The 117,069-nt window shown below is 28.2% G+C and overlaps 1 protein-coding gene across 1 annotated transcript; it reads right to left on the minus strand.

Moving 5' to 3' along the window:
• Positions 1-13,785: 13,785 nt before the first annotated feature.
• On the minus strand, positions 13,786-67,711 carry LOC122502222 (transcriptional coactivator YAP1). The gene is made up of 6 exons (XM_043612166.1): positions 66,143-67,711; positions 30,476-30,699; positions 24,806-24,990; positions 21,032-21,218; positions 20,322-20,407; positions 13,786-18,415 (listed from the first exon to the last, which is right to left on the minus strand). Exons 1-6 carry the CDS (start codon positions 66,742-66,744, stop codon positions 18,320-18,322), a joined length of 1,380 nt encoding a protein of 459 aa, XP_043468101.1. The 5' UTR covers positions 66,745-67,711; the 3' UTR covers positions 13,786-18,319.
• Between the last annotated feature and the right edge of the window lie 49,358 nt (positions 67,712-117,069).

Raw genomic sequence — 117,069 nt, forward strand, 5'->3', positions numbered from 1 at the left:
TAAAAAAAATAAATAAATAAATAAAAAAAAAAAATTAAAAATAATTATTTAATTGTTACATAACTGTTATGTAACATGAAACACTGTTTTATAATTATTGTTGTCGAGAAAATATTTTTTGATTATAAATTTAATCTAGTTTATAATTGTTTAAGTTTATTAATTTACAATAAATTAATATTAAATTATTATTAATAATTATTATCAGCATTATTTATTAAAATTATTAATGTCCAAAACTTTAAAAGTATATGTAAAAGTAAAGTGGGGTGAAGAAGCCGACTTTTGGAACATTTTACGATATTTAATATAATATCACTAATTTTTAATTTTATTTAAAATTTTTTAACGTACTCTGAAAAGTTTGTCCATTAATTTAGAAAATATCCTAATTTTTAGGGTTCCGTACACCTACGGTGTATCGGCGGAACCCTATTGGTGAGACTCTGTTGTCCGTAGCCAAATCGTGTCCCCCCCCTAGCGGCTAAACTATTTGACCTAAAGAGCTCAAATTTGGTCCAGATATGTATTTTCACTCGTAGATTACAGGAAAAATATAGCGAATGTGATTGGACGTGATGAGCATAGCGTTGTCAAGGAAAAACTAAAAAATTTAAAAAAAAAAAATTTGTTTTCCCTAACTTTTACATTATTTGACCTAATGAGCTGGAAATTGGTATCCTGGTGTATTATTACAGTCTGACGACAAAAAATTTATTTAAAAAACTTTTTTAAAAAAAAATTTTTTTTAAATTTTTTTTAAAAAAAAAAAAATTTTTTTAAATTTTTTTTAGTTTAAACACGTGGCATTAAATATTTTAAGAAAGAGTGAAATTTTAAGAGAATAAATGAGAGATTGTTTTCTGACTTTAATTTCTTAACTAAAAATAAAAAAAAATTGGACAAGTGCGAGTTGTACTCGCACTGCAATGGCGGATTCCGTACACAAATATTAAAACAATACTTGCAACATTTATCGGTAATTAGTAGAATTAAAATAAACAATTAAAAAAATATATTAAAATCATTTGATAAGAAGAAATAACTAAAAAAAATTAAAGTATTGTATATCAAATATTGTAAATAATAATAAGCAGAGGAACAAAATTTTGAAAATTATAGTTCCTCTGCTTATTATTGTTTACAATATTAGATATATACAATACTTTAATTTTTTTAGTTATTCTTTTTTATCAAATGATTTTAATATATTTTTTTAATTGTTTATTTTAATTCTACTAATTACCGATAAATGTTGCAAGTATTGTTTTAATATTTGTGTACGGAACCCGCCATTGCAGTGCGAGTACAACTCGCACTTGTCCAATTTTTTTTTCGTTAAAAGTTGTCAGAAATTAATAAAGAAAATTTTTAATTTGAACAAATTTATGTAAAATTAATTTAAAGTTTATAACTCTTAAATTTTATGTGAAGAAAAATGGAATTTTCAGAATAAAATAAAAATTTGTAATCCCGATTAGTATAATTGTAATAAGTATGATTATCGTTTCTTTTTATTAGCTCTAATTTTTATTTTGCAGATATATTATTTAAGGAGGTTGTTTACAGGTATGCAGACCTTCAGAAAAAATATTGAATTGACCTTGGGGCAACATTATACGGTAATATTGACGCAACATTACCAAGTAACATTACTGAAATATTCCGGGATAATATTGCCGAAAAGTTACCGTGTAATGTTGAGGTAATCTTGCCGTACAATGTTGCACAGCGGGAACATTTAAAGCTTTTAGCAACATTGCGGCAATGTTGCAGCACTGTTAAAACTCTACACGGTAAACTGTGCAATGTTAAATTCTGCACTGTTAAAACTCTCCACAATTAAATTTCTAAACTGTACAAAATTAAATTCACCACTGTTCAAACTCTACACATGTTTATTGAATAAATAAAAATTAATAATTTTAAACCTTACACAGTTAAATTCTTTACCGTTAAACTCCACACGTGTTTAATTAATAATAGAAAAATATAATTATTAAATTCTACGCAGTTAAGTTACACACAGTTAAATTCTACACGCTTTTATCAAGTAAAAAGAAAATTAATTTCGTTAAATTCTCCACATTTAAATTAAACACTGATAAATTCTTCACATATTTATTGAATAAATAGAAAATTGATTTTTTAAACTCTACACAGTTAAATAACTCACCGTTAAACCCTGCACACGTTTAATATATTTAAAAAAATTAATTATGTTAGAATTCTATACAGTTACATTGCACACTGTTAAACTCTACACTAATTTATTTAGTAATAAAAAATAAATTTCATTAAATTCTACAAATTTAAATTAAACACTGTTAAATTCTGCACACAGCAATTAAGAAAAAGAAAATTAATTTTGTCAAATTCTCCACATGTAACCCAGGCAGAAAAGTTGGAGGTGTGCCAGCACTAACGACCGGCATGGTACCAAACCGGTTGTAAAGTCGGACATATGCCGGTACCGGCAAAAAGGTACCGGGCCGGATATGAAATAAATACTGGCCCAGTACCGGCCCGGTGGTAAATGTGGATTTCTACCGGTACTGGTAGTGTTTACCGGGCCGGTTGATTAAAAATATCTGGCCCAGCACCGGCCCGGTACTATAATTTACTTCTGTTTTTATACCGCCGAAGGAGATTTGCCGGTGATAATATTTTTACCGGCCCAGCACCGGCGTAGCACCGGCCCGGTACTGTCATTTCGCTCTGGTTTATACCGCCGAAGGAGATTTGCCGGTGTTAATATTTTTACCGGCCCAGCACCAGCGTAGCACCGGCCCGGTACTATAATTTACTTCTGTTTTTATACCGCCGAAGGAGATTTGCCGGTGATAATATTTTTACCGGCCCAGCACCGGCGTAGCACCGGCCCGGTACTGTCATTTCGCTCTGTTTTATACTGCCGAAGGAGATTTGCCGGTGATAATATTTTTACCGGCCCAGCACCGGCCCGGTACTACTATTTGGTTTTGTTTTTATAAGGACGAAGGAGATTTTCCGGTGATAATATTTGTGCCGGCCCAGCACCGGCCCAGCACAAAAATTTACTTAATGCTTTCTACTGGCACAGAAGTTTTGCCGACAAAAATATTAGTACTAACCCAGTGTCCTCCCGGTTGTTTGCCAATGTTAAACTATCAGAAAAAGAATTAAAGAAAAAAAAATTTGAAAATTAACCCACATAGCACAATAGTATGAGGTAAGGTTATGTTGAGTACTAATCGTAAGGCACATAAGGTTACACAATATTGCTGCGGTAGACCTGAGGTGAACTAAAAACTTCCGCCATGGAGGTAAGGTTACATGTTAGGGTGTGGTGAGTATATATGATAAGGCCATGGTAACCTTACACGTTAAGGTTAAGGTAACCTTACACGTTAAGGTTGATGTAACCTTACACGTTAAGGTTGAGGTAACGTTACATGTTAAGGTTGAGGTAAGGTTACATGTCAAGGTTGAGGTAAGGTAATTATTAAGTTGTAAGGTTGAGGTAAGGTTAAGGTAAGGTTGTGATAAATTTACCAGTTATGGAAAATATTGAAAAAATAATTAATAAATAAATATTCAATTAAAAAGTTAGTTTGTTGCTCTTCTCTATTTTGGAAACCTGACATGAAGCAGAAAATTTTGAAAACAAATTTGGGGGGACTGGGATTCGAACCCGGGATCGACGCGCATAAACCTATCATTCTAACTAACTGAGCTAAGTAGAGAACTGGTAGAAGGAAAATTAATATTGCCTTTAAGGAGTTAATCATCTTCTTGGTTCACCTTAAAGGCAACATTAATTTTCCTTCTGCCAGTTCTCTACTTAGCTCAGTTAGTTAGAATGATAGGTTTATGCGCGTCGATCCCGGGTTCGAATCCCAGTTCCCCCAAATTTGTTTTCAAAATTTTCTGCTTCATGTCAGGTTTCCAAAATAGAGAAGAGCAACAAACTAACTTTTTAATTGAATATTTATTTATTAATTATTTTTTCAATATTTTCCATAACTGGTAAATTTATCACAACCTTACCTTAACCTTACCTCAACCTTACAACTTAATAATTACCTTACCTCAACCTTGACATGTAACCTTACCTCAACCTTAACATGTAACGTTACCTCAACCTTAACATGTAACGTTACCTCAACCTTAACGTGTAAGGTTACATCAACCTTAACGTGTAAGGTTACCTTAACCTTAACGTGTAAGGTTACCTTAACCTTAACGTGTAAGGTTACCATGGCCTTATCATATATACTCACCACACCCTAACATGTAACCTTACCTCCATGGCGGAAGTTTTTAGTTCACCTCAGGTCTACCGCAGCAATATTGTGTAACCTTATGTGCCTTACGATTAGTACTCAACATAACCTTACCTCATACTATTGTGCTATGTGGGAATTTATTAATTAATTTATTAATTTAATTATTAATAATAAATTAATTAGTTAGTTGTGCCGGCAATTATATTAATACCGAGTAGGTTGCTTATTGGTGCCGGCCCGGTATTTAACCGGTGAATAGGGCGGTTATTATTATTTATAATTACTATTTTTATTTATTTATTTTTAATAATTTAAATTGAATTAAAATAAATTAGAAATACAAATACTGGCCCGGTACCGCACCGGTTGAATATTAGTGCCGGCCCGGTACTGCTGCCGGGCGGAATGTCGGTTGGACTTTATAAGCTCACTTTGCATTTGCTTGCCATATGCAGGTTTAGGTTAGCGGATGTGGTGTCGACTTTGCAGCCTCAGGGTCCGGAGTTCAATTCCTCGAGTCTTTAGATTTTTCTATAATTGTTTATGTTTCTCTGTTTCAGCATTTAATATATTTACTGTTTCCAATTTAAAATTAATAATAACATTGATAATAATAATAATAATAATTAAACAATTAATCAGACTGAAATATAATTTTTTCAACCGGCCCGGTACCACACCGGTTGTTTTTTAGTGCCGGCCCGGTACTGTGTCAGATATTCATTAGTGCCGGCCCGGAACGGTTGCCGGATACCTACCGAAGTTATCATCCGGCAATTTACCGGTACTGCGCCGGTGGAATGAACAGACTTATGCCGGTACTGGACCAGTACCTAGCCGGTTGTGCAGCCGGTAATAAACCGGCACTAAATGCCTTCCAACAATAACTGGGCCAGTACCGCCCCGGTGGATTATTGTGTACCGGCCCGGTACGTATGCCGGATACCTGCCGTAGTTATCATCCGGCAATTTGCCGGTACCGAGCCGGTAAAAATTACGGTCTTATGCCGGTACCGCCCCGGCACTTATAATCCGCCGTTTGTACCGGGCCGGTACCATCCCGGTCGTCAATTTCTACCTGGGAAATTGAAAACCGTCAAACCCTACACAATTTTTTTTTATTGATAATTATATTATTATAAAATCCTACACAGTTAAATTCTACAATTCATGATTATACACATTTTATTAGCCCTGTTAAATTCTACACTGTTTAAACTTTACACAAGTTAATTTATTTAAATAATTTACTCAATTAACTTGTGTAAAGTTTAAACAGTGTAGAATTTAACTGGGCTAATAAAATGTGTATAATCATGAATTGTAGAATTTAACTGTGTAGGATTTTATAATAATATAATTATCAATAAAAAAAAATTGTGTAGGGTTTGACGGTTTTCAATTTACATGTGGAGAATTTGACAAAATTAATTTTCTTTTTCTTAATTGCTGTGTGCAGAATTTAACAGTGTTTAATTTAAATTTGTAGAATTTAATGAAATTTATTTTTTATTACTAAATAAATTAGTGTAGAGTTTAACAGTGTGCAATGTAACTGTATAGAATTCTAACATAATTAATTTTTTTAAATATATTAAACGTGTGCAGGGTTTAACGGTGAGTTATTTAACTGTGTAGAGTTTAAAAAATCAATTTTCTATTTATTCAATAAATATGTGAAGAATTTATCAGTGTTTAATTTAAATGTGGAGAATTTAACGAAATTAATTTTCTTTTTACTTGATAAAAGCGTGTAGAATTTAACTGTGTGTAACTTAACTGCGTAGAATTTAATAATTATATTTTTCTATTATTAATTAAACACGTGTGGAGTTTAACGGTAAAGAATTTAACTGTGTAAGGTTTAAAATTATTAATTTTTATTTATTCAATAAACATGTGTAGAGTTTGAACAGTGGTGAATTTAATTTTGTACAGTTTAGAAATTTAATTGTGGAGAGTTTTAACAGTGCAGAATTTAACATTGCACAGTTTACCGTGTAGAGTTTTAACAGTGCACAGTTTAAATGTGTAGTATTTGAACCGCCCCGTTATCAATTAATTATTATTCAAATTAAGAGAGCAACTACAATAAAGGTTATTTATGACTCACACGTTTTTTCAAAGTGCTTCCATACAAAAACTTGCCTGTTCTATTTATATTTAAAAACAATATTTTAATGGATGTAACAACCTTTGCTTTATTTGTGTGAAAATGACTTTCTTACCCATTGTAATACTCGCATGTTCAACTTTAGTATTACCCAAATCTATTCTATCTCCACCTTTTATATGAGAAAGTTAGGCTGTGACTTCTTTGTTAATCACAATAAAGCGCTGCTAATATTTTTTTAAGTATTTCATTGCGAAAGTGTAGTATATTATATACTTATTATAGAACTATTATTAATATAATTGTTGTTAAGAAAAGTTGTATTATTAAATAAATTTAGTAAGTTATACCTGTAGTCGTTTGTCATAATCACATTTAATAATTTGAAATAATTATTTATTAAGAGGAATTTAAAACATTGTTTCGCATGACACAAGATAGTTAAACTAACTTGAAATTAAGTCAAATTAAACTTATCTAAAATAACTAATTGAGCATTACATCATGGTGTGACACTGACAAGTGGAAATGTAATACATGAAATTTAATTTAAATGTTCTGCCCCAAACATTAAATTAATATTTAACTATAGAGAAACATTCCTCACTCTGTTATTATTAAATCCTTTCGTGTAAACAAACTTTTAATTTATTTTCTGAGTTGAATATTGTTTAATAGGGTAAGTGCACCAATTGCCAAAGGTGCACCAATTGTCGAGGATCATAATTTTCTTTTGCAGATAAATAGTATAATATAGAATATTTAAAAACAAAAAAATGTCTAAATAATCTTTGTATTTTCAAATGTATATTTACATATTCAAATTTCATAGCAATACTACTAAAATAATTATATTTAATTAAAATTATAATCCATTGCTTTCAATTAATTTGATTTAATTTAATTAACTTATTTTTCATCATCTTTATATTTTATCGACCGAGTGATAGCATCATTACTATATATATTATTTTTAAAGTTTAAAAAATCGTTATATAATTTTCTGTCCTCCATCATCTAGGGGAGACCGAGGTGAGTTGAAACGATTTTTACATTATCCAGTATAACTCAGCCAAAAATTGTATTATTTTTATGAGCATTGTATTTTTGGATAGGTAGTTTTGTGTAGTATGTGAATAAAAAATAAAAAATGTAAACAGTTGTAAGGTTTTACGGAAAAATTGCAAAATCCAAAACTGTTCCCGGTGTTAAACATTGAGAAAAGTGGATATTAAAAATCTTAATTTACTAGATATTAAGAAAAGATGCTATCCCAGGTGCGATTTTTTGGTCGGCCCATAGTTGGGCCAACTTATACAAGGTTGGTCCAACTTCTCGTGCCAGAGGTTGGGCCAACCATACAGATGATAACGGCGGCCGTCTAATGGCGACGATGGTTGACCCGACTACTCATAAGAAAGTTGGCCCAACTTACAATGCATATGTTGTGCCAACTATACATTTCAATGTTTGGTCCAAAGACTGACGCCAAAGTTGGCACAACTTTAGATGCGTAAGTTGGGCCAACCACAATTTTCAAAGTTTGGCCAACTTCAACAGCCAAAGGTATTATTATTAAACACAATCTCATACATACATTTTCGAAAATATCTATCGCTCGCTGGGATCGAACCCCTAACCTAACGCACCGAAGACTTATACACTGACCACTACGCTACGCTCACATGGGAGTGCATAACGCAAAATGTATATTTAAGCTGCAACAGTCGGGCCAACCGTGGCCCAGAGTTCGGCCAACCAAGAAAGTTTAAGTCATTTAAACCGCATTTGACAAAGTTTTGCCAACCGTGGCCCAGAGTTCGGCCAACCAAGAAAAATCAAGTCAATTAAACTGCGTTTCACAAAGTTTTTCCAACCGTCGGGCCAACCGTGGCCCAAAGTTCGGCCAACCAAGAAAGATTAAGTCATTTAAACTGCATTTGACAAAGTTTTGCCAACCGTTGGGCCAACCGTGGCCCAGAGTTCGGCCAACTAATAAAAATCAAGTCATTTAAACTGCATTTGACAAAGTTTTGCCAACCGTTGGGCCAACCGAGGCCCAGAGATCGGCCGACCAAGAAAGTTTAAGTCATTTAAACTGCATTTGACAAAGTTTTGCCAACCGTTGGGCCAACCGTGGCCCAGAGTTCGGACAACCAATAAAAATCAAGTCAATTAAACTGCGTTTCACAGAGTTTTGCCAACCGTTGGGCCAACCGTGGCCCAGAGTTCGGCCGACCAAGAAAGTTTAAGTCATTTAAACTGCATTTGACAAAGTTTTCCCAACCGTTGGGCCAACCGTGGCCCAGAGTTCGGACAACCAATAAAAATCAAGTCAATTAAACTGCGTTTCACAGAGTTTTGCCAACCGTGGCCCAGAGTTCGGCCGACCAAGAAAGTTTAAGTCATTTAAACTGCATTTGACAAAGTTTTGCCAACCGTTGGGCCAACCGTGGCCCAGAGTTCGGCCGACCAAGAAAGTTTAAGTCATTTAAACTGCATTTGACATAGTTTTGCCAACCGTTGGGCCAACCGTGGCCCAGAGTTCGGCCGACCAAGAAAGTTTAAGTCATTTAAACTGCATTTGACATAGTTTTGCCAACCGTCGGGCCAACCGTGGCCCAGAGTTCAGCCGACCAAAATAATGTAAGTCAATTAAACTGCGTTTCACAAAGTTTTACCAACCGTCGGGCCAACCGTGGCCCAGAGTTTGGCCGACCAAGAAAGTTTAAGTCAATGAAACTGCGTTTCTAGAATTTTGCCAACCGTTGGGCCAACCGTGGCTTAGAGTTCGGCCGACCAAAAAACTATAAGTCAATTATACTGCTTTTCTTGAGTTTTGCCAACCGTCGGGCCAACCGTGGCCCAGAGTTCGGCCAACCGAAACTGAAAGTCTTTTAAACTACGTTTGGATGAGTTGTGCCAACCTTTGTCGCCAAAGTTGTCCCGACGGTTGGTTAAACTCTGCATTTAATGGTTGGCTTGCAAAGTCGGGCCAACTGTGGTCACTAGTACTTGCCAAAGTTGGGCAAACTCTGGCAACCAAAACTTCGGTTGCCAAAGTTAGGCCAACCTTGGGCCAACCTTCAAACTCTGGCGGCCAACCTAAATTCGCACTTGGGATTGCATATCATCTAGATGTTATGGTTTAATATCTCATGTTAAAAAGTATACAAAAAGTAACATTTCCTCTCTGTCTCCAGGACAGACCAATAAAAGTCCAAAATCTATAACCTTTTTTATTGTGTCAATCAAGAGCGGACGTACCCAGTAATAAGGGGTGAATTAAAGTGGATTGGCACTTTTATACCCTTAAATTCCAAACCAATTTCGATTTTGTAAGCTATCTTAATGAATTCCTTTTCTATTGTTAGGTTGTATTCATTTCTATCCAATTCAATTTTCTGTAACCACACGTGACCGGAATCTGAATTCACTTGCCGCATTAGTTGCGGAGTTAATACCCTTTAATTAACTTGAATTCTTTAAAGAGCATTTAAAGGGAATTCAAATTCTGGTCACGTTGTTACAGAGAATTGAATTGGATAGAAATTAACTTCTGAACAATAGAAAAGGAATTCATTAAGATTGTGGACAAAAACGGAATTGGTTTGGAATTTAAGGGCATAAAGTGCCAATCCACTTTAATTCACCCCTTATTACTGGGTAAAAATATATGTCAGAATCCCTGTTTAATCCCTGTTCTGGAAAAAAAAACTTTTTTATTCCAAATTCTGAAATATTTTTCGATTCTCTTTTGATTGGCAAAGTGAAAAAAAACCCTTAAAAATTAACTTTTCCGGTAATATATTACCTGTCGAGGTTGTAGATTTTGGAGTTTTAGTCCACGTTCCAAGTGTAAAAATTTTTTTCTACAACACATGCACTAAAATCTCGGGTTTTTTTACCTGTTATATATGACAAAAAATTGACTTTCCTATACTACCCATAGGTAAAAATGATTCGTACGATTTTCGTACGAAAATCGTTCTGAAATCCGACCAAATTCGTACAGAATTCCTATCGAATTTGTATGAATTTACTAGTAAAATTCGTGTGGTGTTTTGAAACGTTTTTTCGCACGAATATTCGTGCGAATAATACCCGAATTTTTAATATGGATTTTCAAAAAAAAATTTCGTTCCGAAACTTGTATGGAAATTCGCACGGAAATTCTTTTGACAATTTGATTAAAAAATTTTCGGCCAATTTTCCTAACGAATTCCGTACGAAATTCAAGTGAATCACTAACGGATTTCTTTTGGAAAATTTTTAAAACTGTTTACAACTTTTCCAGAATTAATCTGTTAGTAATTCGCTCGAATTTCGTAAGGAAATTTGGCCGAAAATTTTTGAAACAAATTTTTAGCTGACATTTTATGCGGAATTCCATACGAATTTCCGAGCAGAATTTCCTAGTTTTCCTAATATTTCGGTGGTAATTTGCCCGAATTTCGTAAGGAAATTTGGCTTAAAATTTAAAAAAATAATTTTTAGCTAATATTTCGTGCGGAATTCCATACGAATTTCCGAGCAGAAATTTTAAAAAATTTTCCAAAAGAAATCCGTTAGTAATTCGCTGGAATTTATTACGGAATTCGTTAGGAAAATTGGCCACAGTCACACATAGAAAGGGGAAATTTTACCCTTTTTTCATTGTGATTGTCCAATCGCTCTCTATGGTCTTTCACAGGGTTCTTGCGTCTGATATACTCATACAGTTTTATTTTTTATAAATAAAACTATCGAGTTATGGACTAGGGTTGCAATGATTTAAATCATGATTTTAATCTTGATTTAAATCTTGTCATTTAAATCAAACTGCAAAATGCATTAGGAACCGAAAAGGCTACAAAATTAGTATTTCTGTTTAAAATTTTGAATTAAAAAAAATAAAAAAGAATACGTTACAGAGATAAATAATATAATGAATATCATAATTTAGTTTTGTTTATTTGGCTTAAATTAGGGAAAAACTGGAAATCAGAGAATTTTTTTAGTCAGGGGAAAGTCAGGGAATTTTTAAAAATTCTTCAAAAGTCTGGGAATTTTAATCGAAAGAAACCACAAATTAAAAAACTTTGATAAATGTCAATTTAGATTTGGTATTTAGACTCTCTTGTATAATATTTGATAAACCGGCATTGCTGGTTTATATAAATTAATTATTAAATTTAGCTTATTAAGCACGATTTAAATTGTAATTTTGCATTTACTTTCTTTGTAATAAAAGTTTTAAAATTTAAACACATTAAAATTTAACAAACAATTTTTAATTATCTTATATTTTTCTTTAGCGGAGACTAGGTGCGGTTGTTACGCTGTGCAGTTGTTACAAATGGAATATCTCAGAAACAGTTAGTTATAGAGATGGGGTTCCAAAGAGAAAAATGTTTAGTTTTTATGTACGAACTTACTGCAATATGTTTAAAAATTATATGCAAGCTTTACAAGTAAAAAAACATAGGCACATTGGTTTTTAGAGGCCAAAAGTAAATATTTCTCTGCCTGATATTTTTTAAATAATTAATAGACCTTTATACTTAACAAAGTAAATTTTTTTTAATATCAATTTTAAAAAACTGCCTTGGTTGTCCACATTTAGTGTGTACTTTTTTAATAAAGTGTTTTATTGTAAAAAATGTACCTGTTGTGCAGTTGTTACAAGTGATAATGAGAATGGATATTTTTTCCAAAATTCAGCAGATTCGTTTGAAATGTAAAATATTTGTCAAAAATGAACGATTACGTTGAGTCAAAAACTATGAATAATTAATATAAGTTGTTATGTGAAATTATTTGTCTTCAATTTAGAAATGTTATAAATGATTCTTGGTATTGTAACAACCGACATTCACTTTGTGCAGTTGTTACAATTTACTCAAATGCTTGTAGTCCCCCCTGTCACGCAATTTCATGTAATTTCCCATGTAAAAATACATTGTGTCACGTTTAGTAGAGACCCCCCTACCCTTAAAAACGTGACATCATTTGTGAACGCTCCCTAATTAAATAATAGATATAGAGCTAAATCAATTATGGCCTTTTAAAACTAGATAATATACCTTTGATTTAATCGTTTCACCAAACAAATTGGAGTTAAACTCTAATCACAGTAACTGTTTTTATCAAAATTGTAACAACTGCACCTAGTCTCCCCTACTTACCATAAATATAAATTTTTCCATTCTGCACGTACAGGGTGGCCGCAAGATTGACTTATCAATTTCCCTGACATTTCCCTGACATTTTACTGACATAACGAATTTCCCTGACAAAAATTTTATTACTTAGAGCAAAAAATGTATTGCGTGACCGCCTTAATTTCTTTAATTGCCCTAACAAAAAAATTTTTCCTGACATTTCCCTGACTTTACTGACAAAAAATTTTTTTCCTGACATTTCCCTGACTTTACTGACTTTACTGACATGTGGCCACCCTGACGTACTAACGACCAAAATAAACTAGAAATTTTATTACTTATGGACGAAAATTGATTTAAATAATTTTTTCATTCAAAAAAATTACACTTTTCGTTTCACTTACAACTTTTTTGTCGGACCTCTAAAAAATTTAAGGTTTTGCAAATATTTTTTTAGAGCATAAAAATTTTTTAAGACTTGAAGTTGATATAATGACACTAAAATAACAATGCTTGTTGTTCATTTCAAGCATAATAATTATAATTAATAATAATTATAATTAAAATTATAATTAACCTGTTTGAACAAAAATTTTTGTAATTATTATTTCGAAAACGAAGAAAAACACCTTCTCAAATTTCAAAATAAAATTTGTAACATAATATTATGATTAATGAACTCAGAAAATCATCGAGTTTCACATATATGAAAATTAGATTTTTTTAAAACATGGTCGCAACGACTCTCAGACGAAAGTCAGTGGACTTTCCCTTTATCATTTTTAATGTTAAAAAAACGAACTACTTAAAATATTTAAAAAATAGTATAAAAAATGATTTAAATTAAAAAAATTAGATTGTTTTGATTTTTTTAAAAAAGTCGTGATTTTTATCAGCCCTGTTATGGATCACTCCAAGTCAAATAGAAATAATAAAAAAAGGTTTTTGAAACAAAAATTTTTTTTTTTTTGAAATAGCTTGAAAAATATTTATTTTGTTTCTGAGGAGGATACGAAAAATTGGAAAATAAAAAGAATCCTCCCAGGGTTACCTCAAGCAACATCTACATTAACAAATGAGTTTAGATTTATTTGTTCTAAATAATTCTATTGCGAGTTACAGCGTACATGGAAAGGAAAAATTACATGCAAAAATTTTTAAATATAACTGATATATGTTGAATGGAAATAGGGTAGCAATTATGATGCTAGTATACGTAAAATGATAATCAAGGTGTAGGTAATTAAATATATCGCTATTGTACGTAAGTAAACAGTATATTTATTGTTATCATTATTACTAAGGCACTTGTTATCGATATAAAAACGTACGTCACAAACAATCGCTGATGAGCGTAATCTAAATACTGACATATTAACTAATAGCATGTTTGCTGTATTTATAATCTCAAATATTGTATAGTTATATGCACAATTAGTCACCTTTCAAAAAAGCCAATTTATGAATATACAAAACTTTACAAGTGTCCTCTCCATGGTATCTTACATTCAGTTGTTAAAAGAAACAAATTATCGACCTTGTTCTACCAAAAAGTTAATTTTATAAAAATAATCCATTTGACATCTTATTTCTTACAAAAATAAATCGCATAAATGAGAAATCGGTTTCTCGGTAAAATTTTTTTACAACTTTCTATTTCACTATGTACAATTTTTTAATTAATAATTGATAAAAAAAACATCTTTTCTTATTTAAAAAGCAGGCACTTTTGAGTCACAAATTAAATTCAATATGTAGCAGACTAATTTCTTTAATTGTTTTCATAAAAAAATACGTACTTATACATATACATAAATACATTTGAAACACTAATTAAAAGTATCAATACAAGTTTAAAAAATTCCCAACACATTCCTTGTCCTATTAGTTAAAACAGTGAGCATCTTTTATAATTCCCACAATCTCATTAAAGGTACATCATTAAAATACCTACTTTATTCATGTTGAATGGAAAGAAAAAATTTTAATAAATATTTTCATGAAAGAGAGGTGATAATCTAAATAGGTTTAATATCAGATTTAAAAGTTTTTAAAATTCTTTCATTTAAAAAATCGCATGAGTGCAAATACAGATATGTATTAACTCTGCATTCATTTAATGAATAAAATCTTACTTTTACTGAATACATACAAAGAAAGCACTCACACTACTAATGTTGTAACTGCGGAGCATTAAACTTAGTGTGTAAATGGTTAATGGAGAATAATAAATAAAAAATCATACTGTGATACTCTATGCAACTTTTCCTCCTTCCGGAAGAGGCAAGAGTAAAAAATCGATAAAACAATTATTTTGGCTGCAAGAAAACTTCTAAGAGGAAAGAAATCTCTTAAAAGGGTAAAAATTACTTACAGTTAAATGAGAAACGAGTCTTAAAGCATGATTTAAAACACAAAAATAAAATAAAAAGATAACATTTTCTAACTTTGAGTGTTGGTCACTAAGTTTTAACTAGAAGAACAAGTGTTTTTTTTAGATAATATTCATTCCTATTGGAGTCCGTTAAACAGCAGTGTGCCAGCTAGTGATGACCTATTCTCTCTATCCATTTTTCTTCTTTGCCTTTCTTCAACTAATGTAACAGAAGTAGAACAAAGCACAAAATGGACGGGGAAAGTAGGTAAAAGTCACGTATTCACGGATCCCAATATGAAAGACCAATATTTTAGTGTTCCAAAAAGTATTTTTGCCTTTAATCCAATTGGAATTTTAAAGCTTAAAAATGTCAGTTGAAATGATTTCCTTTTAAAGTTGTTTTTTCATTTTGTCAACATTAATTTGCTAGCTGCTAGTTAGAATTAACTAGTCAGATTTTTGAGGCACTAAGCCCAGTCACGGTAATTGATGACAAAGTACATAAAATTTAGTAAAGATGTCAGATGATTAAAAGTGGTAAGAAGTTTGAGTGAAAGGTTATCTTTTCCAACTCATTTAGAAAATTAATTCTTAAGGCTAAATGTAATTAAGTATTTCTGTAAACATCATACTCTATCTTCATTTTAGCGCCGCATTATATAACTGTAGTACAAAATTTAAGAAAATTTTATAGACTAACGAGTTTTTTCGATAACCGCAAATTCTAATAACACGTATAGACTTTATATATAAAAAAAATATATAATATTTGTATATATTTTGCATTCACACTTCAATACTTGAATGTTAAACTGGTCTAAAGCATGCCGTGCACTTTTAAACGATCGCTAATGCGATAAAAATATGGACGGCTGTCGCGATTGCGATTGTCGAATCAAGGCACTTGTTTTTTAACTATATGTTGTTAAATATACATTATACACATTTATGTATATAGATATTAGATATATTATGAGCATGGACATTCCTGTATCACAATACAGTTTGCATAGTAAAAATGTGCAAAATCTGTTCCAGAATTGGTCATTCCTTGCAAATTATTCTTCTGGAAACATAATAAGCAGTCAAATTTTAATATAGTTTTCTGCATACAAACATGCGATTACAAATAAAAGTTTCGTTACTTAATTTCCATTATCAGAAATTAAGTAGATCATTTTTTGCCATGTATGCTAAAACTAATTTTTCTTAGAAATTCTAGTCAAATATTTTCTTCCCAATTAATCTGTAAGCTTGTCCCAAACTTGTGACAAAACTAAATACTTTTATTTCACTTCAAGTGATAATAAATGTAGAATTAAATCAGAATCAACATCAACGACGCATGTAACATAAAGTTTAACGATAATTACTAGATTTTGAAAAAAAGAACATTATTTATATAAAACTAATACTACAATAATAATTATTTAAAATGAATATCTTAAGAAAATGTTAGTCTTAGCATACATATTAATGAAAATATTAAAAAAAAATTCGTTGATATGATATCGGAATACCTACAAAACTTTTGGACATGAATATTAATTTAGGAATCTTTGTCGATTTCTAAATTTTCAGCAAATTAGTTTGCATCATATTGTTTTGATTTCACACAAGTTTTCATTTGAGAATTTTCAATAGAAATTTTACATTTTAAGAAAATTCCATTTGAAAACATACACACGCACATTTTTGCAACATTAAAATTATCAACTAATTTATTGATACCCTAATTTGTAAATAACAATTTGCGAAGGTTGGCACCTTCATCTTTTATTTGGCGATTCTTCACGAAGTGGTAACTTTTTACTACACGGTTACTATTTTTCAATATTATTTTATTTTATTTTTAATATTATTTAATATTATTGGATAATCAAGAAAAGTGCATTTTTGAGCCTTTTCCAATTAAATCATAAATTTTGTTTAAAAAAAGAATGATGACTTTTAAAGTTATTAAATAGGGAACAGTAGGGAATCAAAAGTTACCACTGAGTGAAGAATCACCCATTTACACATCAGTTTCCGCATTTTGAATTTTTAGTCAATACTAGTGCCTAAAAACTATCTTTCTTCGAAATTTCATTGCTTTCTAAACACAATTCTCTGGACAGAAGAATTGCAAATTTAGTCGGAGTTTTTTACTTTGACAAACATCTTTGTAGAGAAAAGTGAGACCTTCGAACACGTTCACACGTTCTATTGTTAAATTAAAATTAGACAATCAATGCGTTTCAATCTTCTATGCCGCTTACACTTTGATGTGACGTATTCATAGCTGAGCTTTATACTTTATAAATTCTACTATTTCATGAAAACGAAATAGTCGACTTCAAACTCATTTATTTTAATTCAGCACTTATGTTAAACGCATTTTGATAATAAGAAACTTAACTATGAAGAATTCACATGAGAGTTGTTTAAGTGGCGTGCCTCGGCTGATGAAAAACTTGCGCATTGGAAAGAAATTTCTTCTCGCGAAAATAGCTAAATATTGACTTACGTTTCTACATATTTAAAAGAAATGCTTGAGTCTTGTTTGCAAGAATATCTCATAAAAAAGAATGTATTTATTATTTAAACGTTAAACAATGTAACGTTCACCTTCTATCCTAATTTCTAAGGCACGTTGTCAATTACGTTGTGTTGACTAAATCTCAAGTAAAAATTGTACAAACTTTTATCTTCAAAGTAGCGCTAACAACTGAACTTTGAAATAATATTATTTGAAAGTATTACTCAATTAAAATTAAACCAATCTGAATCTTATTATGACTCAAAAATTGAGCGGGTTCGACAGGAATATATGTGTACATATATAATTATATTTTTTGTCACTTGTCAAGGTAAAATAGATTAAAAATATAGAAGTAAAAAGAACATGTAGCTATGTACTTTTGTTTTAATGATGAGATATCGAAATGATTATGTCAATTTATACTCTGATTGTAAACTTTTGAATTGTCCAATTGTGAAGTAGTAATAGCAGAGAAAAACTACATAAAAGTAAGAAAAAATATGTAGAGTTCAATGGTATTTCCTTCATATTTCCTTCTACATATGCAACACTACGTAGAAAATATTATTTTAGTTAAATAAATGAAAAAATTGGTGTACAACACTCTATTTATACTACTTCACGTTTCTAAATTCCTTACTTAAGCTCGTTTTGACATGGAATACCAAAATATGTACATCAATTTTTTCATTTCGATATTGCATCATTCACCTGATTTGATTTATAAGCAAACATACGCACATTTCATAAAAAAATATGTGTGCCTGCATGTTGCGAACTATCTTATTGTGCACTTATGTCCCGATGGAAGCGACGATTCTTTGATAAAGTCTAAAAACTCATTGATTATGTATGTAATTCAGTTTCGATGCTACGAATGCAAATTCTTGAAAAATACTACAGCCACGTGAGAACATTTTCTGGCTTTGTGGTGTTTGGGTTTATTAAAGACTGAACATCTTCCAAAATGTCACTAGAGAATTCCTCTCCGAGCTAAAACAAGGAAATTCTTTATTATTTTTAACTATTGCATTTATAAATCAGGACTCAAATCAGTGAAACTATTTAAAAATACGGACTTTACGGACCAAAAATGAAAAATTACGAACCATTTACGAACCAATTACTGACAAAAATATAACCAGTCCGAGAAAAATAAGAGAACATTTTACTTAAAACTATAAATTCAATTTTTCATAACTATAAAACATGAAGATATCGATCACTTGGAGTGATTAAAGATAAATTAAAGATGACCGAGTGATAAAATCATTATCAATTCAATTATTATTTTCAAGAATTTTTAACTAAAATTCTTTTTTAAATCAATTACTTTTAATAATTTTTAAAAAAGTTCTTTAACAATTTTCAAATCCATTTGTTTACAATATTCAATTTTACAAAATTTCAATTATTCGAAAATTCTTCAAATAAATATATATTAAAAAATAAAAACTTTAAATAATATAAAAAAAATTCAATTAAACTTGTTCAAAAAAATTAATTTCAAAATTCAATTCAATTATTTAAATAAAAAAACAAAATTACTTATTGAATAATTGAATGTTTCTTGAAATTCAATTCCCATAAATAATTTTATAAACAAATCTTTAAATAATTTAATTCTGTCGACGAATTTTAATTAAATTTTTAAGAATAATTACATCTTTTGAGGAATTCGATTAAAATTGTATTCAAAATAATTGAAATTCTGCGACGAGTTTTATTATTTTTATGAAAATAATTGAATTTCTAAACAGAATTTTATTATTTATGAACAATATTTAATTTTTGCAAAAAATATTATTACTCTTGAAAATAATTGAATTTCTGCAATAATTTGTAACTTTTCCAAAATAAAATTTTTTTTCGTGCTTTAAACAAAAATTCTTCTATAAATGCATTATTTTTTAATAATTTTTAAAGAAGTAAGTTATTAGAAATATATCCTTCCATAGTTTGATAATGTTGATAATATATATTATGATCTTGGGAAGGTAAGATTTGAATAAAAAATTAAAAAGTGTGTCGTTAAAAGAGCGACGTTTCGTTGGCTAGGGTTTGCCAACCTCATCAGGCTAAAATTTTATTAAATAGATAGGTTACACATCAGTATTTCTTTGCAAAGGTCTAAAAGCACTATTTCTATAAATTAACAATAATGATATACCTAAATTTCGTTAGAACATCGAACACATGCTAACACGTCAAAGATTAAAATTCTGTCAAAATATAATAAAAAATCACTCCACACTTATAAGAATAAAATTTAAAGTAGAGAGAAGACATTCTCACACAGCGATTCAAATCTTACCTTCCCAAGATCATATATATTATCAACATTATCAATTTTTAAAAAAATTCTTTGAGAATTTTCAAATTCATTTGTTTACAATTCAATTTTATAAAATTTCAATTACCTTCGTAAATTCTTCAATTAAATATATACAATTAGAAAATATAAAGTTCAAATAATTTCAAAAAAAATCGGCAATTAAAAACTTTCTCAAAAAAATTAATTCCACAGAATTATTAGTTAAAAATATAAAAAATTCAGATTATCAAAAATTTGTAATCTGAAAACATTTTAAAATTCAATGAAATTTTTATTATTTTATGAAAATAATTAAAGGTTTGGGTAGAATTTTATTCAATTTTATTTAAATAACTGAATTCTTGTTGACGGACGAAATTACGGACTTTACGGACTTTTCTTTAAAAAACGGACCTTTACGGGATTTACGGACCTGGTTCGAGCCCTGATAAATCTAAAGAATTAAAAATATTGTACACCTGTATTTGAAATCATTGTTGGAATTGTTCACATTTAAAAATTCCAAATATTAGAGAAAATTAATTTAAGTATGTCGTAACATTATATGTATGGGAATGCATCTACCTGAAGGGAAGGCACAAGATCATCTGTTGAATCAATGTTATCGCTTAAAGTTGATAAATCAGGCGTTTCCATTGGTGCTCCACCTTCTGAAAAAATATACATTTAAAAACACTCAATAAGTTATGTACAGTACCGGTTTGAATCTACGAAAAAAAGAATTTCATTAATTTTAATATCTTGTTCTAGGTAGAATTAAGAAAAAATATTTTTTCGAATTTCATATCGCTTTTCTTCTAATTAGTTCAAATTTTTACTAATTCAAATTTAGAGAATAAGTTTTGTGATAATATTATAGCAGAAAAAATTAAAAAATTAATTTATTTTCCACAATTTTGCGTTAATATAGGTGAAATTTTTTCTATTTTAAAAGATATTGTTGTAAAAGGTTTAAAACATGAATGAACATAATATTATAATGTTTTTACTTGATTTTAAAAAATTATGCAATCGCATATATAATCTACCTTCCTCTACTCATAGATAAAAAGAGAAGAGATATAAATAGATGAAGGACACTTCGAATAAGAACAATTCATTTTCAAATGTCTTTAATCCCAGTTTGTCGGTGTCTTTATGATTAAAAATTAAAAAATTTTAAATAAAAACTCCTACTCTTTTTAACTTGAATTCAAAATTTTCGTAAGTTATTTCCACGTAAATTACTATCTGAATTTCAATGTAAAAAAGAAATATTTAAATTTTTTACTAACCGCTCGTCCCGTCCATATTGTCGTCGATATTGGCCAGGAAATCTTCAGGTGTATGAGGAAGAGAATAAGCTGACCCTAATCCCAAACCGCTATCTGCACTCTCTTGACGTGCATGTTGCTCATTGATTCCAGATAAAAATGGATCCATTACAGCATCGGTTGATGTTTGTCGTAGCATTAATTCTTGCTGTTAAATAAAGAATTTACAAGTTGCTTTAGAGTTTTCTAAAAAGACATACTTAAGACTATTCCCAGATAGCACAAAAACTTCCAGGAAATTTCCAGGAAGTTTCCCACAGCAACTTCGGAAGTTACCTTTGGTAACTTCCTGGAAGCTTCCCCGGAATACAACAATGTCCGCCTCTGGAACTTCCTTCGGAAACTTCCTGGAAGTTTGCTGGAAACTCTCTTTGGAAACTTCTTGTTATTTACCAGTGTAAACTTCTTGGAAATTACCAAAGGTAGTTTCTTGGAAATTATCTAGAAATTTCCAAAACTTATTTTAATAATAATAGATAATAAATAATAATAATAATATAATTTAATAAATAAATTTATTGTTTAAAAAGTTTTAAAAAATTAAGAGATTTTCATATTTTTCATTGACCTAAAATAAAAAATTGTATTTAATGAAAAAAAACGAAAATAATAATCTTAAACGTGCAAGAGTGAGCAGACTCGAACCTTTGTATAGCCTGATGGATAAGTCTAAAGGTATCAAGTCGGCTGCTGGGATAGCGCCTTAACGCGCTCAACCAAATCGCCACTTGCATCCATTTTTGAAAATGTAATGTTTTTTTGACTTAATTTTCAAACCGACACGAAACGAAATGAAACGTAAATTTCAAAAACACAATTTGCACAATTTAGCAGTTTTTTTATTAAAAATATTTTTAAAAAATATTTTTCCCCATTTTTTGGAGAATGGAAATATTGTTGAATAATTTATAGTTTAGTAAAAAGGCACTAAATATAATCCTACATATTTTATAAAAAATAAAAACTGCATGTAATATGTTATTTAAAAATTAAAATTCAGTTTACATACATTAATGATTAAAAAAAAATAATTACACACAATTGATTTGCATTAAAAATTGTACTTTAATTTATAAATTTAATTTAACATTCCAAAATATATAAAAATGTCTACTAAATTTTCTATAATAAAAAAACGTATTAAAAAGTATGATATAAACTTTAAACAAATAATGATAAGGATTATTAAAATGAGGATGCAATTTTTTTCTTTATTATTCACAAACACCAACACCACAAAACACTAATTCAAAAATAAATATTCATTTCCACGCAGGGTTCGGAAGTTACGCGTAACTTGAGAGTTTTTGACGTATATTACGTTTTCGACGTAATATACGTCAAAAAGAGTAAAATATTCAGTATATTACGTTTTCAATATGGCGCGCGCAAGATGTGTATAAATTTTTCTTCAAAATAGTTTATATTTATCTGGACGGCAGAGAAAAAAAAATTTTGTTACAATATTATATAATGCAGTAGGATAAACTCCGCAAATATCAATATTAACGTATTAATTTTTTTGTAAGGATGTTCACTCATAACATAACCTTTAAAAACATATACCTTATAATTTTCCCTACTTATTAAACTTTGCATAATTAAGCGATAAAATTATATCACGTTTTCTTAATTTAAATGTTTGTTTTTATACAATAATTATACGTAAATAGCATTAGTTTTCTGATAGTCTGTCAATTGTTTTAGAAATGTCTGTAAAAAAGGGTGACAAAAATGCGTTCAATGCAGAAAATTTGCAGTTAAAACATTCATCTTCGCAGGCAGATGATTAATAATAAACAATTTGTGGTTATTATTAACAATGTGGTTATTGAATTACAAATATTTGAGGTTATGTTATGCACGTTTTACCCGTTCTACGCATGCGCCGTAGTAATATCGACAAAACGTAATATACATCTATTTTCGTAAAAAATTCAAGACGTAATATACGTAGTAATATACGTGTAGAAAACTACGTATATTACCTTGACGTATATTACGTGCGAACCCTGTTTCCACGTAATATATAAGCAATTGTAAAACTGACACTACTATTTTTAAATTAAAATTGATATGTAAATGTAAACCAGGATGTAAACATTTAACTATGACATAACCTCATTTACCAAAAAAACTGTTACTACAGTTGGTAAAATAGAAATTAAAGATACTTAGTAGAAAGAATCCAATAGGTAATGTGTATATTACATTTTCAAAAATGGATGCAAGTGGCGATTTGGTTGAGCGCGTTAAGGCGCTATCCCAGCAGCCGACTTGATACCTTTAGACTTATCCATCAGGCTATACAAAGGTTCGAGTCTGCTCACCCTTGCACGTTTAAGATTATTATTTTCGTTTTTTTTCATTAAATACAATTTTTTATTTTAGGTCAATGAAAAATATGAAAATCTCTTAATTTTTTAAAACTTTTTAAACAATAAATTTATTTATTAAATTATATTGTTATTATTATTTATTATCTATTATTATTAAAATAAGTTTTGGAAATTTCTAGATAATTTCCAAGAAACTACCTTTGGTAATTTCCAAGAAGTTTACACTGGTAAATAACAAGAAGTTTCCAAAGAGAGTTTCCAGCAAACTTCCAGGAAGTTTCCGAAGGAAGTTCCAGAGGCGGACATTGTTGTATTCCGGGGAAGCTTCCAGGAAGTTACCAAAGGTAACTTCCGAAGTTGCTGTGGGAAACTTCCTGGAAATTTCCTGGAAGTTTTTGTGCTATCTGGGTTAAACCAAGATAACAATACTAACTGTTCTTTATAAATGTTTTTTTAAGATAATAAACTAACGTCAACCAGAATAACGTTTTTATGATAAATTGTTATAAATCTGCATTTATTTTGTTTTAAATAAGTGTTTGTAATTTTGTTGATAGATTAATTAAAATTTTAGTAATGGAAAAAAGAAAATAATTTACAACTTACATAGGTGATTCTCAACGAAGTGGTAACTTTTTTTAAAAAATAATTTTTTAACCAAATTTCCCATGTAGATATTTTTAATGTAGCATAAAAATAATCATTTTGTTAATATTTGAGTTTACATTTTTTTAATCTTATCCCAGTAAACGAAAACTAATTGAAATGAATTAAAAAGAATTCACAAAGAGCTTTCGTGAATCCCGCTTTGTGACAAATACGAATTGGAGCCATGATGCAATTTTCCTGAATTCGTGAAACTGTATTGAACTTCCGAACCTTCTATCCGTACCAATTCACTGGACAAGTTTTGAGCCTTTAATTTTTTTTCAATTCGTTAGCACGAATTCAATGCATTCCTTGGCCATTTCTTTCGAATGCGAATTCGTTTGGACAAATTGGTACATATTGAATTAAATTCAATTGAATATACAAAGAGCTTGAGTGAATCCCGCTTTGTGACAAATACGAATTGGAGCCTACCAAAAATGTTAATTCGTTTCAATTCATTTGAATTAGTTTTTTTTTACTGGGATATAAACAGTTTCAAAATTTTTAGTTTAGAGGTTGAATAATAAGTTTAAAAAAGTCAAGTTTTGTCCATTAATAATATAAATAATGAAAAAATACAAATAAAATGTGGTGAAGATTAATGGTGCAAAAGTTTAAAGCAGATTTGAAAATAATATTTAAAGTTATTAAATAGAGAACAGTTGGGAAGCAAAAGTGACCACTTTCAAGAATCACCCAAATGCAATACTCGCGTGATATTATAATTATTAAAAACTCTTTCAACCTGGCGCATAATTTCTTGTTGGCGTTGTTTCAGTCGTTCTCGCTCCATTTGTAATGATTGAAGTCTTAATTTTTGTTGACAAGCTTGAAGGGTTTGATTGTTTTGAATGCCACCTCCACTTGGTTGTTGCAGCCAGTTTTGTGGCAACATTGCGCCGGATGTGGGAGCTCTCTGAAGATGAGTAGCTATAAAAAATTAAATTGCTAATTCAATTAACGTGCACATGAATATCCAAAACTTGAATAACGTGTACACCAGAGACCCTATTTAGCGACATAGGTATAAGAAAGACTAGAGACATGATAGTTTTTTTAAAGTTTAAATGCTCAAACATTTATTTGTTTATCCTCTGTTTCACAATGCTGTGGTTTTACATGGTGGTAGAAAAATATTAAAAATGACAAAATTGAATGAAAAAGCAAAAATGATTTCTAATTTCCCTATTGAAACACCTTCGAATTCTTCCTCAAGAAAATTGTTATCTATAATTAAAGCTTTCATTTGAGCCCAAGAACCCAATTTTTAATTTTTGTCCTCAATATCGGGTACGCCATTTTGAATTTTTAAAATCTGATGACTTGTTACTTTTAAGAACGTTTTTCTCGAAATCTTCATTTTCGGCGTAAAATCCCTTTTAACTTAGCAGGTTCAAATTTTTGAATTATTTAATATTCTGCATTGCTGATTAAAAATTGAATAATACTTTTTAAGTAACAATTTTATTAATAAAGAAAAACACATGATAATTAAAAATTGTTTGTTAAAAAATCTTATTGTGACCAGGCTTCGAAGTCTAGTAGCAGGCCAAAAAAAGTATGAAAAAGTAGCATCTTGGAAGAAAAAAGTGTCTTCTAAATTGAAAAAAAGTATCAAAAAGTAGCATATTAAAAATTAAGTAAAATTAGTTTTTTAAGTAAGAAAATTAAGTGAATATAAGTTGTTGTCGAAAAAATTGAAAGAAAAAAATATTAGAAATAGGAATTCACAAAATTTTTATTAAATTTTGATATAAACATAAAATATGAAAATATAATAGCTTTTTTGTCGATATTTTATATTAGAAAGTAAAACGCACTTGTTCATAACATTTTGCACATAATGAAATGTAATTGTTAATAATACTTAAAGGAGATTTTTCATAAAAATTTGTTTTTTAATAACAGGCTCATAATTTTGAGAAGTAAAATTGACACCTTCTTTCTCCTTATTATTTTTAAAAAACTATCAATAACTTTTTATCAGCCATCTAATTTTTAAAAATGAAACGTAAACCTTTTTTAGTAATTTACTAATAACAACTATCAAAATGGAAAAAATGGATTGTTTTTAGTCACATAAATTTTTTATATTTCAGAATCCACATAGCCATAATTTTGTACAATAATAAATTATGAGTAATTAAATTCAAATAAAAAAATTTATTTTTTTTTTTAGATAGATCTTAAATCTTTATAAATGTTTTTATTATTGAACAAATGACTTAAAACACTGTATTATTAAAAATACAATTAATATTTTTATTAAATTTCACAAAAAGTTTCTAAACATATAATAAATAGTCACGTTAAATAAATATTATTTTGGATTTTTAATCAAACAATTTATATAACCAAAAGAATTAAGTTTTTATTCTTAATTAATTGATTCTTTCTATACTTGATGAAACTTTAATAAAGTCAAAAAAGGTATTACTATTAAATTATATGGTGAAAAATGAAAAATTTAGTTTTTAATTTTTTTAAGAAGTTTAAAGAATAATAAAATTAAGATACAAAAAATTCGTAACTTTAAAAAGTTGTAATTTAATAAACATCCACTATTAGTAATTATTATAATATATTATAATCACGCGTCCAATAATAAATTTAATTCACTTAGCGGGCTTTTTGAAATCTACGAAATTCACAAAAAAAACTAAAATTCTTGAATTCTGTCAATTTTTTTACCTTTTTTGGAAAAAAGTAGCATTTAGTAGCTTTTTGACAAAATAAGTAGCAAAAAGTAGGCTTGACCAAAAAAAGTGTCAAAAAAGTGGAAAAGTGTGTCACTTCAAAGCCTGTATTGTGCTTAAAACTTTTATTATAAAAAAAGTAAGTGTAAAGGAAATTCAATAATTTGAATCGTGTTTAATGAGCAATATTAAACAAAAAAGTACAAAAACTAAATTGACATTTATGAAAGGTTTTTAATTTGTCGTTTCTTTCGATTAAAGTTCCCTGACTTGTGGATGAAATTGAAGTTACCAACGTTGATTCAACTAAAAAATTTTTTAAAAAATTTCTTTAAAAAGTTCAGGATACAAATTTTCTTGTTTATAATTATAACCCAAGTAAACCCACCAAACCCTAAAATAAAGAAAAGGTGGAGAAACAGAAGTTGTTATTTTGTTCTCACGGATTTTCCAAAAATCACGAAAATTCAATTAAATTAATAATTCCTCGCTTCGGAAGTCATTTTTTTCTTTTGATAATTGTTTATTTTAATATTAGACGCTATTTAAAAAAAATTTCAAGTGATTCCAAGTCGGGGAAAGCAGTGATTTTGAATTTTTTTGTCTAATTTTTTCCAAAAATCCTGGAATTTCATTAAAAAATCAAAATCACAGCTTTACCCGACTTGGAACCAATTAGATTTTTTTTAAATGGCTCATGACATTAAAATAAATAATTATCAGGAGAAAAAAATTGCTACTAAGGTGAAAAATTATTAATTTATTTAAAATTTTGTGATTTTTGGAAAAAATTTGAAAAAAAATAAAAATAATTTCTTTCTCCGTCTAAGATCCTCTTGGAATCCTTTTTAAATAGCCTCTAATATGAAAATAAACAATTATCAAAAGAAAAAAATTGCTACCCAGTCCAGGAATCATTAATTAAGTTGCAATTTCGAAATGTTTAGAAAATTCGTGACAAAAAAATTCAAAATCACTGCTTTCCCCGACCTGGAATCATTTGAATTTTTTTTAAATAGCGTCTAATATTAATATAAATTCTTGTTTTAATAAAAATTTGTTTTAAAAACTTTAGTAAACTAAAAAAAAATTCTGATATTTAATGCTTCTTTGGCTCAAATATAATATACTGATTTTCCAGTACTAACAATTGTTTTAATTTATTAAGTTAGTTTTGTAGAAGGTAATTAAACGAAATTTTGGTAGACATCTAAAATACCAAAAATTCGTTTTTTTTAAATTGAATTAGAACAAACTTCTTGCAGGATTTTTAGAAAAAGTAATAAACTAATGGAATATGACAGGGTTAATATTCGTAAAATACGCTAGTGATAGGAAATAAAACTTCTCTTTTGTGTTTCTGAAATATCACTAAATCGAAAGTTTATAAATAGGGTCTCCAGTAACTAAAAAAATTTTGTAAAAGGGTCAGAATTCGTGAAATTTTCAAAGAAAATAAAATGTATTTTTTTTAAATCGAAATGTTGAAAAAACATTTCTATTTGGCCTTAAGAATGTGTCCACCAAAAAACCGAAAAAAAATTATTTTTTATAAAAGTTATTGCAAAATTAATTTTTTTGCAACTTTTTAAACAAAATTTTATTTCTCCTAAATGAATGAACCGATTTAAATGAACCAAGCGGGAATATAAAGGGGATAAAATATACTTTCGTTTAGAATTAGAAAATTTTTAAAAGGTTTATTTTTTAGGGGAGAGGGCCCCAAGGTGGTCAGGGCCCTAAGGTGGTCACCCTAAGAAAATTTTTGTATATTAGTTAGTATCTTCAAATGTTTTTTGTTATTGTTATTATTTGAGAAGACAAAGATTTTAGTAAAGTTTTGAGGTAAATAGTCGTATGAGTCTCTTTGTAACGTGAACGTCGTAAAATTTCTGTTTTTAAATGATCGATAAATTTTTTTCTCAGGGTGTTAAAATCATCGAAATTAACCATTTTAAATTAGTAAAAATCGTTATAATTATCTTTATATATCGTACAATAATATTCCAAATGAATATAATTAATATTGTGCTTTAAAAAATTTTTTCATTAACGTTTAAAAAATTCTTTCTTGGCCCTAAGGTGGACACTTTTGATTTTTTATGAAAATATGTTTATACGCCATATTTATCAACATTTATCACTGTGAATGTGAATTTTATCAATTTTTAAGTTTTATGATGAATAATAATAAAATAGAATTATTTTCAAAATTTTACCTATCTAATACATACACAAAAAGTATCATTTTTGACGAAAGGACAAAGTGCAAAAAAAATATGTAATATGTTTCTGTGATCCTGAAAAACAATTAATATTAAATAAACAACTTAGTAATACGTTTTTTACATTTTTTTAAAACTTTTTTAGTGAATTTTTGTATGGTGACCACCTTGGGGCCACTTTTTTAAAAGTCGAATTTTCAACTTTTTTTAAAAAGTGCCATAACTTTTTTTTTATTAATGAAATAAAAAAAACTTTATGATAGGAAGTTAGGTAATAAGATAAAGTTTCAAACGCCGTATTATTGACCTTTATATATAATTCCATTTGAAATCTACAGTCGTTCAAAAGATGGGTGACCACCTTAGGGCCCTCTCCCCTAATAATTATTTAATAAATTTTTTATAAAAAAAACAATTAATTTTTTTTAATGTTCTGCGCCTTTTAAAAATTTGAAAAAAATTTTAACATACACTTAAAACTATAAGAAATCAAAATCCGTTGAGAAAATTTAGGAGCGACAATTATTTTAAAAGTCATAATGAAAATTAGATTGGCGCGGTGTAGTGCTTCAACGCTGAACTTAGTTTTTGATCATTTTTATCAATTTTTTATGGTTATATGATTGAATAAAAATGTTAATTTGACAGTGTTTTGTTCATTTCGTAGTTAAAAATAATGTTTTAATTCTGAAAATCATTAAAATCGCATCTCCGTTCAATATAATTTTCATTATAACTTTTTAAATAATTGTCGGTACTAAATTTTCTCAACGAATTTTGATTTCTTATAGTTTTAAGTGTATGTTAATATTTTTTTCAAATTTTTAAAAGGCGCAGAACATTAAAAAAATTAATTGTTTTTAAAAAATTTATTAAATAATTATTAAAAAATAAACTTTTTAAAAATTTTCTAATTCTAAACGAAAGTATATTTTATCCTCTTTATATTCCCGCTTGGTTCATTTAAATCGGTTCATTCATTTAGGAGAAATAAAATTTTGTTTAAAAAGTTGCAAAAAAATTAATTTTGCAATAACTTTTATAAAAAATAATTTTTTTTCGGTTTTTTGGTGGACACATAAGAATGCTTAAGGCCAAATAGAAATGTTTTTTTAACATTTCGATTTAAAAAAAATACTTTTTATTTTCTTTGAAAATTTCACGAATTCTGACCCAAAATAAAAATTAATTTTAAATTAGGTACTTAATAAATTTAATTAATTATAGAAATAATGAAATCAGTAAATTTTACATAAATTTTCTGGGCCAGCAGATACAACCGTTTACGTAACTGAGTTCTGTAAAATATTATGAATATTAAAGGATAAATTAAATCCTGTATATAATATTCGACATATTTTACAGAAGGCAGTTTCCTAAACGGCTGCATCCGCTTTTCTATAAATCTATCTAAATTTTGATTACTTAATTTTTCTATGTGACAAATGGAAATAATCGCAAAGAAAAAATATTGAAAAATGCAAAAATACTTACGAATCCTTGGATCAAACCAAGAAGTCGTTCGTGTTTGGTGATTAATGAAATAAATTTCGCCTTCATTTGTGCGTGCCTGCTCCCATCCATCCGGCAACGGCCCAAGAGTATTTGTTGTTCCTGTAGATGATTTCCCGCTTTCTACAGCTGCCGCTACTGCTGCCACGCTTGCTGCTGCTGCTGTTTTGCGAGGATCCTCCCATGTTGTTGTTCTAGTTAAATGACTGTAAACAAAAAAAAAATTTGGAATCTTAAGAGGAGATTATAGTTCTTTAGGTCTAAAGTATTAGGGTACTTTAATTATTTGCAGATTTCTAACTTTTATTTATTTTTAGATTTCTTAAACCCCTATTAAGTTCCATGGCAAAGATTTGTTGGTCAAAATCTTTGCCATCAGCACATAAGGGATTAAGTAAAAATTCTTTCGGCACACAATGACGTAAAGTACACCTGATTTTTTTAACATTCAACCCTTTACTAGGTGCAGTTTGTTCCAGCTGGTTCCAGCCAGGGTTTAGGTTTTTTACTACTTTGAAAGTAGTACCACTATTTTAACAACATTTTGAATGAAACAATTCAAAATTTCTTTAACAAATTTTAGATCATTTCTTATACTTTTTTAGAATTATTAATGAAGATCTTTAACATCTTCCTTATTTGCATAATCTGTATCAACTCCATAATATAACTTTCAAGATCACTTTGGAACTGATCTATCACATTAAATAGAAACTTGTTCTGAAAATAAATTTTTAAAAGTTGACAATTGCTTAAATATAGGTGCTGATAAATATTTACATACCTATACTATTAAATTGTTACTTTTTTATTTTGATAAAATAATGATTACTTTTAAAACAAAAGAAAAACCCAATGCAATAATTTTAACTGTATTTAAAGTTCCATCTTTAAAGTCCGCTGAGTTTATTTTACTTTCTTAACATTCGAACAGTTCAAAAACCGGATTTTAACTATTCTTAGAATTACATATAGTGAAGAGTGAGTTATGTTGTAGTTAACAAAGATTAACTTTTAGTCCACGAGCTATCTACATTTAATTTCATGCATTATTTTAATACTAAGCAGTGGTTTGATTTAAGCTGACATGCTAACTTGTGGCTAATATCTATTTCAAATTCGAGTTCATTGTTAGCCCGGTGGTGACGATTAATTCATTGTTTTACAGAAGATTCTATTCCCCACCAAGTTGAAATCATATAGGTCTGCTTTGTGAGCACATCAAAAATAATCATTTTCAATATTAACATAACCAGAAGGATCATTAAAAAGAAAATGAATCTTCAACTTGAACGATTTTCAAGAGAATGTAAAAATTCGACGGTGAATAGCGACAATTAATTGTACTTACTATTTTTTCACGTTTGCACTGAAAAGCTAATCAACCAATTGATCTTTTTATCTAATAAAATCATTCTCGCTATGAAAACGTTCAGTTTTTGGCTTTAGTTAAACGCATTTACAAATACAGGGGTATCGTATCAGCCAATTTCGCCGAAGGAAACTAGTCTGACATCATCACGTACCATAGTACTATAGTATATGTATATTTGAACTCTGACGTCATAAGCGGCCTGCAAAACAATCTTTCTCCATGTCTATTCCTGTCTTGGATAAGTACGTTTTCACTAAAAAGCATCATGCACATTACATTTTTCTTGTTCATCTTCTTATCTTCAAATAAGCTTGAAATTATTACTACAACTACTAGACAGCACAATAAAGACAACAATATTGCCTCAACATTGCTGTGCACTGTTAGCAATATTACCATGCAATATTCACGCAAAACTGTTGCTAAATATTATTTGGGTTCAAATGTTCCAATCTGAATTAATTCTAAATTCGTAACATATTTTTTCTAGTTGTTGTATTAAAAGAAAATATTAATTATGCAACCATTTCTAAAATTATACGAAATTAACCGAATTTTACACCAAATTCTCCACATTTTACATTTAACAACAAATCCACTAATTTAACATTTTAATACTCAATTAAATTGTCAAGAATTATAAAGATATTCGAAAAAATTGTTTGGTAATTAAAAATAAACTGAGTTGTTTTAAAATTAAAATGATAAATTATTTGTTTTGACGCGCAAATTTCTTTTATATTTATATTTGACTTGTTATCACATTGAACGCCAATTATTTTTTTACCCTTTTGCATGTAGGATCTGAAACATTATAACATCGGAATAATGATCGTCCAGTGGCATTCAAGTTTGAGAGAAACAAATAAAAGAATAAAAGGGTCTGCAGTTGAAGTTTCCAATACAAGGAGATTGAGAGCTGAAAATTGGCATGACTCCAATGTACAGAAGAACGAACTGCAAAAGCAAAGTGTTGCCAGTGTAGCTTTTAGAGAGCACAGCGTTTCTGTGCGGTGGCTTACAGCATACAGACCAAGATGTATTTTTATTCCGGACATCGCGGCGCCGGACAACTCGTAAATAGATGCTCTCTCAACGCTTCCCATCTTTACTTTACACGGTTACTTGTTTGAAACCGCGCTCACACTAATAATTTCCTGGACGACTCCAAATTTCTAAACTTTATTTCACTAATTCAAATAATATAAAGATCATTCTCTACCTACGTAGCGCACAATTTTATCTACCTCTTCTTTTTCTAAAAACCTATTGAACACATTGTAGTGATAATTCAAAGAGAAACTCATTTCTGTGTTTGTAAACAAAAGCCAATAATAGTAAGCTATTATAGAATAGAACAATATTATTAGATATTAGCTATTATACAATAGAAACTAATTCAAGAATCGATTATTTTGGTTTTTATTAGAGATGTGCAGTGGCTTTAAGCAATTCAATTTTATAACATTTGAGTCCTCAATACATCGAGAAAATTTGAGCCCGACTCAGCTAGACTTTAATTTTTACATATAATATTATAATCATCGAACTTGTAAGTCTTCATGATAAAGCCATCATAAATTTGTCAGTAAAAAAATAGTAAAATCACCAAAGACTTATATTTTACGTTGAAGACGAGTGTTGCTAGTAAATCTAGTAAATTTTATATTCAAAATACTGGTCTTCAAATAGAAGACCTTAATAACTTTCCCTAAACAAATTGTTTAAAAATAAAAATTTGCGACTTTTTGAGAAAAATTTGGGATTTAAAGGGTTAAATAAAGTGCAGTTGTTCCGGTTGTAAATCTTTGTACAAGATTATACATTATGTAGGGCATTCTCTGAAGAAAGTCACTCAGAATTAAAATTTATTGAACTGACTTTAGTAAATTTTTTTCCTATAATGTAAAACATTCCTAAATATTAGATCATTTAAAAAAAATATTTAGAAAACATTAGAGATTCAAGTTTTAAAAATTTGAAGTAACACTGTTGCATTCAAATCTTTATAACTCTGACAAAGGGATTTTAATTTGTACAGAGGGTTGTTTGAATGATCAAGGTTCCTACGAAAAACCTAATTCAAAATTCCAGGCTTTTTCCAGGAATCCCAGGTTATTTTTTAGAAAAAATACCAGTATAATTTTAAATATAATTTCCATGTAATTTAAATTAAATCTATTGCGTTATAAAGATTTTTTTTCTTACTTTTTACAAAAACAGAAAATGTAGAGTGAGGCGAAGTTATGCCTCTGTCATAGGAGGGTCAAACCATTTTATTTCGCCTAATGTATTTTTGATCTTTATAAAAAATTTCAATATTTCGGGAAAATATTCTTATATGTTTTGGGATTACGAAATGCACAATGATTTGTAAAAAATAATTTCATTTCATATAAAAAAAGATATTATAAATTGAGAGTACATGAAAAAAGGTTACATTGACAGGCATTACAAAATATTTAAAAAAGGAGTAATCTCTTTAAGAAATATAAAAAAAGCGATTGATATTTATTTTTAAAGACTTAATTTGTGATTTGAACTTGATAAAAGTATCAAATAATTTATAATAAACTGTAAAATATGTTATTTAAGTTTCTGTATGAAATGTCAAAAATCGATCATATTTAACAATTTTTTTGACAAAGTAATTTAATTTTCGTAAATCAGAATTATTTAAATAATAAGTATTTTTAATACACTTTATTATTATTTAAATACTTTTTTGATTATCAACTGAGAAATAAAAAAAAATTTACCTTAAAAATGAACCATTCTTCATTTTATCGGGATTTTGAATGTTTGTAACTTCGTTGGAGAAAACCCGATTTATGCCAATTTTTTGGAGCATGTTGATTGAAGCAATATCTTCCTGCTACTAAAATTTCGCGATGGGTTTTGCACTAGTTTTCAAAAGAAATTGATTTAAAAAAATTGTTTATTTTGAAGGTTACAGACAAGTATTATAACTAACTTGAAGTTGGTTTGCTACTTGCAATAAAAGTCAAATTCAAAATAAAACGATTTTTTTAAGGTCAGTTTAAAACAAACCAACTTCAAGTCAGCTATAATACTTGTCATTAACCTTCAAAATAAACACTTTTTTTAAATCAATTTCTTTTGAAAACTAGTGCAAAACCCATCGCGAAATTTTAGTAGCAGGAAGATATTGCTTCAATCAACATGCTCAAAAAATTTGGCATAAATCGGGTTTTCTCCAACGAAGTTACAAACATTCAAAATCCCGATAAAATGAAGAATGGTTCTTTTTTAAGGTAAATTTTTTTATATTTCTCAGTTGATAATCAAAAAAGTATTTAAATAATAATAAAGTGGATTTAAAATACTTATTATTTAAATAATTCTGATTTACAAAAATTAAATTACTTTGTCAAAAAAAATTGTTAAATATGATCGATTTTTGACATTTCATACAGAAACTTAAATAACATATTTTACAGTTTATTATAAATTATTTGATACTTTTATCAAGTTCAAATAACAAATTAAGTCTTTAAAAATAAATATCAATCGCTTTTTTATATTTCTTAAAGAGATTACTCCTTTTTGCTTCCTCATGAGGAAGCTTTGCATTGGTGACGATTTTCAATTTTTCAAAAGAAGGTTATATGGACTCATTTTCATCTAGAATATATGTATATTCAATTATGAGCAAATGTCCAGATGTATGTGTGTGTGTGTATGTCACAAAAATTGTGTACAAATTATCTCAAACAAATTTTGATGGATTGTCTTGAAATTTTGCAGGTTTATTTCAGTCATTAATACCTAAAATCTGACACAAGGATTTTCAAAAATATCTACAAAATTTTTTTTTATACAATTTTTTTAAAATTCAGAAAAAAAATTTTTTTGTATTTTTTGAAATAATTTTTTTATTTGTTAATATTTTTATTAATTATTCTCAAAATTACATTCCTGACAAGAAAACGAATCGATTGATGTATACTAAGTATATCTTTTATCAAAATTTATAAAATTAATAAATATTTTTCTTTTTTACAAAAAATTCAAATTTTGTATTTTTTTCATAATTAATTTAATATTAATATTAATATTTTGAAATTATTATTCTATCATAAAATAGAAGCAATTGGCAAATGAAAGTGTAAATTTCACCAAATATTTATACAATAACTTATAAATGATTTATATAATTTTATTTTTAACAAATCTTCTAGACGAACCCTTTCGTACATAGTTTTTCAAAAGTTTGCAAAACCGCAATTTTTATATATTGAGGAAGCTAAATGGTCATAAAATGAACAACTTGTTTAAATATTTTGTAATGCCTGTCAATGTAACCTTTTTTCATGTACTCTCAATTTATAAAATCTTTTTTTATATGAAATGAAATTATTTTTTACAAATCATTGTGCATTTCGTAATCCCAAAACATATAAGAATATTTTCCCGAAATATTGAAATTTTTTATAAAGATCAAAAATACATTAGGCGAAATAAAATGGTTTGACCCAGGAGAGAGAAAAAAGAATGGTTTTTCCAAAAGTCTTGTGACCGTACCCTTAAGGGCATTTGAAACTTGATGACGTCACACCCCAGGCGGAAATTTCCAACCGGCGCGGATCCTAGCCCGTACTGACGCCGGTGTAACTGTACTGGCTGGGAACCGCCTGCCAACCGAATGTGAACGGGCATTCTACCGAATAGTGACTAGGCCAGGAACGCGCTGGCAACCGGCTCGGAACTGGCGTTCTACCGCCCGCTGACCGGCCGGGAGAAGCCGTTCCGTGTATAAGTCAACCGGCTGGGACCTGGCACTCTACCGACCGTGGATTTTTCATTTAATAGCCAGCCGAGCGCTGGCATTCTACCGACTGACAACCGGGTCGGATCCAAATGATAATTTCAACAAATATCAATAAAAAAAAATAATAATTAATTGCAAAATATAAATACTGATGACAATTCATTGACAGTTCACTTTACACATTTTTTTAATTTTTTTATACACTTAAACGCAATTTTTTATTACATACACATTTGAAAAATCCTAACGCTTGGAGGTACGAACCTACGCCTAACCGAATATTTACGCACCGAAATCTCGCACGCTAACCACTATGCTACGCTCGCATAGGACTCTCAAATCTTAAATACTCTCAAGTGTCACAAGCTGAAATGAAACTTGTCGAATAACTACGCGTCAATGCTACAGCTATATTTTTATTATTATATAATATATTAAATAATTGTATCTCAATATAATAATATTGAACATAATAATATTAATAATTTTAATTAATATCACAATAATAATAAATTTATTACTATTGAGATATTATTAATTAACATTAATATTATTGAGAATTAATAATAAATTATTAACATGAATATTAATATTTATTAATATTAATAATTTATTATTAATTCTCAATAATATTAATTAATAATATCTCAAAAATAATAAATTTATATTAATAGTATAAATTTATTTATAATAATTATAAATTATAAGTGGACAACAAATTTTTTTAATTGTTTAATTTTGAAAAAAGTCTCAATAAATAATTACTTAATATTTTGATTAAATTTATTTATTAATTAATCATTATTTTCTAAAATAATGCAATTAATTATTGTAATAATTATTTAGTTATGACACATTTATTGAAAATAAATTTATAATGTGATTTATAATGTGACAATAAATGACGACATCCGCAGTCGGATCCGGCCCAGCACCGAGCCAGTACAGACTTAACATATCCGTCATTCTTCCGACGCCGCAGAAGAATAAGATCCGCCGGCGGAAGAAATCTAGTACCGAGCCGGTACTGACAATAGTAGGAAGACGGATCCGACAGTCGGAGCATAATCTGTACCGCGCCGGTTGCTTTTTCAGATCCGAATCGGTACAGACCGTCGGTGCTGGCGGTCCGTACGGGTGCGGATCCCAGCCGGTTGTAAATTCCGACATTCGTCCGACTTTTCCGCCTGGGACATGCTTTGCACAAACTGAAACGTCATCAAGGTTCAAATGCCCTTAAATTAAAAAAATTCTACCCCTACTACCTTCAAACCCTCAAACGAAAATTAAAGTTAAGAAATTAAGAAACCTTACTAAAGATGACCATTTCGATCCTATTGCGTAGCTCTTGTGCCTTGCTGTTGTCGATATAGACACATGTTTGTGCATCAATGCATATTCACAATTGAATAGTTAATATAAATTGACTGTACACAATGTGAGAGGCTTTCTACAGTTCCCCTCTCCGATGGTTCAAATGCTAGTATACTTTTACACTACATGACATTTTGATCAACAAAAAGAGATACTTGTATCGTGTGTAAGAAAAATACAAAAGTTTGTAATAAAAAAGTTCTAACACTCAAGACCGCACCGTCTATATTGCCGTGTGATATAAAAACTTAGTTAAGGGCAGCTCCATACGAAAAGCAAATGGTGGATCACCGATTTTTCTTAAAGTTTGTAATTTTGTAGTACTTGGGGTACTAAATAACTGTACCAAACAATTTTGCAAAAAAAAATTTTTTTTGCAAGATATTTAGATTTGAAAAATCGGAAACTGAAAAAAATGACTTTTTTTGAGAATTTTTATTTCGAAAACTATTGATTCTACAAGAAAAAGTCATTTATTCAAAATTGTAGAGAAAATGCCAATTTTTTATAATATTAAAAAAAAAGTTAAGAAAAATTAATTTTTCAATAATTTGTTTAAACAATAATTTTTTATTGTTAAAAAAGAGCAAAGGACATCATGGAATATTCTAGAAAAATTATTTTCTCAAAATTTGAACCTTCCTTAATAAGTGGTTAAATTTTTAAAGAAGTGATTTTTGGTGTTTTTGAGAAAAAAATTTTTGAAGTTTGCACTACGAGTTTTTGTGCGTTGCGCTAACTAAGCAGCGCCTATATCAGTGTATTTTAAAAGATAATATGATCTTTACTGCTCGCCCCTAATACATTTAATAATTATATACGTATATATTTTATTATAAACAGTTTAACAATATACTTTTACTTTACTTTTTTTTTTACTTTTTTACTTTTTTATAAACATTATTTTCCTTTTTTTAACCCATTAACCCGGCGAGTATGTGGCGGGAAACTGTTACACCGACTATGTGGTGGGCATGACATGCCCAAAATGTAAAATTGCTTATAAATGTTACATATAGCTATATTAAGTTAATTTCTGGTATTATATTATAAAAAGGCATGTAATAAAATATATTTCCTTAATTATTTATTTATTTATAAAGATAAAATCAACTCTTTGTCATAAGATTTATCATATGATTAAATAAAACAATGAAAACTTAAAACTTTTATAAAACCAAATTTGCACTTTTATAAAGGCAGGACTTTAAATATTAGTGAATGAGGAGCATAATACTGCTTTTTAGAATACATGTCAATTCAGTTGTCATTAATTTAGTAGAAATTAGGAAAAAAAAATTCGCCAAAAATATGCAAAATTGACGTTTACGTCCAAGTAATTTAAAATATAATTTACATAACACTATCACCATACCATCATCTTCTCTTATGAACCCATAACTTCAGCTACTCGAAGTTTCAAAACGTTACAGTGGAAATTTTAGGATTTAAAAGGATTTAAGTAAATGTGGGGCATGACATGCCCAACCACATACTCGCTGGGTTAATGCCCATGGGCACAGGAACGCAGGTATAAAAAGTAACTATTGAGATCCTGGCATAGGGTCTAATGATAATTTTTGACTTTAAAAATTAAAAAAAAAAAAAATTTTTTATACAATTGGTATAAACAAATGAAGAAAAATTGATTTTCATAAAAAACTGATAGCGCCATTCGATTCGACGCAAAAAACTACTACGAGAACGTATATTACATAATTTTAAAAAAAAGACATATTGTTGTAAAAATGTTATTAACGAGGTTCCAGGGATCACGAAATAAGACCAAAGATTCACGGTTTTAAGTAAAGTCACAGATTTATTAATAATGAGCGAAAAAGATTAATTAGATACAAAAATGTACTATTGTCTCAATAGCGTCTCTATGAGAACTGAACGAATAAAAAGAAAGACGCCGTAACAGGCGATTAAACAAAAATATAGCGGAAGCAGATGGCACCACCAGATATAAAATAAAACAAGTAATAAAAAGGGAGGCTCAATTTGAATATTTCTAACAAATGTTATAAACAATTAGCCTGCATTTATACTGTACGAGATAGAAGGATTGTTTTTGAAGTTAATAATTTTTTTAAACAAAATTAGTTTAATTAGGAGAGTTTTTGACGTCAAAAATTTTTTAAACAAAATTTTTACCTGAAAAACGATCCTTCTATCTCATACAACATTTTTGCAACAATATCTCTTTTTTTAAAAATTATGTAATATACGTTCTCGTAGTAGTTTTTGCGTCGAATCGAATGGCGCTATCAGTTTTTTATGAAAATCAATTTTTCTTCATTTGTTTATAACAAATTGTTTAAAAAAATTTTTTTTTTTAATTTTTAACGTTAAAAATTATTATTAGACCCTATGCCAGGATCTCAATAGTTACTTTTTATACCTGCGTTCCTGTGCCCATGGGCATTAATGGGTTAAAAAAAGGAAAATAATGTTTATAAAAAAGTTAAAAATATATTGTTAAACTGTTTATAATAATAATATATATACTTATATAATTAATAAATGTATTAGGGGCGAGCAGTAAAGATCATATTATCTTTTGAAATACACTGATATAGGCGCTGCTTAGTTAGCGCAACGCACAAAAACTCGTAGTGCAAACTTCAAAAATTTTTTTCTCAAAAACACCAAAAATCACTTCTTTAAAAATTTAACCACTTATTAAGGAAGGTTCAAATTTTGAGAAAATAATTTTTCTAGAATATTCCATGATGTCCTTTGCTCTTTTTTAACAATAAAAAATTATTGTTTAAACAAATTATTGAAAAATTAATTTTTCTTAACTTTTTTTTTAATATTATAAAAAATTGGCATTTTCTCTACAATTTTGAATAAATGACTTTTTCTTGTAGAATCAATAGTTTTCGAAATAAAAATTCTCAAAAAAAGTCATTTTTTTCAGTTTCCGATTTTTCAAATCTAAATATCTTGCAAAAAAAATTTTTTTTTGCAAAACTGTTTGGCACAGTTATTTAGTACCCCAAGTACTACAAAATTACAAACTTTAAGAAAAATCGGTGATCCACCATTTGCTTTTCGTATGGAGCTGCCCTTAACTGACATTTTGGTGAAAAATGAGTTTTTGGTATCAATGAACTCGTAAGAAAAAACTGCGTCTAATAGTTATAATTTAAATTTTTTTTGCAAATTATTGTTTGCAAAAAATTAATATTAAAAATCTAAGAAATTGCAGAAAATGAAGGAATATTTGATAAAAAGTTAAGGAAAGGACTTTGCGTAGTCCAAAAAACAAACAAGGCTACGAGCTCGAATGTAAGATTTGAAGGAATAACTTACTCTCTAAATCTGAATAAGTGAAATTTCACTTATTTTAAGTGAATATTCACTTATTCCATGTTTCAAAACTCTTCCACGTAGAATAAGTGAATTATATTCACTTATGAATAAGTGAATTACATTCACTTATGAATAAGTGAATATTCAATTATGAGATAAGTGAATACTCAGACATTAAGAAGTGAATGTAAATAAATAATCAGGATCAATATTATATAAAAAAAATATTTATTTACTATCAACTATTTAACAATCTCTTCTCTTCTCATTATCAGTCTGAAACTTATAAACATGTCAATTTTTCAACTTTTTTAAGCCAAATTCCCAAACGGTCACCCATCCTAATATTAACTGCAAGCAATGTCGCTTAACTTTTATGATCAACGAGAAACACTACAATGCCACTTAATAAGTTGCCTTATACTCATAGAAAATTATTGGGTGATACTTATAAAGAGTTAGTTTATTGTGTTCTACTTTAACGTTTTGTTTAAGATTTCTCTTTATATATATGTATATAAATACTTAGTAAATAAAAAGTTAGTTATTAGATTACTGTTAATATAATATTTAACTGAATATTTTTTAAAAAATTTATTAAATTTTAAATGACAATTTTTATAATTAAATAAAACAAAAAATTTCTAATATATTAACTAAAATGATAAAAACATTATTTTTAAACATTTAAAAGTTGGTATAAATAATAAATTGTAATATAATGCGCAGATGAATTTCTTTTTAACTAAATATTTCACTTATACATACCCAGTAAGAAACGAAAAATTGAAAAGTATTAAAAAGATTCTATTCTGTTGAATGCCATTTCTGTCCAATACTTTTCTATCCAGTGAGAGCAATATAAATAGTAACGATATCAATCCTCTTGAATACCCAGTAAGAAAGCAAAGATTAAGAAGCATTAAAAAAATTCTATCCTTTTGAATGACATTTCTGCCCTATGCTTCTGAATTCCGCGACAGTAGTATAATAATATAATACTAATATTGTTGACATATAGAATGTTCAATTACTTTCAAATAACTGCACCCATGAATTTATTTGCTATTTTAAAAAGGAATAATTATTAAATTATCAGTTAAGAGGGTTAAAAGTGTTTAAAGGTCTCTGAAATTTTTAGGTTATGATTTATTGTCTAACAGAATAACGGCCCTGACTCGTTTAAATGACGTTAAATTGGTAAACAATCAATTTTTCAGCAAGTTTTTCTTTGAACACAAACACTTTTTACAAAATCTGCCACCGTATGTATCTTATAAATTACAAAAATCCAGAAGATTGCTTGAATGCATGCAGAAACGCGGTTCCAATGAAAAATTGAAAAGTGATATAATGACAGGCTGTAATAATTTCGGATGGGATTGAAAAGCATTCAGAAAAAAATTTTGTCTTTGTTAAAAATTACAAAAAGAATTGAATAGCATTCATTTTTAGACGAAACGTGGTCCTATCATGGTATAGAAAAGTATTGGACAGAAATGGCATTCAAAAGTACTGGATAATTTCTACTACACCATACAGAGTTTGAATTATTTCAATCCTTTTCAATTTTTCGTTTCTTACTGGGTAAGTGGGGATTTCACTTATTGATAAGTGAAGACATGTTCACACATAAAAAAGTGAATATTTCACTTATGTATAAGTAGATTCTACTTATTAATAAGTGAGAAAAAGGTTCACACATGAAAAAATGAACGATAAATAAATTATTATTCCTCAAAAAATTGTGTAAATATTTAGGAGAAATAAATAATTAATGTATATCAAACAGACACTTTCGTACAGCTTTTTTTGGTATCAGCATGTCACGAAACGTGTAGATATAATGAATCACTTTCTAAATATATTTATTATAAAAGTAATTAATGAAAAGAAAGACTTTAAAAGAGGTGCTATTTACTTCACTTCATTATTAGAAGTTTTTCCACATTTTAATAAATAATTAAAATTAATTAAAATATAAGTTCGTATATGTATTTAATAAACTGTTTGAATATTATTGTTTTAGAAAGTAATAATCATAAAAAATACATCTTTGGTTGTAATTTGGGGCGCTATTATTCCATAAAGCAAGTTTTCTAAAATTTTTGAAAAATATAATTTTGCAAGTCAGAAGTTTTTTTTCTCCGAAATTTCTTTTCTGTGAATTTTTATTTACATGATTTTTATTTAAACGAATTTCCATAGTTCAACATTTTTTCATAATCAAATTCGACGAAATGTAAATTCTGTCCATTAAAATTTTGATTATGAAAAAATGTTGTACTATGGAAATTCGTTTAAATGAAAATCATAGAAAATAAAAATCCACAGAATAGAAATTTTGGTTAAAGGAAACTCTTCTCATATATAAAATTCTATCTTTAAGAAATTATAGAAAAATTGCTATATGGACTAATAATATGCACCCCTGTAATTTAAGTCAATTTCTTACAAACATAAAAAAATTATTAACTTTAATTTGCTAAATAACAAAAATTGATATCTTATAGCAACTTTGCTACCTACTAGAAATCCTCATCCTAAAGTACGCGTTTCTGCTCCCAACCGACGATTTGATTCATAATTTGCACAAATAAGTAACTAAAATATTTTTAAGTAAATAAATAAATCAATAAATTTTTCTATCTCGTTTCGGCTCCTAATACTTTTACCATTTTACATATTATATCCAATTTTTATTACCGACTTTTTATTTAAAAAAAAAAATTAATAATAATTTCCTTTGAAATATCAAATTCATTCAAATATTATAAATTTGTAAATTTGCCATTAAGTTTATAGTGTATAAATATTTGCTGTGGATAAGAGCATAAAGCAGAGAATAAGAAAGAATCAGATACATTTATTTCTATATTGAAATACATTTGTATGTGTTTTATCGGTATGTGATGGCATATAAAGCACCGTTCTGGTTCGATGGACATGATGGATGCGTAACTTCCTTCCTTCCATTTTTGTTACATCCATTTCCGGTATAACTTAGTAGCAAGGTGTTATACATAAGATTCGTCTTTATATAAAGCTGTTCATGATTAAAACAAATAAATATCTGATTTTTGCCAGAAGGAAGTAATGTTTATTCAAATGTAACATATACAGGATGTTTGAGATATCGCTGTAATACAATAATCTTAATGAAATTTTCAATAAGGATCTAAGAAAAATTTTTCTAGAACTGTTTGGCACATTTCAATAAAGTCAACTCAAATAGCAAAATATTTTTCAAGACTTAAGTTGGAACATTTCAAAAGTTAGATTTCAAAGTGGTATCAACAACATTTAAGGACTAAACAAAACACGAGGCTGAAGTCCGCAATGTTTAAATAAACGAACTAACTAATGATGTCATGAAATTAAATAATAACTCTGCAATAAAAAGGCCTTAAATACCGTTATTTTAGTTCCATATATCTTCTACATTTTCCAACTAGGTTGAAACTATTTTTATAGTTTCTTATCAAGGTTGTAATAAAGTTCGTACACGGTAGTAAAAAAAGATTTCAGAAAGAAATCTATCTGCTAAATAGAAAGATTTAACAAAAATACAATAAGTTAATTAATCTTACATGTAAGCTGTCATGCAGCTTATGTATCGCACTTGATGTTACGAGGAACAGATATTACCTTCACAAGTAGTGATATTTTGAAGAAGTCATTTGTTCATATATTATCTGTTCTGAATAATTTAATAAATTGCGTTCGCTATAATTGATTTTATTATATTTTAAAAGCAATTTTCTTTAACTATTGACACACCTAAAACCAAATACACTTTACAGAAATTGCTACTTTATCTAAAACAAAAAGAGTTATCACAAATTGTTAATTTCAGAGAAAAACATTTTTTCAAATCTCCTTGATAAGCTAATGTTACTTTGGGGCCTGAATGACATTCGCTCTACTTTTTGTGACTTAACTGATCGTACATGATGTCACATTAGACATCTCTATATTATTTTTTACAGAATTTTTCTATGAGGTCTTTAAATTTTGAAAAAATTATATCTTTTAAGGTATTTATATTTGTGCGAAAATTATTTATCACTTTTTCAATTATTTTAATATCGTTTTTGTCAACAATATTTCTCTGATGTGGTTATTGTATTAATTAACTGATTAATACGTTTGTAAAATCTTTCTATTTAACAAATGATAACTTCTTTATAATCTTAATAAAAAGCTGTAAAAACATTCGAAACTAGTTGGAAAATATAAATAAATATATAGGTAAGTTTATACAGTAAAGTAATCTGCTATGTGAGAAGTGTATTAATAAATTTTTAAGTGGAAAATGAAATTTTCTTTATGTTTAACAGATGATTTCTTTAAAATATCACTCCTTGTATAATATTTGTTTCTCGTAAAATCACGTGCGATTTATAAACTACATGATAGCCCCAAAAATCCTTGAAATATTCTATACACATCAGTGAACGAACGTGCATGGGAAACTGTCTCACATGTTCTTCAAATTATCACATATTACGCATTTTGGTTAAGTTACAAATATCATGTTTATTTCTTTACTACACAAAAAACCAGTATAGTCTCTCATTTCCTTATATTACCAGTGACAATCCATAAAAAATAAATTTTTAGTTAAAATTAAATATTGTTTAATTCTTTAATGAAGTTTGTATTAATATTTTCTGATGTCTTTAATTTTTAAATTATCACCATTAAATATATTTTATTACTAATGCAGTAAATAGCAAATAAATAAAGTAAACAAATAAATACAATTATTCTCTGAAAGACAATAAATTTATTAAAATTGGTAAAAAATTCTCCTAAAATAAAAGGATTGTATTTATGATTAAAGATCAAATCACATAAATTTTTAAATTTTCATTGTTTTGTTAAATTCAAATTATTAAATTAAATATTCTCATATTAAATTAATATAATCCTTAAAATTACTATTTTTAGATTACCCTTATATTAATTAAATAATAAGTAAATTTAAACCGCACATAAACACAAATTATCTTGATTTCACCTTTCTTGTTAGAAGCCAAAGAAAGTTCTTTGAAAGTAGCGTGTTTTTTAATTGTCTAAATAAAAACTTGCGTAGAAAAATTTTCATTCACTAGTACCTTAAATTAAAGATATTTTTCATTCATAACTTATTGTTTATTCGCAATTAAGTAATTTAAAATTAATTTCATTTGTCGGAACTTTCATTTCTACTAATAATTGACATTTGTCAAAATCATGAAGTCTTCGAGTTTATTAGGGTAGTTTCTTAGTATTAATTATTATTAAGTTTATTAGGTATTAAAGGGCCTTTATGAACAAAAGTTTTTAAAATTTATTTTTCTGAGCCCTTTTATTAAAGTATGAAATTTTTTGTAGTCTTAGTACATATTTGGAGAATAAAAAAAAGAAGTTAAATTTTATTTTTATTTTTTAACTTGTCTAACTATTTTCTTAATTTTAAAAAGTAGAATATAACTACGGTGAAAAAAGTAAAAATTCCACAGATATAAAAATAAAATTAAAAATGTATAATTTGAAAACTTAAGAATTTTATATTTTTGTCGCAAAAGTAATAAATTTGAAACGCTTAATGATGGGATGATGGCCTGTGGTGCTAATGATGCATACTTTACATTATGAAATTTAAAAATAAAAAAATCATTATCTTCCTTTAAACAAACATTAGTATCATACATAAATATTTTTAGAGGTTTAAAAAAAATCCAGAAAGATCAAGTGTTATGATTTTCAGTTATTATAACTTTCCCAAACTTTAATTACTCGGAAAACTTTGATAAATTAACAATCTAAATTTAAGAAGTAATAGTCTAACATTACCGTCAAATCCACTTGATAAATCCGTCACTGTTCAAAGGTATCCTTGTATTTCAAACTGGTTCGTATAATCCCTTGTTCCTACAAGTTTTCTTGTGCAGGTAGAAAGGTCTATATCTTTCTTCCCAATATGGAAGGAAGATTAAGTAAAGTATAGAAAAATGAGAAACAAAATATCAATTATTTCATTGCAATTGCAATTAACTAACGATCTAATTTCGTGTATTCCATTTTTTTATGACAATCTTACAAATAAAATAAAATTCAATTCTTTACTGACATTTACACTTTTAATTCTCCTTTTAATATTTCCGAGTCAAAATTTAAGTACTATACTTAACTTCTTCAAAATTCTAAAAATTCAGGCTTTAGAAGAATTGAAGTTGTAATTAGATACATTGAAAAGAATGCCTGTTTAGCATTTCTGAAAGTGCAGATAAATACAAATCTTCTCATTTGTACTCGTTAAGGTATCACATATCCTAAACGCTTTTCTATAGATTTTTTAAAAATTTGACCATACGTTCTTATTATCATTCTTGAAATATTTGCAAAATTTGAAGAATTTTCACCACACGGAACCAGAGATATATTCGCTATCAAAGTTGCGTTTTTTGCATGTAAAACGTGAGTAATGAGTGGGGGAGTGGTACATTTTCATAAATATAAACGTAAATTGTTTATAAATTTTTTTAAAAAACTAATGTGTAATACACGAATACATTTTGAACCAAAATGTACAAAAAAATTTATAGTTTACCGTCTCGTTTTTTTACAATTATGAACTAAAGCTTCTATTTTATGACGTTATTTGTAGTACATATTTAGTAACCCACCACTATGATTTGGCACATGTACGAGTGTATTTGTGGTAGTAGGTACAGGTTGAGCTAAAAGTGTAAGAACTTAAGGGAGAAAGTATAGTGCGTTAAATAGTATTATATGAGGCTACAAACTTTTGACTCCGATTACAGGGGATGTGATACCTTAAGTAGAAGTTGATTTACTAAAGCAAAAACTCAATGAAGTGACGTAGTTCTTTCTAAACATTGCTAATATTTTTGATTTTTTACTACTAATAAATAAAAAATTATAACTAATTAATGACAGAAAAGTAGGAGTGTGTAGTCCTAAGTCGCCACCACACACATAAATAACAGGAAGGCCGGGGTGCCGACTTTGAACCACTTTCACCTATATAAATAGACGATTAAAATTAAAATGGCATTGTTATGTCCTGGCCAAAAATTTGAAATACTAATATATTAGTAATATGTTATACACTAATTCGAAAAAGAATTAAATGAACTTTCTTTTTATATAATATTTCAATTTGGAAAAGAAATTCTTGTTTGAAATGTAAAATTCTTAATATATCAAACAACCCCCCTCCCTTTTCAATTTTATTGAAACTCAGGTGAAGTGAAAGGAAAGTGAACCCTTCTCTCACTGTGGATATCCTAGACACATCCTTGGGATATCTCTGGGATATCCTTGAGATACTCAAAATTCCATCCCGTATGGGTTACTCACGCGGGAAGTGCTAAACAATTAGTGTATTGTTAAGAACTTAATTTCTTTGGCGTATCATATTGGATAAGTTTATCTTTGAATTGCGTAAAGTAATCTTAAAATATTAGCTTGGTAAGTGATATTTAACATTTGTTTCAATATATTAAAACAAATATATGGGGCGTTATTTCTCAAACGTCCCAGCCAAAAATTGAAAGTCTTGGGATTGGCTTGATACTTTGGGAAATTGTTGTCTTATATGCAAGTAATAAATTTGTAAAATATTAGCTCATTTAAAAAACAATTGTAGAAAGTAGTGGGGGTTAAAGTTTTGACATTTTAAGTAACACTGCTATTTTCAAAGCCATATAACTTTTATAAAACTTTATCCATTTTAATGTATCTGTAATGAAATTAAAGCAATTAAATAAAAAATTTTGACCCCCTTTTTTTAAAAAATAAGGTTTATTTTTTAATTTTAAACCTTAATGGGTATTTTTAAAAAAAAATTTTAATTTTCATTGGAAAGCTGACATTTTTCCTAAAAAAATCTTGTAACCTTCATTTGAAAACAAAGGAAACTGTGCGCCCGCGTTACTTATGTTACTGTGCGCCGTTGACCGACATAAATATCACTGTTTTATCTTCATCTGTTTCAGTAAAAGCTCTCTGTATTTTATAGAGTTGAGACTTTCATAAAAAATGCCAGTATTACTGTCATTAAAAATTTTTTTAAATAATTATTTTTTAAAAAAAAGGTTAAATAACATTTTTTTGAATACCTATAATTAACTTTGAAAAAGAAAACTTAATGCTTAAAAATAAAATATTTTTCTAATACAATCGAAACAAAAATTTATCTGCGTAATTTTGCAAATTTAAAAAAATAAAAGTATGTTATTAAATTGTCCTTTGTACAGTTTGAGCATATCCAAATTTAATTTAAAAAGTCTGAAAAATTCTCTTCAGGATGATGATAATACTTAAAAAAAATTACTACACGAGTTTCTCAACAAAAAAGGAGTAAAATATGCCAAAATAATTTAATAACTCGGGAATTAAATTTAACACAACTCTTCTAAATTCAAATCTATACGTTAATAGTAATAGTAAGGCAGGCTTTTCAAAATTGTAACAAAATTGTTTAAAAAATTTGCAAAATTACACAGATAAATTTTTATTTCGATTGTATTAGAAAAATATTTTATTTTTAAGCATTAAGTTTTCTTTCTTAAGGTTAATTATATTCAAAAAAATTTTAAGCTTTAACCTTTTTTTTGAAAAATAATTATTTAAAAAAATTTTCAGTAACAGTAATACTGGCATTTTTTATGACAGTCTCAACTCTATAAAATACAGAGAGCTTTTACTGAAACAGATGAAGATAAAACAGTGATATTTATGTCGGTCAACGGCGCAGCGCCGGCGTAACGTAGGTAAGTAACGCGGGCGCACGGCTTACTCTCTAAATTTGAATTAGAAAAAATGTTTACTAATTCGAATTAGTGACTGACTTTTTGCTTTTGAATTAGTAAATTTTACTAATAAATTAGTAGAAATTACTATTTATTAGTGAAGTTTACTAATTCAAAAGCAAAAAGTCAGTCACTAATTCAAATTAGTAAAAAATTTAACTATTTCAAGTTTAGAGAGTACTTATTTTCAATTTTCTTCTAAACTTATGGCCAGCACACTATGAAAGTTACATGATTTTTTCGGGAAAAATGTCAGCTTTCCAATGAAAATTAAAAAAAAAATTTCAAAAGTACCCATTAAGGTCAAAATTAAAAAATAAACCTTATTTTTTAAAAAAAGGGGGTCAAAACTTTAACCCCCACTACTTTCTACAATTGTTTTTTAAATGAGCTAATATTTTACAAATTTATTACTTTCATATAGGACAACACCCAGGAGGAAAAGTCGGACGAATGTCGGATTATACAACCGCCTGGGATCCGCGCCCGTACGGACCGCCAGCACCGATGGTATTACATCAGTTCGTATTTCCAAATTGCCTATTGCCGCGTAGTAATTTTACAATTTTTATTTCAGCTAGTGAGACTTGAAAGCATTTAAGGTTTGAGAGTTCCATGCGAGCGTAGCATAGTGGTTAGCGTGCGAGATTTCGGTGCGTAAATATTCGGTTAGGCGTAGGTTCCGTACCCCCAAGCGTTAGGATTTTTCAAATGTCTATGTAATAAAAAATTGCGTTTAAGTGTATAAAGAAATAAAAAAATGTGTAAAGTGAACTGTCAATGAATTGTCATCCGTATTTATCTTTTGCAATTAATTATTATTTTTTATTGATATTTGTTGAAATTATCATTTTGATCCGAGCCGGTTGTCAGGCGGTAGAATGCCAGCATTGCCAGCGCACATCTGGCTAGGAAATGAAAGATCCGCAGTCGGTACAGTGCCGGGTCCCAGCCGGTTGAATTATACACGGAACGGCTCTTCGCGGCCGGTTACCGGGCGGTAGAATGCCAGTTCCGAGACGGATGGCCAGCCAGCTCCTGGCCAAGTCATCTTTTGGTAGAATACCAGTTCTCGGGCGGTTCCCAGCCAGTACCACTACTCCGGCGTCGGTACAGGCGAGGATCCGCGCCGGTTGGAAATTTCCCACTGGGTATATGTGACGTTTCATGACAGATTTGACAAGTCCGCCACCATACCTTACATTCCCCTATTAAAATGTTTTTTTGTTATGAAAATATGTATTTATAATAATCCCCTCATTTCCTATCTTGTTTATTTACTTACATATTTATTCAATATACGTGCTCCAAAATTTTTTGTTCAAAAATTACTTGGAAGTATAGTGGCCATACTTACTTAAATTACGTAACGCTTCAGGGGTCAAGATATTTGTTACACTCATCATGAAAATGGCACTAATGTATGTAGAAATTTGTTACATGAGGGGAGGGGGTGTAAAATATCAAAAAAAGCATTACGTAATTCAAGTATGGCCCCATATAACATTTTAACATTTGAACTAAAGTTGAATGAAAAAGAAAATTTCTGCTATAAATTGGGATGATTTTGTGCTAATTCGTTTCAGAAGACATTTTTAAAGATCTTCAATTTATGAATAGATTTTAATTTAATTTGGAAAAAAAGTTAAGGTCCTAAAAAACAAATTTTTACTTTAAGAACATTGCGTTACTTATATACAGGTTTTTTTTATCTGAAAACAAGTAGTTTACATTTTTGGACTTAACTTTTTTTCAAATCCTATAACTAAAATTATGTTTTTTAAAAAGGTCCCTATGAAGTTGCAGTCGACGCTCAGCATAGAAAACTGTATTTTCTTATTTTAAGAGATAAAATTTTTAACTAATTTCACTTCTTTCAAACCTTTTTTGTACAAGATACACCATTTTTAAGAGTACTTTTTTAAGGTACTACAGTAGGATCTTGCAATAGTGCAGTTCTGAACAGTGCAGTTATTAGTGAGTTGAGTAGACGAGGGGTTCCGGGAGGCAAAGGGAAAGGGAATCTGTGACGTCAAATACAGTGCCGTCGGTCATTTAATTGTTTAGTGTCATTTAGTGGTGCCAAGTATTTAGGAGTGGAGGACCCTTTATTTTCTTGACACGGTCCTAAATTATTACGTTTATGCACTCTTCGAATAGTGCACAATATTCCCGACGACTGCACTATTGGAAGATCCTACTGTACTACACTTTAGAATTTAAAAAAAATTTATTTTTTTTTTATTGTATTTTTTAACTCCTTATGACTTCAGAAAACACCTCCTAAAGTATTTATAACCAACTAGCTGTCGTACCCGTCTTCGACGGGTTGTAGTTTCTGATAATGCACTTAACAGTGTATCTACCAACCTAGAAAACCGGAAAATAGCCGGGAATTTGATTTGACAGGGAAAAAATAATAATTAGTTACTATTGTCTATTTCATTAGGAAAATAATACCATTTGAAACAGTGACCGACTTTTTATTATCAAATTAGTTATTTTTAACTAATTCAAATGCAGAAAACAATATTTCTCAATTTGTAGTACTTCAATCAATATAATGTATTAAAATCAATCTAAAATTTCCTCCAGTTTTTTGAGTTATAGTACAATCTAATTCGAACTAATTGTATAGCAAGTAGATCCAGTTTTTCTCTGTTACATTAAATTCCCTGATATTTTACGTCTTTTCTGGTTGGTAGACACCCTGTTAAATGTATTATTAAAAAAAAACCCGTCGAATAAACCAGGAAAAATTTGGACAAAGCCGGAAATTGTTTTAAACCAAAATAAACACCGTGTTTAACTTTTGTCTTTACATTGATCAAGTGATATTTCTAAAAGTTAAATCAGAGAGCCCACAAATACTACTGAATTAAGCTTCATAGCAATTGGTATCAATTATAATTTTTTCAATTTTTTGATATTCAAAACATTTTTATACTTACATCTTCGTTATAAGAAAGTATTTTTGAAAAATTATGCTAAAATGTGACTAAATAACATGTAATATTCAATTATATAAAGTTTAAAAGCTATCCATATTTTTATATTTCCGTTTTAGTTATAAAGTATTATTTTTTGCAAAATTATGCTAAAATGTTAATAAATAACATGTAATACTCAACTATAGAAAGTTTAGAAGCAATCCATGAAAAAATATAAAATTTAGAAATTATTTGTGTTAAATAAATTCATTTATTAGAGTCAAGTATTTATTTAATTAATCCAATTAAGATTTATTTGATTCAACTAAATAAAATTATTTAAACGAAATAAATTCTTATTAGATCGAAATAAAAACTTTTTAAATAAGATATTATTTTTCAAATAATTATAATTACTTGAATCATATAACTTTTTTTAGTGTAGCTATAGTAAACTAAAAGTTATTAATGTGAACGAACATTATCTATATATTAATAAAATCAGATTACTATCTGTACATTGCTCCAAACTTGAAAATTTTTATATATTTTTTCGTTTTGAGACATTAGAATTCTAAAAATGTAAAAAAAATTTCTGTCTGTCTGTCTCTGTCTGTATGCAAAACTTTGTTCGCGCATCAATTGAAAACGGTTCAACCAATTAAAGTGAAATTTGGCAGTCTATTAGGTATTAAAGTAACTTACAATCATAGCCTTATCCGATTAAAAAATATTAACTTGAACAAAAGTTATGACATTTTTCCAAAAAATTCAAAAAAACAAAAAAATGCAAATTTTTTATCTTTTGTAAAATGAATGAAAAAACTATCCTTAGCTAACTTTTTCAGATAAATACAACCCATTTCTACGATAAAATTTTTAAAAAAGATGTATTTTGAAATTTTTTTTCGTTTTTTTAGATCAACTTTTTTCTAAGAAAATAGTGATTTTTAATCTTTAAGCAAGCTTTTCAGGAAAAGTTATTAAAGTTTTTTATTTAAAGATCAGTATGTAAAGTAAGAAATTTGCTACATTAGACAAAATTAATGAAGTCTAAATGCTATAGGAAAAAATGTTGAATCTTCAGAAATTCGGTTTTTTGAATTTTTGCTAATTTTCCATAATTTTAGATTTTTTACCGAAGGGTGGAGATAACAAATTAGGTAAAGTATTTTTTAAGAGCACAAAAATAATAAAGCTAAATGCTATAAAAAAGAAGGAAAAATGTTGAATTTTAAGAAATTCGGTTTTTTGAATTTTTGATAATTTTCCATAATTTTAGATTTTTTACCGAAGGGTGGAGACTATTGAAGAAGTAAAGTATTTTTTAAGAGCACAAAAATAATAAAGCTAAATGCCATAAAAAGAAGGAAAAATGTTTAATTTTAAGAAATTCATTTTTTTGCATTTTTGCTATTTTTCCATAATTTTAGATTTTTTACCAAAGGGTGGAGATAACAAATTAGGTAAAGTATTTTTGAAGAGCCCAAAAATAATGAAGCCAAAAGCCATAAAAGAGAAGAAAAAATGTTGAATTTTAATAAATTCGGTTTTATGAATTTTTGCTAATTTTCCATAATTTTAGATTTTTTACCAAAGGGTGGAGACTATTAAATATAAGTAAAGTATTTTTGAAGAGTACAAAAATAATGAAGCTTAATGATATAAAAGAGAAGAAAAAAATGTTAAATTTTAAGAAATTAGGTTTCTCGAATTTTTGATAATTTTTGATTTTTTGCTAAAGGGTGGAGACTATTCAAATAGTATAATTATACTACCGAAGTACTCTGTAAATTTGAATCAGCGAAAAGTCGCTGATTCACCAGCCCAGAGTATGCAGCTGATGAAATAGCGTATATACACTGATGAAACAGCGTATATGCACTGATTTTCCAGCGTATATACGCTGTTTCATCAGCTGCATACTCTGGGCTGGTGAATCAGCGACTTTTCGCTGATTCAAATTTAGAGAGTAGCTAATGGTAACTAATTATTAATTAATTAATTATTAACTAATTATTAATTATTATTAATTAACTAATTATTAATTATTAATTATTAATTATTAATTAATTTATCCCGGGTATTTTTGATTTTCCAGATTGGTAGAAACATTGTTAAATGTATTGGTAGAAACTAAAACCCGTCGAAGACGGGTACGACATGACAGCTAGTGCTATATATTTTCAAAATTTTTAAAATTCAAAATTTATCTTTTGAAATAATTATTGTCATTAATTTTACTTAAATTTTATACAGGGTTAATTTTAGTATTTTTTATTACAATTTAGTCATCAGAATGAAATTTGAGTTTTTCATTTTTTGATCATTAATTAAAATAATAATAATAATAATAATAATAATAATAATAATAATAATAATAATAATAATAATAATAATAATAATAATAATATTTATTAAAATATAATAGCAATTTTGAATTCTGTGCAACATACTGACAAAAGTCTCATATTAATTATATGGATATTGTTAATATTCTGACCTAATAGAATTCTTTTAAGAAAGTAAACTTATGATTTCAACAACAAATTTTTATTGTTGACTTAAGAAATACAACCGTATAAAAATTAATTACAAAAAAATTTCAATTTTTAAACTTTTAATTTTTTAATTTTTCAATATTTAAATCTAACACTTTTTATTTGTTATTCAAAATTTTATTATTCTGACGATTAAATCTTAATAAGAAACACTAAAATTAACCCTGTACCAAGTTTAAGCACAATTCACTAAAGTATATGAAAAAACTAAAAATTTCGAATTTTCGAATTTTTGAAAAAATGGCATAACTTTCGTCCATATTAATATTTTTTAATCTACTATCGCTAGGATTTTAAGTTAGGCTAATACCTAAAAGACTGCCAAGTTTCACTTCAAACGATCGAACCGTTTTTCCGTGATACGCGGTCGAAAATTTGCGGACATACATACACACATACACACATACACACATACACACATATACACATACACACATAATTTTCTTAATAGTATTTTCGCATTCCTTAGAGTGTAAAAAGAAGGAATATAATAGAAATTTTGAATTCTATGCAATGTACAGACAAAAGTCTGATTTTATTAATAAGGATTGTAAAAAATAAAAGTAAATTTTTCAAAAAATATTTAATTAATGTAAAAAGTCATTGACAAATTAAGTAAGTCTCTAAGGGGATGGTGGGGTCCAGCTTTTTGTTACGACCACTAGAAACATTGGTGCTAATGTATGTAACAGTGTCTGAAATAAAAAAAATGGTGGTGTTTCAATTTGCAAAAGAATTTTAGGTAATTTATGGATGGCCTCTAACGATACATATAAGTTTAAACGCGTTTTTCTCAAAATAACGTTTTCTCAAATTGCGGACAGTTTATCTCTGAATCTACTGAACCGATTTTAATAAATGATAACTCGTTTTGTTTGTTAGCATGTCCTGTCTGAGAATTTACCAGAAAATGGTCAAAAAATTTAAAAAAAAACATTTTTGCAGACTAGAAAAATACTGAAAAACATAGTGTATTTTCAAAACAAATTATTGAAATATCTGCTATTTTTTTATTTTAGTCGATTTTTCATTATTGGTGGTAGATTTCTATGCAAGACACCTTCCTTTTTAAAAAGCAATTTGGATTTTTTGTTTCCGATTTGTCAATCTTGAGATAAACTGTCCGCAATTGGACAACTAACTGTTTGGAGTTTCGATCTGAATGCTGTCGGCAGATTATGATATTAAATAAAAATTAAAAACAAACCATTATTTTTATTCTAAAAATATGTAGGTACTAATATAGCCAAAAAAGTTTTTTAAATATTTATAATAAAAGACCTAAGAAAAAAATTTTTTAAATTTGGTCTTTTAAGTGCCTTCTAAAGTGTAGTAGTACCTTAACCTAAAACTTTGGAAAAATAGTGTGATTCTTCTCAGTTTCATGAAAAAATTGTTTTTCGACGCCAACATCAGGGACCTTAAAAATGCTTTGTGACACAAATTAGCACAAATTTAGCATTAAGTTTCATCCTCCTTGAAAATAAGTAGTTTGCCTTTTTGTGCTTTAAAACTAATTTTTTAAAACTATATCTCTAAATATATGTTTTTTAAAAAATATCTTGTGACACAAATTTTCTTTTTTCTTGAAAACGAATTGTCATTGATAACTTCTAGTGTGTAATAGGCGCTAGTACATTCGATTCAGAGATGAATATTAAGTGAAATAAAAACGAAATTTATTTAAATTTCGAAGGGGACCCAATAGTAGCCTTAATGCTACGAGCCTGGAAGTTAATGTGGGAACTTGACGTAGTCAAAGAAAACGAAGATAAAGATGAGTAAGCTTACAGCAGAAAGAAGGTGAGGGGAAATAAGAAACCTTTGAGAAGAAATCTGAAGGAAAATGAAAAGAGTACGTCAGTAAAATTCACAACATTTATAACCAACGGTTAAAAGAAAAAATATAACATATTTTTAACGCTAAAAATAATAAAACTTTGTCTTTACAAATTTTGTTTTAATTATTATTAGTCAAGAAATTAAGACTCAAATTTTAATTAAAATTTTTTAACTTTTACTTTAAAAAAAATAGAAAAATATACTCTGTAAGAAGGTACTAATATAGAATAAATTTAAATGCATTCTGGTGCATAAATACATTTTTAACTACTTATGCAGTTTATCATTTTAATAAGATATTTTAACAAGTCATCTACAAAATATGTATGCTTAATCTGAAACCTCACACTTGGACGAAAATTTTACTACCATACAAAGAAAAGTTAATATTAATACGAATTAATACTCATAAATTTTTATTTTAATTAATACACACAAATTAAAAATCTACTTTAAAATAAAAATATCAAAAAACTGTAATTAATAAAATTGCATATTTCTTAATTTGTGATTTATGATGTAAAACGTTTTTATTATTTTGGTAAGATTTATTTTTAGTTTTGTATCAAGTCTATTGTACATTTTATTTATCTTTTAACTCTTAATTTATTGTAATTTTATCTATTATTTTGATAGACTCGGTAGTACGTTGTACATAAGTCGAAAATGAGGTTCTATTTTCTCACACAAAATTTAAAGGACTGTACTAAAAAATTTAAAAATTTGAAAAGAACATAAATCTGAAAAATTTTGAAATTATCAAAGAGAAAGAAAGGAAATCTTGAAAAATTCAAAACCAATTTTATGATTGATTCTTTAAAACTATGAAATAAGCGTATAAGAAATGTAAATGAAAAATTTTTATTAAAAAAAATATTATTAATAAATAATATTAGTAATTAATTAATATTAGTAATTAATTAATCATTAATAATGATAATAAATAATTAAAAAATAATATTTTATGATTCTTTAGTTATAAAAGAAATCCTTTTCAATAAATAATAAAAAGAAAATGCGCTTAAAATAAAAGAATTTCTTTAAATTTAAATAGATTGTTTTCTCAGTGAGTCCTAACAAAAGGTTGAGGGTTAAGACTATTAATTAATTTATTTATTATCTGGAACCTATGCACTTGAACAATATATTCATCAAGTGACAAGTTAATTGAAAAAAATGTTTTGTTTTCGTCAGTTCAAAAATAAAGCAATCAGCGGATAAATTTCCGATTTAGTAACAAATTTTCCGGTTATCACGGTCAATTTTTTAAATCCCGACCATTCTCGGTCAAGTGGGCACGTGTTTCCATACACGTGACCACTGAATAACATGACGTTATTATAATTATTGTAGTTTTAAAAATTGAAAAGATTATTTATTTTTATCGTATTCGGTACGTGTTGCGAGTACCCTCTTCAGAGAACCTTATCCAAATAAGTACAAAAAAGTTGATTTTATTTTTTAAATTAATATAAAAAGTATTTTATAATTTGATTATGAGACTAAAGAAAAAATGAATTACTCATCTATTGTAATATATATATATATATATATATATATATATATATATATATATATATATATATATATATAGCTTTACTAATAAATACTTTTATTTATAATTACAGTAATATAATATATAGCTTCAATAAACCAGACCAATCTCGGATTTGGTCAAAATTTGAGTAAACACGGCCTGCTATAAAACACCTGTTTAGAATAATTTAATGCTTTTGCATCCTCAGGGAAGCATTGTTTTACCGAAAATTTTCAATCTCAATTTTTTCTGTATTTATTTGTGTGTGTGTAAACATTTCATTTTTATAAATATCTCGAGACTATAAAGAGTTTAAGGTTTAAATTTTTTTAAATTTTAGGACTTACGTGCGGACTTAAAATAAGAGTACTTTGAGCCACATTAAGAAAGATTAACTATTTTTACTTTCTTTGCATTTAAAAAATCAGAAAAAATCGTTTTTTGCCTATAACTTTTAAAAAAGTGTTAGGACACCTATAAATGTTAATCTTTTAGTTTTTTTCAGACGCTTCTTTTAACTTCTTATATTGAACATTTTTCGTCGATACTAGCCTGAGATATGAACTTTTAAAAAATATAAAATTTTGAAAAATAAAACTTGAAATTATGGTTAAAAATGTATGAAGAAATTTAAAAATCGCTTAACCAACTTGTAAAGCATTAAGGGGCTATCCATAAACAACCTTACGAATTTAGGGGGGAGGAGGTCCAAAAATTGAAAAAATTGCATTTAACGCAATGGTAACGAGGGGGGGGGGGGGGTTAAAAAGTCTGAAAAATTGGAAACGCAGTTTATGGACGGCCCCTAAAACACGGTTTGATTTGCCTATTTTCGAACCTAATTTCATCAGAAAGTACGAAATTATTGGTATTTTGAAAATAAAAACTTGTGGAAAATATCCTTTTAACTTTTTTGTTTAAAAACTTTTCCTTAATTATTAAACTATTTTAACTATCTTACAGAGCATTTAAAAATGCATCAATTGGCCCGCAGTGCTCGAACTAGGTCCGTAAATCCCGTAAAAGTCCGTGACTTTGCTTGAAGTCCGTAAAAGTCCGTTTTTTGAAAAAAGTTCCGTAAAGTCCGTAATTTGATTGAAAAAGGACGAAAAGTTCGTAAATTGTACGATATAACTTGGAGAATTTTAGAGAAATTACAAATGATTGCAGAAATCCAATTATTTTCAAAAGTAATAACATTCTTCGCAGAAATTCAATTATGTTCAAAAATTTTTAACAATTCTCGTCAAAACTTCAATTATATATCTTTAGAAATATTAAAATTCTTCTTCAAAATTAAATATTGATCAATATCAATAATTATTTTCATAAAATTTACCAAAAGAATTCAATTATTTAAAAAAAAATTTAATAAAATTCTACACAAACTTTTAATTATTTTCAAAAAATAATAAAAATTTCACAGGACTTTCATTATTTACAAATTTTTTTATAAATTTCTTCGCAATCATTCAATTATTTTCGTAAATAATGAAATTCTTTTTATGAATTTAATTATTTTCATAAATAATAAAATTCATTGCAGAAATTCAATTATTTTTATAATAGAATTCTAATAGAATTCCTCGAAAATTTTTTAAAAATTTTATTAAAATTCGTCAAAAGAATTCAGTTATATAAAAATTTATAGATAAAATTCTTTATGAGAATTTTATTTTAACGATTCTTTATGGGAATTGAATTTTAAGAAACATTCAATTATTCAATAAATTATGTATTTGCATTTTATTTATTGTATTTAGATAATTGAATTCTAATAAAAATTGATTTAAGAATTTATTTCAGTTAAAATTTTAGATTATAAAGTTTTTATTTTCTAATACATATATATTTAATTGAAGAATCTACGAATAATTGAAATTTTGTAAAATTGAATTGAAAACAAATGAATTTGAAAATTGTCAAAGAACTTTTTCGATAATTATTAAAAATAAGACCATATCTATACGGCCAGTTAACTGTCAGAATAAGGTGGTTTAATTATTTGGTTAGTGACTATAGAAATAAGAGAAAAACTGGCAGAATAAGATGATTAAATAATTCTGCCAGTGTACTGGCAAAATAAGATGGTTTTACTATTTGGCCATTGTATTAATAAAGCGCCCATCAGGTATAAATATCTGTTGGATGTTTGTTTGTTTATTTAACATTTTAACCAATCTTGTACAAATTTTTAAAAAAATTCCAAAACGGGTAAATTGGTTCATAGCTTTAAGTGTGACATGAACTAAACTTATTAAGAAATTTTTGTTAAAATTTATATTATAATTAATATTATAAAAATAATAAATATATAGGTTTTTTGTTATTTTTGTTGTTAATATAGACAAAGTTCTTGATACACATTTGAAGGAAAAAAAAGCAATTTGTTTTTATTCTGCACACACTTCTTTGTGTCTTACGAAGTTTTCTTATAATTTCTTCCTAAATCGGTAAAATTATTTAAATTATATAGCTTTTTAATAGGCCAAAAGATACTTAATATATTGTCAGGGTGGTCACAAGTTTCAGATTATCAATTTCCCTCACAATTTACTGACATTAAAATTATATTCCCTGACAAAATTCTTTTTGCAGGAAAATATGAAAGTTTTTGAATTTTATATATAAAATATGACCATGATTTCTCCGAAATTTAAAAATCTAAAACAGTAAATTTTTATCAATTTTTATTTACTTTGTTCGAAAATAATTAAATCTTAAAAAATTATGATAAAACAATTCTAAGAATTAGTTTTTAAAAATATTTAAATGTACCTAATTTTTCGAAAATAATTGAATTTCTTAAAAAAATTTTGTATAATTTAAAAAAAAATTAATCTCTTGAGAAATTTCAATTAAAAATTTTGAACATGATTTTTGTCTCCAAAATGTTAAAAATAAATTTTCTAAAATACTATTTTTGTGTGTATTTGAATTTTCGGAAATATGTAATTGAAAATATTGAAATTAATTAGAAGCTAATTTTCATTTTTAAATTTACATTTAAATATTTTTCATTAAAATTTTTGATAATTCAATTATTTTCAAAATTCACAATGAAAATTCTTCAAAAGTTGATTATCAAAAATTGTAACAAAATACTTGAAAAAAATAATTGTTTTCAATTAAATTTTACAAAATTTCAATTATTTTAAAAAATGATTCAAGAATAATTTTTGAAAGATTTGTTATAGTTATTTTTCGCACTATAAAAATGAAAATAATTTGCATTTTATACTAAAAGATGTGGTATTTTGTTGCAATATTTGGAAGAAAAGTCGAAAATCCGCAATCAGGGTTGCTACAGAAGTCTGTTTTTAAATTTCCATGACTTTTCCAGGTTTTCCAGTACCAAATCTGATAAATTTCCAGGTCACCTTTTGAACATTATAAATTAAAGCAATTTTTCTGTATTATAAAAATATTCACGTTAGATTATCTCTATTTGATTATTAAAGCACAGACAGGGTGTCTACTGAAAATATGACTTAAAATTCCAGGACATTCCAGGACAGATTTTTTATTTTTCCAGGACATTTACATGTGTAATATTATTTCATACTAGCTGTCGTACCCGTCTTCGACGGGTTTTAGTTTCTACCAATACATTTAACAGTGTGTCTACCAATTTGGAAAATAAGGAAATAGCTCAGGAATTTAATTTGACCGGAAAAAAATAATAATTAGTTAGGTACCATTATAGCTATTTCAGTAGGAAAATATTACTATTTGAATCAGTGATTGACTTTTTATTATCAAATTAGTTATTTTAACCAATTCAAATGCAGAGAACAATATTTGTCAATTTGTAGTACTTTAATTAATGCATTAAAAATTTATCAAATTTCCCACCCAGTTTTTGGAGTTATAGTAGAGTCTAATTGGAACTAATTGTATCGCAAAGGTTACGACTGCTAAAACCTAACATAAGACCTATATTTTAGACTGAAAGTAGGGCTTAAATTTTGACCCGGGTCTGTTTTCATAAATATTATACATCAATAAAATTAAAGTAAAAAGCAATTTTTTAAAAGCGAATTAATATAATGAAACTTTTTCTTAATTTGATTGGAAAATTCCCAGCTTTTTCCAGTTTTCCCCGTTTGGTAGTTACCCTGTTAAATGTATTAGTAGAAACAAAAAACTGTCGTAGACGGGTACGACAGCTAGTAATATAATCTATATTTTATATGAACTTAAGAAAGAGTATTTTCATAAAAATAAGTAAATTTTTATAGCCATTTGTAGATATATTTATGGATAAAATCAAGTAAATTTAAATTTAACAAAAAAAGATAAACCGTGAAAAAGGACAAAGCAGGAAATTTTGTTAAATAAAATAGACACCGTGTTAACTTTTGTCTTTACATTGCTCAAAACATCTCTAAAAGTTAAATCTAGAGTTAAAATAAAAAAAACGTTTTAACATATAAGTTTTTGCCTAGTGGCATATAATATGCTTGTATTGTATCAGAGGTGACTTACAATTTCTTGACATCCTGCAATATCATTTTAATCATAAAAAATTTGCATTTTCAATATTTCTGAAATTCTTGAAAATATTAGATTAATTTGATAAATAATTCTCAATTACACTATTTTTACGTCAAAATAATAATCAGAGACTCCAAAAATACTACTGAATTAAACTTCATAGTAATTAGTATCGATTTTTTGATATTGAAAATATTTTTATATTTACTTATAGGATAGTATTTTTTGCAAAATTATGCTAAAATCTGACTAAATAACATATAATATTGAATTTTAGAAAGTTTAAAAGCTATCCATTAAAAATGTGAAATTTGGAAATTTTCCATTTTTTGAAGTTTTTGAAAATATTTTTATATTTACATCTTAGTTATAGGATAGTATTTTTTGCAAAATTATTCTAAAATGTGACTGAATAACATGTAATACTCAAATATAGAAAGATTAAAAGCAATCCATGAAAAATGTAAAATTTTGAAATTTTTGATTTTTTGAAAACATTTGTATACTTACATATTAGTTATAGGACTTTATTTTTTGCAAAATTATGCTAAAATGTGACTAAATAACATGTGATACTCAAGTATAGAAACTTTAAAAGCAATCCATGAAAAAATTAAAAATTTTGAAATTTTCGATTTTTTGAATTTTTTGAAGAAATTGAATATCTCCCGTTCTAATTAATATTTTTTAAATCTGTAAATTTATAAACCTTCCTTGGGTCAATACCTAATAACCTACCAAGTTGGACTTAAATCGATTTACATGTTTTTGTGTGATTGGGGTACAAAGTTTTTGTGACAGACATACGTACATACATACGTACATACATTAAATTTTTTAAGAATATTTTTGGAATCCCTGATGTCCATAATAACTAATCATGTTAACATTTTGAAGTTTTAAGCAATGTACAGACAGACATCTGATTTTATTAATAAGGATTACGATTAACATAATTTAAATTAACCTACTTGAACAAAAATATTAATTTTATTATAAAAAGAGTTAAAAATCAATATTATATAATATAGATATCAGATTCTTTAATCAAACGACAAATTAAAATTATTTTTTGATGGATCAAAAAAATTATTTTTTTAAATTTGAGTAAAATTTTTAAATTATTGAATATTTAAAAGCAAAATATGAAAAATTCAAGGATATTTCAGGACATTTCCAGGAATTCCAAGACATTATTTTTTAAAAGAAAAAATGTAGTAAAAAATATTAAGTGGAATAAAATTCCAGGCATTTCAAATTTCCATGACATTTCCAGGTATTCCAGACCTTTTTTAAAAAATCCCTGACTTTTCCAGGTTTTCCAGGTTCTGTAGCAACCCTGGCAATTTTTGAAAATAAATCGAAAAATGTCTCAATTTTCTTAATTTCATTGACAAAAAATTTTTTTTTTTGTCATTTCCTTGACGTTACTGACAAAAATTTTGATTTCCTGACATTTCCCTATTATAATAAATATAAGCAATAATAATAAAAAATTAATATTATTTATTAATAATAGTTTTTACCAAGTTGAAGTCCACAACGTTGATCAACGAAAAAAAATTGTTCACTTAATAAATTAATTAAAAATAACGCAGCAATATTAACACAAAAATATTTATAAAAGAAAGAATGATGTTTATATTTTGATAATAATTATTTTACAATTAAATATTAAAATAAAAATAATACTTGAATGCATTAAATAAATTTTTTTCGTTGATAAACGTTGTGGACTTCAACTTCGTTAGTTTTTTACCTTTTGCACTCTTTTTGTTAAATTGTCTCTACTTCATATACATATTTAGTTGTTTTTAAAAATTTTTTTTTAATTTATCTAAACATTAGCTTGCCCGTATATTGAAATATTAAAAACTGTTTATTTTGACTGGACAAATAGAATCCCTTTTTTGTTTGGCCAGATTTAGATATTAATAATTGTATATTTTTTTTAGATTCACTGGCCAAGTAACAAAACCAACTTATTCTGCCAGTTCACTGGCAGAATATTTAAACCACCTTATTTTGACAGTTAACTGGCCGAATAGACACTCCGTAAAAATAATCAATTTTAAGAAGAATTTTAGTTAAAAATTCTTGAAAATAATAATTTTATCACTGGGTCATCTTTTAATAATTATAAAACATGAAGAAATCGATCACTTCGAGTCGAAGACTCGGAGTTATCGATATATTCATGTTTTATAGAATTATGAAAAATTGAATTTATAGTTTTAAGTAAATTGTTCTCTTATTTGACTCGGACTGGTTATATTTTTGTCAGTTAGTCCGTAATTTTTCATTTTTGGTCTGTATTTTTAAATACTTTCACTGCTTCGAGCCCTGCCCATGGTTTAATCATTTTTTACCCTATTTATGAAAAGTTATTCATATATTTCTATTATTATTATTATTATTATTATTATTATTATCTCTGAGGAAGCAAAGTGTTGATGAAATGAACCCAACTTGGCAGCGGTTTCTTCGTTTGAATAAGATTTTGTTAGAACAGAGAAATGTTATATTATTAAGAAAGGGTCTCTTCTTTTGGGACCAATAAACAAAAGAGTGCAAGTGCGGCAAATAGAGACTTACTTGAGGAAGTAAATTTGGCCTTCAGGTGTTCGCGCCTGCTCCCAGCCGTGAGGTAAAGGACCGAGATCGTCGACAGTGCTGATAACATCGTAACTGCGCTGCTTCTGATGATGATGGTGTCGAGCATGAGGCTGGGGTGCATGTTGTGTGGCCTGCTGTGCAGAAGCGTACGTCTGTTGGAGAGATGCAGGACTGCTGTGCGCGCGAGGATGAGCAACTGTCAGGCCTTGGTTCCCAGAGGCCGGTGAACTGCCGCTACCGGCACCACTGGCGTTGCTGTTACTTCCGGTCCCCGAGTTTCCGCCATTGGCTGTGGATCCGGCCGCACCCGCGGATCCGACACCCGCTGCGGCCGCTCCGAATGCGGAATCAGCCGAATTCTCCCGCGAGTGAGCGATCGAGGGGCTCTTGCTGCCAGTCGAGGGCGGATTGAAGAAGGAGTCGGGCAGGTTTCGCATCCGCAGCGGAACCTGCAGCGGCCGCTTCGAGTCGGGCTTGAGGACGGTGTCGAACAAGGCCTGCAGGTCCGACTCCGAGTTCTGGTCAACCCGGACCACCAGGTTGTTCTTGGACAACTGGTCCACTTCTTGCTTGAGCGCCATATTGGATCCCGGCTCTTGTAACTCTAAGGTTCTCGTTTCTTCCGTTTCTCCCTTTCTTTCTCGCGTTCTTTGGCCTCAGTGCTCGAGAGCTGGTCGCAAAAGTGTGCGTCATGCACACGCACTCTACACACACGTACCAACCGTCCCCGTCTCGAGTCGCACACTTCACCTCCTCTTTGCCCCACCTTCTTCGGTGCAACAGACCACCGTTCTTTCTCTGCCTTTTTAATCTTCCCTTCGCTACCAGAGTTCTGCTGGCACTCACTTTTTCTTCAACACTTGTTGGCAGGAACTAGAGACGAGTCGAGTACGCACCGAGTGAAAAGTGAAAAAATGGTCCTAGCCTACCTTTTCCAAAGTCCGCCAGCCTCACCTCGATGCAGCAACGCTCGCCGACCACCGAACGACGATCTTATTGGCCTGCGCTCTTTATCACGACTACCTGCGACTGCGAGAGTGCGAGTCCTCGCCTCTCCGCACTCGTTTCCACTCACTCTTCCTTCTAATGCTGTCTCTGTCTCCTTCACCTCCTCCTCTCTTCCTTTTTCTTTCTTTCCTCTTCTTTTTCCTTTTAGCACAGTGCTCCCAATTCTTACCTGCACTCAGTCATTACAACACTGTTTTTAACGGTGGCGAATTTCCGGTTTGCGAACAATACCATCGGCTTCCTTGATGACGGTACACGCGGATGGTCCCAGAACTTGAAATTGCTTTCTTTTCCTCGGCAAACACTTGTGAAGCACTAATGCCATCCGTTCATTTTCTCTGTCGGGTCACAATCGAGTATGGCATTCAACAAGTTAAAACTTCAATCCAAGCACAGTGCGAAACAACGGAAACAACACAAAAATTTGAGAAAAACATTTCAACACATGTACGCGCTACACACGTCGCCCAAGCACTCAGCCGAGCCAAGGCGAGGCGTCATCGAGGCGTGTTGGCTGGTGCTAGTGCCTTGTGGTGTTGTTCGTTGCTCTTCTATCTTGGCAAGTCACTGGCTTCTAGCTCGCGAGTCGGTGGTGGGGGCACTATCTGACCTGGGTAGATCCGCAATGCGCGACTCACCATTTTCTCTGACCAATTCCAAGTGAAATTTTTTCCTCTCCGATTCTTTTACCAATTTACTATAAAGCAAATAAAACTTGCCTACCTACATCTAATTTACATAGTTGTCTACTAAATTAATATTTTCAAAAACAACCAAGCTCTACACTGTGACCCCCCCTTCTCCTTTCTAAATAGAAAGGAAAAAAATTCAGCGTTTCTTTTCAGTAATTTTCGTATTTGTAGGTTACAAAATAATTTTTACTCCTTGACAATATTAAAAAGACCTACGATAACGATAAATCTGGGCTCCCATTTTAAATAACAAAACTTAAATTTCATCGAAATTATCGTTTTCTACAAAACACTGTCGTTTTAAAAACATTGCCTACAAATTTCACGTTGATGGCGTTTGTTCTTTATAAAGTGAGATAGTATTTTCAAATCATAATTAACAACTATTCTAAAAAAGTATTAAAAAAGAAAATAAAAGCGAATTGACTGCGTATTATCTTAAGAGAACGTTTAAAATATATCATTTTCAAATATCTTAAGTTTTACTTTTTCTTTGTTCAGTATTAATAAATTAGGGGAGACCGGGGCGTAATAGATCATTTCAATTTATTTAAAAGCGATAAGTCGAAAGAATTTCGCTTTATTTTCAAATTAATGTAATCGGTCTCCTGCAAGTTTATCCAAAGTTTCATTGTTACTTATTCATTATTGTAAAAATATCATAAATAAACTAAATTTGACACGTCAAAGTAACTTTTTAGTTTTTAATCTTTTGTTATTACCCAAAAAGAGAAATGAAAGTTTCATTGTTACTTATTCATTATTGTAAAAATATCATAAATAAACTAAATTTGACACGTCAAAGTAACTTTTTAGTTTTTAATCTTTTGTTATTACCCAAAGAGAAATGGCTCATTACTTTGATTTCAAATTTTCGTCAAATTGATTACTCGAATTGACGTCTATTTGATGATAATATTTTCTATAGTAATAAATTAATTTTTAAAAGATAATTTTGAAATAAATTTTTTATTTTTAAATTTTTATTTCAAAATTTTACATTAAATCTTTTGAAGATTTAATTATTTTTAGAATTTGGAATATTACAATTCTTCAAACTTAAATTTTCAAAAATTTTTATAAAATACTTTAACCGAGACTTGTAAAGTAATTACTTTTTAATTAACAAATAAAATTTAACCCTAGTAAAAATAATGACGTGTAATTACACGTAATTATTTTTAATAGGGAATAAATTTATAAAAATTTTTTTTCGAAATTTTAACATTTTTAATTTTAAGTAAAATTTGTTTATTCTAACGAATATTAGATATTAATTTATCAATTTTTCTATTATATTTTATCATCAAATTGAGAACTTTTATCAAATTTATACGTCAATTTGATGTTGATATCAACTTGATGAAAATTGAAATTTAATAAAATGCATACAATCTAATATATCTGCAAGTAAATTAATTTAATAAAATATAATAATATTAATTATTACATTTTTAAGTAACACTTTAAAAATATCAAATTTTTGTAAAATATTGATTATTGATTATAATTTGGAAATTTTTGAAAAATATTTAAAGTCTAAATGTAATATGATTAATTTTCGCTGTTTATTTTATTTTACTATTGAAACTTCAATTGATTAAATACACAGAAAAGTTTGAATTTCTAAATCATAATTATACTCTTTGATCTACATACGCCTCTGTTCGGGACGTATTATGGATCACCTAGCACTGCCTCCAAAAAAATGATGTAGAGAGGAAAATATGGGCGATATTTAATCATTTCTTTTTTTAAATTAAAGCTGAAATATAAAATATTATTTTCTGTATGGTCAATTTTTGTTTCGTTTGAAAATAGCGCAGTTACACATCAAAAAGTGAACAGTAATATTAATTACATTCTAATATAAATAAATTTATTTTATTACACCACATTAAATGTTTTTAATTAAATAATTGTAATTAATTACTTACATTGCATTAGCTGATAAATTTATTGTACTTGAATTTAATGTTTTTAGCATCAAAGTCTTAAAAAAACTGTTCCTATTTTTATTGTTAAGAATAAAAAAATAAAAATATTCTACATTAATATAGAATTCCATTTAATATAGGTATGAGACTTTTTTTTTCTAGGTGTACTCTCTAAATCTGAAATAGAGAAGTCACTCACTAATTCAAATTAGTAAACATTTAAATTAGTAAACATTTCAAGTAATTTATAAAATAATAATAATAATAAATTTATAAAATTTTTCATCATTTTGTTAGTTTCATATTTTTTACTGAAACTTTAATAAGAAATTACTATGATTTAGAGGTGTAGAAATATCCAAGAAAATATAAAAAATTTGATTATATATATACTTTAATAATTATAGCGTGGACTTGGCTTGGGTCGAATTTCGAAATCCATTTAAAATTCATGTTTTTGCACATCTTTACAAGGAATTAGTAAAAATTTTTATTAATATAAATTACTGGACGTTTTACTAAGTTAGATTTAAAATAACATATCAACAGTCGACATTGTACTATACTGAGAAAAAAATCTATTCAACTTTAAAAGAATCATTTTATCTTAAAGGATCATTCACATATTACGTCACCGACTCACAGTGGGACCAAACTGCAATTTACTGTTCATAATAGTCTAGAGCTTTCATTTTTTAACCGATTGTAATGAACTTTATTTTAAATGAAAGATTATTAAATTTGGAAGAGATTTGTCGAGGCTGAATTTTAAATTTCAATTTGTTTATATTTATTTTTTTATTGCAAAGTTTAACAAAAGCATCTATTTTTAAGAAAAAGTTATCTCCAGCCTCTACAATCGAATGGCACGTGCTAAAAACTTTTTAGAAACACACCTAGAGTACTCTGTAAATTGTAAAAAATTTGTGCTGGTAAATATTCGAATGTTATAAACAATTTATATTAACAAATAATTAAGTTTACAACAAATTGTTAATGTGGACAAACGCTTTGATAGATTTTGATGAAATTGTATACTTATAGCATTTTGGGGTCGCTGATTACGAATTCAATGTTGGTTTTTCAAAATTCAAAATGGCGGATCCAATATGGCGGATGATTTTTTTGAAAATCGATTCAATTTAGCTATAAATCGTTACTCGGGGGTCTTTGGGGTCGCTGATTACAAATCCGATGTTGGTTTTTCAATATTCAAAATGGCGGATCCAATATGGCGGATGCTTTTTTTACATCGATTCAATTTGGCTAAAAATCGTTACTCGGGGTTTTTTGGGGTCGCTAATTACAAATATGACGTCAGATTTTTAAGAATACAAAATGGCGTTGATAATATGATAAAAATCAAATTTAAATTGTTTTATACGTTAATGTTTAAATTGATTTTATATACGTTTTTAAATAAAGGTTAAAAAATTTACTGAAGATTTTTATAGTCTTGTTTTGACAATTTTATTCATTTATACTTATTTTGATACTGAATAATTCAAAAAAGTAATAATTTTTTACAACTTGTGATTAATTTGTACACTTTAAAGTATTATGTTCAAATCCATCAATATATAACAAATTTTTTAACAAATTTAAAAAATATTATTGCTTTAAACAATTTTTTAACATCATCGTATAATTTAAATTTTTAAAAAAAATTCTGCATAGTGTAAGGATTTTTAGCACAGATTGGTAGTCTCATAGTGATTACATGAGCTTTTCATCTTTGCCGCGAGATTGCTTGAAGCTTTTTCACCTATAAGTGAGAACGATTCGTTTTTTATTATAAGAGCTTATTACATTTGTGAATTAATAATGTAAAAGATTTTGATATACTAAAAATATTAATTGAGGCCTTGGATCCAATAACTCGCCCGACGCTCGAAGGCACGCGCTAATACCAGTCGGGTAGCAGTGAGTGGCCCAGAGGCGCTCACTGCTCACTGACTGTCAGTTGCGCGTTCCTTCGAGCGTCGGGCGAGTTATTGGATCCAAGGCCTCAATTATACTTAAAAAACCCAAGAAACCTCTCCGAGGAACAAGTTTTAAGTACATCTAATCAATTTTTTAGAAAGGCGCCTTACACATTATATCGTTCATTCAAAATGTTAAGAAACTAATTACAGATTCGTAATCAGCGACCCCAAAAACCCCCGAGTAACGATTTTTAGCCAAATTGAATCGATGTAAAAAAAGCATCCGCCATATTGGATCCGCCATTTTGAATATTGAAAAACCAACATCGGATTTGTAATCAGCGACCCCAAAGACCCCCGAGTAACGATTTATAGCTAAATTAAATCGATTTTCAAAAAAAGCATCCGCCATATTGGATCCGCCATTTTGAATTTTGAAAAACCAACATTGGATTCGTAATCAGCGACCCCAAAAACCCTTGAGTATACAATTTCATCAAACTATTAAAGCGTTCGTCCACACCCACATAGCACCGACATTTTAATAAAATTTTATTAAAGCTTTATTTGCAAACTTCGGGGACTTTAGAAGTAAACTTGAGTAAAGCTTGTATAAATATTTAAATGTCCGCCTTGAGTAAATCTTTAGCGCGAAACTTAACTGAAGTTTGAAATTAAAGTTTCGTTAAAGGTTGACTCGAAACTCGACTGAAACTTGAAATTAATGTTTTATTAAAGGTTGACTCGAAACTGGACTGAAACTTGAAATTAAAGTCTCAGTAAAGGTTCAACTCAAAACTTGACTGAAACTTGAAATAAAAATTTCGTTAAAGGTTCGTCTCGAAACTTGATCGAAGCTTTAAATTAAATATTCGTAAACTGTTGGGTAAAAATATTAATAGCTAATAATAAAGTCGATTAAAATGAGAACAAAAAGAACAGTATATACCCACATAGCACAGTTTTTTCCGGGAAGTTTCCAGGAAATTATCATTGTAATTTTCCTGGAAAAAAGGACTGGAAATTTCCTGAAAAATTTAAGGAAGTTTTTTTTGGAAGTTTCTCTAAAATTATTTCTGTTAATTTTACATTAATTATTCTTTAAAATAATAATAATAATAATAATAATAATAATAATAATAATAATAATAATAATAATAATAATAATAATAATAATAATAATAATAATAATAAATATTTAATAGTTATACAAAATGGGATTTTTTTATAAAAATAAAATTTAAAAAATTATTTAATTTATTCATTTTATACTTTTTTTGTTTCTACTTATTTTTGTTTTTGGAAACCCAATATTAAAGAAGACAAACTTGAAAATAAATTCGGGGGAACGGGGGATCGAACGCGGATTTAGACGGACGCAACGTAACTACCTAACCAACTACGCTAAACTAACACTTGTGTAGAAAAAAAAATCTTTCTCTTAAGGTACAAGTAATCTTATTGGTTGGTAAACATGAATGGCGGGAAAATTTAAAAGTTTTATTCTCATAATTCAAGTATTTCTTATATAATTGTTACATTTTCATTCTTATGGCGATTACTAATTTTAAATAGTGATTATTACTGATTATTTTGTATATGAGAATAATCAAACAAGTAATAGAAACAGTTTTAATACTTGGAATCAAGATATATTAAATAGAAGTTCTTTTTTATCTTCTTTCTTTATCTAATATTAACATTACCTTTTATTGTCAAAGATTACATTTATTATTATTATTGTTGTTATTGAATAATTATTAAATTATTATTATTATTATTAAAAAAATGTTGAAGGAAGAATTTGAGTTTTCCACAGATATATTTAAAAAACAATTTTGCAATGTTCAACTATTATTGAATAATTATTAAAAATTATTATTATTATTATTATTATTATTATTATTATTAATTTTAATATTTAATTCGGAAATGAAATTAAAACATTTTTAATTTTTTCCAAAACTATAAAGGATTTTCAGGAATATTAGTTAAAATGAATAAATTCAATTAATGTTTTTATTTTTATACGGAATAAAGTATTTTTATTAAAATAAAGTTTGTTGCTTGTAATGCACAGAAATATGACAAAAGGAATAAAGAAAATTAATATAACTTCTTATTATTATAAATTTAAAAGAATAAATAAAAAATTGATTTAAATAAGAAAAAATTATTATCTTAAGTAGTAATTTTTTGCTTCTAATTTAATTATTTTTAATCGATTTAAATTAAGAGAGTATAATAAAAAATAATAAGTACTTGCTTTTTCAATATCAGACAATTGAATGAAAATGACTGTGAGGTAACTATTAAAAAAGTTATTACATTTGATTAATTTTAATATTTATTTAATAATATACTTATAAGGTGCTCGATGTAAAAATAAATGTTGAAAATAATTACACAATAAACAGGGCTCGAGATTTTTTTTAATAAAATGCAAATGAAATTAAACATTTTTTTTTTAATTTAAAAGGAAAAGTTTGAGTCAAAAGAGTGTTCTGTTACATTTATTTACAAATTTACAAATTTTAAAATTCTTCAAAGATTCAAATTCAAACCTTTTTGAAATTAAACAACTTATAAAAAATTGTTATAAAACATGAAGAAATCGATCACTCCAAGTCTTCGACTCGGAGCAATCAATGTATTCATGTTTTATAATAATTGAAGATTACCGAGTGATAAAATCATTAATTTATATTAAAAACTTTATAACAAAAAATTTTTTAATTATTTTTTATGCAAATAATTGAATTATTGGGAATAAATTTATAAAACATTAGTAAGTAATAGAATTTTGCAGAAGAATATTGATATTTACAAAGATAATTGAAATTTTGAAGAGAATTTAAAAAAAAATTTTGAAAGTAATTTAATTTCTGCCAAGAAATTTATTAGTTTTGAAAATAATTTAATTTCTACGAAGAACTTTATTACTTTTGAAAATAATAATTGAATTTCTAGGTTGAATTTTATTATTTATAAAGATAATTGAAATTATGACGAGGATTTTATTATTTATATAGATAATTGAAATTATGACAAGGATTTTATTAAAATTCTTTGCAAAAAATTCAATTTCAGAAAAATAATTTTATTATTCACAAAGATAATTGAATATTTGAACAGATTTTTTCTAAAAATGTTTAAAAGTAATTGAATTTTGCAGAAGAATTTTTATATTTATAAACATAATTGAAATTTTGACAAGAATTTAAAAAACATTTTTGAAAATAATTGAATTTTATTACTTTTGAAAATAATTGAATTTCAGAGAAGAATTTTAAATTGAAATTTCGACAAGAATTTTATTAAAATTTTTTTTAAATAATTGAATTTCTGAAAAGAATTTTATTATTTATAAAAATAATTGATATTTTAAAGAGAATTTAAAAAAAAAATGTTAAAAATACCTAACTAAAATTTTGCTATGAATTTTATTCAATTTTTAAAAATTTTATTCCGGATTGTTTGATATTAATGTATCTGTTGTCGAGAAATGTGATTTTTTCTAAAATTTCATGCGACTTTTAGTGACTTTTGTTGTAAATTTATGCGAATAAAGCGACTTTTTTTGAGTCTTAAAGACGATCCGAGCCCTGTTTATTGTGTAATTATTTTCAACATTTATTTTTACATCGAGCACCTTATGAGTATATTAATAAATAAATATTAAAATTAATCAAATGTAATAACTTTTTTAATATTTATCTCACAGTCATTTTCATTCAATTGTCTGATATTGAAAAAGCAAGTACTTATTATTTTTTATTATACTCTCTTAATTTAAATCGATTAAAAATAATTAAATTAGAAGCAAAAAATTACTACTTAAGATAATAATTTTTTCTTATTTAAATCAATTTTTTATTTATTTTTTTAAATTTATAATAATAAGAAGTTATATTAATTTTCTTTATTCCTTTTGTCATATTTCTGTGCATTACAAGCAACAAACTTTATTTTAATAAAAATACTTTATTCCGTATAAAAATAAAAACATTAATTGAATTTATTCATTTTAACTAATATTCCTGAAAATCCTTTATAATTTTGGAAAAAATTAAAAATGTTTTAATTTCATTTCCGAATTAAATATTAAAATTAATAATAATAATAATAATAATAATAATAATTTTTAATAATTATTCAATAATAGTTGAACATTGCAAAATTGTTTTTTAAATATATCTGTGGAAAACTCAAATTCTTCCTTCAACATTTTTTTAATAATAATAATAATAATTTAATAATTATTCAATAACAACAATAATAATAATAAATGTAATCTTTGACAATAAAAGGTAATGTTAATATAAAGAAAGAAGATAAAAAAGAACTTCTATTTAATATATCTTGATTCCAAGTATTAAAACTGTTTCTATTACTTGTTTGATTATTCTCATATACAAAATAATCAGTAATAATCACTATTTAAAATTATTAATCGCCATAAGAATGAAAATGTAACAATTATATAAGAAATACTTGAATTATGAGAATAAAACTTTTAAATTTTCCCGCCATTCATGTTTACCAACCAATAAGATTACTTGTACCTTAAGAGAAAGATTTTTTTTTCTACACAAGTGTTAGTTTAGCGTAGTTGGTTAGGTAGTTACGTTGCGTCCGTCTAAATCCGCGTTCGATCCCCCGTTCCCCCGAATATACTGTTTTTTTTGTTCTCATTTTAATCGACTTTACTATTAGCTATTAATATTTTTACCCAACAGTTTACGAATATTTAATTTAAAGCTTCGATCAAGTTTCGAGACGAACCTTTAACGAAATTTTTATTTCAAGTTTCAGTCAAGTTTTGAGTTGAACCTTTACTGAGACTTTAATTTCAAGTTTCAGTCCAGTTTCGAGTCAACCTTTAATAAAACATTAATTTCAAGTTTCAGTCGAGTTTCGAGTCAACCTTTAACGAAACTTTAATTTCAAACTTCAGTTAAGTTTCGCGCTAAAGATTTACTCAAGGCGGACATTTAAATATTTATACAAGCTTTACTCAAGTTTACTTCTAAAGTCCCCGAAGTTTGCAAATAAAGCTTTAATAAAATTTTATTAAAATGTCGGTGCTATGTGGGCATTAACAGTTTGTTGTAATCTTAATTATTTGTTAATATAAATTGTTTATAACATTCGAATATTTACCTGCACAAATTTTTTACAATTTACAGAGTACTCTAGGTGTGTTTCTGAAAAGTTTTTAGCACGTGCCATTCGATTATAGAGGCTGGAGATAACTTTTTCTTATAAAAATAGATGCTTTTGTTAAACTTTGCAATACAAAAATAAATATAAACAAATTGAAATTTAAAATTCGGCCTCGACAAATCTCTTCCAAATTTAATAATCTTTCATTTAAAACAAAGTTCATTAAGGGGTCTTGTAACTTTTTTAGGCATTAAAATCGGAAGTTTTTAAAAAATTTTTTGCTCATAAGTTTTAAAATATAATTGATCAAAAGTTTTTACATATCATTGTGTATGTTAGGAAGCGTCTTAAAAAAAGAATTTCATATTTGAAAAAACATAAGTATCTTCTTTCTACAGAGGGCGCTTTGGTCACTGGTAAAAATTATTGGTTGTCATTGTAGCTCATAGCAGAATCGTCTAAAATCAAAAAATCAAATTTTATTTCAAAATGGACGACTTAATACAGGACCTAAACCTCTTATTTACTACTAATGTACAAAATTACACTTTTTGTGTATTATTTATGTTAAAAAAAATTGTGTTTTTTCAGATTCTTAGATTCAAAAGCTTGTCATTTTCTTAATTTTTGATATTTTTAAGTATTTCGAGGTTTAGGTCCTGTATTAAGTCATCTATTTTGAAATTATGTTTGATTTTTTTATTTTCAATGATTCTGCTATGAGCTACATAGACAACCGTAATTGAAAGTAATTTTTACCAGTAGACAAAGCGCCCTCTGTAGAAGGAACCCAGTAAAAAAAACTAATTCAAATGAATTGAAACGAATTAACATTTTTGGTAGGCTCCAATTCGTATTTGTCACAAAGCGGGATTCACTCAAGCTCTTTGTATATTCAATTGAATTTAATTCAATATGTACCAATTTGTCCAAACGAATTCGCATTCGAAAGAAATGGCCAAGGAATGCATTGAATTCGTGCTAACGAATTGAAAAAAATTAAAGGCTCAAAACTTGTCCAGTGAATTGGTACGGATAGAAGGTTCGGAAGTTCAATACAGTTTCACGAATTCAGGAAAATTGCATCATGGCTCCAATTCGTATTTGTCACAAAGCGGGATTCACGAAAGCTCTTTGTGAATTCTTTTTAATTCATTTCAATTAGTTTTCGTTTACTGGGAAGGTATATATATTTTTTCCAATCTGAAATCCTTTTTTAAAACTTCTTAACATACTCAATGACATGTAAAAACTTTCGATCAATTATATTTTAAAACTTATGAGCAAAAAATTTTTTAAAATCATCCGATTTCAGTGCTAAAAAAGTTACAAGAGCCCTTAAAATCGGTTAAAAAATGAAGGCTCTAGACTATTATGAACAGTAAATTGCAGTTTGGTCCTACTGTGCGACTTAGGGGGGAGGAGGACTACAGTTTTGTGACGGCCTGATGTGTACAAATTATCAATTTCTGTGCAACAAAATGTTACGTAAGGGGAGGGGAGTTAACAATTTTCCAAATTTGCTTGACGTAATATGTGAATGATCCCTAAGCGGATTTTTCTTGTAAATATTTATTTAACAAAATTTCTTCTTATGACAAAAGGGAAGTCTTAAAGTACCTATATTTTTTTAATACTTGAAGAATTTAGTTTACTACATTAATAGAAAATGTTTTTGAAATAAAAATAATTAATTTATTACCTTTTTATTTATGTATTATTAGGGGGAGGTGGGGACTTGGAGCCCTTAAAAAATTATTAATAAAAACCAACCAACTATATTAATTTCCAATTAATTAAAATTATTAATTACATTTATTATTCGGTATTGTTATTTATTTATTAATATTTTTTTAAGTAAAACTCGAAATTTTCTATAATAACAAAAATTATAACTTTTCTTGTAATTTCTATAATATAATATTAATATAGGTAATGTTATTATTTTTTATTAACTTTTTATACGCTTTTTCATAGTTTTGAAGAATGTATAATTGAATTGATTTTAGAAAATTTCAATCCATTAAAAAAAATAAAATTTATAAAAAGTGAATATTTTATTTTCTTTTTTAATTTTTCATACGATTATAAGGTTTGAAAAAAAATATTGCTATGCATATAGATATTTTTCTGTCTGCGAAAAACTTGCGTCAATCTTGCGCTGCAAGCTTGATGTAAGCTCTCGTGCTATCTGGAAATCCTTTTGTAAAAGAATAAAAAAAGATTTTCTTTGTTTTTTAAATAAAATATTATATTAGTATATTATATTATTTAAAAATCAGACTTTTGTCTGTATACATTGTTTAGAATTTGTAAATTCCAATTTAATATTTTTGTTTTGTATAGGGTAGAGTGGGGTAAAAAAGCCATGGTGTAAAAAAGCCATTTGAGTTTTATTTAAAAACTATTAAGCCGATTTATCAGCTGTTTAGAATATAAATACTATTAGGTAATACGCAACTTTTGAATCTAGTTTGAATGTTGTACCTAGATTAATATTGTTTTTATTGTAATTTTAATTTTTTGTTGCTTTTTTGAAAACATTTTGGTGAACTTTTCAAACATATTACAGTCTGATTAAGTGAACGAATAATAAAAATAAATGTTTGTACATAAGGAGAAAAGTATACCGAAAACGTATACAATGTTAATTTTTGGAAATTGAACTGAATTAACAATTTATTTTTGCTTTTTTAATAACTGGTCTTGGGTGTAAAAAAGCCAGGGCAAAAAATCCATTGAATATTTTGTGAAATTCACTTGTTTTCTATTTAAACTAACCTTCTTATTTTACAAAATTTCTCGTGTTTATTTAATAAAATTAATTAAATACGACGAAAAAGTAGTTCACAGTGCATTAAAAAAATAAACAATGAATAAACGGTTGCAACGAAATATGATATCTGTGGTGAAACTTAAAGAGAACTTCTAAAAAAGGTACGAAAAATTGGCAGTGCAAATGAAAAACAGGTAAACTTAATATAATTTTCAATTTTGCTTGCTAAAAACTCTTTCATAATTATTAGAATATTTTTCAAATAAGACTATTTGTCATATAAATAAAGGAAAACTATAAAAATACCTAAATTGATAACATGTTTTGCTAAAATCGTAGGGTGGCTTTTTCACCCCACCAGGTGGTGCAAAAAAGCCACTTACAGTGCTTTCGTAAAACTCTTATAACTTAGTCCTTTCATGAGATAAAAAATATTTCCGTCAAGAATTTTCAAGCTTAATAACTAAACTTTCAATAACAATTGGAAATTTGAGAAAAAAATTTTAAATACAGATTTTACAGCATCAAAAGTAAAAATGTGGCTTTTTTACCCCACTCTACCCTAGTATAAGTTCCAAAAAATACTCAAAACGAAAAATTAAATATGAATTTACAAATTATTTTTAATTTAATAATAATAATATTAATTAATAAATTTAATAAAGCTCGAAAATAATTATTTTGCAGATATTTTTGAGCTTACTTTTTTTTAATCTTATATGTATAAACAATTAAAAAAAATTTAGTTTACAGGTCAAATAATATCAAAGTAAATTGTGAAGTTTTAAAATAACACCAAAATGGATTACAATAATCTACAACGCTTTAATCCATCTAGAATCAAAATAATCTATATTTTTGGTATTATTTTTGACAATGAATGAAATTTTACTTCAAATCAAAACCAACCCAGATAACAATCATGCGTCGCACTTTGCCGCACTTCGGGCGCAGGACATGCGAGTCACGCGGTGCGTGCATAATGAGACGCATTTAGCAGTCACTCGTTCTGATTTTGTTGTACTTTAGGCACATGACGTGCGAGTCACACCGTGCTTGCTCAATAAGACACATTTTGCTGTCGCTCGTGCTAATTTTGTAGCATGCGTAAACGTAATACTTTGAAATGATAGGGGTTGATAGTAAAAGTGGTAATTAGGAGCAAAAGTGGGATAAGTGACTTGGGCGCAAATACGGGCTAAAATGATTCTGTAATTTATGGATAAATTAATTATAATTAATGATCAAAAAATATTTAAAATAGTAAAGAAAAACTTTAATATTTTGCAAGTCATTCGTGTAATAAACTTATTGATAAATATTTTAATTGTCTTAAACCATTTTTGCTACCAAGTCACTTATTCCACTTTTTCTCCCAATGTTTTTTTAAACCACTTTATATCAGCCCCTCAAATAATCTTATATTACATTAAATCAATAAAATTTATGAATTTATGAAAATTACTTTAATGATAACTTGTAGAAATTTTTAAAATTGAATTATTTAATAATTTACAATTTAAAATTTAATATAAAATTTATATTTTATTAATTTATATAATATGCATATGAGCCATTCCATTATATTTCGACTAAAGTCGTTACCGACTAATTTTAAAAAATTATAATATTTTGCAGGAATGATTTTAAAGATATTAGGATCATCGAACAAAAAGAATTTTTAAAATATTTTTTATATTTATTGTAAAATAAGCATCTTATTATTATTGCCCAATTTTCGTAATTTTTCATTTCTCTGGACAGAAGTTATTTACATTTTAAAATCGTGAAAATAAGCAAAGTGCCAGTTTTAATTGCTTCTTTTTTAACATTTGTGAAGAAAAAAGGAAGAAAGTGATAAGAAAAACTAAAAGTTATTAAAAGTTTCTTTATATTTCATAAGGTTTTATTCAATTTAATGATTTCTCTTTCTCATATTTAGTGAATGAAAATTGCAAAAATAGGTTATTTGCCAGGTGAACTTTAAAATAATTTTTTATTTAATATTTCTTAATAATAATTGTTTCTATCAATTTATAATAACAAAGTAATTCATTCATAATAAATTCTAATAATTTTTTTACGTTTTCATAGTAAATTATGTGTTTTCTTTAATATTTTCTAATAGACAGTTTTTAAGACTTTATATTCTTCAGATGCTTATTTTACAATAAATATAAAAAATTCTTTTTGTTCGATGATCCTAATATCTTTAAAATCATTCCTGCAAAATATATTATAATTTTTTAAAATTAGTCGGCAAAGACTTTAGTCGAAATATAATGGAATGACTCATATATATAATATTTATTATAGATTGTAATTTATAATTTAGTTTAAATAATAATAAATTACTACAAAAAATTTTTACTTAAAAAAATAAAACTTTAATGTAGAACGTTATTTTCATTTATTTATCTAAAGTTGATAATAAAGGCAGAAAAATATTTGACTTTATAATTTTTTAATATTCGCGGTCTCACCGATGCGCATGTGCGCAGGGTGCGCAGCCAATTTTCCCAATATGGCCGAAAATGTGTTTTTATCGTTGGGTGAATGTCGTGATTGTTTGTTATTTATAAAAAGTGCGTGTGCGAATCACAGTTTTGTTTCTTTTATGTTTTATAAATATTTGTTTTTGTTTAAACTCGTTTTTAAATTGAAAAATTAAAAAATATAACGGTCATATCGAACCCCTATTGAAAATCCCCATATGGGAAACCACATGGGAAACCACATGGGATCCTATGTCAAAAACCATGTAAAACCCTACTTCCATGAAGGAAACCACGTGGTTTACCATGTGGAACCATATGGGAAATTGAGACAAGATTTTAGTTAGGAATAGACATGGGGAATTTGAACAGTTCATCTATGCATAAAACCATATCAAATCCCACATGTTTTTCCCAGTCAAATAAAATATAAATTTTATATTAAATTTTAAATTTTAAATTATTAAATAATTCAATTTTAAAAATTTCTACAAGTTATCATTAAAGTAATTTTCATAAATTCATAAATTTTATTGATTTAATGTAATATAAGATTATTTGAGGGGCTGATATAAAGTGGTTTAAAAAAACATTGGGAGAAAAGGTGGAATAAGTGACTTGGTAGCAAAAATGGTTTAAAACAATTAAAATATTTATCAATAAGTTTATTACACGAATGACTTGCAAAATATTAAAGTTTTTCTTTACTATTTTAAATATTTTTTGATCATTAATTATAATTAATTTATCCATAAATTACAGAATCATTTTAGCCCGTATTTGCGCCCAAGTCACTTATCCCACTTTTGCTCCTAATTACCACTTTTACTATCAACCCCTATCATTTCAAAGTATTACGTTTATGCCCTCACGCATGCTACAAAATTAGCACGAGCGACAGCAAAATGTGTCTCATTGAGCAAGCACGTGTGACTCGCACGTCATGTACCTAAAGTGCAACAAAATCAGAACGAGTGACTGCTAAATGCGTCTCATTATGCACGCACCGCGTGACTCGCATGTCCTGCGCCCGAAGTGCGACAAAGTGCGACGCATGATTGTTATCTGGGATAAGCCGTCTTTGACGTCATTTCTCTCTAAATCTGAATTAGTAAGATTCTACTAATTCTTAGTAAAATATTACTAATTGAAATGGGGAAAAGTCGTCGACCTAGAATTAGTAGAAAACTACTAATTGAAATAGTCATTACGTCATTACTAATTGAATTAGAAAAAGGATAAATGCAAAAGGTGCAGGTTTGCGCATGCGCATATTTAGACGCCATTAGTTCTTAATAAATAAATTAGTAAAATATTTATTCTCAGAAATTTTAACCAATATTTAGAATTAAGTATTTTTTAAAGACACATTATTAATTTACACAAAGAAAGTAAAGAATAAATTGATAAAATTAAATATTAAACGAAAATTTAGTTCATTTTAAAAATTAAAATAGATTAAAAAATTATCACAATTACACACAGACAACACTATCAAAATAGTATTATTAGCACTTCCAGAGTTTTTCAAGAAATAAAAATTTCTCTAAATATCACCAAAATCTAAACGATCTTAGCAGATTTATCACAAGAATTCTTTTCTAGCACTTAACACTTACAAAAAGTGTTCAAAATTATACGAGTCACTTGATATACTGTGTACACCACGTTTAGTATTTACCCAAAGTGAACACGGGGAGCGCTATCTTCTGCGTCACATAGCCACTTTACTAATTGAATTAGTAAAAACTACTTATTCAAATAGTGAAAATTCTTACTAATTTGAATTAGTTATAGGCATTGCATAGGAATTCTATTAATTTATTAGTAAAATTTGATAATTCTACTAATTCATTAGTAAAATATTAACCTACTAATTGAAAAGGTAAAATTTCTACTAATTCAGATTTAGAGAGTTCGCTAATTATTTTTTAAGTTGTAGAGTGAGAAAGAAATAAAAAAAATTATTAAATTTTCTCATTTTTGTCTCCTGACTTCAACTTTTTCAAAAATCTAAAAAAATTTAGATAAAATTTTTCTAAAAACACAGAAATCTTCGTTAGAATTTCAGCTTTAAAATAAGCCTTCGAAAATTAAAAAAGGTTAATCCATCTTCGATATATCATTAAAAAAGTGAAGCCGTGTTTCGACCGATTGGTGCATTGAAATTCAACTGTGACGACTCGATTCTGGCTTCGCGCGGCAGCGAATGAGAGAAAACAGGGACGAATTTATGCTGGAGAATAATAAATAATGATGTTTCTCGAGTAATATAAAGAAACTCAAAAGTTCATCGTTCCCCCGCATGAATTCGTTCCTGTTTTCTCTCTCATTCGCTGCCGCGCGAAGCCAGAACCGAGTCGTCACAGTTGAATTTCAATGCACCAATCGGTCGAAACACGGCTTCACATTTTTAATGATATATCGGAGACGGATTAACCTTTTTTAATTTCCGAAGGCTTATTTTAAAGCTGAAATTCTAACGAAGATTTCTGTGTTTTTAGAAAAATTTTATCTAAATTTTTCTAGATTTTTGAAAAAGTTGAAGTCAAGAGACAAAAATGAGAAAATTTGATAATTTTTTTTATTTCTTTCTCACTCTACAACTTAAAAAATAATTAACGAAATGACTTCAAAGACGGCTTATGTTACGCAGAATTTAATCAGCTTTCTAACCGTATTTAAGTTTTTTTTGTATCTCTTTTAATTTCCGAGATATGATTGAAAAAGTGATGGCATGTTTTTTCATAGAGTCGAATGTAATCGTCCTGATACTCGTGGACGGTAGTGATGTGCGATTCCAAGAGAGATTTTAGTTTTTTCGGAGTAAGTAAACCAATTGAAATGAAACGTAGGAATTTCAATCTACACATAAAAAGAAACATTTCCACCAAATATTACGTCAAAATATTCAGTAGTTTTTGAGATGTCAAAATTTTGGAAAAATTTTGAAATCGTTATATCTTCTTTACATCTTAACCAAATCACTTAATTCTTTTTGGAAAAAATTCAGCATAAAAAAACGAAAATTTTTTTTGTATTATGTTTATAAAAGTTTTTATAAACAAAAATGTTATTAAATAATAATTGAATAACTTTTGCACGCCTAAACGAAATTGAATGAGGCTTAAACACTAAACAAATCTTTGCTATGGTTTTTTTAAGATTCCGAAAAAAACATTGTACATCACGGGAACATTTTAGAAAAAAAAAACTTTTTTTTTTAGACCTCTCTTTCTAATCCTCTACGAATTTCCGGTTTTAGAGAGAGAGGTCTGCGCGCGCACCTGAATTCGCACGTAAAGTAGCAGAAACTTCTAATGTTTACGCTTAAAAGTGAACAAAAATATTAAAATATTGTATAAAAATGTTTCGTGATGTACAATGTTTTTTCCGGAATTTTAAAAAAACCACAGCGAAGATTTGTTTAGTGTTTGCCTCATTCAATTTCGTTTAGGCGTGCAAAAGTTATTCAATTATTATTTAATAACTTTTTTGTTTATAAAAATTTTTTATAAACATAATATAAAAAATTTTTCCAAAATTTTGACATCTCAAAAACTACTCAATATTTTGACGTAATATTTGGTGGAAATGTTTCTTTTTATGTGTAGATTGAAATTCCTAAGTTTTATTGCAATTGGTTTACTTAGGCTGGAGTCCCATGGTAGCGCGTTTTGCGTTGCGTTTTGTAACTAGGCAATGAGTGCAAATAGAGCAAACATATATCTGTATCTCTCTCACACTCATGGCCTAGTTACAAAACGCAACGCAAAACGGTGCCATGGGACTCCACCCTTAGGCCGCAGTCCCATGGCAGCGTTTTGCGTTGCGTTGTAATGAGAGAGAATGCAGCAAACGTTATTTATTTACAAATTTCTTTAATTGCAAAATTATTCAAAACATCAATAACTTCTTTTTTAAGTGAATATTTATTGATCTTATTATTTTTCCGTAGGAATTAAAATTCTTCAAAACAGTCAAATTCAAACCTTTTCGAAATTCCACAACTTATAAGAATATTATTATAATAATTTAAATTACCATAAAATTTTTCAAAAAAAAGTTAAATATTTACAATAATCCTAATAAAATCCTTCGCAAGAATTCAATTATTTTTGCCAATAGTAAAATTTCTCAAAAAAATTCAATTATTTAAAAAAATGTAATAAAATTCGTTGCAAGAATTCAATTATTTTCATAAATAATAAATCGATTATTCGGTAATTCATTTTTAAATCAATTTTTATTAGAAAATTCTAGAAGTAGGATTTAATAATTATTTAAATTAAAAAAATAATAATTTATTGAATAATTAAATGTTTGTTAAAATTAAATTCTGATAAAGAATTTTATCAACAAATTTTTAAATAATTGAATTCTTTTGACAAATTTTAATAAAATTATTAAGAATAATTACATTTCTCGAGGAATGCGATTAAAATTGTATAAAAAATAATTAAAATCCTGCGATGAGTTTTATTATTTATGAAAACAATTCAAATTTTCCCAAGAATTTTATTAAAGTTTTTCAAAAATAATTAAATTTCGGAGAAGAATTTTTCTATTTAGGTATAAAGATACCTACTTGAAATTTTGACAAGATTTTTTTTAAAGTTTTGAACATAATTGAATTTCTGCAAAGAATTTTATTATTTTTGAAAATAATTTAATTCTTCCAACGAATTTTATTCAAGTTTATAATAAAATAACTGAATTTTTGTGAAGAATTTTATTCAAGTATATAAAAATAATTGAATTTCAGTAAAGAATTTTATTATTTATAAAAATAATTGAATTCTTGAAAAGAACTTTGTTAAATTTTTTTAAAATTAATATTTTTCTAAAATTTTTATAAAATTTTGTATATTAAATAATTGAATTCATGTGAAAATTTTATTGCTTATGAAAATAATTGAATTAATTCAATAAAATTTATTTAAAATTTCGTAAAAAATTGAATTACCGTGAAATTTTGCCAAGAATTTTATTAAAATTTTTAAAAATAATTGAATTTCTGGAATCATATATTTGTAACTTTTCCAAAATTAATTTTTTTGGTATTTTTAACTAAAATTCTTCTATCAATCTAGTATTTATGAAAATTGTAAAAATTATTCATTAAATAATTTATAAGTAATAATTTTATGGTAGTTCTCGAAATATTAAGTTGTTTGAATAGAAATTATTGTAAGTTATAGAAAAAATTGAAGGTTTTGTATTAAAATTCGTGGGAATCTTATAGTTTACGAGGCAAACAAAAAAACATCAAAATTCAGATTTTTCTCATGAATTTTAAAAATTCAATTTTTTACAGTAGTTTTACTAAAAATCCCTCACTTTTCCCTGATTTCTCTGACAAATTTTACTTTCCCTGACTTTTCCCTAAATTTCCTGACCTGTGGCAATACCCTGTTTTAGCTTGTTAAATAACAATTAAGTAATAATATTACAAAACAATTTTTAACGATGTTTGATAGAAAAAATAAATTTTCAAATTAACATTAACACTTTTGTAGAAAATAGCACATACATAATTTTAAAAACTCACGCCTATAAATTCAAACGAAATAAATATGTGTTAATGAAAAAAATGGTCTAATATTTGTTTTCTTAGCCTTAACTACTTTAAGTATTAACTAATAAAATATTTCTACACTTACTGTTATTGATATGACCTTTTTTTGCTGGAGGTTAATAACAGTTTTCATAAAAACAAAACATTCCCATTACGCGAATAGAAATTAAAAAATTAACTATATTAATTTGAATGTTCTTTCATTCTTTCATTCATTCACTTTTTCTGTCCCTCACACTCTGAAGTTGTCTTCTATTTATATTTTTGTTTTTGTTATCTTTAGATAAATTGTATATTTTTATATTATTACTAGAAAATTTTACGCGCGGAACGTGATATTCAATTTATTATTGTTATGCAAATTACAAATATTTTTAATCTTCAAATATAAATTTTAAAATAATTTCATAATCAAAATTTAAAAAATTCACTTATTAAGTACAAAATTAATTATTACTGTTCATATTTTCTAAAATTTTAATAAATCCTTCAAAAAAATTCAATTATTTTTATAAATAGTAAAATTCTTCACAAGAATTAAATTATTTTTAATCAAATTTAAATAAAATTACATGAAAGAATTGAATTATTTTCAAAAATTTCCATAAAATGCAATTTCAACAAGAATTTAAAATTCTCTAAAAATAATTCAATTATTCTCAAAATATTTTTAAAAAATTCTATATAAAAATTAAATTACTTTCAATGCAATTTTTAAAATAATATATTTGTAAAAAAAATTGAAAGAATTCAATTATTTTCAAAAAAGTAATAAAATTCTTGTAATAAATTCAATATGATTTTGAATATACATAATTTTAATAAAATTCTTTAAAGAAATTGAGGCCTTGGATCCAATAACTCGCACGACGCTCGGAGGAACGCGCAACTGCCAGTCAGTGAGCAGTGAGCGCCTCCCAAGTAACCTGTAAGTTTGCAGCAAGCTTGCAGCAAACTTACACCACACTGAGAAAACTGGAGTGTCAAATTCGGAGGTTCAAAAAGTGTATGTTTCCTTTGCTTATGAAGAGAGTTAAATAGTCCTTCTAAAATAAATTTTGAATTGATAATGGAAATCTACTTGTATATTCTCTCCCATTATATCTGAGGGTTAAAAGTTGCGCAGAAAATGTGTACGATTTGATGCGCGCGAAATTATTTTTCTGACATTTTATGTATTTAATTTAAGGCCAACGCAGAATAGATCTGTAACCGGAACCGCAATCGTAACCGTAAGCGTAAGAATGAGTTAGAGAAGGATAAACAATATACCTATCCTTCTTTAACTCATTCTTACGGTTACGCTTACGATTGCGGTTCCGGTTACAGATCTATTCTGCGTTGGCCTTTAGGGGTTAGGTTGCCATATTTATTCATTTCGCGTCGGATAAGGAAGGGATTTCTCAAGATGGTTAATTTGTCCCTCTGTTATAAACTCATTTTCCCTCCAAGAGAAATGGCACGAATATCTGTCAATGTTGTATTTGAACATTTAGATTGTTATCCAATAGCTAACTCTCAAATAGTAACGATTTGTCCCTCCAGATGTTTAGTCCAATACTCCAGTTTTCTCAGTGCACAAGATTTGCAATCTTACACGTAAGCTTACTGCAAGTTTGCTGCAAGTACTAAAATGTCCTACTTGCTGCAAGATTGCACAGCAAGCTTAGGACAAGCCAACACTGCAAAAGTTTCTTAAAAATTCCCAAATATTTAATTATATAATATTCAGCAAATTATTTAATATTTAGTTTTTATTTAATTTTAATATATTTAATATTTATTTAAAATAATATAATGGCAACAACGTTATAATAAAAATATCATTAATTTCTCCAAAGCACAGAATTGTAGTTGTGTACTATTATCCGTCATCAGTGGATAATAGTAAAAAATTGTAAATGTTGTGGCAGACATTAATTATTGATATTATGATCTAAGATACTATTGTGAAGCACCTGTTTAGGGGACTGATACTTATACTCTCCGCGAGACAAGTCGTGCGCGAGAGAGGTATTTCTCGCCATCTATCACGGAGTTAGAGAATTACTCTCTAAATCTGAATAAGTGAAATTTTCACTTTTTTCATGTGTGAACCTTTTTCTCACTTATTAATAAGTAGAATCTACTTATACATAAGTGGAATATTCACTTTTTTATGTGTGAACTTGTCTTCACTTATCAATAAGTGAAATCCCCACTTATGTATAAGTGAAATATTTAGTTAAAAAGAAATTCATCTGCGCATTATATTACAATTTATTACACAGGAAAAAAAAAGTCTGACTCCGTTTACACCTTAAATTCAGCCCATGTATTTCACATAAGTCTGTCCTTGTTTAACGGGGCTGACTCCGTTTACATCATAAATTCAGCCTCAAAAAGAGGCTGAAAGTAAAACTTTTTTTTTTAGTGTGTATTTATACCAACTTTTAAAAGTTTAAAAACAATGTTTTTATCATTTCAGTTATTATATTAGAAATTTTTTATTTTCTTTAATTATAAAAATTGTCATTTAAAATTTAATAAATTTTTAAAAAAATATTCGGTTAAATATTATATTAACAGTAATCTAATAACTAACTTTTTATTTACTAAGTATTTATATACATATATAATAAGAGAAATCTTAAACAAAACGTTAAAGTAGAACACAATAAACTAACTCTTTATAAGTATCACCCAATAATTTTCTATGAGTATAAGGCAACTTATTAAGTGGCATTGTAGTGTTTCTCGTTGATCATAAAAGTTAAGCGACATTGCTTGCAGTTAATATTAGGATGGGTGACCGTTTGGGAATTTAGCTTAAAAAAGTTGAAAAATTGATATGTTTATAAGTTTCAGACTGATAATGAGAAGATAAGAGATTGTTAAATAGTTGATAGTAAATAAATATTTTTTTTATATAATATTGATCCTGATTATTTATTTACATTCACTTCTTAATGTCTGAGTATTCACTTATCTCATAATTAAATATTCACTTATTCATAAGTGAATATAATTCACTTATTTCATGTGTGAATATTCACTTATTCTACGTGGAAGAGTTTTGAAACATGGAATAAGTGAATATTCACTTAAAATAAGTGAAATTTCACTTATTTAGATTTAGAGAGTATAAGAGAAACTTCTATTACTTTTCCAATTCCCTGATAGATGGCGAAAAATACCTCTCTCGCGCACGACTTGTCTCGCGGAGAGTATAAGTATCAGTCCCCTAAACAGGTGCTTCACAATAGTATATATCTTAGATCATAATATCAATAATTAATGTCTGCCACGACATTTACAATTTTTTACTATTATCCACTGATGACGGATAATAGTACACAACTACAATTCTGTGGATTGGAGAAGTTAATAACATTTTTATTATAACGTTGTTACCATTATATTATTTTAAATAAAATTTAAATATATTAAAATAAGGTAAAAATTAAATATTAAATAATTTGCTTAATATTATATACTTAAATACAGAGCTGGGTAAAATGGTTCTTTATTTCTATTTAAAATACAAAATGCCAAATAGATTCATAAAACCTATTTAAAATGTAAAATGGAAAATAGTTGTCTGTTTCTTATTTAAAATGCAAAATATGTATTTGAAATAGGTTAATATAAAATGCAAAATGGTTTTTAAAAAATTTTTATTATAAGATCTAGAGTATCCTGACAGTTCGAAAATTTTTTAATTTTAATATGCTTGTTTGCTTTTAAAAGCAATTCCCACATAGCACAACATTTTTCAGTAAGTTTGCAGCAAGTTCGCGGTGCAAAGTTCGGAGGTTTGCATGGAAAGTTTGCAGCAAAGTTTATGGACGTATAAAAATGTCTGCCCGATTTAAAGTTTGCAATGCAAACTTGCTACAAGTTTTCACGGAAAACTTACAAATAATTTTATAGCAAACTTGAGAATAATTTGCCGCAAACTTTCTAAAAAATCTCAACGTTAACGTATCTCAACTGTCATAGAAAACTAATGCGCAGACATTTAAGTTTAACTTTGCCATGCAAATTTTCAGCAAGTTTGCATTGCAAACTTTAAATCGGGCAGACATTTTTATACATCCATAAACTTTGCTGCAAACTTGACATGCAAACTTCCGAACTTTGCACCGCAAACTTGCTGCAAACTTTCTGAAAAATGTTGTGCTATATGGGTTGCTTTTCAAAAATGTCGTCTCCCATGGACCTTTTTTTGAACGTAAAATCATTCCAGCGTGGCTGAAAAGTCGTTTGACAGGAGCCGATGATGGAAGGATTGTATTGTACTTACAAAAAAGATCTTTGATTTTTGATAACGCATTAAGGGTCTGTCCAGTCCCACGGCGGCGTGAAAAAGGAAAATGAAAAGCGTTTAGCCAATAAAAACATTCGATTCAAAGGAAATAAGAAGATTTCCATTGTAGTATAAGTTCCTATTATCTAACGCTTTCCGCTTTCACGCTGCCATGGGGGTGGACCTTTAATTGAAAGGTTTTAATTCAGCAGTGAAAATTTGCATTACTATTGAATAGTACTGAAAATGGAAATGGAATTTTAAATGGAAAATAGGTTGTAAATCTATTTAAAATAGAAAATGCAAAATGGTTGTTTCATTTCTATTTGAAATAGAAAATAGAAAATGCCATTTTTCATTTCAAATAGGTATTTCAAATAGATTCATTTCAAATATTTACCCAGCTCTGCTTAAATATTTGGGAATTTTCAAGAAACTTGCAGTGTTGGCTTGTCCTAAGCTTGCTGTGCAATCCTGCAGCAAGTAGGACCTTCTTGTACTTGCAGCAAGCTTACGTGTAAGATTGCAAATCTTGTGGTGTAAGTTTGCTGCAAACTTACAGGTTACTTGGGCTCTGGGCCACTCACTGCTACCCGACTGGCATTAGCGCGTGCCTTCGAGCGTCGGGCGAGTTATTGGATCCAAGGCCTCAATTCCATTAAGTGTCTAGCGAACCGGGAAAGGGAAATCGGGAAAAACCCGGGAATTTGGTTCGACCTCAAAAAACAGGGAATTTTCTATTTATACGGTATTTTTTGAATTATGTATATAAAAAATTATAATTTTTTTCAAAGCGAGATATAATAACACGGTCACAGCTCAAATCGTCAAGGGTAAATTGATAGTATGAAGCAGTACACGGAGAGACCCACATTTGTAAAAATTACTAAAAATGGTTGCAATGACCGGAAATAAGGGGACTTTTAGCATAATGTACTACAGAATTAGATAAATTTACAAAAGAAATAGATAAATTTGCTACATTGAAATAGCAAGTTTTAATATTCTGTGTAAGAGTTGTAAATGTAGCGAAAATTGATTATAGTTTTCTCTAATTTAATTATCTAATTTAATTATCTAATTTAATTTAATTAGTTGCTAGCGAGTGCAATCATATGGCGCCTGCATTTCTATTGGTTGCTAACTTCGTCAATCTCCGTAAATGAGCCGATGCCATCCGATCATTGACAGTGACTATGTTTCGCGTATGTAAAATAAATTTGGATATTATCTACAATAATTAAATATAAAGTGAAACGTAGGTCGTTCGTTATCTCAGAAACTGACCATTATAAATTAATAAATTTTGCATTTATTCCTGTCCCAAGAACTATGTCTTATAATAAGTTGTTAAAAGTAAACTGCTTTCTCGTAAGTGCTATAAATTTTCATCATTTAATATATAAGGAAACAAAGATGTATGCTTTCAGTGAAATTCGTTGTCGTGCGTGCAGTTGTGTATCAGTGTATTAGTTAAACCGCGTCTACACTGAGAGAAGAGTTATAGTTGTGACAACAAAACGCGTTTAGTAGCAGAAACACATAGAGAGCGATTGTAGCGCCCCTGGCGGTTTAGTTCCTGTTTAGTATCCCTGACTAAACTGACAGTCGTTCCCACTATAGTGTAGTAGATGCGACTGTTAAATTTGTCCGTCGAAAATTAACAAGACTGTTTAGTTATCAAAACTGAACCGATAGTCGCCTTCACTATTCTCTTCTCTCCGTGTATACATATAAGTGAAATAAACATGTGTGTGTCTTCAAATATTTATCCAACAAATATATAAGTGTGTGTGTGTGTGTGTGTGTCTGTGTATGTAAAAATGGTAAAAATCCTTCCAGTTTGTCTCCATTAGTCAAGAATTGACGGGAAACCAGCGATAAAAATCCCTATTTTTTCTTTCACTCTTTCTTTCTGCATTTACAACGACTATAGTAATTTTACGTACACAATACTTCTGAGTTTACTACAGTTGTTTGGAACTATTGGACGAAATAGTAAGAAACTTTGCTAATTTGGTGAACATTTGTCGGGATTAGTGACTTAGTGTAGAAAATAGTAAAAAATACAAAAAGTCCCCTTATTTCCGGTGGTTGCAATGTAAAATAGTAAATTCTAGTGTGATTTTATACAAAAATTAGTAATCTCGGTCTCTCCGTGTAGTAAAAATAATAACTTAAATTTTATTTAAAACCAACTTTAGTACACGTTATATTATAAAAGTTAAAGGATTTGTACTATTATTATTTTTATATAACAATTTATAGGTATACAATACGTAAAAAATTTTATAAGAAGAAATTAAGAATCTTCTGTGATACACGGAGAGAAAATTTATTACATATATTAACACATATCATATATATTTTGTAAAAGTTTTTACAGTTTAGGGAAAAAGTGCACCAAACCGAAATTTTGGTATCAAAAATACTAAACAGTGAAAGAAATAATTTGAAATTTAGTAAAGTTAGATTAAAATTCTTGATATTTGATATTATTATGCTAAATTTCATATATTATTCCTTTCACTGTTTTGTATTTTTGATACCAAAATTTCGCCTTGTCGCATTTTTCCCCTAAATTGAGAAGCACTTTTACAAAATTTAATATAATTTTCTTTCCGTGTCGGAAAGGCAAAGATTTTACTTTTTAAAACTAAATATGGGGCATTCCATTTCAAAACGATCCTCCTTATAAACAATAATTGACATTGTAAGGCAATTTTTAAATCATTATTTCTTATATTTATTGAAGCCAAACTTTACTTACTATTAGTGGTTTTAAATTAAAAATTTCTCAACTTTAGGTATAATGGTAGAAAATTTTTTTTTAAAATAATAGAATTTATGAAAAAAATTAAGTTTGAAAGATAACCTTTTTGAATATCTCAAAACACGTCGCATCCAATTTTCTTGAAACTTATGTCAAAATAAAGCTTAAATATTCTAGTTTAATTCTATGTAAACATTATAATGAGTAATTTATGGTTTGAGAAATTAATTAAATTTTACAAGTATTTCAAAGGGTATAATGTATGTACCGAGCGGAATTTTTTTTTCAAATTTTTCCACACTTCAACCTCTGACATCTTTGTAAAATTTAATAAATTTCTTAAATTCCCCTGAATTGACAATTATATTATAAAGTTAAGAAATTTTTATAAGTGCACGCAGAAAAATCCGATTGAAAATTGTGGAGTTCAGCACTAGTAACTTAGATTTCATTCCCAAACTTGTCTACCTTTGCGGCTCCAGGATAGAAAACAGGGAAATGAATCGTAAAAGGTTTAAAGCACGTCAGTAGGCTTAAAATGTTTTCGTTCTTATGCACACTTATACGCGGAACAAAGCAGACTGAACACATTGATAGGCGCTTCTGGGCGGAGTCCAAGGCAAGTCTAGTGCCGAGTCCCATACTGAATATAATGTGAGCAGATCTTCTAGTGACCTACATTATTACTTTTATTTGTCAAAATATTTACTTTTGTTGGAATATTCAATTTGAAACTAAATATAAAATCTAAAAATGAAACAACTGAAAATATTAGAATACTTTGAATTTTATAAAACTTCTCACTGGGATTTTTATTATTCTTTAGATATTTAAACGTCAAATCTCTTTAAAAATTAAATACAAGTCCTTTGCCATTTTTACTAAAATGATTTGTTTTAAAACGTTTTTCGTGCCTCCGGTACATATATGTACCACTTAGAAAATTTTATGTAATTCTTTAAAAAATTAACCAATTAATTTGCACTAAATTGCTTTTTATTCCGAATGGATGTGGCTACAATTAAAAAAATAGTAAATTACAAAAAGTTGTAATATTTATTTTAAACAATAGAATAAACATTGACTGTTTAAAAAAAACAGTGATGTAACAAACTATACATTTCATTAACATTTAGTGAATAATTTTTAACAACACTTTGTTTTTTATGTTTTTGGGGTCGTTGATTATGAATCTTCAGTCAGATTTAAAAATTTCAAAATGGTGGATCTAATATGGCTAACAAATTTTTAAACAAATTTCAAATATTTTTAAATTTTATCAAAATTGCTTCCAAATTGTTACTCGGGGATTTTCGGGGTCACTGATTACGAATCCGATGTCAGTTTTTCAAAATTTAAAATGGCGAATCCAATATGGCGGACAAGATTTTAAAAAATTGCTTGAATTTGGGTCCATATTGTTACTTGGGTGTTTTTCGGGGTCGCTGATTGCAAATCGGAAGTCAGATTTAAAAAATTTTAAAAATTAAAAATGGCGGATCCAATATGGCGGAAAAGATTTTAAAAAATTCCGTAAATTTGCTTCAATATTGTTACTCGGGGGTTTTCGGGGTCGCTGATTACGAATCCGATGTCAGTTTTACAAAATTCAAAATGGCGGATCCAATATGGCGGATGAGATTTTAAAAAATTGCTTGAATTTGCGTCAATATCGTTACTTGGGGGTTTTAAGGGTCGCTGATTACGAATCAGACGTTAGATTTAAAAAAATGTTTAAATTGAAAATGTCGGATCCAATATGACGAACAAGATTCTAAAAATTGCTTCTATTTGCTTCAACTTCTATTTGCTTCAACTCGCGGGTTTTTGGAGTCGCTGATTACGAATCTGATGTCAGTTTAAGTTTTATTGATAAAATAGTAGAAACAAAATAATCCATGCTCAATTTTGTAAAAAATATGTTTTTAAATCCACAAAAAAATGCCAAGTGAAAAGATTAATTTTCATAATTTTTAATAAAACTCTTTATTTGTACCATTGTACACTATTCTGGTGTATCGAAATTCATTTGTATAATTTTGTAACTAATTTCAGATCATATTTGTGTTCTAAATTTTTTGTATAATTTATTTTTTATATAAAAATTAGGATCTGAAATATTAATAAAATTTGAACCTAATATTCTCTCCGTACTTAACGACCTCAAAAACTTTTATATTTGATCCGACATTTTGATTTTAAAAAACTGAAATTAGATTCGTAATCAGTGACCCTTAAAACCCCCAAGTACCGGTTTTAAAGCAAATTCAAACAAAGTTTTGAAAATCTCGTCCGCCATATTGGATCCGCCATTTTGGATTTTGAAAAACTGACATCGGATTCGTAATCAGCGACCCCGAAAACCCCCGATTAACAATATTCAAGCAAATTCAGGCAATTTTTTGAAATCTTGTCCGCCATACTGGATCCGCCATTTTGATTTTTGAAAATTTTTTAATTTTGACTTCTGATTCGCAATCAGCGACCCCGAAGACTGCCAAGTAACAACATTGACGCAAATTCAAGTAATTTTTTAAAATCTTGTCCGCCATATTAGATCCGCCATTGTGAATTTTGAAAAACTGACATCGGATTCGTAATCAGCGACCCCAAAAACCCCCGAGTAGCAATATTGTAGCAAATTCAAGCATTTTTTAAAAATCTTGTCCGCCATATTGGATCCGCCATTTTAATTTTTTAAAACTCTCATCGGATTCGTAATCAGCGACCCCGAAAACCCCCGAGTACCAATTTGGAAGCAAATCCAACCGCTGGATTCCCCGGGGGCACGAAAGGGTTAAAGAAAGAGATTATATGTGACGCGACACGAGAAAAGGGACCTATCGCCGCAAAAGAGAATTTTACAGGGAGAGCGTTTAAAGCGCCGCCATGCGCAGAAAACCCGTGTATTTACGCGTACATGCTTAAAATTCGGGCTTTATATTATTAACACTATTTAAGTTTTTCAACTTTTGATTTTTTCACGTGAAAGAGCAAAGAATAATCTGTTGAATAGCACCATAATCTCAAAATCGATTTTTTTAACGATAGGTCCCTTTTCTCGTGTCGCGTCACATATTGAAATATCTACAGATTAAATAAAAATCCCAGTGCAAAGATTTTTAAAATTCAAAGTATTCTCTATTTTTTACATATTATTTCATTTTAGACTTTACATTTAGTTGCCTAAATTCAACATTACAATAAAATATAATAACAATTAGGCATTGCACAACCGGCTAAAAACAAAATAAACACACACCTAACCTCAAAATGAGATCAAACATTTCACATAGATATTCTTCCACATTCATTTGTAACACTAGAACTTTATTACAAAACTGCACTCACTATTATATTTAAAACTAGAATTTTTATTAATTGAAACAATTAATACACTACGAACTACACCGAGACTTCCGTGTATATATCAAAAACGAAGAAACTGAACAAACGCGGGCACAGGCGCTCCACAGAGTTTCGCATTCCTAATAACTGTTTGGGAATGAATCTAAGGACTCTCGCACAGAACAGTCCCCGTTTAAGTGAACGTTGATACAAAGTTTGTAACAATTGAGTAGCTGAATTAAAATAAATGCGAATAATAATAATTCTACCTAATTCTTTTCACCTTTCAATTAATTACGGAATCTGATTGCACTTGTTGAAAGAAGACTATTGGCGTTTATTAAGATACTTAGCATTGATCTTCATTGAAAATCATTCCTAAACTTTTTGGGATTGAAATCTAAAATTTAATATTCCTCCCTACGATAATAGAAATTACTCAAATGATTTTATATTCAGTCCGAAATCTGAATTTTCATTTTTCTCCGTGTGAAATTTTGATATTCTATGTCAAGTTTTTAGAAATTATTGTATAACTTTAATCATTGTAATTTAATAAAAACAATATTTAATTACGTAAATAATGTTATTGATAAACGTTTAAATATGTTTTTAAATCCTTTGTGAATATCCGGGAAAATTATTCAAGAACCCGGGAAAAAACCCCCAGGTGCGAATTTTGGTCGGCCGCCAGAGTTGGAAGGTCGGGCGCAGGTCGGCCCATCTATGGCTGCCAATAGGTCGGCAGCCAAAGTCGGGCCGACTTTGGTTACTGTTTCCACCCAAGTTTGGGCCGACTATGGGTGCCAAAGTTTAGAGAACCTAATTTTAGTTGGTCGGGCCGACTCTGGCCTGAGTCGGGCCGATGGTCGGCTAAAGTATGGCAGCCAGAGTTTAAAAAGGTTAATTTCTGTTGGTCGGGCCGACTTTGGCCTGAGTCGGGCCGATGGTCGGCTAAAGTATGGCAGCCAGAGTTTAAAAAGGTTAATTTCTGTTGGTCGGGCCGACTTTGGCCTGAGTCGGGCCGATGGTCGGCTAAAGTATGGCAGCCAGAGTTTAAAAAGGTTAATTTCTGTTGGTCGGGCCGACTTTGGCCTGAGTCGGGCCGATGGTCGGTAAAACTATGGCAACCAGAGTTTAGAGAACCTAATTTTAGTTGGTCGGGCCGACTCTGGCCTGAGTCGGGCCGATGGTCGGTAAAACTATGGCAGCCAGAGTTTAAAAAGGTTAATTTCTGTTGGTCGGGCCGACTCTGGCCTGAGTCGGGCCGACGGTCGGTAAAACTATGGCAGCCAGAGTGCAAAAAACCTAATTTCACTTGGTCGGGCCGACTCTGGCCTGAGTCGGGCCGATGGTCAATAAAACTATGGCAGCCAGAGTTTAGAGAACCTAATTTTAGTTGGTCGGGCCGACTCTGGCCTGAGTCGGGCCGATGGTCGGCTAAAGTATGGCAGCCAGAGTTTAAAAAGGTTAATTTCTGTTGGTCGGGCCGACTTTGGCCTGAGTCGGGCCGATGGTCGGTAAAACTATGGCAACCAGAGTTTAGAGAACCTAATTTTAGTTGGTCGGGCCGACTCTGGCCTGAGTCGGGCCGATGGTCGGTAAAACTATGGCAGCCAGAGTTTAAAAAGGTTAATTTCTGTTGGTCGGGCCGACTCTGGCCTGAGTCGGGCCGACGGTCGGTAAAACTATGGCAGCCAGAGTGCAAAAAACCTAATTTCACTTGGTCGGGCCGACTCTGGCCTGAGTCGGGCCGACGGTCGGTAAAACTATGGCAGCCAGAGTGCAAAAAACCTAATTTCACTTGGTCGGGCCGACTTTGGCCAGAGTCGGGCCGATGGTCAGTTTGAAGTTGCAGCTTATAAAATCATTTTTGTTCTTAGGCTTTCATGTAAGCGTAGCGTAATGGTTAGCGTGTTAGACTTCGGTGCGTTAGGTTGCGAGTTCGATTCCTGCGAGCGTTAGAAATTTTAATTTGTATTTATGTGTAAGATTGCGTTTAGTGTTAAGATGTATACAATAAACAAATAAATAATGAATAATAATAATTAATAATAATAATAAATAATTAATAATTTTTTGCAATCGGTCGGCCGACTTTTGGCTGCCAAGGTCGGCACGACCAAGGTTGCCAAAGTGAATCCGACCTTCTTTCTCATGGTCGGCAAAGCTTTGGCACCCCTGGTCGGCCCGACTTTGGCAACCATAGTCGGCACGACCATGTCAGCCACTGGACGGCGGGTGTTACAATTCGCTAGTTCGGCCGACCTTTGGCTGCCAAGGTCGGCACGACCATGGTTGCCAAAGTCAAGCCGACATTCTTTCACATGGTTGGCAAAACTTTGGCACCCCTGGTCGGTCCGACTTTGGCAGCCATAGTCGGCCCGACCATGTCAGCCACTGGACGGCGGGTGTTACAATTCGCTAGTTCGGCCGACCTTTGGTTGCCAAGGTCGGCACGACTATCCACTTGGTCGGCGCGACCATGGCCCGACCAACTTTTCGCACCTGGGCCGGGAAATTTTAAATTGACGAATCGCTAGACACCCTGATTATTTTCGAAACAACATTAATTGAATTTCTCAAAAAATTTCATTATTTTAAAATATTTCTATAAAATTCTTCATAACAATTTAATTATTTCTTAAAATTTTTAAAATTTCTCGCGAAACATTTTAATTATTTTTTATAAATAGTAAAATCTTTCTAAACAATATTCAATTATTTTTTTCAATAGTAATTCTATTGAATTCAAATATTCAAATATTAATTCAAATATTTTTAAATATTTCCATAAATTTCAATTATGTCCAAAAATTTTAATAAATTCTTCGAAACAATTTTTATAAATATTAGTAAAATTTTCCGCAAGAATTCAATTATTTTCAATTCACTTTTAATAAAATTCTTCTTCATAAAATTCAAATGCTTTCAAAATTTTCAATTAAAATTATTAAAGAAACTCCATTAGTTTAAAAAAAAATTCAAAGAAATTCTTCGAAAGAATTTAATTAGGATTTTAAAAAATTTTAATAAAATTCTTTGTGAGAATTCAGTTATTTTCCTAAATAATAAAATTCTTTGAAGGAATTCTATTATCATAAAATTTTTTGATAAAATTCTTTGCAACAATTCGATGATTTTCAATATATTAATTTTAAAATTAAAAAAAAAAAAAAATTTTTTAAAAATTATAATAAAGTTAATAATAATGCAATTTATTTTGCATTATTTTTGTTTATGAATCACAATTTTTTAAAAAAAATTATTATTTTGTTTAAGAAAAAGAAGAAAAATATTTGCAAAATTTCTATTTTTTTTAATCTTATTTTTGGAACAGGATTTTCCACAGGAATTAAGACATTCAAAAATTTCGAATTCAAACTTTTTTTAAATTGAACAACTTATAAAAGTATTTGTTATAAAATATGAAGATATCGATTGCTCCGAGTCAAAGACTCGGAGTGATTTTCTACAATTTTCTACAATTTTCTACAATTTTTAATTATTTTTTATGAAAATAATTAAATTCCTTAAAAAAATTTTATAATTTATTTTTATTTATAAAAATAATAATTGAATTCCTGTGAAATTTTTATTATTTATGAAAATAATTAAATGTTTGCATACAATTTTATTAAAATTTTTTTTTGGAAATTTTATTAATAGGTAAGTATAGTAGATATTGAAAATCATTGAAATTAGAAAAATGCATTTTATTTTTGAAAATAATTGATATTAGGACAAGAATTTTTTTGACATTTAGGAAAATAATTAAACTTTGGAGAAGAATTTTGTTACTTATAAAGATAATTGGGATTTTTACAAATTTCTTTTTCAAATTTTGTACTTAGTTGAATTTTATAAGAAGAATTTTATTTATTTATTTTTTTTAAATAGTTGAATTTCTGCAATTATTTGTAATTTCTCCAAAATTAAATTTTTTTTAGTGTTTTCAACAAAAATTTGAATTAGAAAGTTTTCAAATTCTATTATTTTTAAAATTGCTAATTAATAAAATCGAAAAATTTTTACAGAATGTTAAAGAAATTTGCTTACTCTAAATCACTTAATTAATACTTCATTTTTAAAATTTATTTTCTTGATTTATATATTTTCGTTGAATTGATTCTGATGGATGCTTATCCCTCAAGAGATTTCGGAAAAAATTATTTTTAAGAGGCAAAGATTATAAGCTTCAAGGAAGCTTCCCACAATCTCTGTCGTGCTATAAGTAAAAAAAAGTATCTGACATTTGCTTTAAGGTTGTTTTTCCCATGGACATACAAACTAATATCAACTTAAAAATACAATATTTAATTTTTGCAAAGAATATTATTGCTCTTGAAAATAATTTAATTTTTGCAATAATTTGTAACTTTCACAAAATTGAATTTTTTTTCGTGTTTTTAACTAAATATGTTCTAAAAATCCATTTTTAATAATTTTTGAAAAAGTTCTTTAAGAATTTTCAAATTTATTTGTTTACAATTAAATTTTACAAAATTTCATTTATTTGTAAATTCTTCAATTAAATACATATTAGAAAATAAAAACTTTAAATAGTTTAAAAAAAAATCCGCAATTTAAGTTTCTCAAAAAAAAATTAATTCCACAGAATTGATAGTTAAGAATATAAAAAATTCAAATTTTCAAAGATTTTAAATTTCAATTTTAAAATTCAACTATAATCTAAAATTTTCATTAAAATCCATTTTTAAATCAATGTTAATGAGAAAATTCTACTAGAATAGTTAAATTATTTAAATGCAAAAATAACAATTTATTGAATAATTGCATGTTTCTTAAAATTGAATTCTTGTAAAGAATTTTCAGGCCTCGGATCGACTTTTGTAGTTGAAAAAAGTCGAAAAAGTCGATTTTAATATTTTGAATATTTCCAATTCAAGTAACAAAACAATGTACTCTACGAACATAGGGTTTATTATTGCAATCGAATAACAAAATTTTGACATAAAAAGTTATCTAATATTTCATAAAAAATTTTAGAAAACAAAATGATAGATATATATAAATTTTACGCATAAATGTTTACAAACGAAATACATTATTATGATAATAATATTAGAATAAAAGTAATTAATAAAATCAATAATACTTTTCTTATTTAAGATACTGTTTTTCAACAAATATTAATAATAGGTCAGAATTTCTCAAACGGATCACCTAAAACTAAAAATTTTTCTTTTAACCAAAATATTTTTTGTACTCTTATTATGGTTAAGAAGAATCCCTGAAAATATTAAGCCAAAAAAAAATTTTTTGTAAAAGTTATTAACAATTGAATTTTTTACTAAACTGCTAAATTAACAAATTTTTTCTCGAGTTCCAGTTGACATTATTGTTCATATGATTGTTACAACAATGGTAATTATTAGATTCAAAATTATTTTTTACCAAAATCGACATAGATTACTTAAATAAACATAAATTTAGCTGCAAAAAAAATTTTTATAAAAAAGAACCAAAGTTATCTATTTGTTAATTAAGATTGTTTGCAACAATTTAAATAACTTGTATTATAAATTATTATTTGTCTGGTGGTCATGCTAGACTAATTTAAATTGATTTCAATCATCATTTGCATAATAAAAAATAAAAAAATAAACATGATTTTTTCTAAAAAAAATATTGCAAATTGTTAACTTTGAGTAAAAAAAAATTATAAACAATTTAAAATTCAAAAATTGGTTTAGAGGGATTTCTTAGAAAATTTATCCTCTTTAATTGACATTTTATAAACAAATAATATAAAAAATTATAAAAATAAAAAAAATTTAAAAACAAAATATGTATATATTCGAATAGAGCAATTCAAGACGAAAAAAACCGATATTTTAAATTTTAAATCCGTCAACTGAAACTCGAGAAAAAAATTTGTTAATTTAGCAGTATTAAAAGATTCAATTGTTAAGAACTTTAACAAAAAAATTTTTTTGGCTTAATATTTTCAGGATATTAAGAGTAAAAAAGAATATTTTCGTTCAATAAGAAAATTTTTTAGTTTTAGGTGATCCGTTTGAGAAATTCTGACACAAATATTTTTTTTAAGACAAGAAAAATAGTTGAAAAAGTCACATTTTTTTAGAAAAAGTCTAAAAAAGTCGCATTTTTCAAGATATCCGAGGCCTGAATTTTATTAACTAATTTTTAAATAACTAAATTCTTTTAACGAATTTTAATAAATAAAAAAAAATAAATAAATAAATAAAAAATAAAAAAAAATAAAAATAAAAAATACATTAAAAATAAAAAAATATAAAAATATAAATATAAAAAAAATTAAATATTATTAAATACATAAATATTAAATACATAAAAAATAAATACTATTATATTAATATTATTAATATATATATATAATATATAATATATATATATATATATATATATATATATATATATATATATATATATATATATATATATATATATATAATATATATATATATTTATATTTTTATTTATACTATTTATTAAATACATTAAAATACAGGTTTTGTTCTTTTTTGAAAATTTTGTTTTTTTTTAACTTTTCGCCCCATGCTGGGGCAAAATGTTAAATTCTATTTTTAGCCTACTAAAACTATTTTCTGATAAGTGTTAAGTAGTAGATAAGTTAAACTATACGCAAACAAGTAATTTAGTTAATAAAAGATCTGTATTTATTTAGCAAAAGATTTGGAACAGTTATAAAGTTAATAAACTAAAATTTTCAAAAAAAAAAAATTTTTTGTTTATGGGGTTTATGTCACGTGAGCGGTCTTGTTTTTTGACAGAGTACTTGCCTAATGTCAAATAAATAATTTTTAAACAAATAAACCCAAAAAAACGAAAAATGTAAAAAATATTTTTAACAGTATGTAAAAATACATTTAACTTTTCGCCCCAGGGTACATTTTTGGCTTTAACAACAAATATAAAAAATCTGACTAAATTATTAAATATTTAGCAAATACCTTTAGGTATCTCTTCAGGGGACCCAAATAAGGACCTAAAAAAATCGCGATGAGAATAAATTCAAAAAATATACTTAAAAGTTGATATTTTCTTTAACGAAAATATTTTCAAAAGTAGGGTGAAAAAAATTTAAATATGGACACCACAAAAATGAACAGAATGTCACATAACTCCGGACATTTATTTAGGGTGATAACACCCTTTTATAATTAAAACTGCAATGCTCTAACTATTTCCGTTCGAAAGATAATGAATTTTAACTGTTTTGATAGTTTATTAATCTTTCGCCCTGCCAGTCTCCCTTAAATAATAAAATTCCTGTGAAATTTTAATTATTTTTGAAAATAATTAAAAGTTTGTGTAGAATTTTATTAAATGTTTTATTTAAATAATTGAATTCTTTTAGAATATTTTATGAAAATAGTAGATATTGAAAAGCATTGAATTAGTAGTTTTAGAAATAATAGAATTTTGGAAAAGAATTTAATTATTTCTAAAGATAATTGAAATTTTGATGAGAATTTTTAAAAATTTTGAACATAATTGAATTTCTGTGAAGAATTTTATTACTTTTGAAAATAATTAAATTTCTGCAATCATTTGTAATTTCTATATAATTATCCAAATTATATAGTACACTCAATAACATATATGTGACGTTCCGCGACAAAAGGGACCTTAGGTCCGAAAAAATTAATTTCGAGTTATGTATATTATTCAATATTTATTGAGTTGCTCTTTCACATACAAGCATCAAAAATAATTTTTACTTATAGATTTTTTTGTTATTAATGTTTAAAAATGAGCTTGTTGAGTGTTTACACGTGGTTGTTCAGAAAAGCAGCCCCTCTATAGAGGGGTAGTGTAGTGAGTAGTGGGGCTGAATTCTAGTAGAACGTCTCCACCAATCAGAGACGCACTACTTCAATCGCCATTCCTGCAGAATTCACTATTGGGAGCGTGATTGGGAGCTAAGGTCCCTTTTGTCGCGGACAGTCACATATGCTGTCCTTTGGCTGTCCTTCCGGTTTGGAGACGCATGCATATCCCCTAATCACCAAGTCGTCGAATGATCAAATAGTCGAATGCCAAGTAATCGAATGGACAAAACGTCGAATGCTAAAAACATCGAATGGACAAAACGTCGAATGCTAAAAACATCGAATCGGCATTTAGTCGAATGTTCAAAACGTCGAATGATTAAAACGTCGAATGCTAAAAACGTCGAATCGTCAATACGACGAATGTTCAAAACGTCGAATTATCAATTCGTCGAATGTTAAAAACATCGAATTGTCAATACGTCGAATGTTCAAAACGTCGAATGATAAAAACGTCGAATGCTAAAAACATCGAAGCGTCATGTAGTCGAATGCTAAAAATATCGAATCTTCACTTAATCGAATGCTAAAAACATCGAATTCTCAATTCGTCGAATGTTCAAAACGTCGAATCACGGAGTAATAATAAGGAGACTGTACTACCAGTGAGATACCGTGCCAAATGTCTGCCTTGGTTCACTGAGTAGTAAAGACTTCTCAAAAATAAAGCGCATGCGCAGTTTGCAACTATCTTCGTCACTCTTGAAAGAACGATGAGAGAGATCATTATTTTGACGTGCGAGTTAGAAAGTGTGGTTATGTTTTATTGTTGACAACAGCAACTATACGGGAAAATCAACATTTAAATAAGAAAAAATATTAATTAACAAACTGCAAAGAGAAGAGTAAGTACAATATATTATAATATTAATAAATTGTAATATAGGTGTGAGTAGATATTAATAAAAAGATTATTTTTGTCGAACCGGAGTAATTATTTTCTTTGTATGATAAAGTGAATGAATACAATATAATATAATGCTATAATCGCTATAATGCTAATATAATTAATATCTACTCACACATTTCCTATATTACAATTTATTAATATTATTTAATAGTATAATATATATTGTCAACAGTAAAACATAACCACACTTTCCAACTCGCACGTCAAAATAATGATCTCTCTCATCGTTCTTTCAAGAGTGACGAAGATAGTTGCAAACTGCACATGCGCGTTATTTTTTAAAAGTCATTACTACTCAGTGAACCAAGGCAGAAATCTGGCACCAGTTTGACTAGGGGATACGCTGGAGAGCAGTCTCCTTATTATTACTCCGTGCGTCGAATGTTTAAAACGTCGAATGCTAAAAACGTCGAATGTTCAAAATGTCGAATGCTCAAAACGTCGAATGATAAAAACGTCGAATGCTAAAAACTTCGAATCGTCATTTAGTCGAATGATAAAAACATCGAATCGTCAATACTTCGAATGCTAAAAACATCGAATTGTTAATTCATCGAATGCTTAAATCATCGAATTCTTCATTCGTCGAATGTTCAAAACGTCGAATGATCAAAACGTCGAATGCTAAAAACGTCGAATTCTCAAATCGTCGAATGCTCAAATAATCGAAACGCCATCTGTTCGAAATGTCAAGTAGTAGAATGGTAAAGTAGTCGAATGGTAAAGGAGTCGAAATGCCATCTGTTCGAATTGCCAAGTAGTAGAATGGTAAAGTAGTCGAATGTTCAAAACGTCGAATGATAAAAATGTCGAATGCTCAGAACATCGAACTGTTAATTCATCGAATGCTCAAAACGTCGAATGATAAAAACGTCGAATGCTAAAAACATCGAATCGTCAAAAGTTCGAAAAAGTTCTTTGTCTTCAGTAGACATTAACTTAAAACAAAGAACTTTTTCGAACTTTTGACGATTCGATGTTTTTAGCATTCGACGTTTTTATCATTCGACGTTTTGAGCATTCGACGAATTAACAGTTCGATGTTCTGAGCATTCGACATTTTTATCATTCGACGTTTTGAACATTCGACTACTTTACCATTCTACTACTTGGCAATTCGAACAGATGGCGTTTCGACTACTTTACCATTCGACTACTTTACCATTCTACTACTTGACATTTCGAACAGATGGCGTTTCGATTATTTGAGCATTCGACGATTTGAGAATTCGACGTTTTTAGCATTCGACGTTTTGATCATTCGACGTTTTGAACATTCGACGAATGAAAAATTCGATGATTTAAGCATTCGATGAATTAACAATTCGATGTTTTTAGCATTCGAAGTATTGACGATTCGATGTTTTTATCATTCGACTAAATGACGATTCGAAGTTTTTAGCATTCGACGTTTTTATCATTCGACGTTTTGAGCATTCGACATTTTGAACATTCGACGTTTTTAGCATTCGACGTTTTAAACATTCGACGTTTTGAACATTCGACGAATTGAGAATTCGATGTTTTTAGCATTCGATTAACTGAAGATTCGATATTTTTAGCATTCGACTACATGACGATTCGTTGTTTTTAGCATTCGACGTTTTTATCATTCGACGTTTTGAACATTCCACGTATTGACAATTCGATGTTTTTAACATTCGACGAATTGATAATTCGACTTTTTGAACATTCGTCGTATTGACAATTCGACGTTTTTACCATTCGACGTTTTAATCATTCGACGTTTTGAACATTCGACTAAATGCCGATTCGATGTTTTTATCATTCGACTAAATGACGATTCGATGTTTTTAGCATTCGACGTTTTGTCCATTCGATTACTTGGCATTCGATTATTTGATCATTCGACGACTTGGCGATTAGGGGATATGCATGCGTCTCCCGGTTTGGACAACTTTTTGAAAAGTGGTGTGCCTTCTATAAGATTGTTTTAAGTCTATGGACTTAAACCACAGACTAAAGCCATAGACTTAAAAAATTCTTATAGAAGGCACACCACTTTTCAAAAAGTTGTCCAAACCGAAAGGACAGCATATATCAGAGATGCCATTGGGCGGAGGAATTTCATCCCCACTCTTGCACCATTTTACATTTAAGTCAATGTAAAATGGCGCAAGAGTGGGGATGAAATTCCTCCGCCTAATGGCATCTCTGGCATATATATGTTATTGAGTGTACAATTTACGAACTTTTCATCTTTTTTTAATCAAATTACGAATTTACGGACCTTTTTTTTAAAAAAACAGATTTTTATGGACTTTAAGCAAAGTTACGGACTTTTACTGGATTTACGGACCTAAAGGTGGAGTCCCATGACAGCGTTTTGCGTTGCGTCGTAATGGGAGAGAAAAAGACGCAAATATACGTTTGCTGCATTCTCTCTCATTACAACGTAACGCAAAACGCTGCCATGGGACTGCGGCCTAAGGCGTAAAATCATCAGTGCGTGGACATTGCAAAAAATACAAAAAGAAATAAAACTGCTTTCAATGTAAATGAAAAAATGATATATGCCCTTTTTAAATGTTAGCTTTTAGATCTCTGTTGGATATAATTCAATTTTTTAATTTCTAAGCACAAAATTTATCCAAAAAAAATTATAATTCTTGAACTACTCAAAATGAGGGTACAGTCCCATGACAGCGTTTTGCGTTGCGTCGTAATGGGAGAGAAAAAGACGCAAATATACGTTCGCTGCATTCTCTCTTATTACAACGCAACGCAAAACGCTGCCATGGGACTGCGGCCTGAGTGTCCAAATTTACCTTCTGCTTCATAACCTCAAAAAACCAGCAGCACCAGTAGTTGGACAAAAACTTAACAGGCTTTAATCTAATTAAATAATTAATTAATTATAACATATAGAATGACTAACTTATAAATTTAATAGTTGACAATATTAACTAATATACAAATATAAACATTATATGCAAATAAACATCAAGCGTATTTTTTTCATTGTCCAACTATTGGTCCTTATCGTGTCCAACTACTGGACCCTCTGAGGCATGTCCAACTATTACGGTCAAGAAGCAATTAGTTATTTTCTAGACTTATATTTAACTAAAGTAAAAATTTAGACTAATTTCTTTTAATTTGAATTCTTTAATCATAATACAAACGAAATATAAAAAGTTTGGCAAGTAAAACTTTACTATCTTTGTAAAAATCGTTGCTAAATTTGCTTCTATCTTAAAAGTGTCCAAGTACTAGTGCTTTTAAGGTGCCGTCCCATGTCGGCGTAAAAACGTCAAAGCGTCGAAGCGTCGGCGTTAAAGTATGAGAGTGAACGAGATAGTGATATAAGGTTGTTTCTTTCACTCTCATGCATTTACGTTTTGACGCCGACGCTTTGACGTTTTTACGCCGACATGGGACGGCACCTTTACCTTAGTTGGAGCCCAAAACGTTAGAAGGAAAAAGAAGTTTCTTTCCTACCGACACTACACTGTCAGGTTGAGTCCACAATAGCACTCTTGAACAGAACGTAAACGTGACGAAACAAACTTAGCATTGTTACGTTACGTTAAGATTACGTTCCGTTCAAGGTGCTATTGAAAGCAGAAAATCATGAGTGCAAAAGACATAGGTATAGATTTTGTTGTTCTTTTCGCTCTCATGATTTTCTGCTTTCGGTCGACGACGTATTTTGCCCACATGTGATCGCAGCCTAAGCAGAATAGAAACGTTTCCAGGTCGTAACCGTCAGAATTAGTTAGAGAAGGATAATCAATATACTTATCCTTTTCTATCTTATGCATATGGCATATGTTGCCATAGCAACTTACGCAACGCAGACTTTTAGTTCACACTTCGCTTTTCCGATATAATGGAAAAACTGTTTCTAGCGGGAATTTAAAAATTTATATTCACTGTAAAAAAATCTGGTGTAAAATAACACGAAACTTAAATTTACTACGTCCGACGTAGGAAAATTTGATCACTATGTCCGACGTGGTATTTTTACATTGCGTGTATTTTTACACTTTGACGTAATATTACGTCGCACGATCTGTACAATTACATGGCGAATGTAATTTTCTTATTCCTTTAAGATTTTCAAAAAATTTTCAAGTTTTTATAAATAACTCTAAAAAAGTGTATATAATGTACATTTATAGAAAGTATATGCTAATTTATAAGTAAATAATATTACAAAAAGTTTTGGGCTATATTTCATAAATACAAAAAGTTACGACTGAAAATATTATTTCAAAAAATATTTGCAGGTTATGTAGATTACAGTCGGCGTGTAAAAATACCACGTCGGACATAGTGACCAAACTTTCCAACGTCGGACATAGTAAATTTACACCAGATTTTTTTACAGTGTTTTATTAAAATGAATTAACACTGTTTTAAGTAAGAAAAATCAAGTTTTTATTAGATGAATATTATTTTTTAATGATTTACAATAGGAAGATGAATTTTCTTGATAAATAACCATGTAAATAAATATTAATTAACTTTTGTTTTAAAAAGTTGTAAGCAACGTCACAGCTGTTGTTGATGCGGAATTTTGTGTGAAATTGTATAAGTATAATGATAAACTATTAAATAATATTTATATAATTTAAATAAAAATGTTTAATGGGGATGTTTATTATGCATTTTATTATTTTTATATACATAAGTATAATCCCTGCTGGAAGTAAATAGATAGAAACCTTTTCTCTTTTAATCCCTTTCTATTGCTAATATAGAAAGAGATATGAATAATGTATAACTTTTAATCTCTTACCTATACTTCTTTATGCCTTTCTATTCCTACCTCTATCAACTTGTTCGCTATTTCTTTTAATCACCTTTTTTGAATAACTTTTAATAGCCATTTTAAACCCTTCTATCTCTTTTTATATACAATCTTATTACAACTTTTTGTTATTCCTTTCAATCACCTTTTCTCTATTACTTTTAAAATCCTGTCTATTTCCTTGTATCTCTTTCAATGTTAGACCTTATAGACACTATTCTTTATACCTATTAATAACCTATTCTCAATACCTTTTTATAACCTGTCTATAAACTTCTATCTCTTTTTATGACAGAAGTTCTCGATACTCTTCTTTCTCCACATTTATAACCTTTTCTTAATAACTATTGATATCCTATTTATACCCTTCCATCGCTTTTTATGTAGGATCTTATTAACACTTATTTATTACCATTATTCCCATTATTGAGATAGAAAAAGATAGAAATGCGAGACTGCAAAACTATAAACCTTTTTTATTCCTTTTTATCATTCTTCTTTTCCGAATGTTATTCTTTTAATCTTCTTTCAATCCCATATTCTATCTCCTATTACTTTATTTAGAAGAGATAGGGATAGTTAAGAATATGGGGATTTGAGGAGATATAATAAGATTATCTCTTCTAATCTACTATAGTATATCCCTTTCTATATACATACTCATAAACTTATACGCGCATGCGTCGATTTTCCCAGCTGTTATGTGTCATGGCGTCGGGTCAGTAGATCCGTAGATCAGAAAGCGTGTGTTATGCACTGTGCGATTGTACGTTTTTGTTTGAGTTTATAACTTCCATATTTTATAGTTTATTGTAAATATATTTAACCAATAAATGTTTATCAGTAATAGACAACCAAAATTAGTTTTAAACTCACAAAGCATCGAAACTTTTCTAAAAATTTATTAAAGATTTACTTGCAAATTTTTTATATAGTTAATCGTAATGAATTAAAACAACACGATTAAGAAACTCAATTAACAACAATAGAGAAAGTTTTTAATTGAAATTAATCGATTTCTTCTATAAGGGGTATCTCCTTTTTTACTTTCCTTTGGATTAGAAAGGATGTGAAAATGGATAGAGGAAGACAGAAATGTATGAAAAGAAAGAGATTGAAAAGTTCTATCTTCTTTAATTCACCACTTTGCATCCCCAATTTTTTATCTCTTTCTATATATTTTTTTCTATATATTTCTATATCTAAAACTGTATATAAAGAGATTAGAAGGGATAAAAAGATATATAAATATAAAGTTATAGAAAGAGATAAAAAAATTGTATCTCTTTTAAGTATCCATTTTGCATCTCCAAACTATTATATTTTCTAATCTTTTTTTATCCCCTTTTTTTAATCTCTTTACTTCCAGCAGGGAAGTTATTTTTCGAAAAGTAGTAGATGTAATTGTGTACATAACCTATAAATGTATGACAACCCTTCAACATAAAGCAAGTAAATTTTTTGTAAACAAAATATGCAATTGTAATTTATTGTTTGATAATTTAAATCCCTAATAAATCTTTATTTGGTTTTGTTTAATTTAGACGAATAACGTTCATAATGGATTTTTTTTCACACAAAATTCCGCATCAACAACAGCTCTGACGTTGCTTACAACTTTTCAAAACAAAAGTTAATTAATATTTATTTACATGGTTATTTATCAAGAAAATATATCTTTCTATTGTAAATTATTAAAAAACAATATTCATCTAATAAAAACTTGATTTTTCTTACTTAAAACGTGTTAATTCATTTTAATAAAATATAAATCTTTAAATTCCCGCTAGAAACAGTTTTTCCATTATATCGGAAAAGCAAAGTGTGAACGCGATTTTGACTTTTTCGGTAAATTTTTTTTCTACCGACCGTCGTATAAATGTACCCTCAAGGCCAACGCACAGCTGCTTCGCGAAAGTCGTTCGCGAACGAGACACATGAGATAGACAAGGACACAAATATATCTCTGTCCTTTTCTAACTCATGCTTTGCGTTCGCGAACCTATTGTGCTTAGGCCTTTATATCACATGCTGGACATAGTGATTAAATTTTCCTACGTCGGACGTAGTAAATTTACACAAAACTATTAAATTACATAGTCGTATAATGTAAAATTATTAAAAATAGTAAAACTACTTTGGAACTTAGTAAATTTACTACATCCAGCCTATAATATTGCTGTGTAAAATTACATTCAGTATGTTTTAAAGGCGGTTCCAGAATAGGTGCAAAAGGCAAGGTGGAAGTACAAGTGCAAGTGCGATTCCTATACATTTAGCATTGGTTCGCACTTGCACTTGTACTTCCACCTTGCCTTTTGCACCTATTCTGGAACCGCCTTTATACACTAGAATTTTTTACAGTGTATGTGTGTGGATGCATTTATTTGGTAGACACATTCTTAAGGCCAAATCGAAATGTTTTTTTAACATTTCGATAAAAAAATACTTTTTATTTCTCATGAAAATTTTATAAATTTTGAACCTTTTTTAAAATTATTAAATTTCAATTATTATTAAATTGTTTTTAATCAAAAATCTTTTTATTTTTATTATAAATATTTATAAAAAGACAATAAGTAATTGCTTAAGTCATGTAAAACCTTGACTTGAAATCATAACCTCAATTCGTTCAAATAAGTTCACCGGCAATGTCAAATAAAGGCCTAAGCACAATAGGTTCGCGAAAGTCGTTCGCGAACGCAAAGCATGAGTTAGAAAAGGACAGAGATATATTTGTGTCCTTGTCTATCTCATGTGTCTCGTTCGCGAACGACTTTCGCGAACCTATTGTGCGTTGGACTTAAGTAATAAGTATCGACTATGAATCAAGTCCAACGCACAATAGGTTCGCGAACGAGACGCATGAGATAGACAAGGACACAAATATATCTCTGTCCTTTTCTAACTCATGCTTTGCGTTCGCGAACGACTTTCGCGAACCTATTGTGCTTAGGCCTTTAGGGATGGACGATACCTCAAAAAAGAATCGATTCCTAAGAATCGATTCTTTTCAAAAAGTATCGAGGAATCGAGTACAATACTAATAGCGTTCTTTTTGAATATAAAATAATAAAATAAAAAATAATAATAAATAATAGTAATTAAACATAATAACAAAATGATATTAATTTAAAATCTTAAGTAATTATAAAGAATGAAAGCATTTTTAAATAAATATATTATAAATAAATATATTATAGTAAAATTTCTTTACAAGATTTCAATCCAAATTTTTATAGGTTATGATGTGTTGCAAAAGATTTTATTTCATGAAAAATGTTAACACTACAATTACTAATTAAAATAGAAATGTTATTTTTTATAATACATTATTATATAATATATTTTAACATTTTCTTATCAACATTTACAGTTTTCATCCTTCACATTTATTAATTAAGTGGAAAAAAGCACTCAAAATCAAAAAAAGTTAAAATCTTTAAAATTAAAAACACATTACTCGATTCTCACACAAATAAGAATCGAAAAAAGTATCGATTGTCAAGATGGAATCGGTGCGATTCCAAACAGCATCGAGTAGAATCGTCCATTATGAATACCGTCCATAATGTAATAATACATGTGGGACATAGTGACCAAACTTTCCAATGTTAGACAACGTAAATTTACACAAACTTGTTAAATTACATAGTCATATTATGTAAAAATACTGTAAATAGTAAAACTACTTTTGGAACGAAATAAATTTACTACATACAACCTATAATTTTGATGTGTGAAATTACAAGTTTCGTGTTATTTTACACCAACTTTTTACAGTGTAAACTAAACACAAGTATCTCAATAAGCTGCAGCGCAAGAGAGACACCTACTGGTGCTAATATCGTTTTTTCTTTCTATCAAACAGACGCCTCTGTATGCACAGACTACCCTACTCTATTTATATTATCTCATGGGTACGGAAGCTTCTACGCGCCACCCTGCGGCACTCACTCGCTTTACGGGGCACAAGGCAAATGTCGTTTGAAGCACCCTGCTAGTGAATGCCTTGTACGATGCCTCGGTGTGTGCCTCGTAGGGTGCCTCGATGCGTGCTTTGTGCGACCAGTGTTTTGAAATTTTAAACGGCTTTAAATGTAAATCAGAATTCTCAAAAAAAAAAAATTTGACTAGTTCAGGTTAACCCTCTGCTGATGCTAACTTATCCCCACTCTATCGCCAAAGAACGTAACTCCCATAGTAGTAGTTCTGGACGCCACCAGGCGTCCAGAATGACGATTTTTGACGATAACGGTCGTTAGCATCAGCAGAGCGTTAAATTAATAGCTAATTGCTGTTAATATTTATAAATTAAAAAGTGTAAATTTTAGAATAATTGAAGGGTGGCATGACAAAAGGGAGTCAGCAACAATTTTTCCAAATTGAGATATTTTTAGAAAAAAATCAGGTAAATTCTTTTACACAGTTCTGTAAGAGGATTTTCTTGTAAATTGTTTTTTAAACTCGTTTTTAATAAAAATAAGAATAAGACAATAGCCTACATATTTTTACTTACAATGCAATTCAGTTAAAAAACAAAAGAAATGAACATTATTATGAATAGGTTAATATCGTTAAAAATACTTATTTCTTTTTTATATCATTAAATATATATTAAATTTCTCTGAAAAACTGTATGTCTATTTAGAAATAATTTTTATTCTTCATCTAATTTTCAATAATTTAAATATTATTCTTCTGTTAATTTTTAAATATTCCTGTTTGTAGTTTACATTTGATAATTTCTATACTTTTTACTTTCAAAAATTAACATTAAATTAACAATTTTCTTGAAAACAAACAACTTTTTCAAAGCAAACTTTTTTGCATTCAATTCGTCATTTGAATATTAAAAAACTAATTTTTTAGTTTTTCTTTAAACTGTATATTTTTTAACAATTATAATTTTATAACAAAATATGCGCATTTGACGTGACCACAAAATAGTACACTTTTACTTATTTTTCTCACTAATATGTAGGTTGTAGGTTTATCTTCATAAATTGTATTTCTACTGATTGAGCGAAATAGTATTTCCAAACGGTTTTTTTAGATTTTTCTTTAATGATCAGAAAAAATTTTTAATGTGTTATTTTCGTTTCCTGTAAAATCGTTAAATTGTTGCTTGACCATTTTTGTCATGCCACCCTTCAACTACAAATTTTGTTGAATCTTGTTTTAGATTGTAGTGAGGGTGTTGAAATGTTTCTTTTACTTGAGTATAAAATGTCAAGGTTATGTTTTCACCATTTTCACCTACCAAAAAAGTTATTTATGACAAGCTGCAAGTACGATTCAATATATTTTTATATATGAGGATTGAATTTAATAATTATTCAAGATGTACATATTTGCTTAAAATTTTTAA

The sequence above is a fragment of the Leptopilina heterotoma genome, unplaced genomic scaffold (assembly GCF_015476425.1).
Source record: "Leptopilina heterotoma isolate Lh14 unplaced genomic scaffold, ASM1547642v1 Lhet_106, whole genome shotgun sequence".
NCBI classification, from domain to species: Eukaryota; Metazoa; Arthropoda; class Insecta; order Hymenoptera; family Figitidae; genus Leptopilina; species Leptopilina heterotoma.

What these genes read in the sequence shown, in the direction of transcription:
- LOC122502222 (XM_043612166.1), bottom strand. Translation starts at nt 66,744, where the DNA reads ATGGCGCTCAAGCAAGAAGTGGACCAGTTGTCCAAGAACAACCTGGTG. An exon ending in GGCCAAATTTACTTCCTCAA is followed by an intron (nt 30,700 to 66,142) that starts GTAAGTCTCTAT and finishes TTTTGTTTACAG; the next exon opens with TCATTTAACTAGAACAACAA. An exon ending in AACAAGAAATTATGCGCCAG is followed by an intron (nt 21,219 to 24,805) that starts GTTGAAAGAGTT and finishes TTTATTTAACAG; the next exon opens with CAAGAATTAATGCTACGACA.